Below are 144,179 nucleotides of genomic sequence, written 5' to 3' on the forward strand. Positions count from 1 at the left end.
TTTTACTGTCTTGATTGATGGATGGATTTGGAACGAAGGTTGCCGGACAGTTTTTCGCTCTTACACTCCATAAAGATTTGTTCATATTTCATAGTAATGTATTCACACTTCATAAACAGTTATTCATATTTCATAGAAAGGTATTTACACTCTAGAGAAGAATGTTTTTGGTTTAATGTTAAAGATACTCAATAAGATAAATTGTTACTTGTCATAATCCTATTCTGTTTGTTTTCGAGACTGTTTAGTCTCGAAGGGGGGAAATGTTGTGTATTGGGATTATGCCTTTGTTAAATGTTTTTAAGTGGAACTGAAAGAATGTTGATTTTAGTATGAAGAGGGAATGTTTTAGTGTAACGCCACATACAACAGACAGGAAGTGTGTTGTAGACAGGGGATTGGACAGTAGAGGGAGCCACCCACATCTTGGGGAGATTATATATACTGGGGGAAAAACGAAGGAGAGGGCAGAGCGGCCATTCTGAGGCGTCGCTCTCCGGATGTCATGACATCTGTCACTTATGCTGTAACCGTGTGATATTAATAAAAGCCTCTAAAACACGGTGCAGCCTAAGCGGACTCCTTGTTGACAGCAATAGCCACGGACAACAGACACTACAATACAAATAGTGAAATCATGTCATATTTGCACTAGATAATGCTAAAAAAGGTGGAACGTTGTTGTATCAATTCAACAAAATACACTAATTAGTTAATTTGACACAAAACAAATCAGTTGAAATCGCACTGTGGATGTGTTAGACTTTAGAACTGCATTGGGGGCATATATGCACTATACAGCCTAACCTATGGATTGTGTACCCATGAAATGGGGTATCAGCCTACTCAATGACACACATTATAGACTGTCTGGAAAGGTGATTTCCCACAGTCCTGCAATAAGAGCTAAGAGGCTAATATTTGTGTAAACTCTACACAGTTGTGTTCTGTGAGTGTCACTGAGTAAGCTGATACCCCATTTCCTGGGTGCAACATCCATAGGTCAGGCTGCGCAGTGCAACATGAAGGTCCAATACACACAATAGACTGACTTGAAAGGTGATTTACCACAGTCAAAGTCCTGCAATAAGAGCTAAAATGCTAATATTTGTGTAAACTCTACACAGATGTGTTCTGTGAGTGTCACTGAGTAGGCTGATACCCCATTTCATGGATGCAGAATCCATAGGTTAGGGCGTTATGCTGTACAGTGCATATAAATATGCCCCCAATGCAATTCTAAAGTCTAATACATCCACAATGCGAATTCAACTTATTTGTACTTTGTTTTGTCTCAAATTAACTCATTATTGTCTTTTGTTTACCATTATCTAGTCCATTCCGACCTTGTTTAGCATTATCTAGTCCAAATATGGCATCATTCCACTATTTGTATGTTTGAATCTCTTTCAACTGGGGACTTTTATTTGGAAGGCAAACCGCTATTTTCACACAGGTGATTTAACGAATTTTTTTGTGGGTGTGGGACAGACATGGGGCATTGCGCAGTCGAATGTCCCATCCCCAGTCCACATATTGTAGAATGCGTTCTTTTCCAAACCAGCCAAGCCAAAATGTGTGAAGCAGTGCATAATTAACCATATCAAGAGATTATCTGCTCTGGCGTAATTAATTATGAGGCCAGAATTTTTTGAAGAGATCACAAAAAATTTAGCTACAGTGCTTCAGCATCTTTGGTATCACAGTTTCTAAACCCATAGGCACAACCTCGCGAGACTTCCGGGAACGCTTGTAAAACAGACCAGGCTGGAGTTTGGGGTTTGAGAAGTCAATGAGGGAAGTGAAACGTCCTTAGTTGTACATTTTTTCGAAATCTAAAGGCACAACCTAGATTCGAGCTAATGTCTTAAGTAGTTGCACATGTTATTACTCCAACAACCTCGTGAAAGTGACAAACTGACACGTTTTCATTTTCGTCAAAAACAACTTTATAACGAAGGAGTACCTTTGATTTGACAGCTTTCACATGCGCAATTTGGCGCTAGACGACCGTTAGACCCGATGACGTGTTTCTACGCATGAGTTTAGCAAGCAAACGTCGCCATGACGTTGCCTACAAGTGTGAGTGGGGATTTCTATTGGATAAGCAGTTTTTTGGGGATTTATTAGGATCCCCATTAGCCGACGCCAATGGAGACAACTAGTCTTACTGGGGTCTGACATATAACGAAAAATACATTACAGACAAAATACTTTACAATTTACATACATTTAAAAACATTAACATGTAGTGTGTGTGTGCATCTATCAGTTACACAAACATGTCAGTACATATACACAACAAGTAGGTCACATAGGGGAGAGCCGTTGTGCCGTGAGGTGTTGCTTTATTAGTTTTTTGAAACCAGGTTTGCTGTTCACTTGTGCTATAGAAGATAGAAGGGAGTTCCCTGCACTCATGACTCTGTATAATACTGTATGTTTCCTTGAATTTGTTCTGGACCTGGGGACTGTGAAAAGACCCCTGGTGGCATGTCTGGTGGGGTAAGTGTGTGTGTAAGTCTAATATGCAAACAATTAGGAATTTCCAACACATTAATGTTTCTAATAAAAACAAGAAGTGACGCAGTCAGTCCTTCCTCAACCCTTAGCCAAGAGAGACTGGCATGCATAGTATTAATATTAGCCCTCTGATTACAATGAAGAGCAAGATGTGCCCTCCGTGCCAGCTGCAGCTTAACTAGATCTTTCTTTGCAGCACTTCACCATATGACTGGACAATAATCAAGATCAGATAGAACTAGAGCCTGCAGGACTTGCTTTGTGGGGTGTGGTATCAAAAAAGCAGAGCATCTCTTTATTACGGACAGACCTCTCCCCATCTTTACAACCATTGAATCTATATGTTTTGACCATGAGTTGACTGTTTACAATCTAAGGTAACACCAAGTAATTTAGTCTCCTCAACTTGTTCAACAGCCATACCATTCATTACCAGATTCAGCTGAGGTCTAGAACTTAGGGAATAATTTGTACCAAATACAATGCTCTTAGTTTTAGAGATGTTCAGGACCAGTTTATTACTGGCCACCCATTCCAAAACAGACTGCAACTCTTTCTTAAGGGTTTCAGTGACTTCATTAGCTGGGGTTGCAGATGTGTATATGGTTGAATCATCAGCATACATGGACACACATGCTTTGTTTAATGCCAGTGGCAGGTCATTGGTAAAAATAGAAAAGAGTAGAGGGCCTAAAGAGCTGCCCTGTGTTACACCCCACTTTACATGTTTGACATTAGAGAAGCTTCCATTAAAGAAAACCCTCTGAGTTCTATTAGATAGATAGCTATGAATCCACGATATGGCAGAGGTTGAAAAGCCATAACACATACGTTTTCTCAACAAATGGTCAATAATATCAAAGGCTGCACTGAAATCTAAAAGTACAGCTCCCACAATCTTCTTACTATGCATTTCTTTCAACCAATCATCAGTCATTTGTGTCAGTGGAGTATATGTTGAGTGACCTTCTCTATAAGCATGCTGAAAGTCTGTTGTTAATTTGTTAATCTCCTCATTTGTTAATCTCCCACACTATTTTCTTTCATTATTATTATTATTATTATTATTATTATTTTATTTTTTAAACATGAGTGACTAGTTACCACACCCACAAAGTCAAACATTGACTATATCGTAAAAATTAATGAAAACAAAAATAGCTTTTTGTTCTTAATTTAAGGTTAGGGTTAGGCCTAATGTTAGCAGTGTGGTTAAGGTTAGGTTTAAAATAAGATTTTAAGAAGATAAATTGTAGAAATGGGCGGGGTTTAGCCATAATTATGACGTTGGGGCTGTGGTAACTAGTGATGACACACTGATGCCGCGTTCATGTACTAGTCGGACACTCTGTATTTCCGACTTGCTAACTGGTTGTAGTTATACACGTGCCACGTTCAACGAAACACCAAGTCAGAAATGTCCGAGTTCCGACTAGCATGTGAATGAGGCATGAGCCCCCGCAAACAAACCACATCATCTGCGTCACTCTCCGCCACCCTGGCCGCCCTTGATGTCAGCCATTTTACATAGCAATCGCGACTGAATTCGTCCCAAATAGTAGCTAGCAATCAGCCCTAAATACAAATTTATATTTACAGCTAACAACCGCCTGAAGTGCAAAAATGGAAACCGAAGGCCAAGTTGACTTCAGCACAGACGAGTTTCCAGAGGGCTCCAAGATAAACGCAAGTAAAAACCAGCAGGATGACGGGTAAGCGACTAACGTAACGTTAGCTAGTTAAGTACAACAGTAGCTAACTAACTTTTAAGCGTAACTAGCTACTGTTATTTTGCCCGCTGGAGACAAGTAGTTTACGTTATTGGAGTGGTAACAAGCCAAAGTTTGCTAGCTAACTAGACCCTGTTGTGATCGTGCATGGCTAGCTAACTATCTGACATTATCTAACCAGCGCGTCGCTGTCATGTCAGGCCAAGTTGGCTGACGTTAACTGGACTAACTTAAGTTGTCACCGCGATATTTATAACTTTTGAAAAGCCTTAATTTCTATTATCATTGTCATTGGTGTAGTGTTCATGGGCTTGTTGGTTATTGCCACTTTTTTCCTCATACACTAAGTTACTGCTGGTTTAGAATCCTGACAGAAAAACCTGTCCTGAGCATACGCAGTGGCCACCGAAACTAGAATCAGAAGTGTGACGAAGTTCGATTCAGTTAGTGACTCAGCTTGATAGGGAGGTAACTTCAAGATTATTTTAGACTGAAATATCAGTGTCAGTAACAGCAAGAATGTAGTTATATGACTGTCTGATATCGACTGTATTAGTCTCCTTGATTCTCCATTCACAGCAAGATGTTCATCGGAGGGCTCAGTTGGGACACCAGCAAAACGGACCTCATGGATTACCTTTCGAAGTTTGGAGAGGTTCTAGACTGCACCATCAAAACAGACCTGATGACGGGCCGGTCCCGGGGCTTCGGCTTTGTCCTCTTCAAAGACGCAGAGAGTGTAGACAGGGTAGGCGCTAGAACAGACTGAGGACAGGGCATGATGCCTCTGCTTGTATTGTTTTCTTAATTCTGCAGATGTGAAATAACTAGATAGGTTTGAAGACATACATAGATGGCATCCACTCACTTCTCTTGAACAATCACACTCACACCCTGTTTCACTGACACTTTGTCCTGTGTGCAGGTTTTGGAGCTGAAGGAGCACAAGCTGGACGGGAAGCTGATCGACCCAAAGAGGGCCAAAGCCATGAAGGGGAAGGAGCCGCCCAAGAAGGTGTTTGTTGGAGGCCTCAGCCCAGACACCCCGGAGGAGGAGATCAGGGAATACTTTGGTGCTTTTGGAGATGTAAGTTGAAGTGAGCGAATGCTTGTACTGTCAATGTATTCATGTTTTATTTTAAGGTTTTAGATATGGTAGACCCGTGCTTTTAGGAAACTGTATGTCCACTGAGTGAATGTTGGTGCAATGGAGCTAGAGCTGATATTATTGTATGATAATCTATCCTCTTCACATGGTACAAAGACTGGGAGATTTGCCAAACGTTATGATTACTGTCTTCATAGCAGCTAACTGAGAGAGACTCTTGTGTCGTTTCCAGATTGACAGCGTCGAGCTTCCCATGGACACCAAAACCAATGAGCGACGCGGGTTCTGTTTCGTGACCTACTGTGAGGAGATCCCTGTCCAGAAGCTGTTGGAGTGCAGATACCACCAAGTTGGGGGCGGAAAGGTAGCTTGAATCCGCTTATTCACAGTGAACCCTGTTACACATCTTGCGCTGATAGGCAAAGCTATTCTTTCTATGCTATTTAACCAACTTAGTTTAGTGATTTTGAAGAATTATGTTTGCAGTCAAATAACATGCGACTGTAGGTACTTTTTCAGAAGTGTTTTGGTTCATGGTGTGTTTTCTCTGCAGTGTGAAATCAAAGTGGCCCAGCCCAAAGAAGTGTACAGACAGCAGCAACAACACAGAGGAGAGAGGGGGGGCTACGGAGGAGGCGGAGGATACAGGGGCCGGGGACGAGGAGGTATGTGCAGCTACATCTAGCCTATGGCACTGAAGAATGCACATCAGAAGAATACATTTAAAATCAGTCAACTTTATTCTTCCACAAGGGAATTTGTTGTGTGGCATTTGACACATGCAACAATGACAGTGCTGATGACAGAACAGGGCATGCATTGCAGTATATTGAAAAGAAAATGAAGACATACAAATGTCTTTGAAACTACAATACAGACTACAGTCACACTGAACCTCTCCATTGTCTCTGCAGGTCAGAGTAACTACAACGAGGGTTACAACGGCTACTACGGCCAGAACTATGGTAGCTACGGCAACGGATACAACCAAGGATACAATGGCTACACAGGCTATGACTACTCTGGCTATAACTATAATAGTTATGGTTATGGACAGGGATACGACGACTACAATGGTAAGCTACACTATTGATGCCAACTATCGAAACAAGCAGTGCCTTTCAGCCCCCAGCAACAACTCTTGTACTTATAGCTAAGACAACAGGTGGAAAAATGTCTCCCTTGTATGTACTCAATAGCTCTGGAAAAATAAAACAGATGTCTGTAATGCTGCCTGCCTTGGGTCTCTTTGCTCTGGTACATGTTTGTGAGGGGTCCTCCATATCCAGGCAGTGCACTTCGTTATGTTATAGGGAACACTTGCAACATTGATGATCATTGAGCCCATGTACAGTTCTATAAGATTACATTTGTATGGCACACACTTCTTAGAGTACTTGTAGTTAAATTCCTGGGTATATAGAGTAAAACACACAATTTTTTTATTGTCACATACACCAAATATGTGCAGTGAAATGTACAGGGTCAGCCATAGTAGTATGGTATCAACAGATTTTTTACCTTGCCTGCGCGACCTTTCGGTTACTGGCCTAATGCGCAAACCGCTATGCTACCAGCTGCCCAATCTTGACACATGATTGTGCATCTCAGTACTGATACAGTAACAAGCAAAAATAACAATTAGGTACACAAACACTGCAGACTACATCCTACTGATTATTTGTGATTTCTTGCTGCCATTTACCCTATAAAGGAAAGTGAATTTAAACTCACATGCACCTGGACTCCCATGTCAACTGAACTCAATTGATAACACCTTGATAGGATTTCCTTCTGCAACTGTTTTGTTTCTGTGAAGTTATCCTGTGACACTCAATCTTCCTGACCTCTAACCCTTGACCTTCCCATAGGCCAGCAGAGCAGCTATGGGAAGGCCTCTCGAGAGGTCACAACCCACCAGAACAACTACCAGCCTTACTGAGCTGATGTGATCCAACAAGACCTGCTTAGACTTCTGGTAAGACCACACTCCCACCGTCACCTTAGGCTTGACCTAAAAAAAACCTTAAAGATCAATAGACACTAAACAATTTCTCTAAAACCTATCAAGAGAGAAAGCAAGTGGTTACCATTACCATGCACCACCCCATTCTGACAGATACATCTAAAGAGTCATGTCTACAGATCTTTAATTGCAAAAATGCTTGTGTAGAGGTTTGCCTTTCTTACTAAGCTCTCCAGAATAAACGTAAGTGTTTTTCTGTAGATTGTCCTTTTTTCCCTTGCTTTTTAACAGGTGTTCATAAGGAAATAACATAAAGAGACTTGATAGCATTGTTAACAGGTAAAGTACTGCTAAGGGTACAGAGTAAGGACCTATCCTAAGTTTTCCTTTTCTTTTCCTAACTCTGATGTTGTACCTTGTTTGTACCTGCCAGCGGGGACTTCATTGCAGGCCGTGTGTCGCCTGACCACGACAATCTCTGGGCGTCGCACATAGCGGGCAGAGAGCACGGCATGCACAAGAAAACGCTGTCCTGCGGTATGGTCTCTTCACACTTCCTGTAACCAGCGATAAACAAAAAGAAACATAAGAAAAGGACAAATTAATCTCTTTCAGTTTTAAAAGTGTTTGCTTTAACGATTTGTCAAATTGATTTTTTACAGGATATTAATATGAAACAGTGTAAAAATGTACCTTGACTTGTATTTGTGTATTGTCTTAATTTTAGTGGTCTTGTGTTTCAGTTCTGGAGCTTCAGTGGTTTTTCTATAATGAACCCCTTTCTTAAATTCAATGCTTGCTTTTTCTTTATAGCCCTTAGAGAACTTCACTTGATAAACACACTTTTTTTTAAACTTAGGTGTTAAAGATCATATGTAAACCAGCTTTATGATGCCATAAAAAGCTGAAAACTCAAAATGTAATATTTGAGCTATTTGTGTAGCTGACTTGAAACTTCCACCAAATGTTTTACCTTATAGTTTAGATATGGTCACGTTTGGGCTTGCTCCTTAATGGTGAAATTGACCCACCAATTCATCGGAGCTGAAGCTTTTGCTGGCTGGTGAGCTGTTATAGGACAGGCTACAGAACCTTGGTGAAGCTGCGAGTTCTACATATGATCTTTAAAACGGAATGGAGAGAAACAAACGTAATAGTTTAAAGTTGACAGCACAAGCAGACGTTAAACAGTGAAACATGGACGTGCAAGGTTCACTGTGTCCTACAGAGCTCCAGAGTTGGTAACACCTACTGTGTTGTGTCCTTGTTTGCAGATGGGCTGGGCTGGCTGGAGGACTGGAGAATGACCTTGTACCGAGGTGGCAGCTTTGGGGGATGAATCCTATCCTGTCCTCAGATCAGCTCATGTTTTAAACACCAGACTCCAATTCCTGAGATGAAGCTGTCATGAAAACATGCAGCGCTTCTTGTAAATAGCGAGGTTGCCGGTTTTTGGTTCCTGTTTCCACTCTTCCCTTCATCTTGTACTCTGCTGAGGTTGTAGGTCTAGGTTTCTTTGTGATTTAATGTGTTCTTTTTACCTTGATTTAACTTGGCCTGTTTTTGTTTTAAACTTGGATTTTTCTGCAGTGTTTTGGATAAAGGTATTAAAGAGGGTACAAAACTGAGATGTGCTTGACTTTGTACTTGATATTCTGTTCTGCATTTCATAACACCAAACCATAGCTGCTGCTCTAGTCTTTAACTTGAACATTAGGCCTGTAGGTACAACTTCAGTCTAGGTGCAATAATCATTACACTTGAAATAATAATTTGATTCACACAACATTAATGTACTGAGTTTGTTTATCATGAGAATAAACCCTGCCTTATTTTTCTAGGATATCATAGTTTAGACATCAGTGTATGGAACCTGTCTAACTGAGTCAGTTGGATGACAACTCCTCTCATCCAAACCAAACTGTTATAAGACTGCAGTGCAATACGTTTCATAGCATAAATTTGTGCTATTTGATTTTCATAGAGGTCTAGAAACATTTGCTAGTCGCACCATTTTATTATTGACGCCATTTATGTTTACGTAGCTAGCTGGCTAGCAAGCTGTCAACTGCCGGTCTCTCGCAAAATATACTAGAGAACGTAGTAGTCGGTAATAGTCAGCGAAACCAGAAGGATTGGTCATCCGTGGTGCCTAATTTTTGTTTTGTGTCTGGTCTTTAGCAAGATACTAACCTGGGGAAAAATTGAACGATTTCCAATTCGAAAGCAATTCAGACCGACGAGACAGCAACACGATCGCTACCACGCAACATCGATAGCAGCTGATCAACTAGCTATTTGTGCAACACCAACAACATGTCCGAGGGCCTTGAAACCGGCGAAGATCCAACTGTGGTGAAAATGAAGGAGTACGGAGAGGTTAGCAGCGAGGAGCAGATACCGACGGCTGCAGAGGGAGATCAGGCAGGAGAATCCGAGGGCTCAAAGATTGATGGCAGCAAAAACGAAGAGGATGAGGGGTGACTGTGACCGCTAGCAAACGTTCGATAACTCATGTTCCCGATATGGCTAGTTAGCTCAGCGTTGAAGAAGGGACAAGTAGCTATTTTGTTTCATAATTTTGACATTTCCTCGCATCGTTGGGTAACTTCTATGAGGTATAACTTGTTGAATGCCAGTACCTAGCTAGCTAAATGTCTCAGAAATGAGGATGGATGGATGGTACCTTAGGGTAGATCAGGTCACTGTTGTTGTGCAACTGTTGTGGCTGTCACATCCTTCAGCTCTCAGGCGATGATGCTTGCTAGATTTAGAGTTGTGTATGTGAGACATTGATGGAGAAATGATACATCAATCACCACATAATAAACGAGAATAGAAACATTGTGTTGAAAATTCTAAATTGTTTGCATAGTCAACTTACACACAGCACTTACACAAACACTTACCCCACCAGACATGCCACCAGGGGTCTTTTCACAGTCCCCAGGTCCAGAACAAATTCAAGGAAACGTACAGTATTATACAGAGCCATGAGTGCATGGCAGCAAACCTGCTTTTAAAAAACAAATAAAGCAACACCTCATGCTCCCCCATGTGATCTACTTGTGTGTATGTACTGACATGTATGTGTAACTGATAGATATACACACACACACACACACTACAAGTTAATGTTTTTAAATGTATGTCAATTGTAAAGTATTTAGTCTGTAATGTCTTTTTCATTGTGTTGGACCCCAGTAAGACTAGCTGTCACCATTGGCGTCGGCTAATGCGGATCCTAATAAATCACATTTAAAAAATCCTTTACATCTTGTAAAAGCTGCTGTACAGCATTATCCAATGATGCTCTTGCTAATTATCATAATCATAGCTCTATTGATAACATTGACCCTAAACCAAGACTTTGGCTGTGTTCCCTCTCTAATGTAATGGCTTCAACTCCTTTCTTCCTTTCCTTCTTTCCCACTGATGGGTGAAAGGAAAGCAGATGAGAAAGGGAATTGGAACACAGACAGAATCCTTGTGTTGTGAATTGGTATGCAGAATTTAAAATGTCTGTATCTGCACTGTCTTTAAATGCAGGAAAATGTTTGTTGGTGGTCTGAGCTGGGACACAACAAAGATGGATTTGAAGGATTACTTCTCCAAGTTTGGGGAGGTGGTAGACTGCACCCTGAAACTTGACCCCACAACAGGCCGGTCCCGGGGGTTTGGCTTTGTCCTGTTTAAAGCAGCTGACAGCGTTGATAAGGTATTCCTGATAGTATATGTTGTGAATATGGCATGGCAGCAATGGGATGTGAATCTTTTCTGCCCAATCAGTTTCTTTATTATATATTTTTTCTGTGGCTTGTCTCTGATAGGTGGTCTTACAGAAGAACCACAAGCTGAATGGGAAGGTGATCGACCCTAAGAAGGCCAAGGCCATGAAGAACAAGGAGCCCATCAGGAAGGTCTTTGTGGGAGGTCTTTCTCCAGACACCCCCGAGGAGAAGATCAGAGAATACTTTGGTACCTTTGGAGAGGTAGGCTACAGTAGACTTTAATTTTACATTGTCAGATGTTCTTTAGAGGGTTTGCCGTCTGGGTGCCATTCTGAATGATTGAATCAGATCAGTCCAAAGTAATTATCTGAACGAGCTGTTTGTTTTCTCACAGCCTGTGTGTGCAAGTCGACAAAACATGAAAACCTTGTTGAATAATTGATTATTCTATTTCTGAATTCTTTCTGTGAACAGGTGGAGTCCATTGAGCTCCCCATGGAAACCAAAACCAACAAGAGACGAGGCTTCTGCTTCATCACCTTCAAAGAGGAGGAGCGAGTGAAGATGATCATGGAGAAAAAGTACCACAATATAGGATTAAGCAAGGTACATCATGGCCTCCCTTGCCAATACTTCCCACAGAATATGTTTGGTAGTTCAAAAACATTTTGCCTTTGCATTCATTATATGTTTTTCAGATTGCATTTCCTTGCCAGGACCAGTTGGTGATCTATTTCATTAGTGTCATTAATTAGAATGCACTGCAATGTTATGTCAGTCAGAGTTGCAGCTTTAAAGCATGGTTATGGCCATTCTTTGTTCCTGTCTTCAGTGTGAGATAAAGGTGGCCATGTCCAAGGAGCAGTACCAGCAGCAGCACTGGGGAGGAGGAGGCAGAGGGGGATACTCCTCCAGGCCTCGAGGCAGAGGGGGTAAGTTTGCTGGATAGAAATGGTAATTTCCTGTACCAATATTTTTCATATAGTAAGTAGTACTGTATTACGTTTGAGTAATAATATGTATGATGTTGTTAATTGTTCAATCATGTTTTTGTGGTCAATTAAATAATACCAAATGGGCAATCTGGTGTATTTTAGGACCCAATCAGAATTGTTGGAACCAGGGTTATGCCAACTACTGGAACCAAGGTTACGGAAACAACTACAGCAATAACTACGGCAATTATGGCTACAACAACCAAGGCTATGGATACTACGGTGGCTATGACAACTTTGGTTACAACAACTATTACGGTGGATATGGTGACTACAGCAGTATGTAATCTTTTTGATGAAAGCACACTTTAACGAAACAATGTACATTCACTATGGCTCTACAGTACGACCATATTACTCGCATATGCTCCTAAACATTTTGCTGTGCGACCTGGAATTTAAATTTAGGAGCACCCGTGCGCCCAGAAAAAACACACCCAGATTATAATTGTTGCAGTGAGTTGTGCCATGGAGAATACACTGAGCGCAGATTCATGACCGTCATGCTGGCACCATTACCTCAAAGAAAATGGCTTGTCACCTCAAATATTTTTCATTGTGCTCCTAAATTTCTTTGTGTGCTCCTACATTTTTCAACTTAGGTGTGCTCCTTGTAAAAATGCATGTAAATAATGTGTATATGTGTATAATTTGTTTTGTTTTGTATTCAGTTATTGTATGGCTTATATTTTTGTATTTGACTGAAATTCCTACGTGCTGTACATAAATATAAAAATAATGACATTAAAACCATTAAAACCAACAATATTGTTAAAAACGTATTGCCTTTATTGATTGTTTTCCGTTTCCTAAATTACTAAATATTCAACACAACAAATGAAATATTTAATAATAATAATAATAATATGCCATTTAGCAGACACTTTTATCCAAAGCGACGTACATGGAAAATCTTTGATTTTGAAGATGTACTACTATCTTCAAACCATCTTATCTAAGAGTTATAACTATCGTATACCAAAGTAATTGTTTTTTTTCTGTGTGTTTGTGTCTGATCAGCAGACCAGCAGGGTGGTTATGGGAAGTCCCCCAGACGAGGTGGTCACCAAAACAATTACAAGCCATATTGATGTGACAGTCGTTCCACAGACATAGACAGGTTTGTTTCTAAGTCACCCACAACAATCCTAGATAAAGTACAATGTATCTACCTCTCTGTATAATAATGATATACCTGCATAATGTTTTTCTCTTTATAGTTTTTCACAGCACCTGAAGTGCTTTACAGTAGTGGTAACATAGAGGCTACAGTCTTTGAATTATTTTAACACCCGGCCTTTTGCTGCCTCTTATAAGCTATTTTGTATGTGTAAAGTTAACGGGTAAAGTACTACAACAGTAAAATGGATACCAAGAGTTACGGATTTACAAGGAAAAAGAGAGTGAAAGCGAGAGAAAATAAGAATGTTGTCTCCTAACTCTGACATATACCTTGTTTGTACCTGCCAGCGGAGCTTCCTTGCAGGCCATGAGCTGACCTCCCCGGTACTCTCTGGCCCGCTCATTGCGGACCAGGTACGGGAGGCGTACACTCTCGAATGCTGCCATTTGGAATGGTCTTCCAACATCCTGTCTCAACATTGTGAACAAAAACTAAGTGGGACAAAATGTCCTGCTTTGTCCTCTTCTTGATTTTGATTAAAAAAAAATAATTGTAATGTAAAACTGAAATACAACTTATGTCATTTTAATGCAATTTTTTACAGGCCCTTTACTCCCCCGTCAAGTAATGGTAAAATACAACATGATACTGAGAAAATAACTATTTACTTTTCAAAGGACACAGCTTTCCCTGGACTTTCCAGTGTCTTTCAATATATTCATCATCCCTAATCATACCTCTAATTCTTGCTTTTCTTTATTTAGCTCTTGTAGCAGTAATAGCCAGTAGTTCATGAGCTAAAACCTGGTTTGGTGATCCCACTGCGTTGGAGAAGTGCGTTACTTTTGTAGTTGTTTGCTTGTGTTACTGACAGCGGTGGGAAAGCTTCTCCTTTAAACGTTGTTAATTCCTCTAACAAAATTATATTTTTAACCTTTTGAGGAAGTATCAAAGTACACTACATTACCAAAAGTATGTGGACACCTTCTCGTCGAACATCTCATTCTAAAATCATGGACATCAATATGGAGTTGGTCCCCCTTTTACTGCTATAACAGCCTCCACTCTTCTGGGAAGGCTTTCCACTAGATGTTGGAACATTGCTAACCACGATCGATAATAGACAGTACTGTGCAGCCGTCTTCATCGACCTGGCCAAGGCTTTCGACTCTGTCAACCACTGCATTCTTATTGGCAGACTAAATAGCCTTGGTTTCTCAAATGACTGCCTCGCCTGGTTCACCAACTACTTCTCAGATAGAGTTCAATGTGTCAAATCGGAGGGCCTGTTGTCTGGACCTATGGCAGTCTCTATGGGGGTGCCACAGGGTTCAATTCTTGGGCCGACTCTTTTCTCTGTGTATATCAATGATGTCGCTCTTGCTGCTGGTGATTCTCAGATCCACCTATACGCAGACGACACCATTTTGTATGCATCTGGCCCTTCATTGGACACTGTGTTAACAAACCTCCAAACGAGCTTCAATGCCATACAACACTCCTTCCGTAGCCTCCAACTGCTCTTAAACACAAGTAAAACTAAATGCATGTTCTTCAATCGAACGCTGCTGGCACCTGCCCACCCGACTAGAATCACTACTCTCGACGGGTCTGACCTAGATTATGTGGACAACTACAAATACCTAGGTGTCTGGTTAGACTGTAAACTCTCCTTCCAGACTCATATTAAGCATCTCCAATCCAAAATTAAATCCAGAATCGGCTTCCTATTTTGCAACAAAGCCTCCTTCACTCATGCTGCCAAACATGTCCTCGTAAAACTGACTATCCTACCGATCCTTGACTTCGGCGATGTCATTTACAAAATAGCCTCCAACACTCTACTCAGCAAATTGGATGTAGTCTATCACAGTGCCATCCGTTTTGTCACCAAAGCCCCATATACTACCCACCACTGTGACCTGTATGCTCTTGTTGGCTGGTCCTCACTACATATTCGTCGCCAAACCCACTGGCTCCAGGCCATCTATAAATCACTGCTAGGCAAATCCCCGCCTTATCTTAGTCATTGGTCACCATAGCAACACCCACCCGTAGTATGCGCTCCAGCAGGTATATCTCACTGGTCATCCCCAAAGCCAACACCTCCTTTGGCTGCCATTCCTTCCAGTTCTCTGCTGCCAATGACTGGAACGAACTGCAAAAATCTCTGAAGCTGGAGACTCTTAACTCCCTCACTAACTTTAAGCATCAGTTGTCAGAGCATCTTACCGATCACTGCACCTGTACACAGCCCATCTGAAATTAGCCCACCCAACTACCTCATCCCCATATTGTTATTTATTTTGCTCATTTGCACCCCAGTATCTCTATTTGCACATCATCTCTTGCACATCTATCATTCCAGTGTTAATACTAATTGTAATTATTTTGCACTATGGCCTATTTATTGCCTTACCTCCATAACTTGCTACATTTGCACACACTGTATATATATTTTCTATTTTGTGTTGTATTTTTGACTTTATGTTTTGTTTTACCCCATATGTAACTCTGTGTTGTTGTTTTTATTGCACTGCTTTGCTTTATATTGGCCAGGTCGCAGTTGTAAATGAGAACTTGTTCTTAACTGGCTTACCTGGTGAAATAAATATAAAAAATTTAACATTGCTGTGGGGACTTGCTTCCATTCAGCCACAAGACCATCAGTGAAGTCTGGCACTGATGTTGTGCAATTAGGCCTGGCTCGCAGTCGGCATTCCAATTCATCCCAAAGGTGTTCGATGGGGTTGAGGTCAGGGCTCTGTGCAGGCCAGTCAAGATCTTCCATACCGATCTCGACAAACCATTTCTGTATGGATCTCGCTTTGTGCACGGGGGCATTGTCATGGGCCTTCCCCAAACTGTTGCCACAAAGTTGGAAGCACAGAATCGTCTAGAATGTAATTGTATGTTGTAGCATTAAGATTTCCCTTCATTAGAACTAAGGGGCCTAGGTAGAACCATGAAAAACAGCCCCAGACCATTATTCCTACTACACCAAACTTTACAGTTGGCACTATGCATTCGGGCAGGTAGCGTTCTCCTGGCATCTGCCAAACCCAGATTCGTCCGTCAGTCTGCCAGATGGTGAAGCGTGATTCATCACTCCAGAGAACGCGTTTCCACTGCTCCAGATTCCAATAGCGTTCAGCTTTCCACCACTCCAGCCGACGCTTGGCATTGCGCATGGTGATCTTAGGCTTGTGTGCGCCTTCTCGGCCATGGAAACCCATTTCATGAAGCTCCTGACAAACAGTTATTGTGCTGACGTTGCTTCCAGAGGCAGTTTGGAACTCTGTAGTGAGTGTTGCAACCAAGGACAGATGATTTTTGCGCACTACGCGCTTCAGCACTCGGTGGTCCTGTTCTGTGAGCTTGTGTGGCCTACCACTTCGCGGCTGAGCCATTGTTGCTCCTAAACGTTTCCACTTCACAATAACAGCACTTACAGTTGACCGGGGCAGCTCTAGCAGGGTCGAAATTTGACAAATTGACTTGTTGGAAAGGTGGCATCCTATGACGGTACCACGTTGAAAGTCACTGAGCTCTTCAGTAAGGCCATTCTACTGCCAATGTTTGGCTATGGAGATTGCATGGTGCTCGATTTTATACACCTGTCAGCAACGGGTGTGGCTGAAATAACCGAATCCACTAATTTGAAGGGGTGTCCACATACTTTTACACATATATATATAGTATATCTCTACATTTCCTGGTAATTTGCATGTAATGTTTTTTTTTATGTGTATCTTTTTGACCAATTGAAGGCTTCACCTATTGGTTTTGAATTTGGGCTTTGACCTCTACAATGTCACACTTCAGGATTTCTAGCTTATGGACTAACTTGTTTTTTTAATTCTTAATTGTAAAAAGTATTGTTATCTATTTCATTGTGTTTTCTTAATGGACATGGTAAAGACATGGGACATTTAGTTGTAGCCCTACTAGTGTGCAGTAACCTTCATCATTAACAGTTTGACTTATTGGTATTTTTCAGGCTACGGGGCGATGGAAGATTGGAGCATTGGCAGGCGAGGTGACAGGTTTCAGTCACGAATTTCCTGTATTATGGATGGATTGAGACAGGACAGTCAGTTGATCTACGTATATTGAATTTATTTTCAGCTTTGTATTTCGTTGTTTCTTCTTGCAAAGCTTTTAAAAGTTTCCTATTCATCTTGTGTTGATTTACACTGTGTGAAACACATATACAGAATTATATTTAAGAGTTGATTAGTCACTTATGGTCAGTGATATCCCTATTATATTCTATGTTGCTTTTTGTTATGTCCTAAATGACCATTATTGTAACCCAAATTGAATTAGGATATACTTAATTGGCCCCGAGGGGGAAATTTGTCTTGGATAAATAAAATTGGTTTGGTCAGGGCCAGAAAACTAATTATTTATATTGCAGTCAAGAGTACAATGAGGCCCTTAAAGAAATCTCTATACTTTATCGTAGTTATCACAAGTAAACATTTTGTTCATATATATTTGACATGGTTATATGTATACAGGATTCTAGAATATTCAGAAATGTATCAGAAAAAAATAAAAATTTTTTATCTGGAATTGAATTTGAAATAGATTTTAATTTTTTATTAGGAAGTAGTGTGAATTGTTTGGTACATTATGCTTTTACCCTTGGACAGTGCACTCACCGGCCAGTTTATTAGGTACACCACCCGTTCATGACAATGGATACGTGGTCGTAGCTTGCTATATAAAGCAGGCAGACACTCATCGAGGCATTCGTTTACTGTTCGATTGAACGTTAGAATGGGCTAAACGAGTGACCTAAGCGACTTTGAGTGTGGTACGATCGTCGGTGCCAGGCGCGGATCCGGATTCAGTGTCTAGGGTTTACTGAGAGTGGTGCAACAAAGAAAAAACATCCAGTCAGCGGCAGTCCTGTGGGTGAAAACAGCTTGTTGATGAGAGAGGAAAAAGGAAGATGGCAAGAATCGTGCAAGCTAACAGGCTGGCCACAACAAATAATGACGCAGAACAGTGGTGTGAAGAACGTAATCTCGGAACGCAAAACTTGTCGATCCTTGTCACGGATGGGCTATTGCACCACACCGGGTTCCAGTGGGCACACAATCACCAACACTGGACAATTGAGTGGAAAAACATTGTCTGCTCCAACAATTCCTGGTTCCTGTTGTGTCATGCTGATGTCAGAGTCAGGATTTGGTGTAAGCAGCATGAGTCCATGGACCCATCCTAACTGGTGTCAATGGTACAGGCTGGTGGCGGTGGTGTACTGTTGTGAGGAATGTTTTTCTGGCACATGTTCGGTCCCTTGATACCAATTGAGCAACAAACGTTTCTGACACCTTGTAGAATCCACTTCCCAAAGAATTCAGGCTGTTCTGGAGGCAACGTGGGGTCAGACCCGGTACGAGATGGGTGTACCTAATAAACTGGTGAGTGTAACATTGCTAGTGGAGTGTAACTGTACACGGTAATGGAGTGAACTATTGTAGTGAACTATTATGGCTGCCAGAGGTGGCCACCATTAAGCACAAATATGAAAATCATCCAGTTTAAGGAATTCAATGCACCTTTATACTGTGGGATGAGGCCCCTAAACTGTAACATTAGTGGTGAGAAATGTTCTATATTATGTATTTTTTTTTATAAATGTATCTACAAACATTATGAAATGTATCTTATTAAATATCAAATGAACAGATCCATATAATCCAAAAACAATCAAACAAATTCCAGGATGCTTATTTACAGAAGTCATAATGTGAAATGTTATTTTGTCACGTTACTATACACAATCCACCTTGAATCCACCTTGGAGAAGACTCAAATTAAACCTCAGTTTCATCAAATTCCAAATATGACTTCGTAATTGTGGTTCATCCTTTTCCTCTTAGTGATAATGTAGTACTGTAGGAGTCTGTGAGATGATTTAACTGGGGATGACACCTGTAGCAAACAGGATGATGAGGATGAGGATGATCAGCACTATCACTCCAATGATGATCATCATCTTGGCGTTCTTCCACCAGTACTTCCGAGCTACCCGTGTGGATGTCCTCTGAAAGGAGTCTGCCTGGAAATGGGAGGAAATTATGGAAGGTGAAGTCGAATATAATTGTGTTTCAAGCAAGCTAAAGCAGAAACAGACAGGAAACCAAATGCAGCTTGGCTGGTTAAAGCTGTTCTCTAGACTACAGGAACCCCACTTCCTTATCACCTTGCCAGGATAAAAAATTGAAAAACACAATTGTATTTTTTTATAATACTTACGGTTGCTTGTAGGTCATGTGTCTTGTCAACCAAGTCATCTAATCTCTCTCCCCTCTCCAGCACTTTGTCAATGTTGTCTTTGAGTATAACTTTGACTTCGTTGACTTGGCCCTGCACAGAGTCCAGCTTAGAGGAGGCTGGCTGTTGAGAACTGTAGTCAGCCTACAGAAAGGAAGAGGAAGGGGAGAGAATCTTCTCTGAATAACATCAACATATTAGGTATGGCATACTGTGTATACATTCTGTCTTCAGAATAACATGACACATATCATTACGGTATGATAAAAAAAAATATGACCCATTTCACCACAGATCATCACACAGACAGGAGGGAATGGAAAACCTGTATTTGTTCACAGTGTGGAAATTTGCATCTGACTTAGCAATGATAACAGTAGCAATGTTAAGAGGACTCATCAATATCAATTAACTTAAACAAAATGTGTGAAATATAGGAGCCAATACATGATGGGGCAGAATGCAATTCCATGACATTCCAGGACATATCATATGAACATACTGTATCTGAAAGCAGGCCAAGCAAATGTTGCTTTATCGCTCAACCTCAGCCATTCCTTTATTGACACTCTCCTGACAAGAAAGTCCTCCTCACAGCTAGGTCACCGATTTGTTTAGTCCAAAAGGTTATTGCAATGTTAAGAGATCACTGGACTCAGACATTTACTTACACATGCAAGTCACATGTAAATAATTGTATTCACAGTCTGTTGTTCCTAGTCTCTAACTACTATTGCTCTGCTCCCCATAGTGCTAACATTTCAGATCATTAGTGTGACCTCAAGGCATATTACTACTTTAACTACTATTGCTCTGCTCCCCATAGTGCTAACATTTCAGATCATTAGTGTGACCTCAAGGCATATTACTGCCTCACAACCGCCACTTGACAAATGTAAAAATACTTACCATGTCAGAATAGTATTACAAAATTAATATATATCCACAACCACTTCAGAGGGTAAATATTTCACAAAGACATATTATCCAGACTGACTACAAGCTCAGTAAATAAAGTAGAGACCGGTAAAGTCTGCTTCAAGCAGCTGTAGGTTGAGACACAGGTTCCACACAGCGCCGCCCCTCCCTGTAGTTACACATTAACTACTGCTGCTGCACTGTAGCTCTACCATTGACACAGCATTAGTCACTCTTCCCTTTACATAGAACTAGGATTAGTAGAAAATACATTGCTCTTAAACCCACCCCATGAAGATCTTCATAACGTTATATATTTCTATAGCACACCCCAATATTGCATGTAGAGCAGCTCAGATAGAAACAGGAAATCTGACTGAGAGATAAAGTGATGATAAGAATTGATGTAATGTTGTTCTGATTAGGAATTCTCATTCTACTAATTCTAATTATATGTGTCTTTAGGACATACCATCAGCTGTCCAAGCACCTGATGCAGGTCAGAGCTGAATTCATATGGCTGGGCAAAGGCCGCTTTCTTTATCAGGGGGCTGTTAGCAAAGAAACTGCAGATCTGGAAGGCAATAAAAAGTGAAGTCGCTTGCTACATAAGCTAAACCTGATTTCCATGGCTGGTCATGTTGTTCAGAGCTTTCTGTTCAAAACACGAGGCTAGTACCAGGAAGAGCAGAGCATACACTTTATTTATGGAAATAAGCTCCGCTCTTGTTATTTTAAAGACACAGATTGAATCTAATTATTTTGACATGCTTAAGTGTTACTGTTTAGGTATCACAGGATTGTTTAGAATTGATTGTATAACTTAATAACTTCTGTAAAGAAGGTATACCTTGAAGAAAATAAACAATTTCACATGAAATGTTCCCCTTTCTTTGGCCATTAAACAGTACCAGTACCCCATGTCTTGTGGTGGAATCTGTCATTGTAACTCGTTATGTAAGCCAGTACAGTATAAGATTGTACATGTAAATTGACCTGGTTAAGGAATTCATGGGCCCTCCTGGACTCATAGCTGAGCTCTGTGACACAGACATAGGACATTCCATCCTCTGACAGGATGTGGTATCTGAACCTGATTGTTAAAACAAACACATTATGGCCAGCACATGGAATCACACTTGCAATTATGTAGTGTAGTAATAGTTATCTCACCCATCCAATGGTATGGTCCTTCGATACAGAGCTCCAAACGGAAAAGGTCTCAGAAAACTCAATGCTGCCTCCTACAACAATGCATCTACAGTTGTGTTAGGAATAACCCCCCCCCCCCTCCCCTCTCTCGCTCTCTTACACACACACACATACTGACACACACTGACACACACACACACACACACGCTGACACACACACTGACACACACACACTAGCCTACCTGAAACCTTCCACCTCTGAGAGCAAGATCAGCAAGGATGATGTTGCTTCTTGCTACACAGCAGTACACTATTGGCATGGTCTTTGATTGGTTACAAAAAGTCAAAAGACTAATCTGTGCTGCAGTGTTCTTCTTGTAGGTAAATCTGTCATTTGTCGAGAGGAATTATTGCTTGGTTACTCACCAATGAATTGATGAGATGATAAAGTTGATATGCTAAACTCATAATTTTGCATACGTCATATTTCACTTTGTTGCTACGGTTATCTTTGTCCATCTGATGACCCTACCTTGTAGCCTGTGTGCTTGTCACTGTTACGTTGTAACAATTTATTGAATAACATCTATAGGCCTATGTTGGATTCAAAAACCTATTTTTAAAATATAGCTAGTTTAAAACAGAAATGGTAACCTACAGTTAGCTAGCAAAATGGCTAGACCGTTCCGTTTCCAGGGGTCGTTAGAATGTCTCGAGACATTTTACTCAAGATTCGAAGACACAATCTTCATCAAGTTGATCAACAGCTGGATGCATGCACATCATATAATGGCCAGTAGTCGGGGCTATGCAGTGAACTTGAAACGGTCGCCTACTGTAGATGTTTGAATGTAATAATCATTAATCGATAGTATGTTTGGCAACTGTTTCCGTTCTAACCTCAAATTCAACTCAAGCTTTTGATTGTAGCACTTGTTTAACCGACCAACTGAAGATGAATCCCAGCGGCAATAGGTCCAGTGTGAAAACACCTCAACATTACTGAACTATTTGTGCACTATAAACTGTTATGAAGAGGGGTTTGATTATTTACATTTACATTTACATTATTATGCTGTGAGGAGAGGTCACCTCCAAGGCTGTAGTGGATCTCGTGGAGATGGTCAGGAACACCGTTAAGGAGGTACAGTTACTCACAGAGCAGATGTAGCCTCAGCCAGGGTACCAGACTGTTTATGCATTTAGCAATGGTACATACATTTACATTACATCGTTGCAAGACAACATCGGTTCACAATTTAATTTGAAAATACAGTAAATTGGTTTCTGCTGATAGCCTACATCATGAGGTGAATGCGTAAGTGAAAATGACAGTAATGTAAGGCTGCTCTGTCTTCCAGGGTTGGACAATAAGACGTGTAACGTTAACTGTTTCCTCTGAGGTTTGACTATTAAAGGAAACTGTTTCACTGTCTGTCTCTATTTGACCACTGTCTCCATATACTACATGGTTTGATTTAGAACATGGTTTGACCTATACTACATGGTTTGACCGAAAAGGCGTGTACTGTCTCTCTCCAGGGTTCGACTACAAGACGTGTAACTGTTAACTACCACATACAAGGTTTGACTATAAGACATGTAACTGTCTGCCTCTATTTGACTACTGTCTCCAACACTGACGTGTAAATGCATCCTATTATAAGGTGTGTTCTGTCTGTCTCTCCAGGGTTTGAGTATAAGATGTGTAACGTACTGTTTCTTACTATGAGACGTGCACTGTCTCCTACAGGGTAGGAGTGGGCGGTATACCAGTATGAATGTGAATACCGGTATGACGCTGTGCCATGATATGGATTTTGCCATATCGTGCATATCATGATAAATTAATGTATGAAATAAGGCGTTTTTGTTTCGTTCAAAATGTATGTCGAGTGATACAGCCTAGTGGGCTAGTTCAAATTGTTTATTTTACTAGAAACATAGCCTTTTTTAGCAAAGAAAAAACTAGAAGCATGGACGTTACACGCGATCTGCCTGCCAATCAAAGTCAACAAACAAGCATGCGCAACTGCAGAGTAAGCTAACATTTAGTGAAGTAAACTCCTTTCGTTAGCAAAGGTGTCAGAAAATGTTATTTGCTCTGATTCATGTGCAGTGTTAATGAGTCTCCAGTCATTTAGCTCACGTAGCAGACAAGACCTGCTTTATGAGGTGCTACAAACCAATTGCAGGATTAAACAGATGGGTATTCAGATAAGATTTACTTGGGTTCCAGCTCATGTCGGGGTGGAGGGGAACGAGGCAGTAGATGAACAGGCTAAACAAGCACTTAGTAGTGGGGATGTTGATGTTGAAGTTTCAATGAGCAAGGCAAAAAGACTGAAATATACAGTGATGGTGCAGAGATGGCAGGAGCAGTGTAATGGAAATAATAAGGGAAGGCATTTATTTCAAGTACAGAGGAAAGTCGGGGAGGGGAGAATGGCAGGAAGGGACAGAAGAGAGGAGGCTATTTTTACAAGATTAAGGGTGGGACACAGCCAGTTGAATAAGACATTAAACGTGATAGGAAAGCATCCATCAGGAAAGTGTGATTATTGTCAGGAAACAGAGACTGTGGAGCATGTATTGCTACAGTGTGGGCAGTATCAGAGGGAAAGAGAGAGGATGAGATTTAGTATGAGGGAGAAGGGGATACAGGAAATTAGTTTAAAGAGTATATTGAGTAGAACGTCATTAGATATAGTCTCAAATATTTTGTTATCTTTTTTAAGAGAAACGGGGTTGGCAGGTAAGATTTAGTTTATCCCTGTCGCTGGCCCACACTCCAGTACGGTAGGTGGCGGTAATGCACCATAACGTTGGATGCCAACTGCCGATAAACCCCACTGAAGAAGAAGAAGAAGAAGAATGTGTCAGAAAATCAAGCATTGAGGATGACTGAAGAGTGAGGAAAATAACGCTATTGAGGTTGATTTGCAGGACGACGAAGAATTGGTTCGAAAAAAGGGGGCATCCTCTGTCGTTTGGAACTGACAAGAAGAGCAAGAAGTGGAATGAGATAACGAGTGCAATTACGTATCACATAGCGAAAGACATGGAACTAATTCAAACTGTGGAGAAAGACGGTTTCAGAAAGTTGATTCGAACTCTAGATACAAGATCCGGAGCCGTAAATACTTCAGCAAAACATGTCTGCCAGAACTCTACACAGAATGTCGGGACAGATTTGCCAACGAAATCCGTAACGCTGCATTCTTCTCTACCACTGCCGACGTCAAGCGGGACCACAGAGCCATACATTATCCTTACGATTCATTACATTGACGACAACTGGAAGCTGCAAAGGAAATGCCTTCAGGCCTCTTATTTCCCAGGCGACCACACCGGAGAAATAATTGCAGCTGGGCTGAGGGAGGCACTTTCATCCAGGGGTTGAAAGAGTCGCGTCAAGTATGTATGACTACCGACAAAGCATTGGAGCTGAACAAATGGACAATAATAGGGTGTTTCAGACACAGGCTACACATTGCTATTGGTAAGTTTCAACGTCCAAAACACAGAAAAATAACGTCACTTAAAAACAACAACATAAAATGCAGAGTAACTATTGTATTCCTTATCTCCTCTGTTTAAAGTTAGAGCTGACTACACTGCCTGGTCCTAATACGTTAAGCCGGATATATACAGCTATGCAAATCTAGAATATCTGTAATTTGTAAATGTGTGCAATATCCAAACATTACATGGATTACATTGCTTTTATTTATAATTGATACATTAGCCAATGGTTTCAATATATTCATCTAACCTCTCTCTTTCAATAATAAATAGCCTACTCAATAAATGATCCCGTTTTCTAAAGCAACATAGCTCTCTTAATCACAACAGTTGTAAATCTATAGATGGATTTCATTTGTAATCATGTCCAGTGTCCATGCTGTAAATTGTTGTAATTACAGCAGATGCTATGTTATTTCTATTGAATAATTGTGATTCATATGTAGTTATTTTTCACCTTTTTATTTTGCAGAGAGGAGTGTCCAAAACGAACCTCGGGTTTCCCGGGCCACAGGAGTGTGCAAGAAAGTGGTCAGCACATTTTCCTATAGTTGGAAGAAGCAGAAGGCCCTGACAAGTGCACAGGATAAACTGAGCCTGCCCCTCCACAAGCACATCACGGAATCCCCAACAAGGTGGGGATCTCGACTGCAGATGATGGAAAGTCCTGGAGCAGGAAAAGACCATCACACAAGTCCTGGCAGCAGACAAAAAAACACAGCACCTTGCACCCTCCTGGGAAGACATTGAGGTCTTTGAATCTATCAAGGCAGCACTTAAGCCCCTCCAGGATTTCACAGATGCCCTGTCAGGAGAGACATATGTGAGTGTGTCCTATCTGAAGCCGTTTGTTCAACATGGAGGTTCTGAATTCAAATGAGGGCGAAGCCAAACTGACCGGAGAGATTAAGATGAGGGTCCTCAATTACCTGAATGACAAATACACCGACCCTGAAACAGATGAGCTGCTCACCATGGCTACCTTTCTGGACCCAAGGTTCAAGACCACCTACATGACCACTGAAAAGCTGGTGGAGGTGAAGGTGAGAGCTGCCTCCGAGACAGACGCCCTCCTGGTAGGGAACACAGCCGTGGGAGACTTCTCTTTTGAAGAGGACCAGAGTGAGAGAGAGGAAGATGCTGCCACTGTGCCACAATCAGCAAAGAAGTCCGAGAAGAGCCTTGGGAGCTTCTTTAAGAAAACTAGTAGTGCACCTGCCTTAAGAACCCAGAGACAGGTCATCGAGCAAGAGCTGGACAGCTACACTCTGATGATGGCAGCAGATAGTGAGGCTGATCCTTTGGAGTGGTGGCAAGTTCACGCATCCAACTTCCCACAATTGAGTTGTCTGACAAAGAAATAATTATGCATCTCTGCCACAAGTTTGCCTTCTGAGAGAGCATTTAGCAATGGGGGCAATGTGATCACATGCCACAGGGCAACTTTGAAGCCAGAAAGTGTCAATAGGCTGGTGTTCCTGGCACAGAACTTGTGAAGAGGGAGGCAGTGACTTGTTACATGCTGAACTGAGAAACATACAGACTGTCTGGTTAATGCTTGAAGTTAATTTGAAAAGGTTTACAAGTTGAATTCATAATGACCGGTGTTATGCTGTAAAAAGACTGCACTTATATTTGGCAGGAAAAAGTTTACATCCTGAGTACTAAATATTTTTTTAATTAAATGTTATTGCATATTTATTTAACTCATACCTTTATGTTTCATGTTTGCACAGGTTTACCACAGAAGTAAAACAAATACTACTACTACTTTTACAAATGTGCAATGCACCCTTTCTGTTTCTATAGGGTTAAAAACAATATTTAGTAATTTATTAACTTTGAAGGGCTCATAAAATGTTAAAACATTTTTTACAGTATATCGTGATATTATATCGTTATCGTCTGGACAGTGGAAAATATCGTGATATGAATTTTTGTTCATATCGCCCACCCCTACTACAGGGTTTGACTATAAGATGTACACTCTTAGAAAAAAGGGTTCCAGAAAAGGGTTCTACATGGAACCCAAAAAGGTTTCTCCAAAGGGTTCTCCTATGGGGACAGCCAAATAACCCTTTTAGGTTCTAGATATAACCTTTTTTTCTCCAGGGTTTGACTATAAGACGTGTAACTGGGTCATTCCACTCATTAGGTGCCTTTTGAGTAGTGTAACTTGGAGAAAAAATGTTTTTATATTCTGTCATATAGAGCACTGTTCAACTTAATAAAAAACTAGTTTTCCCCAGAGGTTAAATAAAAAAGACTATAGTGCCAAATAAAGTAACAGGGTTGACGACAAAACAGAGCCCCACCTGTTTTGAGCCCCACCTGTTTAGCTAAAAATATATATATATATTTTTCATGTTATTTGGGCATTAATACCTGTCACATTAGTTTGCAAACAATGAAAAAATAAATAATAATTGAGTTAATAAAGCCGCATACAAACATGGTCTCTTTTTTGCTCTCTTGAGTAGGGCAGCTCCAAAATACAGGTGTTTCAGCCTAGCTCAGTGCTTTCTGTGGTGGTGGGGCAGCCAGTGGAAAATATGGAGTGACGGGGTTGGCAATGTTCTCGAGTTGGACAGTAATTGGCTCAGTGTTCTGTCACTCATGGGGACACATTACGTCACTGCAAAATCTACGGGGAGAGCTCGAAAATTGAAGTCCCTTGGGTGCTGCCATAGAGTTACATTAGAAGTGCCCATCCAAGAAGGCTCAAGGTCATTCGCCACAGATCAAATTAAGTCATGTTCCGGACGACTGTGTGATCACACTCTCCGTAGCCGATGTGAGCAAGACCTTTAAACAGGTCAACATTTGCTCTGACATGCACTGTCAACTGTGGGACCTTATATAGACAGGTTAGTGCCTTTCCAAATCATGTCCAATCAATTGAATTTACCACAGGTGGAGTCCAATTAAGTTGTAGAAACATCTCAAGGATGATCAATGGAAACAGGATGCAGCTGAGCTCAATTTAGAGTCTCATAGCAAAGGGTCTGAATACTTATGTCAATAAGGTATTTCTGTTTTAAATTTTTAATACATTTGCAAACGTTTCTAAAAACCAGTTTTCGCTTTGTCATTATTGGGTATTGTGTGGATAAAAAAGAAAATCAATTTTAGAATAAGGCTGTAACGTAACAAAATGTGTAGAAGGTGAAGGGGTCTGAATACTTTCCAAATGCACAGTATGTCCCTATCCTGTGAACATTCCAACGTTTGTTTGAGGTGTCTAGGTCACATGGTCAAGGAGCTATTGAATTTTAAGTGATTTCATATAAATATATACAAAAAAAAAGTTGGAATCATTTTATTAAAAAAACACAGACTGCGCAACATAACTCTCTATGAGTTGAAATGAGGTTGCTAAGTCATGTGGTTGAAGAGCAATTGAAATTATATACTTTCAAATATTTCTATAAAATCGTGTAAGTGGTTTTTGGGAAAACCAAAGGCTGTGCAATGTGTGTCCTCCCATTTGAACAATACAAAGTTGGTTTGAGGTGCCTAGGTCATGTGATCAAGGAGCTATTGAAGTTCTAAGTCACACATTTAACTAATAAATGAAGAAAAAAATCTTCAACAAACCAAAGTCTGTGTGATGTATGCGTCAACCCTGTCAACATTGGTTTGAGGTGTCTAGGTCATATGGTCAAGGAGCTATTGAATTTTAAGTGACTTTGTATAAATATAGATACAGTGAGGGAAAAAAGTATTTGATCCCCTGCTGATTTTGTACCTTTGCCCACTGACAAAGAAATGATCAGTCTATAATTTTAATGGTAGGTTTATTTGAACAGTGAGAGACAGAATAACAACAAAAAAATATGTCAAAAATGTTATAAATTGATTTACATTTTAATGAGGGAAATAAGGATTTGACCCCCTCTCAATCAGAAAGATTCCTGGCTCCCAGGTGTCTTTTATACAGGTAACGAGCTGAGATTAGGAGCACACTCTTAAAGGGAGTGCTCCTAATCTCAGCTTGTTACCTGTATAAAAGACACCTGTTCACAGAAGCAATCAATCAATCAGATTCCAAACTCTCCACCATGGCCAAGACCAAAGAGCTCTCCAAGGATGTCAGGGACAAGATTGTAGACCTACACAAGGCTGGAATGGGCTACAAGACCATCGCCAAGCAGCTTGGTGAGAAGGTGACAACAGTTGGTGCGATTATTCGCAAATGGAAGAAACACAAAATAACTGTCAATCTCCCTCGGCCTGGGGGTCCATGCAAGATCTCACCTCGTGGAGTTGCAATGATCATGAGAACAGTGAGGAAACAGCCCAGAACTACACAGGAGGATCTTGTCAATGATCTCAAGGCAGCTGGGACCATAGTCACCAGAAAACAATTGGTAACACACTACGCCGTGAAGGACTGAAATCCTGCAGCGCCCGCAAGGTCCCCCTGCTCAAGAAAGCACATATACAGGGCCGTCTGAAGTTTGCCAATGAACATCTGAATGATTCAGAGGAGAACTGGGTGAAAGTGTTGTGGTCAGATGAGACCAAAATCGAGCTCTTTGGCATCAACTCAACTCGCCGTGTTTGGAGGAGGAGGAATGCTGCCTATGACCCCAAGAACACCATCCCCACCATCAAACATGGAGGTGGAAACATTATGCTTTGGGGGTGTTTTTCTGCTAAGGGGACAGGACAACTTCACTGTATCAAAGGGACGATGGACGTGGCCATGTACCGTCAAATCTTGGGTGAGAACCTCCTTCCCTCAGCCAGGGCATTGAAAATGGGTCGTGGATGGGTATTCCAGCATGACAATGACCCAAAACACACGGCCAAGGCAACAAAGGAGTGGCTCAAGAAGAAGTACATTAAGGTCCTGGAGTGGCCTAGCCAGTCTCCAGACCTTAATCCCATTGAAAATCTGTGGAGGGAGCTGAAGGTTCGAGTTGCCAAACGTCAGGCTCGAAACCTTAATGACTTGGAGAAGATCTGCAAAGAGGAGTGGGACAAAATCCCTCCTGAGATGTGTGCAAACCTGGTGGCCAGATACAAGAAACGTCTGACCTCTGTGATTGCCAACAAGGGTTTTGCCACCAAGTACTAAGTCATGTTTTGCAGAGGGGTCAAATACTTATTTCCCTCATTAAAATGCAAATCAATTTATAACATTTTTGACATGTGTTTTTCGGGATTGTTTTGTTGTTATTCTGTCTCTCACTGTTCAAATAAACCTACCATTACAATTATAGACTGATCATTTCTTTTTCAGTGGGCAAACGTACAAAATCAGCAGGGGATCAAATACTTTTTTCCCTCACTGTATAAAAAAAGTGCAATCATTTTATGAAAAACAAAAGGCTGTGCAACATAACTCTGCAAAAGTATTCATCCCCCTTGGCGTTTTTCCTATTTTGTTGCATTACAACCTGTAATTTAAATAGATTTTTATTTGGATTTCATGTAATGGACATACACAAAATAGTCAAAATTGGTGAAGTGGATTGAAAAAAATTACTTGTTTCAAAATATTAGAAAAAATAAATAACGGAAAAGTGGTGCGTGCATATGTATTCACCCCCTTTGCTATGAAGCCCCTAAATAAGATCTGGTGCAACCAATTACCTTCAGAAGTCACATAATTAGTTAGATTGCACACAGGTGGACTTTTAAGTGTCACATGATCTGTCACATGATCTCAGTATATATACACCTGTTCTGAAAGGCCCCAGAGTCTGCAACACCACTAAGCAAGGGGCACCGCCAAGCAAGCAGCACCATGAAGACCAAAGAGCTCTCCAAACAGGTCAGGGACAAAGTTGTAGAGAAGTACAGATCAGGGATGGGTTATAAAAACATATCAGAAACTTTGAACATCCCACGGAGCACCATTAAATCCATTATTAAAAAATGGAAAGAATATGGCACCACAACAAACCTGCCAAGAGAGGGCCGCCCACCAAAACTCACGGACCAGGCAAGGAGGGCATTAATCAGAGAGGCAACAAAGACACCAAAGATAACCCTGAAGGAGCTGCAAAATTCCACAGTGGAGATTGAAGTATCTGTCCATAGGACCACTTTAATCCGTACACTCCACAGAGCTGGGCTTTACGGAAGAGTGGCCAGAAAAAAGCCATTGCTTAAAGAAAATAATAAGCAAACACGTTTAGTGTTCGCCAAAGGGCATGTGGGAGACTCCCCAAACATATGGAAGAAGGTACTCTGGTCAGATGAGACTAAAATTTAGCTTTTTGGCCATCAAGGAAAACGCTATGTCTGGCGCAAACCCAACACCTCTCATCACCCCGAGAACACCATCCCCACAGTGAAGCATGGTGGTGGCAGCATCATGCTGTGGGGATGTTTTTCATCGGCAGGGACTGGGAAACTGGTCAGAATTGAAGGATGGCGCTAAATACAGGGAAATTCAGTTTCAGTCTTCCAGAGATTTGAGACTGGGACGGAGGTTCACCTTCCAGCAGGACAATGACCCTAAGCATACTGCTAAAGCAACACTTGAGTGGTTTAAGGGGAAACATTTAAATGTCTTGGAATGGCCTAGTCAATGCCCAGACCTCAATCCAATTGAGAATCTGTGGTATGACTTAAAGATTGCTGTACACCAGCGGAACCCATCCAACTTGAAGGAGCTGGAGCAGTTTTGCCTTGAAAAGTGGTCAAAAATCCCAGTGGCTAGATGTGCCAAGCTTATAGAGACATAAGCCAAGAAACTTGCAGCTGTAATTGCTGCAAAAGGTGGCTCTACAAAGTGAATAGTTATGCACGCTCAAGTTTTCTGTTCACACCAAAAAATATTTTGCATCTTCTAAGTGGTAGGCATGTTGTGTAAATCAAATGATACAAACCCCCCATACATCCATTTTAATTCCAGGTTGTAAGGCAACAAAATAGGAAAAATACCAAGGGGGGTGAATACTTTCGCAAGCCACTGTAAGGAACAAATGAGAGTTGAAATTAGGTTGCTAAGTCATGTGGTCATGCACTTTGTTGATGGTCCCTAAATAGTTGCATTGACGGTGTGCCAGGCTGCTTATACCGTTGCCCTGTGATTATGAAACTCGGGTCGGAATCGGGAAAATAAGTCCTGTGTAATGTTTTACACCTGCACCTTTTTTCTTTCATAGAGAGCCTAACCTGAGGTATGTAGCTCAAATCGTTTGTGAGCTATTGAAGTTTGAAGGTCCGAATGTATGTCAAATATCGAAACTCAAACCAACTTTACCAAGGTGTTCCCAGGTGGGTTTTCAGGCATAGTAACTGGAGTAACATTGCATCATCACACTCACGGCTGCCCATCACAGCTGCTCGTATGCAATGGTGAGGGTGGAGAGGACGTGATTGGAAAGAGAGGTGGGGGGCTAGAATGGATAGCTGGGCCAAAATGTATTTTTACTACTCCCAGAGTACAGGCTGCTGACTGGGAGTACAGGGACATACTAGTTTACTGTAAAGGAGACTATTGTAAAGTAACTGTAGCTTGTTAACCTAACTTTCCTCCAATGAGAATGAGAGGTGTGCGTTGACAGAACACAGTCTCCTCTGTTCCCCCCAAATCAAACAGTTGAAGTGACTCCAAGGAGGGATGCTGACATCCTTATGAGAGGGTGATGAAGTTTACCTGGTTGGCTTCCACAAACAGACAGACAGACAAACTGACAGAGAGGCAAGAAGACAGACATACAGACAGACAAGCCGACAGACAGACTCTACAGATAGACTGGCAAAAAGACAGACAAACAGGAAAGAGGATAGACAGACACTACAGGACGACAGACAGACAGGTGGAAACATCACTCTGATTAGCTCGGGGTGGGAGGTTAACTTCGAGTAAGTCACGATTTACAGTAAGACTAAACTGTAATGGGAAACATTGTTTTGTTTGGTTATTGTGCACTATGCGTTCTAGTCAGTGATGGCAGAGTGGACTGTGGTGTTGTCTGAAGGAGGGTAGTGTAGTTTGCTCTAGTCTAGTATAGTTTACTCTCTAGGGTAGTGTAGTTTTACTCTCTCCTCTTTGTTCCAAAGAAATGTAGTCAGATTTAGCATCTCCTGGCTTCCACGCATAGCCTACAAGCCACTGATGCAGACCTTTGGAACATCTACATTTAAAAAAGTCTAATAAATCCATGTAATATAGCCTACACCATCACAATAAATCCATTATTTATTTTAGACAGATCTAAAGAAACATTATATGAAGAAAACGTAGTCTATTTCAGAAGAACACAATAGGATACTCTGAGTTGTCCTTATGCATCTGGCTATGCCATATGGCTGTGGGCTACACTAGTTCATTTAGCAGACAAGACTGGCTTAGAATTCCGTGGCATTATTTTATATAATTTTATAGTATGAAGAATACAATTGAACATAGCTGAATAAAATAGGAAGGATATTTTCTCCAAATTATTTGAGGGAGTGCGCACATGCGACTATTCTGTTTTGAGCGGTTAACAAAGAAACATGTCCTCCTATATGCTTAATTTAGAGTTATTTATGTAACTTTAGTTGTGATACAAACGTTAAGCTATATGTTTTGATTATTAACACATTTTAAGGCTGCATGATGCAACTCTAATGATGATTTCAAAAAAGTTGCATGAAAGGCATGAGCTCAGCTATGTTTTTTGCGCAGGCTGTTCCAAAGAAACACTTCATCAGTCTCTCACTCACAATTTGACAAGCACTTGATAATGCCTTGATTTCCCGGCGGCATCCCCTTTTTGTGGCCGTAATGCCCCCTAAAAAAATCCATGCCTTTTGCGGCCAGTGGCCGTTGTTGTCACGTTCGTTGAGTACAGGATTGGACCAAGGTGCAGCGTGGAATGCACACATGTTTATTAACGAAGATAACACATGACAAAACAACAAAAGCAATGTAACGTGAAGCTCACAATGGCTACACACAAACAAGCCAATCAAGAGTCAAGATCCCACAACATAGGTCGACAGCTGCCTCTGATTGGGAACCACACCCGACCAACATAGATCTACAAACATAGAATATACACATAGAAATTCACACCCTGACCAAACCAACTAAAGAAAACCGGGCTCTCAAGGCCAGGGCGTGACAGTACTAACCCCCCCCCCAAAGGTGCGGCCGCACCAACCTGACTCATTAGGGGAGGGTCCGGGTGGGCATTCAGCCTCGGTGGTGGCTCCGGCTCCGGGCGTGACGTCCTCTCCCTTACTGCCTCCCCGTTGCACCCCTGGTCTGGTCTGGACCTCGGCGCGATGCTTCCCCTCTCAGTCCTCCCACGATGCACCAAGCCCTGTCTGGACCCTGGTGTGGGAGGCCCTGACCCTGGAGAGGGGCCGACGTCTGGGCCTGGACCGGCAATCCCCCCGCGATGCACCAAGTCTTGTCTGGACCCTGGTGTGGGAGGCCACGACCCAGGAGAGGGGTTGACGTCTGGTTCTGGACTGGAGCAGCTGACCGGGGATGGACTAGGCACCGGTAGAGCGGACTGCTCTGGCACTGGAGTGGAGCCGCTGACTGGAGCTGAACTGGACCCCGGTGGAGCGGACTGCTCTGTCTCTGGACTGGAGCAGCTGACCAGAGCTGAACTGGGCACCGGTGGAGCGGACTGCTCTGGCACTGGAGTGGAGCAGCTGACCGGAGCTGGACTAGGCACCGGTGGAGCGGACTGCTCTGGCACTGGAGTGGAGCAGCTGACCGGAGCTGGACTAGGCACCGGTGGAGCGGACTACTCTGGCACTGGAGTGGAGCCGCTGACTGGAGCTGAACTGGAACCCGGTGGAGCGGACTGCTCTGGCTCTGGACTGGAGCAGCTGACCAGAGCTGAACTGGGCACCGGTGGAGCGGACTACTCTGGCACTGGAGTGGAGTAGCTGACCGGGCTGGGGACACACACCACTGGTCTGGTGCGAGGAACAGGCATGGGCCGCACCGGGCTGGGAACACGCACCACTGGTTTGGTGCGGGGAGCAGGTACGGGGCGTACCGAACTGGCGACACGCACCACTGGTTTGGTGCGGGGAGCAGGTATGAGGCGTACCGAGCTGGCGACACGCACCACTGGTTTGGTGCGAGGAGCAGGTACGGGCCGTACCGAGCTGGTGACACGCACCACTGATTTGGTGTGGGGAGCAGGTACGGGGCGTACCGAGCTGGCGACACGCACCACTGGCTTGGTGCGAGGAGCAGGTACGGGCCGTACCGAGCTGGCGACACGCACCACTGGTTTGGTGTGGGGAGCAAGTACGTGGCGTACCGGTCTGTGAAGGCGCACTGGCGGCACAGTGCGTAAAGCCGGCGCATAGCCTGGTGCCTTCACGGTCACACGCTCCTCAAAGCGAGTGCGGGGAGTTGGCTCTGCTAAACCTGGCTCCGCCAGCCTCTGCTCTAAGGCCCGAGCTCTCTGCTGCTGGAGGGTTAACTCCTCTCTCAGCTCCTCCTGTTGCCTGGCCAGCTCCTCTCTACGTGCATCCACTAAAACCGGGCTCTCAAGGCCAGGGCGTGACAGTTGTGCCCTTGGGCTGAATATAATAGTTATAAATCCCTCCTCCCTGCTGCGTGCTCCGAAGCACCTCTCACTCACATGGATCTCCCACTCACTTCACGTTACGTTGTTTTGTTGTTTTGTTCGTGTGTTTATCGTTGAAATAAACATGTACGCATTTCATGCTGCGCCTTGGTCTGACCCGTCCTTCAACGAGCGTGACAGTATGCCAGTTAGGCTTTACACCCATTGTAAAGCAGAATAATGTCCTTAATTTTAAGAAGTTATTTGGCCACTTTAGTTGTGATACAAACCTTATCAAATGGGCTAGGCTACATGAGGTGTGCGACTATGATTTGAAAAAGTCGCAAAAAAAAGGAATGCGCTGTTTCTTGCCTTGCTGCACACAAGCTGGGCACCATTCACATTCACAAGTGATAGGCTAATATTGTCACCCATCAGACTATTCTTCATTTAAAATGTGTGAAAAAATTTTAATGAGACTGAAACTTTTTACATCTGGTTTCTCCGATCAAATAGCCTAACCTAAATGGCGCCTAATCAAATAAAGAATGCGTTGACATGTTAACAATCAACATAGCCTATCCTAAAAACAGGACAGGTCAAAGGAAAATGGACAATATGGAATGGACAATCAGGTAACTCACAACTGCTGTCCAGGAGTTTCATCCCATGGGCTCAATTGTCATGATCATCGGTTTCAATTTTTGACGAGCTGATCATAGCGAAAAAGAAAACATTTCTGTATTTCCCGTTGTGTAAACACATTACAAATAGGCTCAGGATAACTCCTCCTGATTAAAATTGAGTAGCTGATATTCAGAGCTTAAATAGCCAAATTGATTAGTCACAGGAATCAGGACTAATAAAGCCAATGCAATGGCCTGTTTTACAACCGGTGGGCCTACCACATGGATGGGCATTCATAAAATTCCATTGGGGGCTGACATGGTAGGCTAGACCCCAGTAAGCAGGGGCCAATGCCGTTTGGACATATTTATTTGGTGCAGGCCTTGATTTCCACTTCCACGAACGTTGGTTTTTGGTCTGGTCCGGACCAAATGTGAACCAATCATAGACGTCTATGTTTGGTTCTGATTTGGTCAGGTCTGGACCAGCCTTGATTTGGCCTAAACATAGACGTCTATAAATGATGTCTTTTCAACTTTAATTCGAAACCGAAAATTAACCTGATTTCAACGTCCGGAAAATATGTCTTTCTACCTTTCATTCAGAATTTAAATTGAACCTAACTTTAACGTCTGGAAAATAGGCTATTTTTTGGTCTCGCCTAGGGCGGCAGAACAGCCTGGACTGGCCCTGCTTCCTAGTAGGACTCTGCAATAATGAGGTGGTGTGTATGTGTGTGCGCATCCATTTAAGCGTGTTTTGGGAGTGGAGCAAGAGTCGACTCCTTCGACTCCAACCACAGGAGTCAGAGTTGACTCCAAAAAACCTGAGAAGACGTTAGCAAGCTTGCATAGCAACCGTTTTTGTTAGTATTTTGTTTTTTGTCAGGTTTTTGTCCTCAGATGGAAGGATGAAAATAGTATACATTTACTTATTAAAATAGCATGCAGTCAGAACGCATCACAGGCATTACAAGCATATGCAATTTGGGTGAAAGTGCAGTGATTGGACAGTGCCTTTACGAAAAAAAAATTCAGTTAGAGTGCAGTATAACTGCAGTATGCTGCAAATACTGCGTCCATTATACCATAGTCGACTGCAGTTACTGCACTTTTACTGCAGTTTCAAAACTGCAATCTTTTTTTGTTAGGGTGAACATTCTATGTGTTGTTCTTGACCCGTGTCACACTGGCTATTTTGACACCGTGATTCTGGAGCTCAGGAGCTGGACCAGCTAGCCCTGGGCTAAGGTTGGTGCTTGCCCACTTTAGAATGTGCAAGTGTGAATGCTCGCTTAGCCCCGGCCTAAAATGTCCTTTAGCGTGAACGTGCCTTTTGTGGTTTAGTCAAGGAACTGGTGTAGAAAAATTGACCTGAAACAGTATCTCAGCCTTCTTTTGACTACAGGGACAGGGCATTTCAGGACATAAACAGAAGTTTGACTGACCAGGTATCAAATCTATTATACTTCACCTCCTTCCTCTCTTGAACGGCCCCAACAGCTGATGGGCATCACCTCAAGGAATCCAGGTCATGTCACTAATGTGACCGACTGGTGACTGACTGGCCAGCAACTGACTAGTTTTGAACCTGGGTCATCTGTGCACCACAAGACTGTGTTAGCTCACCGAGCTAAAGCCTCTGACAATCACATGCTCTACTCCAGAGTCTATGTTCAGTAGATTCCTAACCATCCTTCGTCCTCTCTTATATGTCCTCAGTCTGTTAGCCCTCTGAGCTAAAGCCTCTGACAATCAGCTGCAGTAGTTCAGCTCTGTTCAGTAAATTCCTAACTCCCCCCTCCCCTCTCCTGCCTGTCCCCAGTCTGAAGCCTGCTCCAATGGACGGTGTGGTGAAGACCAACCCGTCTAAACGTCACCGGGACTGGCTGAACAGGGAGCTGGACTGGCTGACTGGCCTTCTGCCCTTCACCCCAGAGGTCAGGGGTCGGCTGGTAAACTGTCCGTCTGTCAGGCCCTGACATAGAGATCTCTAGTTGGGTTGGTCAGGGTGTGAAATCGAATGTATATATTTCTATGTTGGCCGGGTGTGGTTCCCAATCAGAGGCAGCTGTCGGTCGTTGTCTCTGATTGGGGATCATACTTAGGCAGCCATGTTGCCTACCTTAGGTGTGGGATCTTGTTTCTGTTTGGCTTGTTTGATGTTTAGCCTCTTGAACTTCAAGTTCTGTTGGATTTTGTTATTTTGGCGCTGTTTATTAAAATAAACAACTATGTACGCATACCACGCTGCACCTTGGTCCGATGCTTTACACAACGAGCGTGACACCGTCCTCCGGCTCAGCGTGGGATACCTCAAGGTCAAGAGCTTCTTCCATGGTGAGTGGAATACGGAGGTGCACAGACACACACACACACACACACACACAGGCACACATACACATACATATACACACACACACACACACACACACACAGAACCACACACTCACAGACCAGTCTCCCGAGTGGCGCAGTGGTCTAAGGCACTGCATCGCAGTGCTAGCTGTGCCACTAGAGATCCTGGTTCGTATCCCCGGGAGACCCATGGGGCGGCGCACAATTGGCCCAGCGTCGTCCAGGGTAGGGGAGGGAATGGCCGGCAGGGATGTAGCTCAGTTGGTAGAGCATGGCGTTTGCAACGCCAGGGTTGTGGGTTCAATTCCCACGGGGGGTATGAAAATAAATAAATAATGTATGCACTAACTGTAAGTCTCTCTGGATAAGAGTGTCTGCTAAAATGTAAAAAAATGTACCTCTAAACTCACTTTTGGAAAGTAATAAGGCTATAAACATGCTCTACATTCATTACATTAGCAGGTCATTTTTATGTCAGCCAGAAGTGTGAAGTGGAGAGTATAGATTACCATAGACAGCTAGGAATGTGTTTGTGTGTATCGCTACATTGCCACAGACAGCTGAGGGTGTCAGAAGGAATGCAGAAGAGTGTGAATAATGGATCGGTCCCCTGCTGGGAGGGACACTGGAGTAGTGCTGCAGGTGGTGGAGGCCAGGGAAACTGCAGTAGTGCAGCAGGCTGCAGGTGGTGGAGGCCAGGGAAACTGCAGTAGTCCGCAGCGGCAGAATGTAAAGCTGTGGGCTTGATCTGAAGGGTTGATACAACCCATTCTATTAGTTTTATTTCTATGATGTTGGCAGGTGGTAGAAGATTACATCAATCCTAGGAGTTGTATTTCTATGCTGTGGGATGTGGGCTGTTGGTAGGTAGTAGAGACTGGGTAACCTGAGAGAGAGACTGGAGCTGTAGCCACAGCAGGCTGGAACACTAGAACACTAGGCCTTTTCTCTCTGGCTGCTCATTGAATTACACCGGCTAAACAGCCGGTAACATATACTGAACAAAAATATAAACGCAACATGCAACAATTTCAACAGAGTTACAGTTCTTATAAGGAAATCAGTCAATTGAAGTAAATTCATTAGGCCCTAATCTATGGATTTCACATAACTCGGCAGGGGCGCAGCCATGGGTGGGCCTGGGAGGGCATAGGCCCACCCACTGGAAAGCCAGCCCCAGCCAATCAGAATGAGTTTTTTCCCACAAAAGCGATGTGTCCCATCGCAGTCCCTGACGTTCCATTTGTTCTTTTTTAATCTTCTTTTAAAAGGTAATTTTGCTGTTTGCTTGAGTAATTGTAAGGGAGTTCCATGTGTGATTATGGCTATGTATAAAACTGAGCGTTGCTGTGAATTCGTTATGGACTTGGGGACTGTGAAGAGACTCCCATGTGACATGTCTTGTGGGGTATGTATGGGGGTCTGAGCTGAATGTTATTTGATTATGCAGACAATCTGGCATTTTTGTCACAGTAATATTTCTCATAAAAACTAGAAGAGAAGCAGTTAATCTCTTGTCAACCCTCAACCAGGAAAGACTGGCATGCATGTTGTTGATGTTAGTTCTTTATGTGCAGTTAAGGGCAAGGCATGCTGCTCTGTTTTGAGCCAGCTGCAGCTTTGCTAGGTCTTTCTTTGCTGCCCTTGACCATATTACCGGACAGTAATCAAGATGGGACAAGACCAACTATTACAGTTGATTTTTGTGTAAAAAACACAGAACATCTTCTCTCTCTGTCTCTCTCTCTCTCTCTTCTCTGTGTTGTGAGTCTCTTAGGTACTGTTATCAAGCTGCTGAGCAGTGCTGTTGATGGAGCTCAGGGGGGAGGCAGGGTGAGACAGGGGGAGATATCGCGAAGGGGAGGTAGGGGGGAGGAGTCCTAGAAGCTCTGAAGCATGGTGGCACGAAATGAGGGCTCTTGACAAGAGTGTGTGTATGTGTTTTGAGTGTGTGTTTGTGTGTGTGGATGGATGGGGTGATAGTGGAACTCTAACAAACATCAACATGTCAGATCAGTCACATGGGATGATGACGCCATATTCTGTAGCGGTTGTCATAGTCCTACAGATTTCTACCTCCACTGTAGCCACAACAACACAGGCAGCTACTGTATGGAGACTTAGGCCTCTTGATACTGACATACAGCTGCCAATATGCAGCTAGTTCCCCAGTCAACTAGTCAGTCATAGAGCAGGATGTGTTGTAGAGTTTATATGTGTTCTCAGAGGGAAGAATCCTATCTGGAGATAAGTACTCTGCAACTCAAACGTTCACTCAAATCTCCCATTGACACCAATGCATGACTTGTGTGAGAACCTGTGTGAGAGAAATTCAAGTTTCCAGCCAACGGCTGTGTCCATGGACATATCTGAAATGGCACGTTATGCTCTGGCCAAAAGTAGTGCAATAGGAAATAGGGTGTCATTTTGGACAAAGACCATACTTCTTTCAGTAATCCAGAGGGGATGTAAGGTCTGTCAGGCTGATCTGGGGATCAACAGCAACATTTCCTCAAACCCTTGATATTCCCCAATCTCAGAAGGGACAGCTTTCTCCACTTAATCACCCGTTTGTTTTAACACACAGGGGACCTGAGATGTAAGACATAATCAGAAGTAAGACATGGATTCACATTATTTCAACTGCACTGTTTTATCAAGGATCTGAACACTGAAAGATAGAATGAGAGACTTCAGAGAGAGAGGGAAAAGTAGAGTGACAGAGAAAGGGAGAGGCGAGAGAGAGGGAGAAAGAGAGAGACTGAGATGGAGAGAAAAGGAGAGAGAGACAGAGCGAAAAAGTCTGAGAGGTAGCGAAAGACAGGGAAAGCGAGAGAGAGTGCACGAGAGACTGACTCTCCATCTGGAGGAGCATTAGATCAGGCCTTTGCACCATACGTCATCCCGGCTTTGATCCGTCTCCAGCCTAACATGCAAATCTCACCAGCCACGTTGCATGCGCGAGTGTTGCAAAAATAAATGTACGAGCGTGAACGAGCGTCTGCGTAGCCAAGCTCTAAAATAGAACTAGGTTCTATTTGAGATGCTTCACGCGCTGCATGTCCCCTCCTTATAGGATATTATGAAGATATACACCCACGTGGATGCTTGAAAGACAAAGGAGGAGAGATTAATTAATGATAACTAACTGAAAACTTACTAGGTTTCCATTTTTATCCGTGATTAATCGTCGGAGTAGAGAAACACAAGATTTTGTATGACTCTGTGTCAAAATTCTACAAAGAACCAGCTAAAAAGAGGACCATATGCATGTCAGGTGAAATAACAACCCAATGTTCATCTCCCAGGACAAACAGCTAGCTAGATACATGTCCATGAATGTTTCATGTGCGTTTCGACATGCACCCAAATTAATATAGTTGGTTCACAGTTGGTTTTGATATTTTAACCGGCATGTTATGATCGCGTCTGGTGTGGATGGACAAAATCAACATGCGCACATTGGCGCACGCGCCTGGCGGGTGTAGTCAGCATGTAACTCTGTGTTTACATCTGCACCTATGTAAACGCACTGTGGACATCTCCTTTACCCACACCACGTCCAGCAAGAATGTAAACACTCTACAAATGTAGCTCTGGGGGTTGAGGCAGTGTGTGTGTGTGTGTGTTTCCATTAGGAAAATGTGACACTGGACATTTGACTGGCAGCATTTTAATTTATTGGACATTTGAGAAATGTACCGGATCCATATGCATGGGTTGTGTAAACTGATTAGGGCGTCCACCCACGGTGCTCAGGATGACAGAAATCACATTTAGATTATGGTAATTCATATTAACAGAACATGCATGTCGAGAATGCAACGAGGTGCTGTCCTTCTTACCGAATTCTGATGTGCACTTTGAAGGCTTTAGAATAACTGTCCACATTTACTTTTCCCTCAGCCAACAAGATGAGTAATGAACAGCAAAATTACTAGTTTATGTCAATCTACTATCCCCAATAGTAGAAAAGTGTACCTATTCTATTGGTCAGCTTGTTGAGAAAGAAATAGCCTATTCCAAACAGACACTGGGACAGTTGTGGGATGATAGATCCCAAATTCATACAACCAGTAGGCATAGGCTACGTAAAAAAAAAAGAAGTAATAAAGCAATGAGTCTGATGCAACAGATCAGAACGTTTTTCATAAAATGTTGATTATAAGCGCAGCAATGCGCACAAGGCAGCAGGCTAAGGATGAACGTTTGTTCCATAATGCAATTAGCGGGAAAACACCGTTGTCAAAAGCGCATCGCACGAGCGAGTGACAGAAATAAAAATATTCGTAAGAAATTTAGAAAGAGGGGAGATCTAATATGCAACAACTAGCATGGGTTGCTATATGACAAGGATTGTGCATTTGGCTACTGGACAATGAAAGAAAGTTTATATATCAATTAATTGCCTCCACGGATATGGTCTGATTTTGGCTAGGCTACTTTGAAGCAAGGTAAGACATGCCTCATAATATGTAGTAAAACGTTAAGGTTTCAAACAATTAAGTATATGTTTTCAAAATTCATACTGCCTCCAGCTCATTACAAAATGGTGTGTGACGCGCTGATGAAGCCTGCCTTCTGTTGCCTATGCATTTGCTGCAGCAGCTCTCGCGCTGTCAGTCAGATTTTCTGCTCAAAGGCTCTGTATCTGTAGGTGTGTGTTAAATAAGATACATAAGAAATATTGTGTATACGCGCCAATTTAATTCCACTAAAGCATGCAAATTAACCTATAGACCGATAAGCATGACCAGTCAAATGAATTTCCATCGACTGGTATTTCCATCAATTAATTATTCTTCTCCCGGACAATTGGCTGGTGCCAGTTTTATTTATCAGCTTTCCAATTTTTGTATAGGCCAAAAGCCAGCTATTACCGGCTAAAGGAAACCCTGGTGTGTGCGCATGCAATAGTGATATCTGGGCCAGTTTATAGCTAGTCAGGTGTGATCAAAGCTATTCGTTATCAGAATGGCTCGAGGGGTACTGGAACACACACACAGTGACATACTGTTAGAATGCCTGACAGGACAAGCTATTGTCTGTCACATTTTACATTTAAGTCATTTAGCTCTTATCCAGAGCTACTTACAGTTAGTGAGTGCATACATTTTTCATACTGGCTCCCCGTGGGAATCAAACCCTCAACCCTGGCGTTGCAAGCGCCATGCTCTACCAACCGAGCTAAAGGAGGGACTAGCTAATGGGGGCGTGCTCAGTCCTCTTTTTTTTCCTGTAGTCCACAATCATCTCCTTTGTCTTGGTCACGTTGAGGGAGAGGTTGTTGTCCTGGCACCACACGGCCAGATCTCTGACCTCCTCCCTATAGGCTGTCTCATCGTTGTCGGTGATCAGGCCTACCACTGTTGTGTCGTCGGCAAACTTAATGATGGTGTTGGAGTCGTGCCTGGCCATGCAGTCATGGGTGAACAGAGAGTACAGGAGGGGACTGAGCACGCACCCCTGAGGGGCCCCCGTGTTGAGGATCAGTGTGGCAGATGTGTTGTTACCTACCCTTACCACCTGGGGGCGGCCCGTCAGGAAGTCCAGGATCCAGTTGCAGAGGGAGGTGTTTAGTCCCAGGATCCTTAGCTTAGTGATGAGCTTAGAGGGCACTATGGTGTTGAATGCTGAGCTGTAGTCAATGAATAGCATTCTCACGTAGGTGTTCCTCTTGTCCAGGTGGGAAAGGGCAGTGTGGAGTGTGTAGTATCGAGTAAATGCTGGCAATTATTGCTGATAAACAAAGGAGTCCGCTCATACTGAACCTTGATCATAAGTTTATTCATATCACAAGCTTTCAGCATAAGTTACAGGTGTCATGCCCACCCGGAGAGCGACGCCCCAGATTGCAATGGTCGCTCTAACCTGTTCTTCGTTTTTCCCCCAGTATATATAATCTCCCCAAGATGTGGGTGGCTCCCTCTACTGTCCAATCCCCTGTCTACAACACACTTCCTGTCTGTTGTATGTGGCGTTACACTAAAACATTCCCTCTTGATACTAAAATAAACGTCCTCTCCGGTTCCACTTAAAAACATTAACAACGTCATAATCTTCATATACGACATTCCCCCCTTCAAGACTAAACAGTCTCGAAAACAAACAGAATAGGATTATGACAAGTAACAATTTATCTTATTGAGTATCTTTAACATTAAACCAAAAACATTTCCCTCTGGAGTGTAAATACCTTTCTATGAAATATGAATAAATGTTTATGAAGTGTGAGAGCGAAAAACTGTCTGGCAACCTTCGTTCCAAATCCATCCATCAATCAAGACAGTAAAATTCTCTCACGGTCCCTCTGCCCCAGGCAACCACCTAGGTACTCCCGATGAATTCATAAATCCTTATCAATGCATTTGAAACTATGATGCAATTAAATACACATGTAAGCCCCTGCAAACAAAATACTATCCAAAAAATGTCCACTCTAAGGCTGGTCAACCCATCGGACCCTACCGTGGACCTCTATCCCTGCCTAGACTCCCTGTCCCTAAGCATTCACGAAATAAACAAAAACATCTAAGTTCCCCACATGTATCCAATAACATCAAATATCATTCTACAAAAATTAATACCTAAGACTATGACACAAATTATGTATTACACATGCAAATATGTCTATATTTCATTGCAGACACTGGAATGTAGTCCACTACACTTCATCTCCCCCGTAGTCTCCTCTTCCAATGCATCGTTGATGATGGAATGGGAACCTTTCCACACCTTCCTTGTTCCATCTCCTCCAGTCATTGTCCTTTCATATTGTCCCTTCATATTGTCCTTGTTTGAGTATTTCAATCTCCACATATTCCCCCAAATGCTTCTGGAAGAAAAGAAAAGACCAAACAGTATCTTTTGCAAAACAACACTTTCAAATTAAACATCAATATCAACTAAGAATGTAAAAATTATATATAAATGATGTATGAATCACATTATCCTATTCCCCCCTTTGATTCATAAAATCATACTAAAATCACACTAATATTGAATTTTTTTTGAAAAATGATAAAAAAATCAAAAAGGATATTTATCATCAATACTCCATCCAGTCCCACTTGTCCCTCTTCATCCAGATCAGGAACAGTCAACAACGGCATCTGAGTGTTGTCTCCAGGCATCACTACTCCAACCTATCTCAATATCATAGCTTTCTCAAAGGTCAGTAACAAATTACAAACATCACACACAGTGCTATCAAAACTGCCATTAAAATCTAATCCATCACTGCTCCTACTGGGCCTAACTGATCTTACAACCAAGTCTTTGCTGACCATCCAGCTCCTTCAGATCTACCAAACACATCCCTTATATTCTTCAGTGCATAGTGATACTATCTGAACTATCTGGAATCAAAGTATAGCTAATATTATCAATATGATCTGCCAAAAATGTTACACCATACCATGGAAAAAAGTCCCCCCTTCTCTTTTAGCCTTATCCTCCAATGATAGGCTTCCCAGACTATGAAATGTCGCCATGTCCCTTTCCACCCTACTTCCAAACCTAGATTCAGATTTATCTGTGTCCGGTGCTACCCCTCTTTTAATGGTAGAAACCTCATATGGAAGCTTCAACGTTGACATGTAACAACATCCTGTCCATCCATAGGGTAAGCATATATATACGCTTTATCACCACAAACCCACCAAATATCTCTAAAATTCCCAATAGTCACATTGCCAGGCAAAAGCTGATATTTCACCATCAAAGTCCTGCTCTTCTTACTAACTGGTACATAAAAAGTTACATTATATTTGTCATCTCTAACCTTATGTTCATGCTTATCCAAAGTCATCATATAATCATCACAATCTGATATTCCCATGAACATACCCTTTCCATCATATGTTTTATTAGAACAAAAACAACTTTTAGCCCTCACTACTTTCACCTCCAATGCTTCAGGGTTCGCTGTTAAGTGATTTTCCTTCCCATCTAACAAATTCCCATAGGGTAATTCATTTAACCAAGAACACTTAAACCTAGGCTTAAACAAATGTTTTGACAACGACATTATTTTATCTGTTACTGATTGTTGCTGATACAACAGCCATGACAAAGCATAAGATTGACACATACTTGATAGAGGTCGAGCGACCGTCTAAAATGTTTGGTGCTGGAATTCTCAACAGACATGGACCCTCAAGATTCCTCACTGATCTTACAGAATGAGCTAGCTGCTGGAACCAAAGATTCCTACCTGCCCATCCATCTTTAATTCTCACAACAGAAGAATCAAACCCATTTAGTTTCTCTCTTCCCTAACGAGCGGTACTGATCAGATACCTCTCCTTGTCTGTCATTAAAATCAAAGACCTCATCCTGTACCTCCATGATAGTATCCTTCACTATTTCAGATGAATCTATATTGTTCTCTACCACTATCTGCTCTCCTATTTTAACCCTATCCTTACTATCATTGACAGCACTCTCTATCCGTACCATAAACCCCTGAGTCCTTCTTGCTACCCCCTTTAATTTCAGAAAAGTTGTTGTCGGTGTCGGTGTCATACTTCCTACATTTGTTATTGCCGTCGTACCATTAATTCCTTTCAAAGTTACCATTAAAGTAGTTGATTTAGTTGATGTATTAACACCCTTAACTACTTCTAGTGGGAAAGCTACCCGATATCCTCTGTGTATTATTTACTGTTGGAGTGACTACTGTAATATACTCCTCCTGAACTCCTTCGGTGACTGTGGAAGCTTCAACAGATTTCAAGTCTTCCATTATAAGCGTCACTTTACGAATTACATAGCCTTTTAACCAATAATTCTTAACCGGAACAAATTTTAATGCTTGCACTAGATAAGTACACATATATTCTCCCTGATCTTTCTCTGTAACATTACGCAAAATAAATGAACAATCACTCATAACTTTCTTCCACTTCATATCGTTGTACAAACTATACCTCCTTTGACTAGGTGCAACAGCTTCTACTTCTGGTCCTGATAACACTACTTCTTCTCCATAATTATCTCTCCATGTGGGAGGAATGTCCCCATCCTAACCCTAATAACAGTCTTTTCCCCCCTAAAATTGGTGCTGGAGCTATTGGTTCCCTTATAATCAAATGCAATATATTTATGGCTTTAATAACTATCAATGTTGAAAGAGTTAAATTGCTTCTCACTGTTGTTTTAATATGCTGTTACTTCATCTATTTTCCCTAAGACTTTTAACTCCTTACTTGTATTTCCCTCTATCACCACTAGTGTCACTTTTTCTTAACTCTCAGTCCTACCTCTAATCCCTGACTTTCAAACTTTTGATTATAAAAAATACACCCACAATTACCTTGATCTTCCTGCTGGGAACTGTAAATATAGATACTCCATCACCCTCAATCTTCTCTTATCATTCAGCAACGCATACTTTCTCAATGCATCTGCTCCTAACAGATCTAAACTCCTACCATATCTATCTTCCCACTAAACTCTAAAATGTCCTTCACCACTGTTCTCTCTCTCTTACTACTATTTTTGAAACTTAGCTTACTGTCTTAGAGTTCCTTCAACCCTAGTTCTCCTAACTTTTTTAATCTAATCTTTTCTCCTAACCTTTAAAAACCCTTCTCCACTGATTTATTCACAAAATCCTTTACCACTAATTTTTAGAATATGTGATTGGGAAGTCCCAACCTGCTTCTGACTTCTTTACACACAGACTTGGCAAACGACTAAACATCCTTTAGCCTAGTTTGAAATCCCTTGGTGTAGGAATGTAACCAAGAATAACAGTCACCCCTTTTAACTTTATTTTTCAGACAAATTGTCTAATAGGCAGTCTAATAGATTATCATCCTTCCTATGATATTATCTTTTTAAGCAAATATGATTCCCAAACCCCTATTCTTTTAAAATCTTCTACCAGACAGCCGTTTAGTGTACATCTTATTGTACAGTTCAATTTACACCATGCATCTCTTCCCAACAATGCAATAGGTATATGTTCTAATATTAGTATGTCTATTTTAATTTCTCTTTGATTTTTATAGCAGAGCTCAATTGGTTCCTTAAGAGTAATTAGCTGTTTTACTCCCTCAAATCCTATCCCAATTAGTTAATTTTACATAGTGAGATGTTTAACCTCTTTAGGCTCAACACAGATAAAAGCTTTTCCACTATTCACCTCATTTCTCATAGTCCTTTGTTTTCACTTCAATTGTTAGATATTTTTCTTCTTCTCCCTAAATCGGTGCTATCAGCTGACACCCCCCTTCGTATCTTCTAGGCACTCTAGAATCCTTGAAGGGTTCACCTAGAGAACAGGTGATCTTCACTTGCTCCTTTATCTTCCTCAGAAATTTCCTCTGTTGTTTCCTCCTGGCTCATTGCACTCACAGGTAAAGTGACCAACCTGTCCATAATTATAACACTCTTCTGAAAGTTGCTGGAAGTGTAGCTGAAATCTTCCTCCTCCTTCTAAGCCTTCTCGTCCTCTTCCTCTCCAATTCTATGTCTGCCCAGAAACTGGCTGTGGATATGGATAACTGGTACCCCCCTTGGTGGCTGGTACAATTGCATTTGACCTTGTTCAGTTGAAGCTGTAACAGTGATTGTTGATTTGGTTCACTCTGATTCTTCATAACCAAAGCTTCTCTTCTCCACCAGTTGTATGATTGAGTTTTCTGAGAGTTTCTTGATCCTGTTCTTTCTTGTTGTTGACATATCAGGATTCTTCAACAGCTTATATTCTAAGTTCTGTCCCCGAAATATCATCTTCCATCATCTTCTTACTAGTGGCCTTTTCCCTTGGCCTCACTGTATTCTTCTCTTAGTTTCCAGACATCTCGGTTTTTCTTACTTCTGGAGTTTTGGATTCATTTTTATTGTCGTTTCTGCTTGTCCTCTATCTATTATTCGTTCATCTTCATCTCTGATGCAATAATCACCCTCATGGATGATCACTGGAAGCTGAGGATAAACATCCCTAAGCTCTACTTCCTTCTCATAAGGTGGGTGTCTTTTTGCTGAATCCGTGTGTGAGAAAGGTGTACTAACTTCTGCCATTAGTTTTTCTGTCGCCTTCTCTTCCTTTAGCCTTTTCTCTATACCTTTGTTTATCTTATCGCTGGAATCTTTTATCAGTTTTTGTTTGAGAATGAAGGGGCAACTTTTGTTTCATTTGCGGATAACCTAGCAATACTTTAGTTAAAGGATTACTATTTTGTACTATATCAACAGGTGTAATCACCTTCATAGCCTTGCTGTCCTTTCTCCCCATTGTAACAACCCTTTTATATTCCTTTATTGTGAATTATTTTATTTTAGACTATACAGCCTATGGCTTCCCCCCTTTAATTATTATTATTTTATTTTATTTTTTATTTTTTTATTTTTTATCAATCAACAAAAATATGAATATAAAAAAAATTCAATTAAAAATTATTTAAATTTTTTTAAAAATTAAAATAAAAAAATCAATTAAAAATTATGAAAAATTAAAACCAATTTTTTATTTCTATATCCTATCTTACCAATTTATCAATTAGTGGCTATCTTACCACAACCCATCAGGAAAGTAAATGCCAGTAGTCAACTTCAGACTACAATACCCATAAACCCCCTTGCTTTATAAGCACCCAATTATCTTAATTTTACAGAATAATGTCAGTACTCGATTCCCAACACCACTCCAATCAAACCCAAGTGATGCACAGAAACTCCCAAATGCAAATGTTATTCAAATGATCAGTCTGTTGCCAAGCCTCTGTGAAATTGTCATAACATCAAATATCCTGTAGGGGAAGATTTTGCAAACAGAACCAGCCTCAAAACCTTTTGACTCGATCCTCCCCTTGTCACGTGATGTCACGTCAGCACCTCTCTTTCTCCCTCTCTCTCCTCTCGTCTCGTCCTATCGTTCCTCTCATATGACAAAAGAACAGAGACACAGAAAAAGATTTTAGTAGTTAATGCAATCACTGAGTTACTTCCAGCATTCAATATTTCTTCGTTCACATTCGCTCTAAGAATCAACTCAGGAATAAATATAGATAGCTCAATAACATTTTTATTTTATTTATTTATTTAATTATTTTTATTTTATTTATTTTAATTAGTCAACATATATCTCTCTCATTTATCAATTCAATAGGTCACAAAAACAGTTTCATCTTTAACCAACAGCCAATGTAACAACTAGAAGATTCCATTCGTGTTAAAATCTCTCCTCTTTGTTCCCTCGTCTGTGTTTCTGTCTCCCCCTGCAGTGTAACAGAAGTATGACCGATTTACCCACAATCCCCCTTGTTGTAGTTTTAGTAAACAACGTGTTGTAGTTTAGTGCCGTAAAACAAACGTGTCATAATCTCGTGCCGTAAACTCCCCCGTGTCGTAACCTAGTGTAGTAAAATCAAACGTGTTGTAGTTTAGTAAAATCACACGCATGCGTGATACATTCAAAAATACTTTTTCACCGTGGAAGGGAGATTCTTAGCTCTCTCCCCAACCCAAACAGACAGTTACCAGTCCTGCTGTACCTCCGTTTTCCCCTCATAGTCAAACAACATTTAACAGCGCTCACAAATAGAACCTGAATTCCACACACACACAAACATAATTTAAGAGGCTTTATTCCATCGCAGTGGACCTCTAAGGTAACATGTTAGCATGCAGCATATTAGCATTTAGCATTAGCATTAGCCTGTATGCACCATGTAGCATAAAAACTATGTACCCGACATTGCGCCTTAAATTACCTTTCTTTGTTCCTACTAACTTTAGGCTGCCGTGAGTTCTGGATATTTTATGAGAGGTTACTCCAGACAAATGCTTCGTCAACCACCAGCTGAGATGTAACATCAATAGAATGTATATTCCAAAACCCGTGTCCCCAGAACACACCTAATCCCACCGAATGCGTTATTAGGATTTATGGCCCACCCTATGGTCGCCTCGTTTGTTCCGAGGGCTTATCAAATCCTGCAATGTCCTAACTTGTATACATATCTTGGCCCCCGATTGTTCTTGACTTCCTATTCAAGCAACACATCTCTATAGCCAATCTATAGGCTCTCCCCCCTTTTGCGCTGTTAACAGTGCAAAAATAAATTTATAATGATTAGCCAGACCCCCAGTTCTCAGCAATAACGCAACACGACCCACACATTAGTCCAACGGTACATCTTTCCAGTGCACACTCAAATAGCATCCAAACTAACAAACTTCCAAAGCTGTGAGAAAAACCTCACCCTTGTCTGGCCATGACTTCAGAACGAGTTAGCTTGGCGCTTGAATGAAACAAAGAAAAGATGCAGACCCTCCCTTTTCGTGACGCCATCTGTAGTATCGAGTAAATGCTGGCAATTATTGCTGATAAACAAAGGAGTCCGCTCATACTGAACCTTGATCATAAGTTTATTCATATCACAAGCTTTCAGCATAAGTTACAGGTGTCATGCCCACCCGGAGAGCGACGCCCCAGATTGCAATGGTCGCTCTAACCTGTTCTTCGTTTTTCCCCCAGTATATATAATCTCCCCAAGATCTTCATATACGACAAGTGCAATAGAGATTGCATCATCTGTGGATCTGTTGGAGCGGTATGCAAATTGGAGTGGGTCTAGGGTTTCTGGGATAATGCTGTTGATGTGAGCCATGACCAGCCTTTCAAAGCACTTCATGGCTACAGACGTCAGTGCTACGGGTCGGTAGTCATTTAGGCAGGTTATCTTAGAGTCCTTGGGCACGGGGACTATGGTGGTCTGCTTGAAACATGTTGGTATTACAGACTCAGTCAGGGACATGTTGAAAATGTCAGTGAAGACACTTGCCAGTTGGTCAGCACATGCTCGGAGTACACGTCCTGGTAATCCGTCTGGCCCTGCGGCCTTGTGAATGTTGACCTGCTTAAAAGTCTTACTCACATCGGCTACGGAGAGCGTGATCACATAGTCATCCGGAACAGCTGGTGCTCTCATGCATGCTTCAGTGTTGCTTGCCTTGAAGCGAGCATAGAAGTGGTTTAGCTCGTCTGGTAGGCTTGTGTCACTGGGCAGCTCGCGGCTGTGCTTCCCCTTTGTAGTCTGTAATAGTTTTCAAGCCCTGCCACATCCGACGAGCGTCAGAGCCAGTGTAGTACGATTAAATCTTAGTCCTGTATTGACTCTTTGCCTGTTTGATGGTTCGTCGGAGGTCATAGCGGGATTTCTTATAAGCGTCCGGGTTAGAGTCCCGTTCCTTGAAAGCGGCAGCTCTACCCTTTAGCTCAGTGCGGATGTTTCCTGTAATCCATGGCTTCTGGTTGGGGTATGTACGTACGGTCACTGTGGGGACGACATCATCGATGCACTTATTGATGAAGCCAGTGACTGATGTGGTGTACTCCTCAATGCTGTCTGAAGAATCCCGGAACATGTTCCAGTCTGTGCTAGCAAAACAGTCCTGTAGCTTAGCATCTGCGTCATCTGACCACTTTTTTATTAACCGAGTCACTGGTGCTTCCTGCTTTAGTTTTTGCTTATAAGCAGGAATCAGGAGGATAGAGTTATGGTCAGATTTGCCAAATGGAGGGCGAGGGAGAGCTTTGTATGCGTCTCTGTGTGTGGAGTAAAGGTGGTCTAGAGTTTTTTTTCCTCTGGTTGCACATTTAACATGCTGGTAGAAATTAGGTAGAACGGATTTAAGTTTCCCTGCATTAAAGTCCCCGGCCACTAGGAGCGCTGCATCTGGATGAGCGTTTTCCTGTTGATTAATGGCCTTGTACAACTCATTCAGTGCAATCTTAATGCCAGCATTGGTTTGTGGTGGTAAATAGACAGCTATGAAAAATATAGATGAAAACTCTCTTGGTAAATAGTGTGGTCTACAGCTTATCATAAGATACTCTACCTCAGGCGAGCAAAACCTCGAGACTTCCTTAGTATTTGATTTTGTGCACCAGCTGTTGTTTACAAATATACACAGACCGCCACCCCTTGTCTTACCGGAGTCAGCTGTTCTGTCCTGCCGATGTAGCGTGTAGCCTGCTAGCTGAATGTTATCATTGTCGTCGTTCAGCCACGACTCGGTGAAACATAAGATATTACAGTTTTTAATGTCCCGTTGGTAGGATAACCGTAATCTTAAGTCATCCAATTTATTTTCAAATGATTGAACGTTGGCTAATAGGATTGATGGAAGAGGCAGTTTACTCGCTCGCCGTCGGATCCTTACAAGGCACCCCGATCTACGTCCACGATATCTCCGTCTCTTCCTCACGCGAATGACGGGGATTTGGGCCTTGTCGGGTGTCTGTATGATATCCTTCGCGGCCGCCTCGTTGAAGAAAAAATCTTCGTCCAATACGAGGTGAGTAATCGCTGTCCTGATATCCAGAAGCTCTTTTTGGTTATAAGAGACGATGGCAGAAACATTATGTACAAAATAAATTACAAATAACGCGGAAAAACACACATAATAGTACAATTGGTTAGAGGGCTGTAAAACGGCAGCCATCTTCTCCGGCGCTGTCTTGTTTGGTTCTCATCGACGGGGCTGTAGTGGAACAGGTTGAGAGCTTCAAGTTCCTTGGTGTCCACATCACCAACAAACTATCATGGTCCAAACACACCAAGACAGTCGTGAAGAGGGCACGACAAAGCCTATTCCCCCTCAGGAGACTGAAAAGATTTGGCATGGGTCCTCAGATCCTCAAAAAATTATACAGCTGCACCATCGAGAGCATCCTGACTGGTTGCATCACCGCCTGGTATGGCAACTGCTTGGCCTCCGACCGCAAGGCACTACAGAGGGTAGTGCGTACGGCCCAGTACATCACTGGGGCAAAGCTTCCTGCCATCCAGGACCTCTATACCAGGCGGTGTCAGAGGAAGGCCTTCAAAATTCTCAAAGACTCCAGCCACCCTAGTCATAGACTGTTCTCTCTGCTACCGCACGGCAAGCGGTACCGGAGTGCCAAGTCTAGGTCCAAAAGACTTCTCAACAGCTTCTACCCCCAAGCCATAAGACTTCTGAACAGCTAATCATGGCTACCCGGACTATTTGCACTGCAAACTATTTGCACCCATCCTTTTTATGCTGCTGCTACTCTGTTAATTATTTATGCATAGTCACTTTAACTCTACCCACATGTACATATTACCTCAACTACCTCAACTAGCTGGTGCCCCCGCACATTGACTCTGCAACGGTACCCCCCTGTATATATAGCCTCCCTACTGTCACTTTATTTTACTTCTGCTCTTTTTTTCTCAACACTTTTTTTGTTGTTGTTTTATTTTTACTTTTTTTTGTTTAAAATAAATGCACTGTTGGTTAAGGGCTGTAAGTAAGCATTTCACTGTAATGTCTGCACCTGTTGTATTCGGCGCATGTGACCAATAAAATTTGATTTGATTTGACTAGTCACCTCATTTTGTTATTCTCTTACGACTGAATCCTAACCTCAGTCTCTGCAACTCAAACCTTTTTCACACAAATCTTCCATTGCATGATTTAAGTGAAAGTCTGAGTTAAAGCACATGCACAAATCTCAAGTTAAGATTCAGACCTTCACGTTGAGTGTTTGTTCCTTTTTTTTGTCATTTAGCATTTTTTGTCATTTAGCCGACGCTCTTATCCAGAGCAACTTACAGTTAGTGAGTACATACATACATTTTTTTTTTTTTTCATACTGGTCCCCCGTGGGAATTGAACCCACAACCCTGGCGTTGCAAGCGCCATGCTCTACCAACTGAGCTACATGGGACCTCTGAGTTTAAGTGCAGCTCTTGATGTTCTGTATGGTTAATGGTTGTGTAGTTTCCATGTCTTAGTCCTGTTGTCTGTCTGTCAGAGGTGCCTGAAGCCTGGCTGTCTGCTGTCTGTCTGACAGGATGATTCCCTTCAGGAAGAGGAGAACAAAGAGACTTAATGGTGAGGTGAATCCCTCTGATCCAGATTTGGTCGTGTGTGTGTGTGTGTGTGTGTGTCTGGGCCTCTTTATCGCCCCTGTGTGTGTGTGTGTTGTTCTGTAGTAATTGTCCATGAAGAGCATGTCCATGATACACTGCCAGGGTACAGTACCATCTGTCTGCGGTTGGCAGAATTCCACCTAGGGCTGGCCTAAATATAATATCTAGATTTTTTCAAATTTATGGGCGATTCACGATATATACAGTATCTCGATTTAAAAAAAAATGTTTTCTCTAAATAAGCGTTGTTGTACAATTAAAGGTCATATACACTGCATTTCAAATATTCAGCAATAATCAAATGAATTCAGGGCTTGTGAAGTTATACCTAGGCTAAATATAAGCCTTCCACAATCATAAGAGCCACTAATAATGTAATTATTTTATCAAAATAGTTTAACCTGCTTTTTTTTAGCAAAAATCACTGATCTGGCTTTCAAGTCTGTCTATGAAAATGCCCTTTTTTGTTACAAATTTAACTAGAACATGCACATTCACTAATAATGACTAACTTCTTGTAGCAGGCATTAGGCTATAGAAAATGAACACAGGTCTCATCAACAATCTCTCAAGCCCACATGCGAGTGATTAGCCAGCTAATCTTTATATTTCAAGTTTAGGCAAACTGTTGAATTGTTATGAACACACCCTTCTGTCTGTCTCCAACTGTTTGAAAAGCATGTTAGCCTGTCCACTTTGTTCAGATGTTGAAATCAAGTGGCCTACCTTATTTCTCAGAATGAGAACGAGTTGCCAATTCCTTATATAATTGTGTTTTATGCTTATTGCACATTTATAAAACACAGACAATACAGCTAGTATAACAGTCTTTGGCTAAAATGCTGCTAGCGGTATGTGGTACCCCAATGCCGCACGCGACAAACTGGGCATTCATTTTCCAGAATCAATGTTCATTGATACTCTCGTTTTACTAGTGTCTGCTCTGCGTGCAATTTGAGTAGTTGAGACATAAAAAGGGTATAACGTCTCAATGTGTTTTGGTGTCCATATGATCGATTCTGTTGTACCAAAAAAATGCAAATAGCGAGTTGAAACCGCTTATCAGAGAGGAAGATGTGATCTCTCAACTTTGTTGGCGTGAGAGGCAGGTGGAGGGGCTTGGTGTGTGTGTAAACCATAAAGGAAGAGGTGAAGCAACCTCGCTAAAATCTGTCCAAAATAAGGCCAATGCGTTTCTATGGGCTTATTTTGGACCTAAGCTTGCCTTCCCGCCTTTGAGACTCCCATTGTTAGGGCGGAGACGTGCATCTCATCATTATACACAGATCTCCGGTGTAAAGGGGAAGGTGTAAAGGGGAGGGTGCACACAGCACAGAGGAGCGAAGGAGACAAGAGCAAAAGTAAAACAGGAGAACAAGCAGACATAAACGCTCATAAAAACGAAAAATAGGCCTTTGGAATATCGCGCAAAAACAAATTCCAATTAATCAAATTAATTCGATATATCACCCTGCCCTACCTCCACCTACCAGTACCCATAGAGATCGAACTGTACTATTATCTATGGCAGTACCGACCTTTCTGAACTACTGACTTCAGATCAGCTCTCCCTATCTAGCTCAATATGTCATTTCAACAGCCTGACCCGGTCACATTTTATTTGGTAAGCTGATGGATGGGATTCACTCTCTGTTCTCTCTGTTCTCTCTGTTTTATACCGCTCATTTCAGCTCTTTAAATACTTGTTTAGGGGCAGGTTGTCTGGCCATGTGTGTGTGAGTAATGTTTTTATTTTCGGTGTGTCTGTGTGTGACGTCACCCCCTCAGCAGATGTCCCTGTGGAGAGTGTTGAGAGTTGAACAAGGCCCAGACCTTTGTTTTCACACACACAGATTTATTTGATAAAGATGGGTAACAAACAGACAGGCCTTTATGTATACCAGTGGAGGCTCCTCAGAGGAGGAAGGGGAGGACCATCCTCCTCAGTGAATTTCATAAAAATAAAAATAGTGAAACATTTTAAAAGTGACCCTTTTTAGATAAAACTATACTAAATATATTCACGTCACCAAATAATTGATTAAAACACACTGTTTTGCAATCAAAGTCTACAGTAGCCTCAACAAAACTGTAGGGTAGCACCGTCCTCCTCTGGTTCAATGACTTCAATACAAAACCTAGGAGGCTCATGGTTCTCACCCCCTTCCATAGACTTACAAAGTAATTATGACAACTTATAATATGCCATTTAGCAGACGCTTTTATCCAAAGCAACTTACAGTCATGTGTGCATACATTTTTATGTATGGGTGGTCCCAGGGATCGAACCCACTACCCTGGCGTTACAAGCACCATGCTCTACCAATTGAGCTACAGAGGACCAGAGGACATCCTCCAACCTATCAGAGCTCTTGTGGCATGAAACAACATGTTGTCCACCCAATCAAAGGATCAGAGAATCAATCTAGTAGAAAGCATAAGCTAGCTAGCACTGCAGCGCATAACATGTGGTGAGTAGTTGACTCAGAGAAAGACAATAGTTGAACATTTTTGAACAAATTAATTTCTTCAAAAATGAAGGAGAAGCAAGAGAGAGAGAGATAGCTATATTTCCTCTTTTTTTTACTTTCACAAACTTAGCTAGCAAATGCAGCTAGCTAGTTTAGCCTACTCAAACACCTGGCTCAAACAGAGTGATACTATGTTAGCTAGCGGGCTATGACTATCCAACACTGGAACTCTTCTAAGTCAAGGTAAGCTTTTGGTTTGACTAATTTATTGCCACCGGGGCCCGCCGGTGTAACTGCTTACTGATTGTACACTGTACTGCATGATTGGAGCGGGTTTACTAACGTGTTAGTTCTAGTTGCTATGTTGACTATAATGTTACTTTAGCTAATTTAGCTGTGTGTAGCGGTTAGTGGTTATGATATGGTTTGGCTTGGAAAGTTTTTTTTGCCTGTTCACAGACAGCTGATATGTTGTGCATTGAAGTCCACAAGCAATGGTCACTGTCTGTCACCTCAAATCTTTCTCTTGACCTGTGTGCACCTACGTTGTAAACTTTCATTCATAGGCTAGGTTGTAGCAACCTTATGATGGGTATAGGGAAAATTTGAGTATCATGTAGTAGCCTAAACCTATCAATGTTACATTGAACAGGGTGAATAGAATATGAATGACAGTCATCCAATATGCTGTAATAAAAAAAAGAATCGTCCTCCCTCATCTTAAACGGCACCGACTGCCATTGATGTATACTTAGTGGACTCAAGGTCTGTGCTTTAAGGCAATCCAATGTTTAGATCAGAAACATTGCAGATAGAATTATACAGTATAGAGATGATAGGATTTGTTATTTTTAGTACCATGTCTGTTCTAGATAACACATTTCTATCTAAGCTCTCTATAAACATGGCACCCTTGTGAATAAGCCCCAGGTGAGGCTATCCACATCGCCTAGCGTTGGTTACCGTGGTTACTCTCTCTCGCCATAGCAACAGGGAGCCTTAGCTTATACCTATCCAGTGAACCTTTATGGTGCAGCTGTGTGTGTTATGGCCTGGCTGTAGGGATGTAGCGAATCATCACAGGTTCAAATGTTTAAGATGAGTGCATCGTCTGTGGGACCCCAAATCGATACAAATGTAGCATGCATTGGTCAGAAAATCGATTCAAACGTAACGAATCGTCGGTTCACTGACATTATTGGCTCATATTATTTTCTTTCTACCTTCCGAAAATACGTCTCATATTTTGTGACAACTGTCCTCTTCTTCAGTGTCGAACTAAGCATGTAACTGCGTTGACAGTCATTGATCTACAAGTCATTTTGCATGCCGAACAACCCCGAGTCAAACTGCGCACTGTTGTAATTTGAACCAATGTAATTTTATAGGTTATTGTTATCAAATATGCTGTTGAAAATGTGCTATATATTCATTGGCTATGTCATAGATCATTTAAAAAGATAAATATTGATACATTACTAGCTCAAACGATTTTAATCTGGAAAATGACAAGTAAGTGATGGTGAATTTCAGATCGAAAGTGGGGGGAGAAAAAAGCATAGGCTACATTGCCCCCCCTAATCTGATATTGGGGTGGTAGATGCCCACTAGTCTCCCTTATGGCCATAGACATATACACTGAGCGTACAAAACATTTCCATGACATAGACTGACCAGGTGAATCCAGGTGAAAGCTATGATCCCTTATTGATGTCACTTGTTAAATCCACTTCAATCTGTGTAGATGAAGACTTGAGACAATTGAGACATGGATTGTGTATGTGTGCCATTCAGAGGGTGAATGGGCAAGACAAAAGATTTAAGTGCCTTTGAACGGGGTATGGTAATAGATGCCAGGTGCACCGGTTTGATTGTGTCAAGAACTGCAACGCTGCTGGGATTTTCACGCTCAATAGTTCCCCTTGTGTATCAAGAATGGTCCTCCACCCAAAGGACATCCAGCCAACTTGACACAACTGTGGGACGCATTGGAGCCAACATGGACCAGCATCCCTGTGGAACGTTTTTGATACCTTGTAGTCCCAACGAATTGATGCCCCGACGAATTCAGGCTGTTCTGAGGCAAAATGGTGTGCAACTCAATATTAGGAAGGTCTTCCTAATGTTTTGTACACTCTGTGTACATCATTTACACACACACACACATACACACAAAGAGAGAAGTCAGCTCAGACAGATCCAGCTCATGAGCTCCATCAGCAGCAGATTTTAATTTAGAATGGAAAATGAATGTGTTTATGCAACAAATGTTAGTGCATCGAATCTTATCGCATCGAACCGAATCGCATCGATTCGTTTCAAACTAAAATGTATCATTCCTGTATCGTATCGGAGCACATGTATCTACTGTAGATATGTATAAAATCGTCTTGAAAGGGAAAGATGCACATCCCTACGTGGCTGGCTAATCATGAGGCCTGTTTCCTGTGTTTGTTAACATAACCCTGGCCTACCACACCACAGTTTCCTCTGTCATTTTTGTTTATTGTTAATTTCACTTGCTTTGGCATCGTCCACATAGGTTTCCCATGCCAATAAAGCCCCTTTGAATTTAATTTAATTGTTCACTGGTGTACTCCTCTAATGGATTGGACATTGTTAAGATGAACAGTCAACTCCTGATAAGTGCAAGCTCTGTTTAAGTGTAATACAGATTTCAACTACTTCTATTTTAATAGCTCCTGATAACTACATGCTCTAGTTTAGTGCATGCTGTCTGTCACAACTGCCTCAGTTGCCAGGAGTTGACTGTACTACCTCTGTTATACCAAGTGATTAAAGTGTCTTTAATGTACTTAGCCTACCAATGTTTAGCACCAACTGGTTGCAGACAGGCACAAGCCAGTATTTAAAGTCAGGATTTTTGGTGTGTACAGTATGTGTATGCCCTTTGTGTGGTGTGAGAGAGCCTCATATAGTGTGTTTATAGAGCAGTGTGAATAGGAGGTTGACTGCCGTGTGTTTTGTATGTGTGTGTTGAGTGGGGGGCTGGTACATGGTGTATATATGTGCTGTACTACTCCCTGACTACCCTAAGGGGCCCCTCAATAACTTTTAAAAGAAAAATGAAGTGAACAAGACAGGACAGTATAGGACAGGAGGACAGGACAGTAAAGGACAGGACACACAGGACAGGAGAGTATAGGAGGACAGGATAGTATATGACAGGACAGTATAGGAGGACAGGACATTATATGACAGGATAGTATAGGAGGACAGGACAGGACAGTATATGACAGGACAGAATAGGAGAACAGGGCAGGACTGTATATGACTGTTTACAAGAACAGTAAAGAACAGTATAGTCCCCCGAGTGGCGCAGTGGTCTAAGGCACTGTATTGCAGTGCTAGCTGTGCCACTAGAGATCCTGGTTCGAATCCAGGCTCTGTCGTAGCCGGCCGTGACCGGGGGACCCATGGGGCGGCGCACAATTGGCCCAGCGTCGTCCAGGATAGGGGAGGGAATGGCCGGCAGGGATGTAGCTCAGTTGGTTGAGCATGGCTTTTGCAACGCCAGGGTTGTGGGTTCAATTCCCACGGGGGGCTAGTAACAAAAAATATATATAAAACATTTTTAAAAAAAGAATGACTCACTAACTGTAAGTCGCTCTGGATAAGAGCTAAAATGTAAAATGACAGGACAGAATAGGAGAACAGGGCAGGACAGTATATGACTGTTTACAAGAACAGTAAAGGACAAGACAGTATAGGAGGACAGAATAGGAGAACAGGGCAGGACAGTACAGGACAGTATAGGAGAACAGGACAGGACAGTGTAGGACAGGACAGTATAGGAGAACAGGAAAGGACAGTATATGACAGGACAGTATAGGAGCACAGGACAGGACAGTATTGGAGAACAGGACAGGACAGTGTAGGACAGGACAGTATAGGAGAACAGGACAGGACAGTATATGACAGGACAGTATATGACAGGACAGTATAGGAGAACAGGACAGGACAGTATAGGAGAACAGGACATGACAGTATATGACATGACAGGACAGTATAGGAGAACAGGACAGTATATGACAGGACAGTATATAAGAGAACAGTATAGGAGGACAGGACAGTGTAGGACAGGACAGTATAGGAGAACAGGACAGGACAGTATATGACAGGACAGTATAGGAGAACAGAACAGGACAGGACAGTATAGGAGAACAGGACAGGACAGTACAGGACAGGAGAGTATAGGAGGACAGGAGAGTATATGGCAGGGCAGTATATGTCAGACAGTATAGGAGAACAGGACATGACAGTATATGACAGGACAGTATAGGAGAACAGGGCAGTGTAGGAGGACAGGACACACAGGAGAGTATATGGCAGGGCAGTATAGGAGAACAGGGCAGGACAGTATAGGAGGACAGGACAGTGTAGGAGAACAGGACAGGACAGTATAGGACAGGACTGTATAGGAGAACAGGACAGGACAGTATAGGACAGGACTGTATAGGAGAACAGGACAGGACAGTATATGACAGGACAGTATAAGAGAACAGGACAGGACAGTAAAGGAGAACAGGACAGGACAGTATGTGAGAACAGGACAGGACAGTGTAGGAGGACAGGACAGTATATGACAGTATAGGAGGACAGGACAGTATATGACAGGACAGTATAGGAGAACAGGACTGGACAGTGTAGGACAGGAGGGTATAGGAGAACAGGACAGGACAGGACACTATAGGAGAACAGGACAGGACAGTGTAGGAGGACAGGACAGTATAGGAGGACAGGAGAGTATAGGAGGACAGGACAGTATATGACAGGGCAGTATAGGAGGACAGGACAGTAAAGGACAAGACAGTATAGGAGGACAGGACAGTATATGACAGGACAGTGTAGGAGAACAGGGCAGGACAGCATATGACAGGACAGTATAGGAGAACAGGACAGGACAGTATATGACAGGACAGTATAGGAGAACAGGACAGGACAGTGTAGGACAGGTGGGTATAGGACAGGACAGTATAGGAGGACAGGACAGTGTAGGAGAACAGGACAGGACAGTATAGGAGGACAGGACAGGACAGTATAGGAGAACAGGGCAGTATAGGAGAACAGGACAGGACAGTGTAGAACAGGACAGTATAGGAGAACAGGACAGGACAGTATATGACAGGACAGTATAGGAGAACAGGGTCAATTGGTTCTGGTAGCCTTCCACAAGCTTCCCACAATAAGTTGGGTGAATTTTGGCCCATTCCTCCTGACAGAGCTGGTGTAACTGAGTCAGGTTTGTAGGCTTCCTTGCTCGCACACGCTTTTTCAGTTCTGCCCACAAATCTTCTATAGGATTGAGGTCAGGGCTTAGTTATGGCCACTCCAATACCTTGACTTTGTTTTCCTTAAGCCATTTTGCCACAACTTTGGAAGTATGCATTGTCCATTTGGAAGACCCATTTGCGACCAAGCTTTAACTTCCTGACTGATGTCTTGAGATGTTGCTTAAATATATCCACATAATTTTCCTTCCTCATGATGCCATCTATTTTGTGAAGTGCACCAGTCCCTCCTGCAGCAAAGCACCCCCACAGCATGATGCTGCCACCTCGTTCTTCACGGTTGGGATGGTGTTCTTCGGCTTGCAAGCACCCCCTTTTTCCTCCAAACATAACGATGGTCATTATGGCCAAACAGTTCTATTTTTGTTTAATCAGACCAGAGGACATTTCTCCAAAAAGTACGATCTTTGTCCCCATGTGCAGTTGCAAACCGTAGTCTGGCTTTTTTATGGCGGTTTGGGAGCAGTGGCTTTTCAGGTTATGTCGATATAGGACTAGTTTTACTGTGGATATAGATATTTTTGTACCTGTTTCCTCCAGCATCTTCACAAGGTCCTTTGCTGTTGTTCTGGGATTGATTTGCACTTTTCGCACCAAAGTAAGTTAATCTCCTTCCTGAGCGTTATGACGGCTGCGTGGTCCCATGGTGTTTATACTTGCGTACTATTGTTTGTACAGATGAACGTGGTACCTTCAGGCGTTTTGAAATTGCTCCCAAGGATGAACCAGACTTGTGGAGGTCTACAATTCTTTTTCTGAGGTCTTGGCTGATTTCTTTTGATTTTCCCATGATGTCAAGCAAAGAGGCACTGAGTTTGAAGGTAGGCCTTGAAATACATCCACAGGTACACCTCCAATTGACTAAAATGATATCAATTAGCCTATCAGAAGCTTTCTAATGCCATGACATCATTTTCTGGAATTTTCCAAGCTGTTTAAAGGCACAGTCAACTTAGTGTATGTAAACTTCTGACTCACTGGAATTGGGATACAGTGAATTATATACCACACCCCCTCAGGCTTTATTGCTTAAACAATTACCTTGTATTTTCCTGTCATGGTGAATAAAAAGTTGGCTACTCAAAATGTTGTCAGATATGTTCTGGCAATTATATGAGCTGGCTAGACAAAGAAATACATTATTAATTTGATTATGCTGGTCCTAAGAAACATTATAAGACTAATACAATTTATTTTCAAAAGAATAGAATAGCATATGTTGAGTTTAATTATGTTACTGGTCGGTGCAGCCCAGGACTACACCATGCAAATTAAATCTATTTTATTAATTAAACAGACAAGAGACACACTTAGCCTACATTTCCCTACCCTGATCACAGTCAACACACATAGGACCTATATTTTATAGTAAGAATTCATATAATGGAATATAACAGAATAAAATATAAATCATATTCTTCCCACACAACTTGAGTGTCACGAGCAAGTGGAACCGCTGTCATATTACAAAAAACGTATATTTTGAAACACAGGCCATGTCCTTATTTTTGAGCCCATGTCCTCATTTGTTTTAAAATCGGACCTGGATGAACCTCTGTAGGATGATTTCAGAAATTTGCTTTCAGAAAGTTGCTTTCAGAAAGTTGGATGTGATCACACAATCGTGCGTTTTCTCTTCTTTCAAACGCCCCAACAGTTATTCTGTCTGAAGACAGATAGCCTACTAGCGATTTGTTGTTTGTTAGAAACGTATGCATATTAACCCATAATTTATTAACTAAATAAAAGGGCCTTTAAATATTTACCTGTCAAAGTAAAAAAATAAATGGCAGTGTGCATTCCCCCAGGCTAAATGCCAAACATTTCAAACAAGGCTTCAGACAGTCCTGTCTCCATCTCAGGTGTGTACTGTACACTACAGTGGCTTGCGAAAGTATTCACCCCCCTTGGCATTTTTCCTATTTTGTTGCCTTACAACCTGGAATTAAAATGGATTTTTTGGGGGGGTTGTATCATTTGATTTACACAAAATGCCTACCACTTTGAAGATGCAAAATATTTTTTTCTTGTGAAACAAACAAAAGACAGAAAAACTGAAAGCTTGAGCGTGCATAACTATTCACCCCCCAAAGTCAATACTTTGTAGAGCCACCTTTTGCAGCAATTACAGCTGCAAGTCTCTTGGGGTATGTCTCTATAAGCTTGGCACATCTAGCCACTGGGATTTTTGCCTATTCTTCAAAGCAAAACTGCTCCAGCTCCTTCAAGTTGGATGAGTTCTGCTGGTGTACAGCAATCTTTAAGTCATACCACAGATCCACAATTGGATTGAGGTCTGGGCTTTGACTAGGCCATTCCAAGACATTTAAATGTTTCCCCTTAAACCACTTGATTGTTGCTTTAGCAGTATGTCCTGCTGGAAGGTGAACCTCCGTCCCAGTCTCAAATCTCTGGAAGACTGAAACAGGTTTCTCTCAAGAATTTCCCTGTATTTAGCACCATCCATCATTTCTTCAATTCTGACCAGTTTCCCAGTCCCTGCCAATGAAAATCATCCCAACAGCATGATGCTGCCACCACCATGCTTCACTGTGGGGATGGTGTTCTCGGGGTGATGAGAGCTGTTGGGTTTGCGCCAGACATAGCGTTTTCCTTGATGGCCAAAAAGCTCAATTCTAGTCTCATCTGACCAGAGTACCTTCTTCCATATGTTTGGGGAGTCTCCCACATGCCTTTTGGCGAACACCAAACGTGTTTGCTTATTATTTTCTTTAAGCAATGGCTTTTTTCTGGCCACTCTTCCGTAAAGCCCAGCTCTGTGGAGTGTACGGCTTAAAGTGGTCCTATGGACAGATACTCCAATCTCCGCTGTGGAGCTTTGCAGCTCCTTCAGGGTTATCTTTGGTCTCTTTGTTGCCTCTCTGATTAATGCCCTCCTTGCCTGGTCTGTGAGTTTTGGTGGGCGGCCCTCTCTTGGCAGGTTTGTTGTGGTGCTATATTCTTTCAATTTTTTAGAATGGATTTAATGGTGCTCCGTGGGATGTTCAAAGTTTCTGATATTTTTTTTATAACCAAACCCTGAACTGTACTTCTCCACAACTTTGTCCCTGACCTGTTTGGAGAGCTCCTTGGTCTTCATGGTGCCGCATGATTGGTGGTGCCCCTTGCTTAGTGGTGTTGCAGACTCTGGGGCCTTTCAGAACATGTGTATATATACTGAGATCATGTGACACTTAGATTGCACACAGGTGGACTTTATTTAACTAATTATGTGACTTCAGAGGTAATTGGTTGCACCAGATCTTATTTAGGGGCTTCATAGCAAAGGGGGTGAATACATATGCACGCACCACTTTTCCATTATTTATTTTTTAGAATTTCTTTTAATAAGTAATTTTTTTTATTTCACTTCACCAATTTGGACTATTTTGTGTATGCCCATTACATGAAATCCAAATAAAAATGCATTTAAATTACAGGTTGTAATGCAACAAAATAGGAAAATCGCCAAGGGGGATGAATACTTTTGCATGGCACTGTATAAATAAATATAAGGACTAAGAACGAAGTCATGTTTGATCTCCTCTCCTGTGTTGCAGCGACCCTCCAGAAGAAGAATGAGTGGCCGGCCGCCCCCCTCAGTGGGAACGGGGGGAATGGACGGACAGCCACTTCTATAGACGGAGAGCCTCTCAGAGCGAAACCTACTGCTGCAGGTATAGCTGTGTGTGTGTGTTTTCTGTGTGTGTGTATTTCATGAATACTATGTGTGTGTTATGTGCGTGCATCCGTGTGTGTGTGTTTCTCATGTGTCCTCTCTTTCTGTGTAGGCCCTGAATGGTTTTGTCCTGGTGGTCACCACTAATGGCTCCATCTTCTACCCTCTCCAACCATCCAGGATTACCTGGGCTTCCACCAGGTACATACTGATCATTACTTATTGATTATAGAATTGTTGAATATAGGATTAGAATGACTTGGGCACTATATTTATGACTCTTGTAGCATTCTGGGTGTTAATTCTGGGCTTATTTATTGATGTATATAATGCTGTCCAGTCTGATGTGGTGCACCAGAGTGTTTACGACCTGATCCACATGAATGACAGAGCTATGTTCCGGTGTCAGCTTCACTTCGCCCTCAACCCCAACCAGAACGACTCAGAGGCCGGGCCAGACGGTGTGTACAGTAAATGGACCACAGCACTCTGAACATGCTCTGTTTCTTTTAGTGATTGGTATGTTGTTGATAGAACAGTCCATATATCTCAACATGTATCTAATGGTAATGTCATCTGTCCTCTGCAGCCATGCAATCTAGCAACAGGCCCCATAGTGAGTCAATGAGCTACCTGCCCCAGCACATCCCTCCAGAGAACAGCTCCTTCCTAGAGAGAAGCTTCTGCTGTCGCTTCCGCTGTCTACTAGACAACACCTCCGGCTTCCTGGTAGGACCACATGAAAAATAAAGATATGATAAATACATATATCAAATGTGATCCATAGGTTAACCATAATCCATAAATGACATGGACAGCACTCTCCGAAAAATACATTTGAATGATTCACTGAATGCAACATGCTCTCTCTCTCCTCTAGGCGTTGAACTTCCAGGGGCGTCTGAAGTATGTGTGTGGCCAGGGGAGGCTTGGGGATGACGGGGTCACGGCCCCCGCTGAGCTGACCCGCTTGCCATCGCTGTGCCCCTGCAGCCCCCGGCTGTCATGGAGATCAGGACCAAGACACTCATCTTCCAGACCAAACACAGACTGGACTTCGCCCCCATGGGTATAGACACCAGGTACTATAGACACCAGGTACTGGAGTAACCCCAAAATCCTGCAGTGTTAGAACCCTTACCCTAACCCTATGGGCATAGACACCAGGTACTGTACAGAAAGAAGGGGAAGCAATGTGTGTAATCCCTCATCACGTCTCACAGCATCACTGAGAACATTGTACCCTCCCTGGGACTAATATAGAGGGAACTTGAGAGGACAATGTTGGTTTCCTTCTAATAATATGTGCTCTGTCATCGGACCTTCATAAATCGACCTGTGTGTGTGTGTGTCCGTGTGTGTGTACCATGTGTCTCTTCGATCCCCTCCAGAAGTAAATTGGTGCTGGGTTACTCTGAGACAGAGTTGGTCACTTGAGGCTCAGGCTACCAGTTCATCCATGCTGCTGACATGATGTACTGCACAGACAACCACCTCAAAAGTGAGTTAGATTGTAGTTACTCATTACACACATGCACACACACACACACGCATATGAGTAAAACAATTCTGAAGCTTACATCTGGTATTTTGCAAGCCAACATTCAGTATGATGCAGTCTGACTCCTCTCTCTCTCTCTCTCCCCCTCTCTCTCTCTCTCTCTCTCTCTCCCCCCCCCTCTCTCTCTCTCCTCTGAAAAAACAGGAGAGATTGGTTTCACCATCTTCAGGCTGCTGACTAAGGCAGGTGTGTGGGTTCAGGCCAACGCCAGGGTCGTCTTCAAGGCAGGGAGACCCGACTTCATCGTCGTTCGACAGAAAGCCCTAACGTGAGCCTACTGTTGACATTTATCTTTACTCAAAATAGTTGTATCATTCCATGGTATGGTTTATATACGGTATGTTTTAGTGGCCTTTGACCTTTGTCACCCATCTACAGGAACCAGGAGGGCGAGGAGCACCTGCGTCAGAAGAGAATACAGCTTCCCTTCAACTTTGCCACTGGAGAGGCTCTGCTGTATGAGTCCTGTTCCTCTCTAGGTACTGCCATTATGCCTCCAGGACCACCCATCCCCCAAGGCCTCACTCCCCCAGGCTCCAGCCCTGAAGACAAGCCCCTAGAACCTGCCTCTCTCCTGGGGCCCCTACTCTGTCAAGACCGTTCCGTTTACACTCAGCCCCAGGACCCTAACCCTAGCCTGGACCTCCAGGACTTTTCCCCAGACTTAGACCTAGCCTTCCCCCAGGAACAGGACCCAGGCCTGGAGAGAGCCTTCCTGGACAGCCACACTCTGCTGAGTGTCCCCAGGGAACTTCAGGGGCCCCAGAGGCCCAGCAGGGGAGACCCCACAGCCCAAGCCATGATGGACTCTCTGGGGGAGATCCTGGGTGAGATGGGGGTGGGGGCTTGGAGGGGCTGAGGTTGGAGGAGACAGAGCTGAGGAAGTGGGAGAGCACCCTCTTCAGGATCAACATGGAACAGCAGGATGTGACGGGGAAGCTGGATGATATCTTAGCCAATGACGTGTTCTCATATGTGGAGGAGGCTCTGATGAGGGAGAGTGATGGTGGATGTGTGATTGGGACAGGCTCCCTGCTCACAACACTGCCAATCAGAACACACTGGGTGTGTTCCCTCACTCCCAGAGTTCCATATTGCCAGGCAACCAGGGGTTCAATGGCGGGAACGGCTCACACAGTGAGAACCAATGGCAGATGGCTGGTCCACACATGACCTCTAAACTCAACAGCTATGAAGAGCAGAGGCTGCTGGGAAATTGAGTTGTTGGTGGCATGGAGCAAGGGCTGGGCTGTAGTCCTGGGATTGTTAGAGAGACACGCAGCGCTGTAAACACAAACATACCACCCAAGGCTGCTCAGACGTTTGCAGGGCAATGGACTCAAGGAAGTGGCGGCTATCTCCATGGCAACCGAATGGTCCCACAACCATCCCATATTAACAACCAACAACAGTCCTGGATACCCTCCATCCAAAGGATTATCCATAATAACAACACCCTTCTCCCTGTCCCTCTCCCCAACTTCTACAATAATCTCCATGAGGCCTTTGACCAAACCATGCAGCCCAGCCTGGAGTTACACCACTCTGGGACTGGAGATGCAAACAGGCAGTTCTCAGGGCAGTCCTGTCCGGGTCCTTCATATCAGGACCCAAGGCAGTCTTGGCAACAGCCACGGCAAAATACACAATGGCAACCATGGCAGATACCACAGGGTTTTCCAGAAAAGCCGGTAAATGGACACCTTCACACAAGCCCCAAACACACGACACACATACAGTCCAATAACGCATCCAGAGCTCAAACACTCACTCACACGGATCTGTACAGTAGTCTTTATTCTACACAGGTGAGAGTGCTGCAATCCATCTTACTACTGTTTTAAATGTCTAACATGCGTTAACTCCTTATGAGTCCTTATGACTGTGTATAAGCTCTTATGATAACTAACTGCATGTCAATGTTTCACACATGATGAGCATCTAACTCTTCAACTCTCCTCTTAAACAGGTCTGTGTTCGTTGTGTTATTGCTGCCCCCTGTGGTTAGGTGATATACTTTTTCTCTGGAGAGCTCCACCCTCTCTCTCTTGCCACAATGATCCCATTGTCCTCTAGCTCAGTGTTTCTCAACCAGGGGTACTAGGACCCCTAGGGGTACTTGGCCTATTCACAGGGGTACTTGAGAAGACTCATGAGACCATAGGCTTACTGGTCAAATGCATATGAGGAGGTACTTCAAGGGTACTCTGGGCAGAGCAAAATGTACTTGGTGGTACAGTAACCAAAAAAGGTTGGGAACCAGTGCTCTAGCTAGCCCTCCAATATCCACAACATGTTAAACCCAGATTCTGGTGTTACATTGTTAGTGGTTAACTTGGCTGTTTGCCCTGATACAACAAGAATTTGACGAGACCATTTTATGTATTGTCACAGTGTCTTTCATTGGTGTAACATTTACTTTCTGTAGAGGCTCCATGTAAAAACAACACAAACACACAGTACACCCTCCCCACAGCAGTCAGTCCTTCTCTATGTCCTGATTCAGTGAGAAGACGCGATCTCCATCTCCAGTACACTGACCTATAATGCCCTCTGGTGGGCACGGGGTACAATCCCATTGCACTGGCTGTGCATGTAAAACTTGGAGTACCCCTCATATTTGCTACATTGGTGTTAGAAGTTGGATGGGGCTACCTTTAGACCACTGAACCATTGAAGACATAGCCGTGTGTGAGAGACTTGAGAAATGGAAGTGTGTGGGAGCATTTTCTGAAGGAAGTGGGGTAATGTTATTTCAGCAGGACATTCTCTCTGTCTGTCTGTCTGTCTGTCCTCCTCAGTAATGAAGCACTCTGTCCCCAAACAACCCAGACACAGACACACTGGGGGTCACGACCTGTAGGGTCACAGACTCAGTAAATCTTTGACCTCCAGGATGGACAGAGACCGCAGGCCACACTGTGATGGACGGCAGAGGAGATGCAGAGGACGGAGAGCGGGAGAGAAAGAGAGAGACAGAGGGGGGGTAGTCATCAAGGCAAAGGGTGGCTATTTGAAGAATCTCAAATATAACTTTTTTTTGTTTGTTTAACACTTTTTTGGTTACTACATGATTCCATATGTGTTATTTCATAGTTATGATGTCTTCACTATTATTCTACAATGTAGAAAATAGTCAAAAATTAAGAAAAACCATTGAATGAGTAGGTGTTCTAAACATTTTGGCCAGTAGTGTATGAGATGAGTAATGCAACATATGTAAACATTATTTAAAGTGACTAGACACATGAGGAAGAGAGAAGAATGACTGCCCAGTTGTCTTCCTTTCTCTCAGTGAAAAACACTTCTTTTTCTGAGTATGGTGATTATGTTTTTGCATACAACTGCCTACATTGAGCTCAAATTCATTTTTATTTGGATACTGCAGATTATGGTTTCATGTAAACTTTCTACTGTCTTTTGTTAGTCTGCATAGACTGGCACCTGTCTGTGCTGTGGCCAGCTTGTTGTTGGCAAGGCAACAGTGTAAAATGGGTGAAAGCTGAACAGGAACAGCCACCCAGGCTTTTTCTACATTTACTGCAGATGCAGCCTAGACCTCTAGGGGCAGTGTTCACCATTGTCCTGGATATTACAGTGGTCAGCAACCGTCGATCTTCAAGGCATTCCTAATCGATCCCCAAACATTTCTGTAGCAAAGCCAACGGCTTGTGTGACTTTCTGCGCAGTGGCCGGTAGGTGCACTTGATTCAGAAGCCCTGTGCACCGGATAGGCAAAGTGTTCCCATTTTGAACCTTTTCATTTGTCTGAAAAGACAAACTCCGCATATCGGCACACCGGAATATCTGTGGCTAAACCGAGTGCTCTTACGGTGCTGGCCGATCGGATAGCTCAAATCACCGTGCCTACAGCTTCCATCAAAGTTTGATACTAGCCTAGATGAGATTTCGTAACTTTTAAAAACCATGACCAAAGAGAGACTGTCAAAGATTACAGCAAATAGCTGTTGTTTTTATGAGTGAGTTCATGTTTAAGTTTTTATTCAGAACTGTCAACACTGTTTTTATTCAACACTATTACAAAATATAATACTCGCTTCTCCATACTACCATACTACCATACTACCATACTACCATACTACCATACTACCATACTACCATACTCCCATACTACCATACTACCATACTACCATACTACCATACTACCACTCGCGCTGCAGCTGCAATGGATTTGTAGCCAAGTGTATCGATAGCCCTGCGTTTTTATTATATTATTAGCAGCTGGTCTTGTCTATTTTAATATCGAGGAATATTTAACTTTCTCTGGTCATAGGAACAACATTAATTTGTGCATGAGGCAGATGCGAATGCGGTCGACTCGAGTTTCGTCATCAAGTGGAAGACGGTGTCCCCTCTCTAGTCAGTCTCACGGGAGGAAAGCAGGAGAGAGCAGGGACCGTGAGAGACGGGCCCTCTGCTGCTCTTTCCCTCCCTCCGCTGAGACTAATGCCATGCTCACAAGAACTGGGAACTCGGACATCTCCGAGTTCTGACTTCAGTGGGTTCAAGACAACTGATGACCGTTCAAAACGATTTCCCCCAGTTTTTTTCTGAGTTCCCAGTTGTCTTGACCCCACTGAAGTCGGAACTCGGAGATGTCTGAGTTCCCAGTTGTTTTGAACATGGCATTAGTCGGGCATCTTTCTAGAGCTCCGACTTTCCGACCTGAAGATCACTGACATCATAATTTTACTTTTATTTTTTTCTTCAGAGTTCCCAGTTGACTTGAAAGCACCATGCCCATCAGATGCAGGTACCATCAGTCCAGTAAAATAAAAAAGCAATTTATTTCAATTTATACTCAGCTGTGCCTCGCAAGTGCTACACCAACTGATCTGTTTTGTTATCGAAGCTCGAGTTTTGAAATATAATATGGTCTGAGAAGAACAATATTGTCAGGCCAGGCATATAGCCAATATGCTGTTTTAATGTATTAGGCCTACTTCACAAACCTCATTCCTACAGAACTGTTTTTATTAGGTTAATGTTACATTTTTAAAGTAATGTTTAAAACAAATCTGAGCGGTAGATCTCTGCTTGCTTTTTGACTGCAAAAGTGATCTTGACTCTTGAGAAAATGTTGGTGACCACTGCTGTAGTAGAATATGGGTTGCACATTTAATGTATGAAAATCAAAGCATTATCTATTGTTATGCTATGCTCAGAAATAAGATAACAGCTATGGATACAGAGATATGTATATATTTTTTATAATAGATATGAGCAGGTTTTACAGAATATGTTTTTCTGACCTGCACCCATTATAACCTGCTGGGACACTAGGGATCTGACCTCTCCTCTACCCCTACCTCTCCCTCTGTGATCTTCCTTTCCCTCTACCCCTGTGACCTCCTTCTACCTCTCCCTCCCCCTGTGACCTCCCTCTTCCTCTCCTCTCCCTATCCCCCGTGACCTCCCTCTTCCTCGCCTCTCCCTCTCCCCCTGTGACCTCCCTCTTCCTCTCCTCTCCCTCTTCCCCTGTGACCTCCTTCTACCTCTCCCTCTCCCCCTGTGACCTCCCTCTTCCTCTCCCTCTCCCCCTGTGACCTCCTACCTCTCCCTCTACCCCTGTGACCTTCCTCTCCTCTCCCTCCCCCCTGTGATCTCCCTCATCTTCCCTCTCTCCTCCGTGACCTCCCTCTTCCTCTCCTCCCCCTCTCCCCATATGACCTCCCTCTTTCTCTTCCTCTGGTGTATCTTCCCCATACTACTCCACTGTCATCACTTCAGTGTGACTACTGAGAGAATACATAATTATTCCACAGGTAAAGGCCACTGATAAAGAGAATGAACTCACCATAGAGTGACGTTTTTATAGTTTACCTCTGTAATCATCGGATCTGGGTTCAAATACATGTGTTTTTGAGGATTATTCTTTTTTAAATACTTATTTTCTGTGTATTTAAGTATTTTCAAATAATGTGGCCCAAATCAACTACTTCCATTGGAACTATTTGAAAGTATTTTTTCCAATAATTTTATAAATAGCCTACTTATTTCCAAATATAAAAAAATAAATAGCAAACAGACCTGGGTTATAATGCATGGTAGTATTTAAACATTATCTGTGTATTTGAGTATTATTGGAGGGGATTTCTCTATTTTCCAAATACATTCCAAAACTCAACTACTTGTGTTTTCAATTAAAAATATAAAAATACTTACTTCTAAATATCTTAATTCCTCTGCACCTGAAATCATGAGAATATTAGGTGAAAATGTATATAAAAGCAATAATTAGAATGTACTCATTTGTAACTATGTCTTTTAATATGTAAAAATTTTTAATCAACATTTCTGGTTTCTTATTTCTTCTTAGAAATGCCTATTGGGAGGAGGTCAGAGACCTGGCTGTGTGGTGCCAGGATAACAACCTCTCCCTCAACGTGATCAAGACAAAGGAGATGATTGTGGACTACAGGGAAAAAAAAGAGGACTGAGCACGCCCCCATTCTCATCGACAGGGCTGTAGTGGAGCTTCAAGTTCCTTGGTGTCCACATCACCAACAAACTATAATGGTCCAAACACACCAAGACAGTCGTGAAGCGGGCACGACAAAGCCTATTCCCCCTCAGAAGACTGAAAAGATTTGGCATGGGTCCTCAGATCCTCAAAAGGTTAGACAGCTGCACCATTGAGCGCATTCTGACTGGTTGCATCACCGCCTGGTATGGCAAATGCTCGGCCTCTGACCGCAAGGCACTATAGAGGGTAGTGCGTACGGCCCAGTACATCACTGGGGCCAAGCTTCCTGCCTTCCAGGACCTCTATACCAGGCGGTGTCAGAGGAAGGCCCTAAAAATTGTGAAAGACTCCAGCCACCCCAGTCATAGACTGTTCTCTCTGCTACCGCACGGCAAGCGGTACCGGAGCGCCAAGTCTAGGTCCAAAAGGCTTCTTAACAGCTTCTACCCCCAAGCCATAAGACTCCTGAACAGCTAATCATGGCTACATGCATAGTCACTTTAACTCTACCCACATATTACCTCAATTACCTCAACTAACCGGTGCCCCCGCACATTGACTCTGTACCGGTACCCCCTGTATATAGCCTCCCTACTGTTATTTTATTTTACTGCTGCTCTTTAAGCTCTATTTTTTACTTAACACTTTTTTTCTTAAAACTGCATTGTTGGTTAAGGGCTTGTAAGTAAGCATTTCACTGTAAGGTGTACACCTGTGGTATTCGGCGCATGTGGCAAATACAATTTGATTTGATTTGAGGTGAGTACACTGGGTAGTAGGGAGGTTAGTAGGGAGGTTGGTAGGGAGGTTAGTAGGGAGGTTAGTAGGGAGGTTGGTAGGGAGGTTAGTAGGGAGGTTAGTAGGGAGGTTGGTAGGGAGGTTAGTAGGGAGGTTAATAGGGAGGTTGGTAGGGAGGTTGGTAGGGAGGTTAGTAGGGAGGTTGGTAGGTAGGGAGGTTGGTTCTTTTAAAGAAAAGCAACATTTGGAACATTAATTGGGTGCTTTCATCCAAATGTTTGAAAAGCCTTTCTTTTGTTCACGGTCACAAGACGCAGAGCCTCCTAATTGTCCCTAGAATTTCTAAGCAAACAGCGGGAGGCAGGGCTTTCTCCTATAGATCTCCATTTTTATGGAACAGTCTGCCTACCCATGTGAGAGACGCAGACTCGGGTCTCAACCTTTAAGTCTTTACTGAAGACTTATCTCTTCAGTAGGTCATATGATTGAGTGTAGTCTGGCCCAGGAGTGTGAAGGTGAACGGAAAGGCTGGAGCAACGAACAGCCCTTGCTGTCTCTGCCGGGCCGGTTCCCCTCTCCACTGGGGTTCTCTGCCTCTAACCCTGTTGCAGGGGCTGAGTCACTGGCTTGCTGGTGCTCTTTCATGCCGTCCCTGGGAGGGGTGCGTCACTTGAGTGGGGTTGAGTTACTGACGTGATCTTCCTGTCTGGGTTGGCGCCCCCCTTGGTTTGTGCTGTGGTGGAGACCTCTGTGGGCTATACTCGGCCTTGTCTCAGGATTGTAAGTTGGTGGTTGGGGATATCCCTCTAGTGGTGCGGGGGCTGTGCTTTGGCGGAGTGGGTGGGGTTATATCCTTCCTGTTTGGCCCTGTCCGGGGTTTCTTCGGATGGGGCCACAGTGTCTCCGGACCGCTCCTGTCTCAGCCTCCAGTATTTATGCTGCAGTAGTTTATGTGTCGGGGGCTGGGGTTAGTTGGTTATACCTGGAGTACTTCTCCTGTCTTATCCAGTGTCCTGTGTGAATTTAAGTATGCTCTCTCTAATTCTCTCGTTCTCTCTTTCTCTCTGAGAACCTGAGCCCTAGGACCATACGTCAGGACTACCGGGCATGATGACACCTTGCTGTCCCCAGTCCGCCTGGCCTTGCTGCTATTCCAGTTTCAACTGTTCTGCCTGCGGCTACGAAACCCCTACCTGTCCCAGACCTGCTGTTTTCAACTCTTTAATGATCGGCTATGAAAAGCCAACTGAGAGACCTGAGCCCCTAGGACCATACGTCGGGACTACCGGCCGTGGTGACTCCTTGCTGTCCCCAGTCCGCCTGGCCTTGCTGCTATTCCAGTTTCAACTGTTCTGCCTGCGGTTATGGAACCCCCTACCTGTCCCAGACCTGCTGTTTTCAACTCTTAATGATCGGCTATGAAAAGCCAACTGAGATTTATTCCTGATTATTATTTGACCATGCTTGTCACTTATGAACATTTTTGAACATCTTGGCATGGTTCTGTTATAATCTCCACCCGGCACAGCCAGAAGAGGACTGGCCACCCTCATAGCCTGGTTCCTCTCTAGGTTTCTTCCTAGGCTTTCGCCTTTCTAGGGAGTTTTTCCTAGCCACCGTGCTTCTACACCTGCATTACTAGCTGTTTGGGGTTTTAGGCTGGGTTTCTGTACAGCACTTCGAGATATTAGCTGATGTAAGAAGGGCTATATAAAATAAAATTGATTGATTGATTGATTTTGTTCACTGTCTATGTCTGCCACTCAGTCCCACTTAAGAGCTGCATTTTCATTTCTCTCAGAGACATTGTCAATGAAATGATTCACCTATTTTCAATCAGCGTTTAACGGTAATTGCATTTTGATTTAGGGCAATTCATCCCCATTTAAGGTTATTTGCATTAATTTGAAATATTAATGGGTTCTTTTGGAAGAGTGGAGAGATGAGGATTTGGCCACCGAGGACCCTCTCCTCCCCCCTCTGCTCCCCTCCAGGCATATCCAGTCCCATTACCCAGGGTGCCCTGCAACAAAGGAAGGGCGTAAATTAAAAAAAGGAGTTCTCTCTGTTGGATTCTCTATTGAATATAGAAATTGAATCATAGAAAGTGAGGTAGTGATAATAGAATTGTGTTGGGCAGACACAGTAGTCTATCTGAACAGGCCTACCAACTTGGCTTCAAAATAGAGGGGGAGAGGGGATAAAGGGATGAGGGGTGTGTAGGGATGCGGATATGAGAGGGGTAAGGGGATGAGGGGGTGTCCGATAAGCATGAGAGGCGGTAATACATACGAGTGATGTGGAAAGGGTTTCAGGCCAGGCCTTTGCTCGTTGTACTCTCTGATTCAGTGCCCGCCACGGTGTGTCAGACGTCACAGAAGAGATTGTTTTGACACCCCGTTAAGAAATTCAGGAGGAGGACGGCTGGCTCATAAAATTTGCAGCCCCTGATTTAATTTATCATATTTTCATAGAGACCATAAACTCTGTCTGCCTGCCAGGCCAGAGTGGCTGACAGAGACGAGAGAGGGGGGACGGGGGAGAGGGGGAGGGGAAATTTTTCTCTGCTTCCCTCCATCCCTCACAAATCTGTTCCCTCCTCTACTTCTCAGCCCCTATGAGTCTGATTCCTCTGGAGGTTTTTTCCTTCTAGAGAGTTTTTGCTTGCCACTGTGCTGCTGCTTCTGCCACTACAATTAATGTTTTCTATCTTTCTGCCAGTTTGAACTTAAAACGCAGTGAAGTATAATTTCTGACCCTTATGTCTGCAGGACTCTCTCTCTCTCCATCCCTCCTTCTCTCCCCCCTACTCTCTGTCTCACCTCCGTCCTTACCTCTCACCCGAGAGTGCCTTTGTCTGTGAATCCTAATGGGTGCTCTCTATGTAAATAATATATTAAATAATACATTTCTAATGTCCCTCTCAGATCTGCCTCTCTCTCTCTACCCTACCATCTTATATTAGTTTGCAAGCTTCGCCTCGCCGCCTCAAACACTCTGACTTAAATATTTAACCAGCTGAGAAACTCATATCACGTCCCTTTTCTTGGGTGCAAACACCATAATTCACACTGTGAAACTTAGAGAGGAACAGGAGGAGGGGGAGGAAGGGGAGGAAATGAAATATTTAGAGATGCACAATCCTTTCAATTATGTTCCTGATGCTTTAATGAAAAAACAGAACAACAATGAAATGAGCAACAGCATTTTGAAGTAGTGTAGCTGAGGAGTTTCTAACAGCAATACAATATAACGTTGTCAATTATTCACACTACACCCGTCTTCCCCAGTCAGATGCATTATACATTTATGTTTCATTATATTCTGGGAATTTAAATACAGTCTTTTTGCATGTCATTTGTTTTCCCCTTAGCCTTGCAATTAAAGAGTTCCAAAAAGTGATATAGTATTGTGCGGATCAGTTATTGGCCGTTTTGGAGCAGTGCCCAGTGCAAGAGGAGTTTTCACACGCACGCACACACGCACACACACACACACACACACACACACACACACACACACACACACACACACACACACACACACACACACACACACACACACACACACACACACACACACACACACACACACACACACACACACACACCAAGCCTCCAGTTACTGTACCCTGGCTGGCTCTTGGGGGGTGAAACAGTGAGCCAGGTCTTTGTAGCTCCCCCTCACAAGTGCACATCATCTGCTTCCCAATAGATTGGTTCCCATCAATGTTTAACAGACACTTAAAATATGTTTCCTTACTCATCTGTAATTTAAGCAGCTTTCTGAAGCGCTGTACCCTGTCCCTGTATCAGCCACCAACACGATCACTTTTTGTTGCTGCCTTTCATCGTGCTCTATCATTTAGTGAGAGAACAAATAGAGAGCCCTCGCTCTCTTCTTCTCTTTCTCTCTCTTCTTCTGTTCTTCTTGTTTTCTTTTATATCTGGCTCCTTGGGTCTGTCGGTGTAACCAACACAAGGGCTCAGTTTCACCATGGTAAATCCACCACATGAGATGGATCTCTCTCTCTCTCTCTCTCTCTCTCTCTCTCTCTCTCTCTCTCTCTCTCTCTCTCTCTCTCTCTCTCTCTCTCTCTCTCTCTCTCTCTCTCTCTCTCTCTCTCTCTCTCTCTCTCTCTCTCTCTCTCTCTCTTCTCTCTCTCTCTCTCTCTCTCTCTCTCTCTCTCTCTCTCTCTCTCTCTCTCTCTCTCTCTCTCTCTCTCTCTCTCTCTCTCTCTCTCTCTCTCTCTCTCTCTCTCTCTCTCTCTCTCTCCTCCCCCTCTGGTGTCCAGTTGTCCCCCCTGCTGATGTTGTATGGACAGTGTGTGTCAGTGAATTGTTTGTTTTGGTGTGTGTCCATGGTGGGACTGGTTTGCCACCAACCTGTTATCAATCTAAAGATGAGGCCAGCAGGCAGGCCAGGTCACCATAGCAACCAACTCCTCTATCACTTATCACAGAGGAAAGTGGGAAGAGAGAGAAAGAAGAGAGATAGCATAAGCTAGAGACAGGAGAGAAATTACCGAAGTTAAGAGAGAGAAAGACAGGGGAGAGAATGTGTAGGCATGTCTGAGTAGGCATAGCTGCATGTGTTCATATTGTGGGTGCTGTCTATGTTTCTGTCTGTGGGAGTGCAGGGGGTAAGGGGCAGGGGTAGGGGGTAGAGGGGGAGTCAGAGGCAGGGAGGGGTGAAGAGTTGGAAGGAAGAGGGGCTAGAGAAAATATGTTTAAAACATTAACTGCATGCAGAATTGATGATGACGCGTGGCTGGTGTGACAATGGATGGCTTATGAGGCCATAATAGGTCCAAACACACGCACGCGCACACACACACACACAGACACACGCACACACACACTAGGCCTGGGGCCTTGCTCTTGGGCCCCTTTGCTGGAATGGACAGATCTTCCCTCTGATTTATGGAAATGCAGATGGGGCTTTTATTATGCCCCAACCCCTCCCTTCACACACACACACACACACACACACACACACACATGCACGAACGCACACACGCAATCACACACACCTCGATGCAATGGCAGATCTGTAGTGAGGAGAGAGAAGGACAAAGGAGGGTCAAATACTGTATAAAATGTGTCGACTCTGCAGGGGAAATGGTAATTAAATTATGAAACGTGTGTGTGTGTGTGTGTGTGTGGGTGTCGAGGCCTATTGCGGAGAAACAAAGAGAGTGTGAATGCCTCAGTCTTGACAGACACATGCTGGAATTGTATAATGAGGCATTAGTAACATACACATCATGCAGACAATGATAACAAAGGGATTCCTACTTAATTGAATGAATAAACATTACATTACATCACAAACATTATGATGGACTTGACAATGTTAGTTTTTACAATGGTCGTTAATACGGTAATGCAATGGTAATAGTAAGTGAGTGTGATTGTGTGTGTGTGTGTGTTCGTGGGGGGAAGGACTGTTGCAACACCCTCTCAGCACACTGAGATGAAGACCATCAGTATCATGCTGGGTCCACATACAGCACCATGTGGAACCTTGTGTGTGTGTGTGTGTGTGTGTGTGTGTGTGTGTGTGTGTGTGTGTGTGTGTGTGTGTGTGTGTGTGCAATGAGTAAGTGTGTTTTTATGCATTGCTGGCTGCACTGCATATTTTGGCACAAATCTCAAAATGCAAATGTATGAACGCATCCAACAAGACCAGAGTGGAAAATGAAATGAAAGATTCTGCCAAGTGAGCTCCTTGACGCAGATAAGAGAGGTGTGTGCGTGTGTTTGTGTGTGAGGTGTGAGAATTATGAAATGTGTTCAGTATGAATATATTTACATATTATGGTAAATCCTCAAGGTAGGAAAACGAATTCACCTCAGAATTCACAGTGAAACAGCTCATATCTGAACTGAAGTAAAACCTCTTTGCCAAGAAGACCCCCTCCCCTCTGTTTGTAAGTACAGGATGCTCTTTCATGAAAAAGTGTTTTCACAACACTCAAACACCAATTTAGATTGAGGAACGTTTTGGATGTTTCGTAGTACTTCATAACACATTTTGGCGGTGTCAGAGGTGGAACAGCGTTAGAGCTGTTAAATCCACAAGCGACTCCTTGCGTTAACTTATCGCGGACACTGCCATTGGATGCAACGAAACCCTCAGACTCTACTCCGACAAAACCCATGCAGCGTTACAAGTTCAAACAATGCGTGATGTGCTCAATTAGACTGATATAGGCTATAAATCCCACCATCCAAATTAACATGAAAACATGCATTAGCCTACACTTTCTAACGCAGTTTTGAACTTCTGACACGGTAGGGATACTAAGGAATGGAGTGGTTTGTGACACACAAGAGCAGCCGCTCACAGATATGTCAGTTTATACCGCATTTACACCTACAACACGCCAAAACATCTACTATGCAGATGTCTGCCAACGCGGATCAAAGCTCGATCTGAATGAATCGAGGCCTAACATTGGGCTTACATTCAAACCCCCTCCAAACACCAGATCTCAGCTTAGGCGCACAACTTTTCATGGTTTCATTAGGCAATGGTGGTGTTTTGACTCTCTATTTTACCAGTGCAGGATGGGGAAAGATAGAGGGAGGAGGAAAGAGAAAAATATGGAGGGAGAGAGAGGAGGAGAGCATGATAGAAGCATCCTGAGAGATTCACATCATGTTCAGTAATCGAGGAAAAGAGAGGAGGGGGAGAAGAGTAGAGCGTATGCTTGAATGGATTCTTTCTCTCAACTCGGCTGAATGGTCCCTGCTTCGGAGCCGCAAACGCAAACACACACACTCACACACAGCCCACTGTTCCCGTGGCGACCACGCTGTCAGCCTCTAAACACTCTTCGCTCCCTACTTTTCTGTTCCTCCTTCTCTTCCTCCCTCCATAGCACTGGCCTGTCTTTTTTCTTCTACTAATCTCTCTCTTACTGAACTTCTTCTCCCGCCCTCCCTTCTTTCCATCTTTATTTCTTTTTCCATCTCTTTTCCTCTCCTTCCCTCTCCTCTCCAGGGAGTGTTCTATCCCCCTGTCCTCAGCACCCTTCCTTGCCTCCATCCTTCTATCTCTTTAACTCTCTCCTATCCCCCTCTCTCCCGCCCTCTACTGCTCCTCTGCTTCCCCTCCCTCCCTCCCTCTCTCTCTCCCTTCTTTCTTGAGAGTAGTGTTTAGTGATTAATGTGAGTTTTAATTGTCGTGCTCACTTTTATGCTCATTAGAGTGTATTATGCAGCAGTTAGGGTATTAAAGTTCAGCCTGAGATTTCATGCATACTGATGAGGATGCAAATGAGCCCGGCATGAAAGGAAGGATCTCTGGATGTGTGTGTGTGTGTGTGTGTGCGTGCATGTGTGTGTGTGTGTGTGTGTGTGTGATCCCCTGGAGCCAGCAGCAGTGTTGTCCAATATTTCCCCCAGTAGCCGTCTTAGCCGCTGCGTAAGAGAGGTCTGGCTATAGAAATCATGTAACAGTTTTTTTCAATCGCTTTGGTGCAATTTTCATAAGTACTGTGTGTGGTACATTTTCACAACTCTTAGTACAAAACTCAAATCCGATCATCAAAAAGGCAGTTGTTGCAAAACACTTAGCTAATTTTCAATTGACTAAGTACAACACACAAAATCATAGTCACTTTTTAATCTAGAAATACATATTTTACATTGCAATACATATTCATATAAAGTAATTGCCTTTCACAATGCAATGCTCACATTACTTTTGATATGATTTGTTAAAAATACATTTTACTATTACTTAATCTGACTGCTCTTAATTGATCATCGCTAAACCATTTGGTAAACCTATAGATTTTAATCTGGTTTGTCTAATACAGATTTTGAGAACTTCATAATGAAAATGTATGTATGTAAAATAGAAAGCATGATATATACTGTAATGTACTATTAGGATGATGACTATTATGACTTTACTTTACAGTAAATGTAAAACAAATCTGGTATTGACAAGATCAGAGATGTACTGTATGTAACAAATACATCCCCTAAACAGTAAACATGTATCCAAAATGAAGTTGCTGGGATGCGGTTCACACTACATTACAAAAATTGCATTGGCCAATACAATACTGTAATACCGTAATATATGCCATTTATGTAACAGACACTTTTTATCCAAAGTGACAACAGTGAGTCCACACATTTTCGTTTGTGACCCCTATGGGAATCGAACCCAAAACTCTGGCTTTGCTACTGCAAATACGAACTGAGTCACGTTCAGGACCACTACAATACATAAGTACAATACAGTAAAATACAATACACAATGATTACAATACAGGTGGAAGATTTATGATTGTCATCCCCATGAGCATACCACTCTCCTCCAGGCCATGGATGAGGCATGCAATGACATGAATCCAGACCTACTGTATGTCAGGCTTGGATTCGCCATGCACAAAGGTTTTTCCCCAGGTGTGTGAACGATAAGGACATTTACTGTGATGTTGATGAGAACCTATGGCCAAATGCTCAAGACAGGCAAACTAGTGCCTGCTAAACTTTGTTTCTTTAATTTATTTAATTTGTTTCATTTGATTACAGTACACCTATGTTGTAATTATATCTGAACAATACATATATTTTTTGCATCAATGATTGTGAAAGAGGTCTTCAATTATCAAACCATTGATCACAATGGCATAGAAATTATGGACATTTGATGTTCAGTCAATTTTAATGGGTAGGTCAAGTGTATTGCCTAATGTCAAAACAGTATAATGTACTGTAATTTACAGTACTGTAGCATATTACATTCAAAGGGCAATTTTCAATCATCGAGCGCTTGGGACTATAAGGTTCTGTCTGCAAAAAGATGATTCTGAAATAATTGGCTTTAAAGTTCCGAACCCTTATTGATTTGAATGGTGTCAGCAATTTTTGATCTTGCATTCTTTTGAACTTAACAACATGAATTTGGATAATTTTGAGTACTATATATGTAGAGAACATTGAACAGAACAGGGCTATGGGGGCGGCAGGTAGCTTAGTGGTTAAGAGCGTTGTGCCAGTAACCGAAAGGTCGCTGGTTCTAATCCCCGAGCCAACTAGGTGAAAAATCTGTCGATGTGCCCTTGAGCAAGGCACTTAACCCTAATTGCTCATGTAAGTCGCTCTGGATAAGAGCGTCTGCTAAATGACTAAAATGTAAATGTCAATAACTCAATTTTGACAAAAATGCTGATAGAACCTTATAGTCCAAAACTCTCTACATGTGTCTTGCATTTTTTGCTATTGGGTTAACTGGTTGTTAAAATAACTCAATTGAAAATATATTATTATGTTGTGTTTTGGTGATTAAATCAATGATCTCATGATATTTCACTGTAAACTTATAGTTTTTATCAATGGTTGTATGGTGAAAGATGTTTTCAAACTAAATAAATGCACAATAAAACGCTATGAATATGAGACTTGCTCCCTTTACAAGTGTTTGGAGTTTTATACTAAGAGTTTTAAAAATTCCCCACATACAGTGGCCTACGAAAGTATTCACCCCCCTTGGAATTTTTCCTATTTTGTTGCCTTACAACCTGGAATTCAAATTGATTTTTGGGGGGTTTGTATCATTTGATTTACACAACATGCCTACCACTTTGAAAATGCAAAATATTTTTTATTGTGAAACAAACAAGAAATAAGACAAAAAAACAGAAAACTATGTAGTCAATACTTTGTAGAGACACCTTTTGCAGCAATTACAGCTGCAAGTCTTTTGGGGTATGTCTCTATAAGCTTGGCACATCTAGCCACTGGGATTTTTGCCCATTCTTCTAGGCAAAACTGCTCCAGCTCCTTCAAGTTGGATGGGTTCCGCTGGTGTACAGCAATCACAGATACCACAGATTCTCAATTGGATTGAGGTCTGGGCTTTGACTAGGCCATTCCAAGACATTTAAATGTTTCTCCTTAAACCACTCAAGTGTTGCTTTAGCAGTATGCTTAGGGTCATTGTCCTGCTAGAAGGTGAACCTCCGTCCCAGTCTCAAATCTCTGGAAGACTAAAACAGGTTTCCCTCAAGAATTTCCCTGTATTTAGCGCCATCCATCATTCCTTCAATTCTGAGCAGTTTCCCAGTCCCTGCCGATGAAAAACATCCCCACAGCATGATGGTGTTCTCGGGGTGATGAGAGGTGTTGGGTTTGCGCCAGACTTAGCGTTTTCCTTGATGGCCAAAAAGTACCTTCTTCCATATGTTTGGGGAGTCTCCCACATGCCTTTTGGCGAACACCAAACGTGTTTGCTTATTTTTTTCTTTAAGGAATGCCTTTTTGTTCTGGCCACTCTTCCGTAAAGCCCAGCTCTGTGGAGTGTACGGCTTAAAGTGGTCCTATGGACAGATACTCCAATCTCCGCTGTGGAGCTTTGCAGCTCCTTCAGGGTTATCTTTGGTCTCTTTGTTGCCTCTCTGATTAATGCCCTCCTTGCCTGGTCTGTGAGTTTTGGTGGGCGGCCCTCTCTTGGCAGGTTTGTTGTGGTGCCATATTCTTTCAATGTTTTAATAATGGATTTAATGGTGCTCCGTGGGATGTTCAAAGTTTCTGATATTTTTTTTTATAACCAAACCCTGATCTGTACTTCTCCACAACTTTGTCCCTAACCTGTTTGGAGAGCTCCTTGGACTTCATGGTGCCGCTTGCTTGGTGGTGCCCCTTGCTTAGTGGTGTTGCAGACTCTGGGGCCTTTCAGAACAGGTGTATTTATACTGAGATCTTGTGACAGATCATGTGACACTTAGATTGCACACAGGTGGACTTTATTTAACTAATTATGTGACTTCTGAAGGTCATTAGTTGCACCAGATCTTATTTAGGGGCTTCATAGCAAAAGGGGTGAATACATATGCACGCACCACTTTTCCGTTATTTAATGTATATAGTTTTTTGAAACAAGTTATTTTTTTTATTTCACTTCACCAATTTTGACTATTTTGTGTATGTCCATTACATGACATCCAAATAAAAATCAATTTAGATTACAGGTTGTAATGCAACAAAATAGGAAAAACGCCAAGGGGGATGAATACTTTTGCAAGGCACTGTACTTGAGAGAATAGCACCAAAGTGATTGAAAGAAACCTGTTATGTAGCTTTGAGAGGATCCTTTATGACTGAATAAGCTTAAAATACTGATATGCTCTTTGGAAAATACTGTATGTCCTTATTCAATAAGGGGCAACAGTGTCGGGTAGGAATAGGAATCTACCTACAATGAAGTCAGTCAAGATGGCGTAGCAGTGTGGTCGTGAATTGTGTTGTGTCCTCGTGTAAATAGCCTGTTTTTTTTGTTTTTTGTCTTTTTTTCGTATATATTTCTCTATCTCACTTCCCATCCTTTACCCAAATATACTTTCCTGCAACCTGCCTCACCCAATGTGGAACGGAATTGTATTATTTCTTTATTTTTATCAAGAACCTACGGCTGAAACTAGCCAGCTAACTATCTACTTTCTATTAGCCACAGTTAGCGGTCTTCACCACTGTCCGTGGCCTGCACTACCTACCAGCCAGCTCTAGCCTGGACAATTATCGGCCTGCACAGCATGCTATCGACACAGAGCATATCGGATTTTCTGCCGGAATCACTGACTCACTGGACCTTAACACCGGATCATCGCAACTAGCTAGCTGCAACCGAATGGCTCTTGTTGGCTAATTCACCACTGTCCCGATGCACCAGTTAGCCTTGAGCTAGCCTCGAGCCAGGCCCATCTCCCGGCTATCTACCTCTCTGTCAACCGGACGGGACCTTCTAGTGTCGACACGGAGCCCCGCCGATCCATCACGACTGGTCTGCCGACGTAATCGTCTGATGTGGTTTCAACAGGCTTCCCGTTGCGACGACCACGAAGATCCATCTGCTAGCCCCGGCCCGCTAGCACGCGCAATAAACAGCTGTACCTCCTGCTCGCCTGTGCTGTAGCAGCCTACAAACTGCTCCCGGACTTAGCTATTTCTGTTCACTGGACCTTATGATCACTCAGCTACACAGCTGATGCCTGCTGGACTGTCCCTTTACACGGTACCCTATCCTGTTTATCTGTTTAGCCTCAGCCCAAACTTTCGTCGCCTTTACCAGTTGTTGTCTTAGCCCTCTCGAATAACACCTGTGATTGCGTTATGCCTCTCTCCCATGTCAATATGCCTAGCATATTGCTGTTTGGGCTAGTTCTTATTGTACTATTTCACTGTAGAACCTCCGTCCCGCTCAACCAGCCTCGGAGAGCTCCTTTGTCCCACCCCCATACACGCGGAGACCGGCTCAATCGGTACCTCCAGTGATGCTACCTCTTTCATCGTTACCCAATGCTTAGGTGTACCTCCACTGTACTCATATCCTTCCATATCCTTGTCTGTAAATAATGCCCTGAATCTATTCTACAACGCCCGGAAATCTGCCCCTTTTATTCTCTGTACCCAACGCACTAGAAGACCAGTTCTTAAAGCCTTTAGCCATATCCTTATTATATTCCTCCTCTGTTCCTCTGGTGATGTAGAGGTTAACCCAGGCCCTGTCGCCCCCAGTATCACTCCTACTCCCCAGGCACTACCATTTGTTTACTTCTGTAACCGTAAAAGCCTTGGATTCTTGCATGTCAACATCAGAAGCCACCTCCCCAAGTTTGAGTTATTCACTGCGTTAGCACACTCTGCCAACCCTGATGTTCTAGCAGTGTCTGAATCCTGGCTTAAGAAGGCCACCAAAAATTCAGAAATGTCCCTCCCAAATTACAACATTTTCCGTCTAGATAGAACTGCCAAAGGAGGGGGAGTTGCAATCTACTGTAGAAATAGCCTGCAGAGCTCTATCATACTATCCAGATCTGTGCCCAAACAGTTTGAGCTTCTACTTCTAAAAATCCACCTTTCCAGAAATAAGTCTCTCACTGTTGCCGCTTGCTACAGACCCTCCTCAGCCCCCAGCTGTGCCCTGGACACCATATGTGAATTGCTCCCCCCCCCCATGTTTCCTCTGAGTTCGTCCTACAATCTAAACTAGATGCCCTCAATCTCACACAAATTATCAAGGAACCTACCAGGTACAACCCTAAATCCGTAAACATGGGCACCCTCATAGATATCATCCTGACTAATTTACCCTCTAAATACACCTCTGCTGTCTTCAACCAGGATCTCAGCGATCATTGCCTCATTGCCTGCGTCCGTAATGGGTCCGCGGTCAAACGACCACCCCTCATCACTGTCAAACGCTCCCTAAAACACTTCAGCGAGCAGGCCTTTCTAATTGACCTGGCCCGGGTATCCTGGATGGATATTGACCTCATTCCATCAGTAGAGGATGCCTGGATGTTTTTCAAAAGTGCTTTCCTCTCCATCTTAAATAAGCATGCCCATTCAAAAAATTCAGAACTAAGAACAGATATAGCCCCTGGTTCACCCCAGACTTGACTGCCCTTGACCAGCACAAAAACATACTGTGGCGTACTGCATTAGCATCGAACAGCCCCCACGATATGCAACTTTTCAGGGAAGTCAGGAACTAATATACACAATCAGTTAGGAAAGCAAAGGCTAGCTTTTTCAAACAGAAATTTGCATCCTGTAGCACTAACTCCAAAAGGTTTTGGGACACTGTAAAGTCCATGGAGAATAAGAGCACATCCTCCCAGCTACCCACTGCACTGAGGCTAGGAAACACTGTCACCACCGATAAATCTACGATAATCGAGAATTTCAAGAAGCATTTTGCTACGGCTGGCCATGCTTTCCACCTGGCTACCCCTACCCCGGCCACCAGCTCTGCACCCTCCGCTGCAACTTGCCCATGCCCCCTCCCGCTTCTCCTTCACCCAAATTCAGATAGCTGATGTCCTGAAAGAGCTGCAAAATCTGGACCCCTACAAATCAGCTGGGCTAGACAATCTGGACCCCTTCTTTCTAAAATTAGCTGCCGAAATTGTCGCAACCCCTATTACTAGCCTGTTCAACCTCTCTTTCATATCGTCTGAGATCCCCAGAGATTGGAAAGCTGCCGCGGTCATCTCCTCTTCAAAGGGGGTTCAGTGTCAAATCGGAGGGCCTGTTGTCTGGACTTCTGGCAGTCTCTATGGGGGTGCCACAGGGTTCAATTCTCGGGCCGACTCTATTCTCTGTGTATATCAATGATGTCGCTCTTGCTGCTGGTGACGCTCGGACAACACCATTTTGCATACATCTGGCCCTTCAATGGACACTGTGTTAACAAACCTCCAAACGAGCTTCAATGCCATACAACACTCCAACTGCTCTTAAATGCTAGTAAAACTAAATGCATGCTCTTCAATCGAACGCTGCTTGCACCCGCCCGCCCGACTAGAATCACTACTCTCGGCGGATCTGACTTAGAATATGTGGACAACTACAAATACCTAGGTGTCTGGTTAGACCGTAAACTCTCCTTCCAGACTCACATTAAGCATCTCCAATCCAAAGTTAAATCTAGAATCAGCTTCTTATTTTGCAACAAAGCCTCCTTCACTCATGCTGCCAAACATGCCCTTGTAAAACTGACTATCCTACCGATCCTTGACTTCGGTGATGTCATTTACAAAATAGCTTCCAACACTCTACTCAGCAAATTGGATGTAGTCTATCACAGTGCCATCCGTTTTGTCACCAAAGCCCCATATACTACCCACCATTGTGACCTGTACGCTCTCGTTGGCTGGCCCTCACTACATATTCGTCGCCAAACCCACTGGCTCCAGGTCATCTATAGATCTCTTCTAGGCAAATCCCCGCCTTATCTTAGCTCATTGGTCACCATAGCAACACCCACCCGTAGTATGCGTTCCAGCAGGTATATCTCACTGGTCATCCCCAAAGCCAACACCTCCTTTGGCCGCCATTCCTTCCAGTTCTCTGCTGCAAATGACTGGAACGAACTGCAAAAATCTCTGAAGCTGGAGACACTTATCTCCCTCACTAACTTTAAGCATCAGTTGTCAGAGCAGCTTACCGATCACTGCACCTGTACACAGCCCATCTGTAATTAGCCCACCCAACTACCTCATCCCCATATTGTTATTTACATTATTATTTATTTTGTTCATTTGCACCCCAGTATCTCTATTTGCACATCATCTTCTGCACATCTATCACTCCAGTGTTAATACTAAATTGTAATTATTTTGCACTATGGCCTATTTATTGCCTTACCCCCATAACTTACTACATTTGCACACACTGTATATAGATTTTCTATTGTGTTATTGACTGTACGTTTTGTTTATTCCATATGTAACTCTGTGTTTGTTGTTTTTATCGCACTGCTTTGCTTTATCTTGGCCAGGTCGCAGTTGTAAATGAGAACTTGTTCTCAACTGGCTTACCTGGTTAAATAAAGGTGAAATAAAATAAATAAAAAAGTCATAGACTAGAACTTGTATATATTTCGATTTTATGCAGTATTTCCAGATTCATGTCAGCCATGTTCTCATTGAAAGTGAGATTCTTGGAGAGAGAAAGAGAGGACAGGGCATGGTTTATTCAATGGGATTTCAGCCTGATGAAAAGATACAGGGTGGAAAAAATATGATAAGGACGACATTACCATAATTAGTTATTAAAATTTAAATTGAGACTGTACAATGACATGAAAATACCTAATCATATTTAAAACATGAACGGCTGTATTTCTGAGAAAACATGTGCGCTATATGTGTATGTGTGCATTTATGATCAGGCGTATGTGTGTGTGTTTGCATGTGCCTGCGCGCACGTGCATTTATCTGTGTGTGTGTATCAGTGAATATTTCTCCCAAGCCCCCCGCTGCTCCTCCCATGCTGAGAGAATAGGCTCAGTCATCCCAGAGCTTGCCTGGCTGTGTCTGCCTGTCACTGCAGGGTGAGATGAGACAATGGGAAAATATTCAGACACCAGGCTCATATCACTCACCCAGCGTGGAGAAACTACTGTGTGCAAGCATTGGCAGACGGTAATGTAACTGTAAATGGATGTTAAGATATATGAGAGGAAAGTCATTAGATGTAACATAAGGATTTTTAAGGGTTTTATTGTAGCCGATGGTAGACGTATAAGAAAAAACTAAGCTGATAAGAGAAGAAACATACAAAGGTATACCAGATGTTTACCAACACCAACACAGCACAAGGCTAGCTCTGTGGACATTGATGATGATAATAACTACTGCATAAGCATCACTATGCACCATTTTGTGCCAGGTATATTAAATTATTTGAAGTAAGTACCAGCAGAGCTGAAATAAGACAGTAAAGTCAAAACAGAGAATCAAAATGGCCGATGACACAGAAAAGCCAGAGTAGGGACGGTAAACAAACATGGTCTAGTTAATGGCTGCCTGTCTCACAATGAAGAAATCAAACACACTAAACTGATCAGAGGCATAGCTGCGGGAAGTAGGGGTGCTGAGGGTGCTGCAGCATCCCTTAAAAATAAAATTTTTAAAAATACTTTTTTTTTTTAAAGTAGTGTACTGGGCCTAGTATTAGCGCAATCTATCCAGAGAAACTTACAGTAGGGAGTGTATACATTTTCATACTGGTCTCCCGTGGGAATCGAACCCACAACCCTAGCATTGCAAGCGCCATGCTCTACCAACTGAGCCACATCATCACATCACATCATCACAAACATCATTCAGTTGCAATTAGTTACATCGTTTTTTTTGCCTGCCATACAGACGTCTATATCGAGGCAACTCAAGTTACAAATACTGGTAAACACTCAAATACATTTAGTTTACATCTTTTCACATAAGTAGTGCACTGGGCCATTACTAGTCATGTATCAGCAGATCAATATAGACGTCTTCAGCGTGGGCAATGTATATATATATTATTATTTTTTTTTTTTCAGCACCGCCACCCCCAAACTACTTCCCACGGCTATGATCAGAGGTATGCCAACACATCAGTGGCCAGCTCAGAGGATGTTGCCAGCTGCGTCATTTAAATGCTTTCAGGACTTGTCAGATCAGATGGGTTTGTTTTGGCTGGAACTACTCGGATCCTTTGATCAATTATCCTGATTAGGGCAGCAGTAACCCATATGGTGGTGTTTATGAGGCCGAGTTGGACCCAAGCACACACATACTTTTTTAAATATCCAAAACCACACAAACATGCACGCACACACACACTATCCCCTTTTTAAAAATGTTTTTGCTGTATGGCTTTCACTTGGCTGACCCGTGTCACCAACACGCAAACAATTCAATACAACACAACTTTATTTCTCCCCTGAGGACAAAACAGAAGGACACTTCTGGGTTACCCTGGCTTTCTCCACACTCTATTGAGCCGTGAATCACACTGGGAGATGCCTTGGCATTTCTGCAGGTTAACCATGAGAAATGACCTCTTTTGCACCGTCGATTCCTGCCTGCCTTCAGGGGAGTAGAGGCAGGACAGGGCTGTCCGTTAAGGCCCAGTGACAGCAGCTGGGCTGGGGGACTTGGTCTGTCTTGTTCCTGTGTAATTACTAATCTCAATAAAGGGAGAAATGGTGACATGGGGATCTGTCCTTGTGTAACAATGCTGTGGATTGGATAATACTTTTAAAATAACAACAATTTTGAAAATAAACCATAGAGAATAAAATAAGATCCAAGATAGAGGGAGAAAAAGCTGAATTCTCCTGTCCTGATATGCACATTGGTCAATATACATTGTGAAACATACTGTAAATAACCTATAGATAGCGTAAATAAACCTGAAAAATAGACCTGTCTGAATCTGATGCACCGAATGACATTGCATTGATTGTCCAAAGATTACAACACTCCCTATTTCAGTTGCAATTAGTTACATCACATTTTCTAATCAATTAAGCCTGGCTCCTGGCTGCAGGGTTTTACTGAAGACCACTGAGACTCCCACACCAGATTAGATTAACCCCGCTCTGCATCTCTCTCTCTCTCTCTCTACCTTTCCCTCTTTTCATGACTCTTTCTTTCTCTCTCTACCTTTCCATCTTTTCACGTGTCCCCTGTAGCTCAGTTGGTAGAGCATGGCGCTTGCAACGCCAGGGTTGTGGGTTCGTTTCCCAGTATGAAAATGTATGCACTCACTAACTGTAAGTCGCTCTGGATAAGAGCGTCTGCTAAAATGTAAAAATGTCATGCCCTTCTCTCTCTCTCTGCACACACTCATTCTCTATTTTTCCTTTCCCTCTCTCCCCCTCTTCACCTTTCCCTTTTCTTCATTTCCATACACTGATAACAGGCCAAAATATTTACTTTACAGGGTAATTACATAGGTGTATCCACTAATACTTTTGCTGGTATAAATCTAGTCAAGGGCCAAGTTCCAGTCTTTTCCCCCAGAAACATGTTTTATGGTTAAAGGAGGAGAGAAACCCCATCAGCTGTGCCATGATCCAAATATGGGACCGCACTCTGCAGACTCAAACTACACAGCTTTTATTTCCCAACTAGGAACGTCCCCTTCCAGCCTTCAGGCCTGCACCCAACATTCCTTTGGAACTGTAGTCTACGTCACAGAGGGCGTTTCTGTGTTCCAGTACGACCGCCCCTCTCCACGAGGCCTACAGAGACGCCCGCCCCCTCTCCACGAGGCCTGGCCAACTGACAGTTACAATCACCGCCTTCACCCAACGGATTCACCCGCTTTAAACATCCCTTCACCCCCGTTTGTCGTGTTTTGCGGCCACGAATGCCTTCTCAGTCCGTCAATCACGAGGGAAATATCCATGGACCACAACCAATTTCACTACACCGCATGTAAATCCTGAAAGAAAAAACAACGTTTTCCCTGCTCCTCTCAGCTCCTCCTGTTCGAACCGTTGGCCTCACAAAGGATTTGCCGACGTTCGGGAATTCCGCATTTCATTCCTTTTTTTAGAACAGGATAGGCCCACCCCTTTCTTCATTTGTCAACACAAAGGAGATTTGACAACACTGTTAAAGGACCGCCCACCATGCCCAAATAAGGTCAATTTGCCCATACACGGCAAACAATCGATTCGAGTGTAACCTTTTCCCTTCCTTATCCCGTTTATATGGTAGGTTCACTTCCGCCGTTGATGTTAAAGCAGTGCTATCATGGCGGAGCGCGTTCAGCAGCCCCCAGCCAAACGGCTCTGCTGTAGACCGGGTTATAATACTAATTGTAGACAGGGACAACGGTCCGGGGGTACGTTATGTGGCGGTTCGGGTACGGCCCAAGGTGGGTCGAGCAAAACCCAGAATCCGGAGTCTCTGTTGGACATCTCTGCCCGGAAAGTGGCCGAGAAGTGGCCGTTTCAACGGGTAGAGGAGCGATTTGAACGGATCCCGGAGCCTGTACAGAGACGGATCGTTTACTGGTCGTTCCCGAGGAGTGAACGAGAGATCTGCATGTATTCTTCGTTCAATACAGGGGGAGAGGAGAGTGGAACTAGCGGGGAAAATAGTGATGAGACGCGGCTGCCTTTCAGACGAGGTATCGCTCTATTGGAGAGCGGCTGTGTGGACAACGTATTGCAAGTCGGTGAGTGTGAAAAATAACGTTATTTTATTTATTGACTTTTCATGGCCAACAACCAGCGTTTGAAAAATATTTTTTAAAAGCACCAAGAAATGAAAAAGGAAGTGTGTTGAATTAGGTTTGAACAAAGGTTTGAATGAGGCGACAAAGGGGGCTTTTAAATCGCCGAGACGTTGGCGAAATGTGTGTTGGCAAGGCTAATTTTTTACTAAAACCAAAATGTATTTCTCTAACAATAGAAATAGCTATTATTAGCCTATACACAGTTGTCTATGTTCTATGCCGATACATTTAGCCTAAATGTCTAAGTAGCATAATAAATGTTTGCTTATGCATGATGGGATTTTTTTGTTGTTGCTTTGGTGAAAGATAACCATTACGGAAGTACACGGTGGGATTTAATAAATGTGCCCATATACTTGGCTCGCATTCGAACATTTGGTTCATAAATGCATTTAGCCAGCCTCAAATAGTCTTTATATACTTTGAACTGAAAAAGGCGATGCTTTTCTGGGCAGTGAATGTGTCGAGAAGAGGTTCAGGGCTGAGCCTTGTCGACTGTGTTTATTTTCCGAAGTGAAAGGCATGGGGGAGGTTTTCTGGCTCAGCCAGCTAGAACACAGAGCTCTCAGCAGAATTGACAGTTCTTTCTACATATATGCCAACCTATTTCATAACAATACATATGTTTAGTAAAACAATAACACAGCAGTCTGTCGTGCATTCAAAGCATTTTCTATTTGAGTAGATGAGAAATAGCAGTATTTCATGTTTTCGGAACACAGCTTTTACTGAGTGTCGTATTTACCCAGTGCGCATATCAAACAGCCGTGAAGCATTCCGAATGAAAGCCTTGGTACTTCGTTCCCATTTTCATGTTCATTTGTGTCTTTTCAGGTTTCTGGCACCCTCCAAAGGGAAGGCAAACAACAAAAGCGCCTTTTAATTTATTTTCACTGCTTGTTAAAAAGAAGAGATTTGGGAAAGGGGTGGGAGGAATGACGATTTAAAGCCACAGAGACTATTTTTAAATGGACCTTGATATGCACCAATTTGCAGCTAATTGGGTCAAGTGTGCTTCTTTCCCAGTTCTTTTACAAAATGTTCTGACGCCAGGAAATTACTGGCACACGTAATTGTAATAATCACCAGCAGGCCCTACCAAAACGTAGCCTATATACTCAAATGAACGCATGGCCATGTATTTAACCCCCTGCTGGACAGTGAGCTTCCTGCGGGGCTCTCTCTGTATTCCAACTCAAATGCTACCTTAGTTAGTTCATTAGGGCCCTCTGTCCCCGCCCAGGGAAAGCGTTCAGCGTTCTGATCCCATTACTCTGCGTGGTTAATCTGAATTGTAATGCAATCTGCAAACGTAATTTTCTGCATGGCCATCCATCCCTCCCTGTCCCCTCCTCCTCCCTCTGAACGTGTCGCAGTGACTTGGCTGGGCTTTGTGCCCTAGCTACAGTGCCAACAGGGCGCCAGGCTGCTGACTATATAAAACATTATACTATAGGCCCAGGCAGGCCTGTGTCTTTGTCTGGTATATAGGCAAAGCACAGCTACAGTATATCCTCTGGTCTCTCTACTCATATTGGGGAAGAAAGAGTAGGACATATATACAATAGAATGCAGTATATCATTTTTTTCATCCAAAACCACGTTAAGGAATATGATTTTGCCTGTCAATAATGTAATAATAATATGGTTGTTAAGCAGGCAGTTAACCTACACATATACTGTGTGTGTGTGTGTGCGTGTGTGTGAGCATGCACAAGATAGCACAGTGCTCAATCTGCATGCTAGCAATGGAGAATGACAGCAAAAATTGAGCCAAGAAGTGATAAATAAAAGATGCAATCTTCCCACACGGGCTGCAGCTAGGGAAGGAGAGAAGAAAAGACCGGGTCGCTGTGATCAGACCTGGGGGAGAAGATCAGTTACAGATCTATTTGGCACACATCCATATGTACAGTATAGTATACAGTAAACATCCTCTACACAGGAACCACACACACAGGTTAACTGCCTGCTTAACAACCATATTATTATTATTATTACATTATTGAAAGGCTAAATCATATTCCTTAACGTGGTTTTGGATGAAAAAATGACATACTGCATTCTATTGTATATATGTCTCTGCTAAACACCCTGACAGTCACTGGTAGTATGGTTCATCCCAAGGCCATAGGAGAGGCTCTACCTATCTAGCCTGCTCAGGTCCTGCTGATTGGAAAGCTGCTTATCTGATAGCCAACCTATAGTAAACATGTCATGGACATGATTGCCTAGACACACACACACACCACACACAACAGGATATGGCTGCCCAGCGCTTCTCTCTCTGAGATCTATCACTGCTGTTAGTAGTCTCTAAACACTGACACACGTTGCAGTGTGTGCCTGTGTGAATAAATACACGTGTGTGTGTGTGTGTTCACTATGCAAGCACGTGCAGGCCAGCCAGAGGCATTTTCCAAATAGGCATGTAAAATACAGTACAGTGATAAGACAGATCTAGAATAGAAAAGGAAAGTGGACAGAAAAGAAAGAGAACTATTAGCCTATTTATAACCAATGTCTTTATACAGGCCTACAAGGTTAGTATTATGGATTATCTTGTCATCCTCCAATAACTGGTTATAAATGTTATAAACGTGTAATACACCAATGTCTTTCTATTCACAAATACATTATTAAACATGATTAATGTCTGGTGTATGTAATTTATCATACATTTATAACCTAATTATTAGATGATAATATTAATTATCCCCTTTATAAATACATTATCCTGGCCTCCTCTATCAGCGTATGTCTCGTCAACATTGATCCAGCTTGTAAAGCAGCTCTTAAGCCCCTCCCACAACACCCCACAGGGTCAAGTTAAACCCCTCCCCCTCTCATTTACCTTGATTACCCCGTCTCTCTCACACTCTCTGTCTGTTTCCATCTGTTCTAGGAGGCCAGAGTTAGTCAACACTGATCCTTATTGATGGGAAATATGGCCCATAGCCCCTCCCCCACTCCTTACTCATCTACTGCTGAGTCAGAACATTGGGGGATTTGAGTGAGATGTTATGGTGTGTGTTTGGGGGTTGGGAGAGATGCTGTCATCTTCTGGTTATGATTATCAAATTATAGAGAGGTTTTATAGAGAGGTTTTACTCTCTACTTAGTGAAGTCGGTGTGAATTTGTGTTGACAGATTTTAGGCTTGTGGGAAGTGTCTGTACATGTGTCTCGCTCTTAGTTCTTCATTGACCAGTATCTACAGTGTTGATGGGACAGTTTGGACATTTAACATAACATTACAGATGAATATGTTGCTATGATAAAGATACAAGCATTACATGATGACATGCGTGGACAACGTTGCCTCTGACGATATGACACTGGGCCAGAAAGAAGAACGTTGTGGTTGCAACTTCATCCAGAAATGATTGGCATTAAGACTGTCTGCCATAAGATATGCGAGGGATGTAGACCCAGCCTATCATCAGACAGGAAGCTGGGCCTGTTTTTTTTGTTTGTGTAAACCCCAGCAGCATTTACACTTTGCTCCGTCAGTGGGCTGAGCTCATTATAACCATGCAGGCCCTACGCACCGCTAGCCATGCATGGCAGCATAGCACACTGCCATTTTAAGCCCAGATATGCCAGAATCGACATATCAGGGCCAAGGTCTACAGGCTTGAACCTAACCGCCTGGCTGTTTCTCTGTCCTCTGAAGTGACTTCATGTCTGTCTCCCCTCCTTCTTCTGTACTGATCTGAGAGAGATGAGCAGGGGAAAGGCATGATGGGCCGCCGCCGTGCTGCTTTTACCTGTCAACTCTTTTCAGATCAGTACAGTTGGAGAGGGCGCAAAGTGTGTGTGTGTGAGATTAGTGAGTCAGCTGTGCCACTCCTACTGTCCCTCCCTGCTTCACCAAGCTAAGAATAGTGTGTTTGGCGACTCATAATAAAACCACTCTGTCTTGTGTGTTTCTGTTAGATACTTTATTTAGAGCTTCTATTCTGTACATCTCACTTATTCAGGCCTGCAGCTATTTACAGCTATTTCTGTTCTGTTCACCCCAGGCTAACTTCATAAGAACATCACTGAGATTACTGAGGTTATCATCACTCATTCAATATTATATTACGACACTTCACTGTGATGGAGACGTGGCTTCATTCAAAAGGAGTGTATGTGTGTGTGCCGTCTCTACCCTGACTCTACACTGACTAACCCAGTGTGTTACCCCTCCAGCAGGCCCTGGATAGGCATGCATGGACATTTCTGACATTTCGTACACAGAAGTGCAGAATTTAATACTTGGCACTTAAATCTGGCATGGCCCTGTTGCTGTAGAGGCTCTAGGGGCACTGGGCTGAGGGGAGGGGAGGCAAGGTAGGGTATGAAGGGTATACTTAGGGGTAACTCCGTATCAAAGCCGCAGCTGTTATAGCTGGTAGTCCTCTGACGTTTCATAGACATGGGAAAGAGGAAGGCACACTGGTGCGGCTATAGCTAGACCTAGTCTTCCTCAGTCTTCCTCCTCATCCTGACATTTGAGGCTTCAGTGCATCCTGTTGGTCAGTGGTTAGAGCTGGGGGCTAAGGGTTGTGGTCTGGTCCTGGCGTGGGGATGGCAGAGTGTCACCACACAGTGAAATCGCACCCCGCGTCTTCAGATCACAGACTCTCACACAGGGCATTGATGTCCCCCCGCATACGACTAGCTAAAACCAGAATACAGCGCGGTACACTCATACTCATTTAGACTGGAGCTCCTACAGTTAGTTTCCTTATTTTCTCCTGAAAGGACATCTGACAACTACTTCTGGACCTAGGACTTGTAGCCTGCCCTAAAGGATCCCTTTTTGGAATGTGTGGTGATCTGATTTATGCACAGATCAGCCTTTATCCCATGCATTTATTTAGAATGGCATTTAGCTACTGGCACACAGAACCCTATGTTCATTGTAGTGTGCCAGAAGGCCAATGTTTTGTTCAAGACAAGGATAGTACTAAAGGAAGACCAGGACGGCAGAACAGGCTTGATATGATCTCCAGCTACCAGGCCAGTGTTCAGAGTAATAATGTTATAGTAGTAGAACAATGACACATTGTGTAATAATGACACATTCATAACCTCCATTGTATCTCAGTCTGACCAGTGTTGACCTTTCCCTTCCTATCACTATGGCTGCTCCTGTTCACTCATTAGCAGCTAAGTACCTCAGTTAGAGATCTGCATGCACACACTCTGACCCCCAACCCAAGTGCTCTGAAGTGTCGCATGGCAAAGTTTCATATGGAATCTATATAACACACACCTGTACATATGGCAGAGTTCTATACAGCCTGTTATGGCCTACACAGCAGACAATGTTTTATGGGGAGATGTACAGTGTGAGTGGGGGAGGCTGGCTAAGCTTTTGTAGTGTGTGTCTGATTGTTATGTGAGAGATGTGGCCCAGCCTGTTGGCGAATTCCACTGTGGTAGAGTAGGAGTTTGATTATGAAATGATTGTGTTGAACACACAATAGAATGCACTGAATAGAATGTACATAACATCATCTAGACTAGAGAATAGTGTACATAGTAGAATGTAGATAGGATAATGCAGATAGACTAGACAGGCTTGTTTACTGAAGCTATTGTTTGGATACAGTATGTTTCAGAAGACCAGAATGGTAGTAGTGATATACACACATTTCCCCTCTCTCTCACACACACATACACACACACTCTCACACACATACACACAAACACTCTCTCACACACATACACTCACACACATACACATACACACACACACTCTCTCTCACACACACACACTCTCTCTCTCTCACACACACACACACCTACAATCACACACTGCAGTGCACATGAACCCCGAGGCCCTACCAGATACAGTATATGCACCGATTTAATGCTGGCTATCTCATCTATAATTATCTGCCCGATCAATGTTCTGGAGCGCATCCCTTGAACACTGACACACACACACAATCACACACACACACACACACACATACAGTGAGAACAAATGGAGACTCTATGTTTCTGCCTTACATGATCAATTTGTATTGAAGCTGCAGTAGGACTAGGCAGTGAACCGAGGCAGAACTGCACCACACAGAAAGGGCATCACTCACATTATAGCAGAAAAGTATAGATCTGGACAACATACATACAGTTGAAGTCGGAAGTTTACATACACTTAGGTTGGAGTCATTAAAACTTGTTTTTCAACCACTCCACAAATGTCTTGTTAACAAACTATAGTTTTGGCAAGTCGGTTAGGACATCTACTTTGTGCATGACACAAGTAATTTTTCCAACAATTGTTTACAGACATATTATTTCACTTATAATTCACTGTATCACAATTCCAGTGGGTCAGAAGAGTACATACACTAAGTTGACTGTGCCTTTAAACAGCTTGGAAAATTCCAGAAAATGATGTCATGGCTTTAGAAGCTTCTGATAGGCTAATTGACATCATTTGAGTCAATTGGAGGTGTACCTGTGGATGTATTTCAAGGCCTACCTTCAAACTCTGTTTGCTTGACATCATAGGAAAATCAAAAGAAATCAGCCAAGACCTCATAAAATCAATCCCAGAACAACAGCAAAGGACCTTGTGAAGATGCTGGAGGAAACAGGTACAAAAGTATCTATATCCACAGTAAAACTAGTCCTATATCGACATAACCTGAAAGGCTGCTCAGCAAGGAAGAAGCCACTGCTCCAAAACCGCCATAAAAAAGCCAGACTACGGTTTGCAACTGCACATGGGGACAAATATCGTACTTTTTGGAGAAATGTCCTCTGGTCTGATGAAACAGAAATAGAACTGTTTGGCCATAATGACCATTGTTATGTTTGGAGGAAAAAGGGGGAGCTTGCAAGCCGAAGAACACCATCCCAACCGTGAAGCACGGGGTGGCAGCATCATGCTGTGGGGGTGCTTTGCTGCAGGAGGGACTGGTGCACTTCACAAAATAGATGGCATCAAAATTATGTGGATATATTGAAGCAACATCTCAAGACATCAGTCAGGAAGTTAAAGCTTGGTCGCAAATGGTCTTCCAAATGGACAATGACCCCAAGCATACTTCCAAAGTTGTGGCAAAATGGCTTAAGGACAACAAGGTCAAGGTATTGGAGTAGCCATCACAAAGCTCTGACCTCAATCTTATAGAAAATGTGTGGGCAGAACTGAAAAGTGTGTGCGAGCAAGGAGGCCTACAAACCTGACTCAGTTACACCAGCCCTGTCAGGAGGAATGGGCCAAAATTCACCCAACTTATTGTGGAAAGCTTGTGGAAGGCTACCCGAAACGTTTGACCAAAATTAAACAATTTAAAGGCAATGCTACCAAATACTAATTGAGTGTATGTAAACTTCTGACCCACTGGGAATGTGATGAAAGAAATAAAAGCTTAAATAAATCATTCTCTCTACAATTATTCTGACATTTCACATTCTTAAAATAAAGTGGTGATCCTAACTGACCTAAAACAGGGATTTTTTTACTAGGATTAAATGTCAGGAATTGTGAAAAACTGAGTTTAAATGTATTTGGCTAAGGTCTATGTAAACTTCAGACTTCAACTGTACGTCCTTAGTGGAGAATGTAAGCACGTAGCCCTCGTTTTCTTCAGGGGGTCTCCTCGGCAGCTCAGTCGTTTTGCTCGAAGCGTGAGAAAAAGGTGTTTAGCTTGTTCGGTAGGGCGGCGTTGGTGTCCGGCGTGACTGGCTTTCTTTTTGTAATTTGTGAAAGATACCGTCGGTATCACGTCACCGAATGAATTTTTTTTTATGAATCCGGTTACTGGGTCGGTGTATTCATTGATGTTATCCCCAGAGGCGACCTGGAACATTCTAGCCCACGTGATCAAAACAGTCTTGAAGCATGGATTCTAATTGGTTAGACCAGCGTTGTACAGACCTGACCACCGGAACTTCCCTCTTGAGTCTTTTTTGTTTGTAGCCGGGGAGGAGCAAAATGGAGTCATGGTCAGATTTGCTGAAAGGAGGACGGGAGATGGCCTTATACCCATGTTGAAAAGGCGTGTAGCAGTTGTACGGCATAGAATCTCCAAGAGTTGGACAGTCAATGTATTGATAGTAATTCTGCAGCACGGTTCTCAAATTACTTTTTTAAAAGTCCCCTGCGACAGTTTGTTCAGGGTCCAATGAAGATCTTGGAGCGGCTTGGAGCGGGATGTACACAGCCATGGCGATAATCCCTGAGAACTCTCTCGGAAGGCATGATGACCAAGTATTCCAAGTCGGGAGAGCAGAAGCTTGCAAGTTCATGTACGTTTCCACCATAAAGCAGAGCCCTCCACCTTTATTCTGGCCAGAGAGAGCCCTCTTCCTATCAGCTCAATGAACTGTAAAACCCGCTGGTTGTATGTCATCCGTTTGGATGTCGGAGGAAAGCCACGTTTCAGAAAAACTGAGTATGTTGCAGATTTGTATGTCCCTCTGGAAGTTCGTCAAGTTTATTCAATAATGATTGAACATTGGCGAGTAGTATGCTCGGTAATGGAGGACGGGTCGCCCGGTGTTTCACTAAGAGCCCCCCACGTCTGCGTCTTCGTTTCCTACTCTCCGGTAGGACCACCAGGCAACCCTGCGCCTCACCAAAGAAGCTAGACTATTGTTCTGCCATCTCTGGGAATTCGGGAAGGTCGGGTAGACGGTAGTACCCAGCGATTCATATTCCAATAGTTCTACCTGGGTGTATGAAGTAATGCACGAAACAAACTGAGTAAAAAAATGTAGATAAACACTAGAAAAAACACCAGAAAAAGTAGAAACCTGCAATGTTTTGTAGGAGCTCGAGGTGAGGCGCCATCTTATATTGTTGAATAGAGGTAGAGGTGAAATGTTTCCTCTGGTATTGTGTCCCGTGTGTAAATCCTGTCTAGTTTTCCTGTTGTTTCGTTCTGAGTTTTGGAGTTCTGCCTAGGTATTTTCCATCTCAGTGTCAGACTCTGCATGGAATGTGGCTGAAATTCCCAAACAACACAATTTACCCCTGGGTCCTGGATTCAGGAGGAAAAGTACAGATGAGAGCGAAAGCAAACACACGCACGCACACACACACACACACACACATACATACACACACTGTCTAATGGTAGGTGAATGTTTGTCTCTGCAGTCAGCAGGTGTGTGTGTGTGTGTGTGTTTTAGCTGTGTGTGTGTGTGTAGTAGTGGATTTTCCCTTTTGTTAGGCTAATATTTGATTTATCTCATAGACCTGAAGGTTTGTTTTCCTCTCTCTATCCATCCCTCTATGCCTCTCATCCTGATCTGTATTCCTCCACCATATCTCTGTCCATCATTAACCTTTATCAGAGGGGAGAGGGGGAGTGATAGGAGGGGAAGATGGGAGAGGGGAAAGCAGATGTACCCCAGTCTGGACTTTATCTCTCTCTTCTTATCAGCTGTATAGACCCCGTCTATTACCCCATTATTACACACACACACACACACACACACACACACACACACACACACACACACACGGGTGCTGCTACTGACAACTAGTAAACACACTGTCACCCAGTGGCCTCCCTTAAAGGGGATGTGTGTCTGTAGAGGATTATTTGTTCCCACAGAGCGCTGAGCAAGTCGAAGCCTGCCGCTCCCAAAGCATCATGGGAATACTGGGCCCCATGGAATGGTCTCCAAAGAACAACAAACGCAACATCCAACCAACTCTGGGACTATGGAACTAGTACCCCGAGCTGAGCCACCAACTACCTGCCTGCCTACAACATTCCAAACACACCATGCATGACACTATTCTAGAACAGGTGTTCCCAAACTTTTTCACTCGGGGTCCCCCCTTCCAGCATTGGGTAACATACCGCACCCCACATCTATTTTTATGGGTACAAGCACTGTTCATGACACAAACTGTTCACACCCCTCTTGTTGGTAGAGAGCATTTAGCAGGTTTAAAGCTTATTTCCTGCAATTCTACACATTTTGTCATGGGGTGCAAAGAAAACTTTGCAGTTTTAAAGCAAATTGTCTTGCAATTCTATACATTTTTCCACGTCTAATGTGTATTCATGTGATATTTGAGTGACTAAAAAATTACAACAATATCTATGGGCTAAAAAACATAAATAAAATAAAAACATTAGCTGACATGAGCTAGTTGATCTGGACATTTCTGACAAGTTATAAATTGCTCTCTAAGGTATGCAATGACTAACATGACAAGAGGAACTGATGACGCATTATCCAATTTCGAAATTGCATCTTGAGCATTCTACTATCACAACTTTCAAAATTGAGCTCAGGTGCATCCTGTTTCCATTGATCATCCTTGAGATGTTTCTACAACTTGATTGTAGTCCACCTGTGGTAAATTCAATTGATTGGACATGATTTGGAAAGGCACACACCTGTCTATATAAGGTCCCACAGTTGACAGTGCATGTCAGAGCAGAAACCAAGCCATGAGGTCGAAGGAATTGTCCGTAGAGCTCCGAGACAGGATTGTGTCGAGACACAGATCTTGGGAAGGGTACCAAAAAATGTCTGCAGAATTGAAGGTCCCCAAGAACACAGTGGCCTCCATCATTCTTAAATGGAAGAAGTTTGGAACCACCAAGACTCTTCCTAGAGCTGGCCGCCTGGCCAAACTGAGCAATCGGGGAAGAAGGGCCTTGGTCAGGGAGGTGACCAAGAAAACGATGGTCACTCTGACAGCTCTCCAGAGTTCCTCTGTGGAGATGGGAGAACCTTCCAGAAGGACAACCATCTCTGCAGCACTCCACCAATCAGGCCTTTTATGGTAGAGTGGCCAGACAGAAGCCACTCCTCAGTAAAAGGCACATGACAACCCGCTTGGAGTTTGCCAAAAGGCACCTAAAGACTCCCAGACCATGAGAAACAAGATTCTCTGGTCTGACGAAACCAAGATTGAACTATTTGGCCTGAATGCCAAGCGTCACGTCTGGAAGAAACCTCGCACCATCCCAACAGTGAAGCATGGTGATTGCAGCATCATGCTGTGGGGATGTTTTTCAGCGGCAGGAACTGGGAGACTAGTCAGGATCAAGGGAAAGATGAACGGAGCAAAGTACAGAGAGCTCCATGATGAAAACCTGCTCCAGAGCGCTCAGGACCTCAGACTGGGGCGACGGTTCACCTTCCAACAGGACTATGACCCTAAGCACACAGCCAAGACTCTGTAGCTCAACTGGTAGAGCACGGCGCTTGTAACGCCAAGGTAGTGGGTTCGATCCCCGGGACCACCCATACACAAAAATGTATGCACACATGACTGTAAGTCGCTTTGGATAAAAGCGTCTGCTAAATGGCATATTATTATTATTATTATTACAATGCAGGAGTGGCTTTGGGACAAGTCTCAATGTCTTTGTGGGGCCCAGCCAGAGCCCGGACTTGAACCCGATTGAACATCTCTGGAGAGACCTGAAAATAGCTGTGCAGCGACGCTCCCCATCCAACCTGACAGAGTTTGAGAGGATCTGCAGAGAAGAATGGGAGAAACTCCCCAAATACAGGTGTGCCAAGCTTGTAGCGTCATACCCAAGAAGACTCGAGGCTGTAATTGCTGCCAAAGGTGCTTCAACAAAGTACTGAGTAAAGGTTCTGAATACTTATGTAAATGTGATAAAAACCTGTTTTTGCTTTGTCATTCTGGGGTATTGTGTGTAGATTGAGGGGGAAAAACAATTTAATTCATTTTAGAATAAGTAACGTAACAAAATGTGGCAAAATTCAAGGGGTCTGATTACTTTCCGAATGCACTGTATACAGATGAGAGCTTCTACGAGCAATGCTTACCTTTTAATGAGATGTGCCGCATGCACACTCTCTCTCTCTTTCTCTCTGAGTGTTAATCAGAAGGTGCTTATGAGCAATACTTACCTGTTAATGGGAACTTAGCAGAGTGATCCATCACAGGTCTGTTAATGCTGCTGCTCTTCCTAATGAAGACTGATGGCCTTATCACTACTACAGAGAGGGAGGAGAGAGAGGGGTGTGTATTGAGGAGTGAGCGGAATGAATAAATACCACCCTCAAACAACTACTCCCTCTTTCCATCCCCCTCTCCTCTCACCTCTATTCACCCAACACATATTTTAGAATGTCGGCCTGGGTTTTCCATCTCCCCTTTTCTCACATCCCTAGCTCTCCTCTCTCGGAATAGAAACAGTGTTGGCATGTTTAGGTGCCAGAGCTCTACCTCACTGTGTCCCCTCCCTGTATGATTGTGTGTGTGTGTGTGTGTGTGTGGGACACTGGTTGTGCGTCACACATGTCAGGGTATCAGCCGTGTAACCGGTGTGTTTAGCCAGCATCCTGGGGAAGGGACGGGGGATGGCCAGAGAGGATGGTAGGTACTAGGTAGGTGCCTAGGGTGATACCCTGTGTTTGGACCAGGCTTTGACTGTGGCATTGGCTGTGTATGACTCCGTCTGTTCCTGTCTTTATTTATAGAACTGTTCTACTGAGCCTGTGGAGAGACCTGATGGCTGGCTTTACCTAGTCAAACACACAAGTGTGTGTGCGCTCACTGACCTCCTGAACCACCAGTTAACTATTATCAGTCATATCCTGCTTCCTGCTTTAACGCATCACTTCCTTCTGGGACCCCTCTCTGGATTGGGTTACATTCCCTCTCTCTCTCTCTCTCTCTCTCTCTCTCTCTCTCTCTCTCTCTCTCTCTCTCTCTCTCTCTCTCTCTCTCTCTCTCTCTCTCTCTCTCTCTCTCTCTCTCTCTCTCTCTCTCTCTCTCTCTCTCTCTCTCTCTCTCTCTCTCTCTCTCTCTCTCTCTCTTTCTTGGTGTCTGACTAATGACGGACAAATTAGAGATTAGGGGCGTGCACACACTCACCCTTAGCATGAATGCATACGGTCATCTGAATGCATGAATCAAAGAACCAGACCAGCCTGAAGCGAAACTGAGTAAAGCAGAAGGGAGAGGAAGTGCTGAGCTGGTGATATGGCTTAGGGGTTAGTACAATTGAGAAACCATGTGACCCACTTCCTATTGTGACAGATTGTACCCCTCCCACCTGTGTATTTGTGGGGGTGGGCTGGGTATGATGATGGTTTAGGAAAATATTATCTTTGGGTGTGTTATTGAACGTTGTGATGTCACACACACACACAGTTGAACCGGTTATTCTTAGTCATACTCAAAAGCCATAGTGTTTCCACGCCTGCTTTCTGTTGTTCCATTATAAAGGCATCTGACTGACTGGTAGTTATTCTTCCACTGAACACTACTGTATAAACTGTCTCAGTTATCACTAACGACTACACACACACCAACGCTCGCACTGTTACAACATACACACACATGGCAGACAGAATATCTCAGTCACAGAATGACAAGACAAAGACAGAGGAAGTGTTAGGTGGTTATCACGTGTAGCTTCTCACCTTTCTCTGTTTTCTCTCTGTCATATACCGTAAGGTCTTGGCCTTCCCTTGTGTGTGTTTGCATTAGATAAACAAAAGCTGATATGCTTGTGGGTAGGGGTTTGTCATTGCCATAAAAATAAGTTGCTCATTCATTTCCTGCTTGTTGAGACATGAAACGGGTTGGGGGTTTCTGCTACAGCAGGACACCACCAGTAAGTACCAGGATGTTGGTGTAATGTTAGACAAATAGGAGGAAGAGGCTTGTAACAACAGTAAATGTAATAACACCGGTAAATGTAATAACTTTTCTATTTTAAATTTTTTTTATCTAATAAACCCGCTTAATGTAATAACTTGCCGGTAAACGCAATAAAATGTTGAATGGTAATCATAATAACTTTTTCTGACCAAATGTAATAAGTTAATACATTAACCGGTGGTTATTACATTAACCGGTGAGTAACAACTTTTTTATGAATAATGTATTAACTTCAACCAATCATGTAATAACATACTCAAATCTATGTTTTTATGCACATACCATCCACCACCCACTGCCAATTACAACATAACCAAACTCATGCATATCTGTTACAGGAGGGGGTCGCAGTTCCGGAGCGACCCACTAGGTGTCATCCTCCGACAACCTTAGGCACCTCCTCACTCACAGTCGGGACTAATCATCATCATATTGGTGTCACCTGTGTCTATCTGTTCACCTGTGTATTTATGCCCTCACTTCCCTGTGTTCCCTTGCTCAGTTTTCTCTGCTAGTTTCTCTATGTCCAGCAGTACTACTCAGTGTCTGATCGGAGACCTATGTACAGGTACTTGAGAAGTGTTTTCCCTGTTTCGTTATTTGTTTCAGTCTTAGGTAGTATTTCGTATTTTGGCTGTCAGACGGTTTTTGGAGACTTATTTGCTCCGCCTTTCTTTTATCGTGATAAGTCCGTTCTTTTATATTTTGGCTTCGGGACCACCAGTAAAGATCCTTGTTTCACCATCTCTGCCTACTGCCTACTGTATATTGTGCACCGCACCTGGGTCATACCTCACCCCAACCCTTACAGAAAACTGAGCCAATATGGAGCCAGTGGAGGCAGCACAGTATCGGAGCACATTGGCAACACAGGGAGCTATGCTGAACCAACACGACCGCAGCCTGCAGCAGACCACCGAGAATCTTCACCAGCTGACGATCACCATGCAGAGCCGGGTGGACACCCAACCAGCCCCGGCAGCCGGCGGAGCGGAAGCCGCGGCAGCTGCGTCTTCAGTCTCACCTGCGACATCGCGGGAACCCCGACGGACGTCCAGAGGGTATGACGGACGTCCAGAGGGTTGCAGGGAATTCCTCACCCAGTGTTCCCTGGTATTCAGCCTACAACCCTCCTCCTTCCCGACGGAGCAGGGCCGGGTGGCCTACATCATTACTCTGTTGACGGGTCTGGCCCTTTCCTGGGCTACCGCAGAGTGGGAGAGCCAAACTCTGGCGTGCTCCGACTCCTACCAATTCAACCGGGAGCTACGCAAGGTGTTTGACACCTCTCAGGTGGTGTCAGGGCACGAGGCTGGGAGGCGGCTCACGGCCTGTCGGCAGGGTGACCGTTCGGTGGTGGACTACTCCGTGGAGTTCCGGACCCGGGCTCGAAAGGCAGGATGGGAGGAGGCCGCCCTGGTCATCCTTTATGCCCAAGGGCTATCGGAGGGGATGACGGATGAAATCTCCTTCAGGGAGCTGCCTGAGAGACTGGACGGCCTCGTCGAACTCTCGGTGCGGGTAGACAATCGGTGTCGTGAGAGGGCACATGAGAGAGGGTTGACGTAAGGCACACCTCCGCGTCCCCCTATCAACCTGGAGGCTTTCTGCCGATTCAGGGAGGAGACGCCTCAGGAGAAGGCTATGCAGCTGGGGGCGGCGCGCTTTTCCAGGATGGAGAGGCAGAGGCGTCTGCGCCAGGACGTTGCCTGTACTGCGGCCAGGCAGGTCACCACTGCGACTCATGCCCGGAGAAGCCGGGAAACGGGAGGGCCCGCTAGTATTTGGAGGGGTGCTAGCGAGCCCGAACCGAAACCCCGACATCCAGAGACTACCAGACTTCTCTCCCCGTCAGGGTTCAGTGGGCCCTTGCTGCGCGTCGGGAGCATGCACTGGTGGATTCTGGGGCCGCGGGAAACCTGATGGTTGCGGGGCTGGCCCAAGGGTGGAGCGTTCCGCTACTCTCCCTCGCCGAGCCGGTTCCGATCATGGGCCTGGACGGCCGGCCGTTGGGGTTGGGCCTGTTCCGGTCTCCACCGACCACTCATTAGCCCAAACCACTGTCCCAGACCACCTACCAGTCCTCACCTCTTCCCCAGGTCCCGCACTCCGAACTGCCTACCGCTCTAGCGGCGGTTGCCACCGGGAGGACAGCAGCTACAGACTCCGTCACCGGCCCAGACCTGGCAGGCGTTCCCCGGGAGTATTGGGATCTGGAGGAGGTATTTAATAAGATGTGTGCCAAGGGCCTACCTCCTCACAGGCCTTATGACTGCACTATCTATCTCCTGCTGGGCGCCATGCCCACACGAGGGCGATTGTTTTCCTTGTCCCAGCCGGAGACGCTGGCCATGAGGGAGTATATCGACAAGGCACTCGTCGAGGGTCACATCTGTCAGTGGAGAGTCTGGAGTCAGCCCTCCAGCCCAACATTCCACGTCAGTACGCAGATTTCTCCGATATCTTCTCTTCATCAAAGGCTACATGTCTCCCTCCTCACAGGCCCTGGGACTGCACCATTGACCTGCTGGAGGGACAACACCCCCCGAAGAGTCGCATTTACCCCCTTTCCATGGCGGAGACTGAGGCCATGGAGAAGTATGTGGTGGAGACACTGAAACAGGGGTTCATCAGACGCTCTACCTCTCCTGCCTCCGCCAGCTTCTTCTTTGTGGCCAAAAAAGACAGAGGACTGAGACCATGCATTGACTACAGGGGGCTGAACGCAGTCACCACCAAGTACCGGTACCTTCTCCCTCTGGTTCCGTCGGCCATCGAGCAGCTGCGAGGGGCCCGGTACTTTACCAAGTTGGACCTGAGGAGTGCCTACAACCTGATCCAAATCCGGGAAGGAGATGAGTGGAAGACACCATTCAGCACTACCTCAGGCCACTATGAATACTGCGTCATGTCCTACGGCCTCGCCAATGCACCTTCTGTGTTCCAGTCCTTCGTCTACCTCACCCGCGGGCTTCTACTTCGTGGGGGAAAAGGACGGTGGGCAGCGGCCATGCATTGATTACCGGGCGCTCAACGACATCACGGTTAAGAACCGCTACCCACTCCGCCTGATGATGACGGCATTCGAGTCGTTGCAGGGAGCCCGGGTCTTCACCAAGCTGGACTTACGTAATGCCTACAACCTGATGAGGATTCGGGAGGGGGACGAGTGGAAGACGGCTTTTAACACACCCAGTGGGCATTACGAGTTCCAAGTCATGCCGTTGGGTCATGTTCGGCATGTCCACCAACGCCTTCTCCGTCACCAGCTCTACGTCAAGGTGGAGAAGTGTGTGTTCCACACAGAGACAGTCTCCTTCCTGGGGTTCATCGTCACCCAGGGGGACCTATGGATGGACCCAGCCAATGTCAGCGCAGTACTGGATTGGCCCCAGCCTTCATCCCTCAAGCAACTACAACGTTTTTTAGGGTTTGCTTATTTTAGTTGATTTATTCGCAATTTTAGATCCCAAGCCGCTCCCCTGACAGCCCTCACCCAGACGACCGTACGCTCCTTTGCCTGGACCCCGAAGCGGGGAACGCATTTGATGCGCTTAAGTGGCACTTTACATCGGCCCCGGTTCTCGGGCATCCTGATCCGTCCCTGCCGTTCATTGTGGAGGTGGATGCTTCAGACATTGCGGTGGGAGCAATCCTGTCCCAGCAGTTCCTCACGGACGGTAAGACTCACCCCTGCTCGTTTTTCTCCAGTTGGCTGTCCCCGGCGGCGCGGATTTCGACGTGGGGAATTGTGAGCTGCTAGTGGTCAAGCTCGCCCTGGGGGAGTGGAGGCATTGGCTAGACGGGGCCGCCCATCCATTGGTCGTATAGACTGACCACAACAACTTAGCCTACATTCAGGGGGTCAAGAGGCTCAACTCGCACCAGGCCAGGTGGGCGTTGTTCTTCACCAGGTTCCGGTTCACCATCTCATACCGTCCGGGATCGAAGAACACCAAGCCTGACGCACTCTCCCGGCAGTTTGACCCCGTGGACCTGGTGGAGAGGGACGACCCCATTGTCCCCAACGCCCTGATTGCTGCCCCAGTTTCGTGGAGAATTGATAGCCTGGTCAGAGCAGCGCTACGGCGGGAGCCCGACCTGGGCAGCGGTCCATCGGGGAGGATGTACGTACCATGGGCGCACGCGTCCGACCTCACCATCCATCCGGGGGGTGCCAGGATGTTGGAGTTCCTGCGTAGGAGGTTCTGGTGGCCATCTGCTGAGGGGGATACGCGTGCCTTCGTGGCTGCTTGCCCAGTGTGCGCGCACACGAAGAGCTCACGTCAGCCCGCGGCAGGGCTGCTCCGACCCCTGCCTATCCCCAAGCGCCCCTGGTCCCACATCTCGCTGGATTTAATTTCCACACTACCCCCACTCTGATGGATACACAGTCCTCGTGGTCGTTGTGGATCGGTTCTCGAAGGCTGCCTACTTCATTCCCCTTCCCAAACTCCCGTCGGCCTGGGAGACGGCTAAGTTGGTGCTGCAGCATGTTTTCCGGGTCCATGGCCTTCCCCAAGATGTGGTGTCGGATCGGGGCCCTCAGTTCGCCTCCAGGTTCTGGAAGGCGTTCGCCACCTGCCTCGGCACCTCCATCAGCTTGTCTTCTGGCTTCCATCCCCAGTCAAACGGCAGACGGAGCGCGTCAACCAGGATCTGGAGGGGGTGCTGAGGTGCTACGCCTCCAGCAACCCAGCTACATGGAGTCAGCGACTGGCGTGGGCGGAGTACGCCCACAACACCCTTCTTTGCTTGTCCACTGGCCTGTCCCCCTTCCAGTGCCAATACTGGTACCAACCCCCCTTATTCCCCGAGCAAGAGGAGGAGGCATCGTTTCCCGTCGGTCCAGGCCCACATCAGTCATTGTCGCCACACCTGGAGGCAGTTACGGGCGGCGCTTAAGCGGGCCTCGGTCAAATCTCAACATCAGGCCAACCGCAGGCGTCGCCCGGCCCCGGTCTTTTGCTCGTGACAGAGGGTGTGGCTCTCCACGTGGAGTCCAGGAAGCTGTCCCCCCGGGCCATTCAGAGTGGTCCGGCGAGTTAACCCAGTGGCCTACCGCCTGCAACTTCCCCCCACCATGAGGGTGCATCCCACATTCCATGTGTCCCTCCTCAAGCCCGTTGCCACCTGTCCCCTGGCTCCCCCTCCGCGTCCTGTTCCCCCGCTGCGCCTCGTCGGAGGGCAGCCGGCTTTTACTGAGGACCGGATCCTGGACTGCCGGCGGGTGGGGAGGGGTCTCCAATTTCTGGTGGACTGGGAGGGTTATGGGCCGGAGGAGCAGTCCTGGGTGTCCAGGTGAACGGCTGGGGACGTTCGCCGGGGGTGCACTGTTACAGGAGGGGGTCGCAGTTCAGGAGCGACCCACTAGGTGTCATCCTCCGACAACCTTAGGCACCTCCTCACTCACAGTCGGGACTAATCATCATCATATTGGTGTCACCTGTGTCTATCTGTTCACCTGTGTATTTATGCCCTCACTTCCCTGTGTTCCCTTGCTCAGTTTTCTCTGCTAGTTTCTCTATGTCCAGCAGTACTACTCAGTGTCTAATCGGAGACCTATGTACAGGTACTTGAGAAGTGTTCTCCCTGTTTCATTATTTGTTTCAGTCTTAGGTAGTATTTCGTATTTTGGCTGTCAGCCGGTTTTTGGAGACTTATTTGCTCCGCCTTTCTTTTATCGTGATAAGTCCGTTATATTTTGTATTTTGGCTTCGGGAACATCAGTAAATATCCTTGTTTCACCATATCTGCCTACTGTATATCCTGCACCGCACCTGGGTCACACCTCACCCCAACCCTTACACACATCATACAGAAATACTCATATAGACACTCACAAGCACACATTGAAATGTACACACATGCACAGTCATATACAGTATCTCACAAAAGTGAGTACACCCCTCACATCTTTGTAAATATTTGAGTATATCTTTTCATGTGACAACACTGAAGAAATGACACTTTGCTACAATGTAAAGTAGTGAGTGTACAGCTTGTATAACAGTGTAAATTTGCTGTCCCCTCAAAATAACACAACACACAGCCATTAATGTCTAAACCGCTGGCAACAAAAGTGAGTACACCCCTAAGTGAAAATGTCCAAATTGGGCCCAAAGTGTCAATATTTTGTGTGGCCACCATCATTTTCCAGCACTGCCTTAACCCTCTTGGGCATGGAGTTCACCAGAGCTTCACAGGTTGCCACTGGAGTCCTCTTCCACTCCTCCATGATGACATCACGGAGCTGGTGGATGTTAGAGACCTTGCACTCCTCCACCTTCCGTTTGAGGATGCCCCACAGATGCTCAATAGGGTTTAGGTCTGGAGACATGCTTGGCCAGTCCATCACCTTTATCCTCAGCTTCTTTAGCAAGGCAGTGGTAGTCTTGGAGGTGTGTTTGGGGTCGTTATCATGTTGGAATACTGCCCTGCGGCCCAGTCTCCGAAGGGAGGGGATCATGCTTTGCTTCAGTATGTCACAGTACATGTTGGCATTCATGGTTCCCTCAATGAACTGTAGCTCCCCAGTGCTGGCAGCACTCATGCAGCCCCAGACCATGACACTCCCACCACCATGCTTGACTGTAGGCAAGACACACTTGTCTTTGTACTCCTCACCTGGTTGCCGCCACACACGCTTGATACCATCCGAACCAAATTAGTTTATCTTGGTCTCATCATACCACAGGACATGGTTCCAGTAATCCATGTCCTTAGTCTGCTTGACTTCAGCAAACTGTTTGCGGGCTTTCTTGTGCATCATCTTTAAAAGAGGCTTCCTTCTGGGACGACAGCCATGCAGACCAATTTGATGCAGTGTGCGGCGTATGGTCTGAGCACTGACAGGCTGACCCCCCCACCCCTTCAACCTCTGCAGCAATGCTGGCAGCACTCATACGTCTATTTCCCAAAGACAACCTCTGGATATGACACTGAGCACGTGCACTCAACTTCTTTGGTCGACCATGGCGAGGCCTGTTTTGAGTGGAACCTGTCCTGTTAAACCGCTGTATGGTCTTGGCCACTGTGCTGCAGCTCAGTTTCAGGGTCTTGGCAATCTACTTATAGCCCAGGCCATCTTTATGTACATTTTACATTTTAGTCATTTAGCAGACGCTCTTATCCAGAGCAACTTACAGTTAGTGAGTGCATACATTATTATTTTTAATTTTTTCATACTGGCCCCCCATGGGAATCGAACCCACAACCCTGGCGTTGCAAACGCCATGCTCTACCAACTGAGCTACATCCCTGCCGGCCATTCCCTCCCCTACCCTGGACGACGCTGGGCCAATTGTGCGCCGCCCTATGGGTCTCACGGTCACGGCCGGCTACGACAGAGCAACAATTATTTTTTTCAGATCCTCAGAGAGTTCTTTGCCATGAGGTGCCATGTTGAACTTCCAGTGACCAGTATGAGGGAGTGTGAGAGCGATGACACCAAATTTAACACACCTGCTCCCCATTCACACCTGAGACCTTGTAACACTAACGAGTCACATGACACCGAGGAGGGAAAATGGCTAATTGGGCCCAATTTGGACATTTTCACTTAGGGTGTACTCACTTTTGTTGCCAGCGGTTTAGACATTAATAGCTGTGTGTTGAGTTATTTTGAGTGGACAGCAAATTTACACTGTTATACAAGCTGTACACTCTCTACTTTACATTGTAGCAAAGTGTCATTTCTTCAGTGTTGTCACATGAAAAGATATACTCAAATATTTACAAAAATGTGAGGGGTGTACTCACTTTTGCGAGATACTGTGTGAGCGTATATATATATATACACACACACACACACAACAATTTACTTTATTATTATTAATCAAGCTTATTATGTTTCTGGTGATTATTACATTATCAGGTCAGTAGCAACTTCTTTTATGAAGAACATAATGGGCTAACTTCAACCGATCATGTAATAACCAAAATCTCTGTACTATTGTATTATTTCCCTTATTTTGATGGACATGGAATAGTCCCAAAAGTGCAAAAACCATCAATCTGGCACTCCAGGCAGGCTAAAGCAAACGCTTAACTAGACACAACATCCAGGTGACCAAGAACGTCTTAAAAATGTCCTCGGGATGTCCCCAGGACCAACTGTGAACTAGAGAACCTCCAGGGGACCATGACACAACGTCCTGGCGACTTTAGGCAACCATTTCATGACGTCCCGGGGACGTCCTAACTACTCATTATTGTTTGCAGGGAACTATTGCAGATTACATGTTTAATACTAGGGCATACAGATTCCTTCAAGTATTTTTTTTGTGTGCGTGCGGGTGTGTGTGACTGCATGTGTGTGCATTTCAATGTGTGCTTGTGATTGTCTATATTCTGTATGATGTGCATGAGTTTGTTTGGGTTGTAATTGCTGGTGGGTGGTATGTGCATCAAATTGAACAAAGTCATACGTCAAAAAATGAGATTTTGGTATGTTATTACATGATTGGTTGAAGTTATTACATTATTCATGAAAAAAGTTGTTACTCACCAGTTAATGTAATAACCACTGGTTAATGTAATAACTTGTTACATTCAGCAAAAAAAGGTATTACGTTTACCGTTCAACATTTTATTACATTTACTGGCAAGTTATTACATTTACCGGGTTTATTACATTTACTGTTGTTACAATGCTAGACCCTAACACTGAAGGAAGCATGTGTAAGCTTGCATGGTAGCAGTAATTGACGGGGGAAGGGAAATGACGTGACACCGGTGCTCTGTGTCAACTGACTGGTGGGATTGTGGTATCGTGGAAAGAGGCCACAGGTGCTACCCTCATCACACACACAGACCAACACATGCACACACACACCCCTCCACTGGGATGGATTCTCCATTATCTGTTTATGAGCACCTGTTGAAGTTGAAAGGTTAAAGTTAATGTGGACGACCCCCCCAAATGCGGTGCTGCAGCAGATGTGTGTGTGTGTGTTTGGGCAGGTGGTGTGGGGAGTGTGTGTGTGTGTGTTTGGGCAGGTGGTGTGTGGGGTGTGTGTGGGGGTGTGTGTGTGTGTGTGTGTGTGTGTGTGTGTATTCCTCTCTTTTATAAAATTTAGGACAGAACCAGAGGTTATGGACAGTAACATATGCACACTCAAACACACATTGACCCCTCTCTGCAGTTGGCCAATATTACAGCTGACCAAACTTGGCTCACTGGAAGGCTGCTCTTCTGTGCTCTGAGAGGCTGTGGGAGCTGCGTCATGTCCCAGAGTTCAACACTGGAGTGGTTTAGCAAACACATCTCTGTAATAGAGCCCAGAGCCTTTTCCCATCTCTCTCTTTCTCTTTAACACTCTCAATTCAATGCAAAGGGCTTTATTGGCATGGGAACATATGTTTACATTGTCAAAGCAAGTGAAATAGATAATAAACTAAAGTGAAATAAACAATTGAAAATGAACAGTAAACATTACACTCACATACGTTTCAAAGGAATAGAGACATTTCAAATGTCATATTATGGATATGTATAGTGTTGTAACGATGTGCCAATAGTCTCTCTTCCCCCTCTCTCTCGCTCTCTATCCTCTCTCTCTCTCTCTACCCCCTCTCTCTCTCTCTCTCTTCCCTCTCTCTACCCTCTCTCTCTCCCTACCCTCTCTCGCTCTCTCTGCCCTCTCTCTCCCTACCCTCTCTCGCTCTACCCTCTCTCTCTCCTTACCCTCTCTCTCTCTCTCTCTCTGCCCTCTCTCTCTACCCTCTCACTCTCCCTACCCTCTCTCTCTCTGCCCTCTCTCTCTGTACCCTCTCTCTCTCTCTCTCTCTCTCTCGCTCTTGCTCTTTTTATTTCTGTACTCTCATGCTCTCTCTTTCTGTCACACCTTCATGTAATTAATTCAGATTCCGGAATATAATCTTTCCTTGTTGAGTAAATGTTTCCCAGCCTCATTTGAAACTTCTTGGCTGCGTAGTTACTGTTTGGTCACTCTGTGGTGCCATTCATCTGTTAATGTGTCAAAACGCTTTAGCTAGTTTAGATTCTTTAACATGCTCCCTCTGCACAACACCAGAAAGGATCTATTGTCTGGATTTGTTTTAGGCGAGTAGTGGGAATGAGACATTTGGGTAAGAGAAGCATTTGTGCTTCCTGCACAGTGTGTGTGTGTGTGTGTGTGTGTGTGTGTGTTGCCTTGCCTGTTGATGGTCCTCGAAGGCTAAACAAATTACTTGGACAGCGTAGGTCAGGGAATGGAGGCGGTACTGAAATAAAAAGAGAAGGAAAAATGAATGGCGGCCATTTTTGGTTCTCATCCTCCACCTGATCCACTGACAGTATTTTTTTTTAGCAGTTCTTTGTTTCCAGGAATTTGACTGGTAATCAGTGCAGTCCGTGTGTATATGTGTGACAGATCTGATTTACACGTTGATGTGCTGTTCTTAGTTGAGGGAGCGTGTTAGTTAGCTGAAGCCCTCCTTCATCAACTCTTCATCTCTCCCTCCTTCCCCTCTCTGTTATTTTCTGTCTTGTTTTCCTTGATTTCCTTTTCCTCTCTTGCTCTCTGTCCTGTCTGCTTTCTGTCCCGCTAGCAGTCTATTGAGATGCAGTCTTGAGTGTCTGTTTTCCTCAGCTCTTTAGGACCATTGTCCTTGTCTAGTGAAACTTGGAGAGAGAAGTGCACTCACTGTTTGTTAACGTGTGTGTGTGTGTGTGTCAGGGTTGGGCAACAGTCCGAGTGGGATATGGGAAGCACTGTTTAAGTGAGCTGTGTGTGTGTGCGCCTTCATCAAAGTGTGTGTGTACCTGTGTGTGTGTGAGAGAGACCTGGCAGGGTTCGCTAGAGCCCCAATGGCCTCTCTCAATTAGACACAAAATGTCACCCGAGGTCCCTTTTGTGGCCAGTGAAATGGACGCCATAAAAACACAGCTACAATTGTGTCCATTCTGAGCTGCCAGACTCTTTACACCTCCTCCACTGTTGTTGAGGACCTTCCTCTCTCTCTTTCTCTCCTTTTTCCAAGGTATCTCTCTCCTTTTCTGAGGTAGTTTTAAACCAGTGCTGTGTGGGTTTGAGTCTAGCTTGTTGAATAGGGCGTCTCTCCTCCTTTTTCCTGAGGTTGTTTTCAGATGTCTATCTCCCCTCTTCCTGGTTGTTTTCAGATAGAGCTGCAGGATTTCTGTCTGGTTGGTGCAAAGAATGTATCTTCTTCTCTGAGGTCTATCAAACAGTGAGGTTTCAGACTAGTCTGCTCCTGACTAGCAGTGTGAAGGAAAACATATGGTTCAAGAGAAAATGCTTGTTAGAGTGGTTGAATATGACTTGTAGTCAGTTAACTCATTATTTCATGCACCTTGGTTTGACTGCACCACACGTAGCGACTGCAGAAGTGCTGTCAAAGATGACTTTCTGTTAATTGGTGTGTGTGTTGATTGGTTGGTACAGTGAGGAGCACTAGGAGACGTCTTCAGAGGGACACAGATTGGCCTACTTTACTCAAATCCTTATTGACCCAATTTGGAGCTTGGCGGAGCATCCCCCACCTCCAAACACACACATGCCTCCCCCTACACACTGTTTCCCGCTAGTGCACTCCCACACACACCCTCCACACACCTCTCAATGTTTCTGTCTACAGAGCATGCTCTATTCCTATTGGCTGTGTGGCAGAGGTAAGGAATGGAAGGGCAGCTAGCCATTGTCTAATAAATACACAGTTAAAGGCGGGTCTTTGTTACAATGCTGTGAGAACCAGAATGACACTAGCCAGCCGCCTCTAGCCAGCCGTCTCGACGGGCAACCAACTGGACATCCTCTGGCATGACATGGTCCTTACAGACCGCCCCATAGGGTGCCACTGCTTTCTCACAGGCCATGGGGTGACCCTTATTATGCCAGAATAAAAGCCCTTCTCAGTTTTCCATTTACTGGAGCTATAGTTAACCATCCGTTGACTCCATTGTATGTGGAGTTATAATGTTGATGATTCCTCAAACATAATTAAATGATTCAGATATAACATAGTAAACTGAACAAAAATCTAAACGCAACATGTAAAGAGTTGGTCCCATGTTTCATGAGCTGAAATAAAAGATACCAGAAATGTTCCATATGCACAAAAAGCTTATTTCTCTCAAATGTTGTGCCCAAATTTGTTTACATCCCTGTTAGTGAGCATTTCTCCTTTGCCAAGATAATCCATCCACCTGACAGGTGTGGCATATCAAGAAGCTGATTAAAGGGCATGATCATTACACAGGTGCACCATGTGCTGGGGACAATAAAAGGCCACTCTAAAATGTGCAGTTTTGTCACACAACACAATTGTCACGCCCTGGCTCTGGGACTCTGTTATGTTGAGCCAGGGTGTGTAGTTTCTATGTGTTTGTGTTCTAGGTTCTTTATCTAGCTCATGTGTTTCTGTGTTGGCCGGGGTGGTTCTCAATCAGAGGCAACGAGTGTCAGCTGTTGCTTGTTGTCTCTGATTGGGAACCATACTTAGGCAACCTGTTTTCCACAGTGTTTTGTGGGATCTTGTTCCGTGTTGGTTTTGTGTTGTAAACCAAGGACTTCACGTATCGTTTTGTTGTTTTGTTCGTGTGGGTGAATATAAATAAAAGTATGTTCGCATATCACGCTGCGCCTTGGTCCACTGTGTTAGACGATCGTGACAACAATGCTTCAGATGTCTCAAGTTTTGAGGGAGCGTGCAATTGGCATGCTGACTGCAGGAATGTCCGCCAGATAATTAAATGTTAATTTCTCTACCATAAGCCGCCTCCAACATCGTTTTAGACGTCCAACCGGCCTCACCGCAGACCATGTGTATGGCATCGTGTGGGCGAGCGGTTTGCTGATGTCAAAGTTATGAACAGAGTGCCCCATGGTGGCGGCGGGGTTATGGTATGGGCAGGCATAAGCTACGGACAACGAACACAATTGCATTTTATCGATGGCAATTTGAATGCACAGAGATACCGTGGCGAGATCCTGAGGCCCATTGTGGTGCCATTCAGCCGCCGCCATTACCTCATGTTTCAGCATGATAATGTATAATGCACAGTCCCATTTTGTAAGGATCTGTACACAATTCCCATGGCCTGCATACTCACCAGACATGTTTGGGATGCTCTGGATCAACGTTTATTTTTATTTTATTTTACCTTTATATAACTAGGCAAGTCAGTTAAGAACAAATTCTTATTTACAATGACGGCCTACACCGGACGACGCTGGGCCAATTGTGCGCCGCCCTATGGGACTCCCAATCACGGCCGGTTGTGATACAGCCTGGAATCGAACCAGGGGGTCTGTAGTGATGCCTCAAGCACTGAGATGCAGTGCCACTCAGGACAGCGTGTTCAGTTTTCCGCCAATATCCAGCAACTGAAGAGGAGTGGAACAACTTTCCACAGGCCACAATCAACAGCCTGATCAACTCTATACAAAGGAGACGTCACACCAGATACTGACTAGTTTTCCTATCCACGGCCCTACCTTTAAAAAAAATAAAAATTGTGACCAACAGATGCATATCTGTATTCCCAGTCATGTGAAATCCATAGATTAGGGCCTTATTTATTTATTTAAATTGACTGATGTCCTTATATGATCTAACTGTAACTCAGTAAAATCTTTGAAATTGTTGCATATTGCGTTTATATTTTTGTATATTTAACATGGACCACTTTGGAAACAAGCGTTTTAATTAATACTTTCCTCTGGGTCCACATTGTACATTTTGTTGTATATGTCTGTTACCCAAAATAAATTCAATAAAAAATTCAAGGGTTAAGTCTAGTTGCTGTGGTAGGCAGTTAAGGTTTAATGCAGCGCTAGATAGTATGTGTGTATACTCTGTAGTGGTAGTTGAGGGTTAAATCTGGTTGCTGTGCAGTGCTAGGCAGTATTATGGTCTGTAGTGGTAGTTAAGGGTTAAGTCTGGTTTCCATGGTAGGTAGTTAAGGGTTAAGTCTGGTTGGCAATATTATGCAAGCTGCAGAGCAGAGAGAGAGGAAGAGTGGAAGTGCATTACAGAATGCTGAGCTCAGGGCTCTGGCACACCGCCAAGCCTCTCCACACACACACACACACACACACACACACTCAGCTGAGGGCTTTCCAAGCTTCCCACCAGCCCAGCGGTCTCCTACCCGGTTTAGGAATTCTCTCTGCCTCTCCCTCCCTCCCTGTTTTTCTCTCCTTCTCCCTCCTACCTCTCCCTCCCTATGTCTTTGCCTTCCTCTCCCTCTTCTCTCTCTGATGTCAGTAGTTCAGCTGTGGGCCATGCATGACTCGGGTTGGGCCATACAGACTGCTCTTTCTGTGTGTGTGTGTGTGTGTGTGTGTGTGTGTGTGTGTGCAAACTGTTACATTGTGGAGCAACTGCCAACTGGGGATGTACAGTATGCGCATGTGTGCGAGTGTGGGTGTGTGTTACACAAACTGATGTGATGTGTGTGTGTGTGTGAGAGAGTGCGGATGTGTGTCAGTGTGTGAAACGTGATCCCTTGTGTTGTTGTGTCAGCTGACTGCTAGGCAGGAAATGGAGGAGTAAAAGAAGGCGGGTTCTCTTTCGCTCTAAACCTCTCTCTGGCTGCATTTCAAACTAAAGTAGACAGCCCTCGGCCCTAAACCCTCAGCCCTTGAATGACGTTTTACATCGTCACTTCGTCACATCTGAGTGTACCTTAAATGTCCCTTGCCCAAGCCAGGGAGTGATGATCGGAGAGGCAACGTCCTTGGTGGAAATCTTGAAGTTGAACTTAAAAACAACCAACCTAAAGCTATTAATGTACCTTGCAAGCTAACGTAGCTAGCTAGCACTCCTGTCAGGTAGCTAGCTAGCTACAGTTACCCATAGCTGGCTAGCTAGTTTTATAGTTTGGTAATTTATTCCAATACATTTCAGAATTCCCAAAAAATATGTTTATTTTATTTCATTTTTATTTCACCTTTATTGTACCAGGTAAGCCAGCTGAGAACAAGTTCTCATTTACAACTGCGACCTGGCCAAGATAAAGCAAAACAGTGCGATTAAAAACAACAACAACACAGAGTTACATATATGGGATAAACAAAACGTACAGTCAAAAACACAATAGAAAATCTATATACAGTGTGTGCAAATGTAGTAAGTTATGGAGGTAGGGCAATAAATAGGCCATAGTGCAAAATAATTTAGTATTAACACTGGAGTGATAGATGTGCAGAAGATGATGTGCAAATAGAGATACTGGGGTGCAAATGAGCAAAATAAATAACAATATGGGGATGAGGTAGTTGGGTGGGCTAATTACAGATGGGCTGTGTACAGGTGCAGTGATCAGTAAGCTTCTCTGACAACTGATGCTTAAAGTTAGTGAGGGAGATAAGTCTCCAGCTTCAGAGATTTTTGCAGTTCGTTCCAGTTATTGGCAGCAGAGAACTGGAAGGAATGGCGGCCAAAGGAGGTGTTGGCTTTGGGGATGACCAGTGAGATATACCTGCTGGAGTGCATACTACGGGTGGGTGTTGCTATGGTGACCAATGAGCTAAGATAAGGCGGGGAATTGCCTAGCAGTGATTTATAGATAACCTGGAGCCAGTGGGTTTGGCGACGAATATGTAGTGAGGGCCAGCCAACGAGAGCGTACAGGTCACAATGGTGGGTAGTATATGGGGCTTTGGTGACAAAATGTATGGCACTGTGATAGACTACATCCAATTTGCTGAGTAGAGCGTTGGAGGCTATTTTGTAAATGACATTGCCGAAGTCAAGGATCGGTAGGATAGTCAGTTTTACAAGGGCATGTTTGGCAGCATGAGTGAAGGAGGCTTTGTTGCGAAATAGGAAGCCGATTCTAGATTTAACTTTGGATTGGAGATGCTTAATGTGAGTCTGGAAGGAGAGTTTACGGTCTAACCAGACACCTAGGTATTTGTAGTTGTCCACATATTCTAAGTCAGACCCGCCGAGAGTAGTGATTCTAGTCGGGCGGGTGGGTGCAAGCAGCGTTCGATTGAAGAGCATGCATTTAGTTTTACTAGCGTTTAAGAGCAGTTGGAGGCTACGGAAGGAGTGTTGTATGGCATTGAAGCTCGTTTGGAGGTTTGTTAACACAGTGTCCAATGAAGGGCCAGATGTATACAAAATGGTGTCGTCTGCGTAGAGGTGGATCTGAGAGTCACCAGCAGCAAGAGCGACATCATTGATATACACAGAGAATAGAGTCGGCCCGAGAATTGAACCCTGTGGCACCCCCATAGAGACTGCCAGAGGTCCAGACAACAGGCCCTCCGATTTGACACATTGAACTCTATCTGAGAAGTAGTTGGTGAACCAGGTGAGGCAGTCATTTGAGAAACCAAGGCTATTTAGTCTGCCAATAAGAATGCGGTGGTTGACAGAGTCGAAAGCCTTGGCCAGGTCGATGAAGACGGCTGCACAGTACTGTCTTTTATCAATCTCGGTTATAATATCGTTTAGTACCTTGAGCGTGGCTGAGGTGCACCCATGACCAGCTCGGAAACCAGATTGCATAGCGGAGAAGGTACTGTGGGATTCGAAATGGTCGGTGATCTGTTTGTTAACTTGGCTTTCAAATACTTTCGAAAGGCAGGGCAGGATGGATATAGGTCTGTAACAGTTTGGATCTATAGTGTCACCCCCTTTGAAGAGGGGGATGACCGCGGCAGCTTTCCAATCTCTGGGGATCTCAGACGATACGAAAGAGAGGTTGAACAAGCTAGTAATAGGGGTTGCGACAATTTCGGCGGCTAATTTTAGAAAGAAAGGGTCCAGATTGTCTAGCCCAGCTGATTTGTAGGGGTCCAGATTTTGCAGCTCTTTCAGAACATCAGCTGTCTGAATTTGGGGAAGGAGAAGTGGGGGGTGCATGGGCAAGTTGCAGCAGAGGGTGCAGAGCTGGTGGCCGGGGTAGGGGTAGCCAAGTGGAAAGCATGGCCAGCCGTAGCAAAATGCTTGTTGAAATTCTCGATTATCGTAGATTTATCGGTGGTGACTGTGTTTCCTAGCCTCAGTGCAGTGGGCAGCTGGGAGGAGGTGCTTTTATTCTCCATGGACTTTACAGTGTCCCAAAACTTTTTGGAGTTAGTGCTACAGGATGCAAATTTCTGTTTGAAAAAGCTAGCCTTTGCTTTCCTAACTGATTGTGTATATTGGTTCCTGACTTCCCTGAAAAGTTGCATATCGCGGGGGCTGTTCAATACTAATGCAGTACGCCACAGGTTGTTTTTGTGCTGGTCAAGGGTAGTCAAGTCTGGGGTGAACCAGGGGCTAGATCTGTTCTTAGTTCTGATTTTTTGAATGGGGCATACTTACTTAAGATGGAGATGAAAGCACTTTTGAAGAACAACCAGGCAACCTCTACTGACGGAATGAGGTCAATATCCATCCAGGATACCCGGGCCAGGTCAATTAGAAAGGCCTGCTCGCTAAAGTGTTTTAGGGAGCGTTTGACAGTGATGAGGGGTGGTCGTTTGACCGCGGACCCATTACGGACGCAGGCAATGAGGCAGTGATCGCTGAGATCCTGGTTGAAGACAGCGGAGGTGTATTAGGGGGTAAATTAGTCAGGATGATATCTATGAGGGTGCTCATTTATATGGATTTAGGGTTGTACCTGGTAGGTTCCTTGATAATTTGTGTGAGATTGAGGGCATCTAGTTTAGATTGTAGGACGGCCGGGGTGTTAAGCATATCCCAGTTTAGGTCACCAAGCAGTACGAACTCTGAGGATAGATGGGGGGCAATCAATTCACATATGGTGTCCAGGGCACAGCTGGGGGCTGAGGGGGGTCTGTAGCAAACGGCAACAGTGAGAGACTTATTTCTGGAAAGGTAGATTTTTAGAAGTAGAAGCTCAAACTGTTTGGGCACAGACCTGGATAGTATGATAGAGGTCTGCAGGCTATCTCTACAGTAGATTGCAACTCCGCCCCCTTTGGGACGGAAAATGTTGTAGTTGGGGATGGAAATTTCTGAATTCTTGTGGCCTTCCTAAGCCAGGATTCGGACACTGTGAGAACATCAGGGTTGGCTGAGTGTGCTAACGCAGTGAATAACTGCCTCTACATCACCAGAGGAACAGAGGAGGAATAGAATAAGGATACGGCTAAAGGCTTTTTTATTTTCTTTATTTTTGTCATTTAGCAGACGTTCTTATCCAGAGCGACTTACAGGAGCAATTAGGGTTTAGTGCCTTGCTCAAGGGCACATCGACAGATTTTTCACCTAGTCGGCTCGGGGATTAGAACCAGCATTCGTTTACTGGCACAACGCTCTTAACCACTAAGCTACCTGCCGAAGAACTGGTCTTCTAGTGCGTTGGGTACAGAGAATTAAAGGGGCAGATTTCCGGGCATTGTAGAATAGATTCAGGGCATTATGTACAGACAAGGATATGAGTACAGTGGAGGTAAACCTAAGCGTAGGGTAACGATGAAAGAGATAGCATCACTGGAGGCACCGATTATGAAGCTAGCTACGTTTTATAGGCTCCTCACTACGAAACTAAGCCAATTTGCCAACGCTAAATTTCAATTTCATCTATATATATGTTTTAGCAAGCTAGTGTCATAATGTTGTCTGACATGCGGAAAATGTAGTCGTGTTGATTAAATGTGACACTTTGCGGCCACCGTAGTTTGACATGTGACCACAGTTTGCATTGAATTGTGGGTCATATCAACCCCATAAGTGATCAAAGTTCTTCACTCGCTCCCTCGAGCTAAATCGAGGGTCGAGGGGACAAAGTTTATGAATTGGACCTCCACTTAAGATGGCAATCAAACTGCATCCGGTTTTTGACAAGGTTTCCCCCAAGGAAAAGTGGCTAGTGCGAGGGCTGAGGGGGTAAAAATAACATGTTTGGACTGCATCCGCTGTCTCTCTTTGCTCACTGCTCTCTCTCGCTCTCTTTGTCACTCTCACATGATTTGCTACCTCTCTCTTGCTCTCTCTCTCTGCTTTTCTCTCTCTCTCTCTCTCTCTCTCTCTCTCTCTCTCCCCCTCTCTCTCTCTCTCTCTCCCGTCTTCTGTTAGTCAGGTCTTCCAGTTGGTCAGTGTGAATTTCCTGCATTCTGATTGAGCAAAAGCCTGTTGAGAGAACCGAAACCTGTACGTGTGTTCTTTTTTCCTGTGTGTGTATTTTCATTGCACGCACATGTGTGTGCTGTCTCCCAGACCTCCCTTGTGACAGTTACTGAATTCTTGTAAAATCTCACTCACTCAATCTATCTCAGACCATTAGGCCTATTTGTTTCCCTTGGGCTGTAGTTGAAGTATCTGGCTAACCATATTAACATTTCTCCAGACTCAAGTGCCCTGCTTAAGCACTGATTTAGGATCAGCTTAGCCAGATCAAGGCCTAACCTGAACCCTTAAGAGATTTAGGGCAAAGCTGACCTTAGATCCACGCTGTAGGACCATCTGAGGCTTTTCACACGAAGCTGTGGACGGTCGGTCGTATAGAGATACCATTTCGGCAATATGAGACTCATCAAGGGTTCTCTGTAGAGAGCCATGAAAGTAGCAATGTGATACGGTAGCACTATAGACTGTTGAAATATCATATGTGGCCAGGGGAGCCCCACTACACAGAAGAACATGAGATAGACCCTCTAGTACTGGGAAGCAGACCCTCTCTCCTCCTAGTGTACAGTATGTGTTTGTACTTTGAGAAAGCCCAAAATAAAACGAAGGACTTAATTTGGTGTTCTCCTTTCTCTTCTTCACCTCAGGGAATAATGGCACTGGAAGGAGTTTTACGGGCTCCTGACCAATTGTGCTATTTTGTGTGTTTTTTTGGCGCTGATCTTAACCTTTTTTGTACATAATGTTTCCGCCATAATTTCCTATGACCGAAAAGAGCTTCTGGACATCAGAACAGCGATCACTAACCTCGATTTGGATGAAGATTTCTACTTCAATGAGTCAGAGGCGAATTACATACTGCTCATCCCGGACCAGGCCCGAATTCCCAACACTCAAAGGAGGAATAGGTGCCGTTATAGAGGCCGGCGAGCGGGATACCTGACGAGACTACATAAACCGCCTCTACCCTCTGTTCTATTGGCGAACATGCAATCACTGGAGAATAAACTGGACGAGCTCCGTTCGAGGCTATCGTATCAACTTGATCTGAAGAACCATAATATCCTATGTTTCTCAGAGTCGTGGCTGAACAAGGACAAATCGAGCAGTTTTTTTCTATACATCAGCAGGACAGAATGGCAGAGTTGGGCAAACTCGGGGGATGGTGTGTGTCTCTCATTGTTTACAACAGCTGGTGTGCGATCTCTAATATTAAGGAGGTATCGAGGTTCTGCTCACCTGAGTTAGAATACCGCATGATAAGCTGTAGACCACCCAGAGTGCCACCCACGGCTGCGTGGCCGCGCATGACTCCAACACCATCATTAAGTTTGCTGATGTCACAGCGCTGGTAGGCCTGATCGTGGACTGCAGAAAACGGAGGGCCGAGCACGCCCCCATGCACATCGACGGGGCTGTAGTGGAGTGGGTGGCAAGCGGTACCGGAGCGCCAAGTCTGGGACCAAAAAGCTCCTGAACAGCTTCTACCCCCAAGCCATAAGACTGCTGAACAGTTAATCATTGATCCCCTTTTTATTTGCACTGACTCTCATGCACCAACTCTATGCACACTCACTGGACTCTACCCACACACTCACATACTGCACTGACACTCCAACACACACACACACACACACTACATACGCTCACACACACAATTTTGTATTCTGCATTGTTGGGAAAGGGCTCGTAAGTAAGCATTTCACGGTAAGGTCTACACCTGTTGTATTCGGGTCATGAGACAGATACAATTTTATTTGAAACCTGAACACAGTGGCGGGAACACATGGATTGGTAGAATATATGGATTGGTTGTTTTACTGTTGGGTCATGGTGTGTGGGTGTGTGAGAGTGAGAGAGATGTGACGTAGTATGCAATTTCCGGGGACCACTTTTGGCTCGTGAGTGCTACTTTCAGAACTACTGGCTAAAAGGTATACAAAAGTACCAGAGAATCTCTTTAAATCCTCTCTATATATGGCTATCTAGAGCCTATTGGTCTCCTGTCCTCTCTACATTTTACATTTGTCATTTAGTAGACGCTCTTATCCAGAGCGACTTACAGTTAGTGCATTCATCTTAAGATAGCTAGGTGGGACAACCACATCACATTCATAGTAAGTAAATTTTTCCTCAATAAAGTAGCTATCAGCATAGAGCTAGTAAGGGGAGGGGGGAGTCAAGTGCGAGTGTTAGCATGGCTGTCTAGAGCAGGGATTGGCAACTGTTGGTCCGCGGACCAGTTTTTTGGGGGAGGGGGGACTCAATCAGGGTCTTAACTTACTGTTGAGAGTTAGAATAATAGAATACACAAGGTGCAAGTTCGAAATTTGGTTGTGCATCAGCAGTCACTTAATTAGCCTATGTCAGCAAAAACATAATCGATTGGTAAGTTAGTCTAGCGGCCAGCTATCTAAACTTGTAGTAAGCATGGTTGAATTACCGACGGGTGGGGCCCATTTGATCATCAGTTATCATATTAAAAACTGCAAACATTTGCCTCCACCCTATGGCAGAATGTGTAGAATTACAGGAAATTAACTTTAAAACGTATTTTTGTGTCACAATTGGGGCCGCTAAAATGTTTTGCTCGCTGCTGCAACACAGGGAGCATATTGACTGGCTGCATCACCTCTTGGACTCTACCCACACATACTACACTGACACTTTCACACGTCACATACGCTGCTGCTACTCTGTTTATTAGCTATCCTGATTGCCTAGTCACTGTAAAACTCCTAATGAGGGGGGGGGTATGGATGTGGGCACGCAGACCCACGAGCCACTGCGGCCCCTCATGATGCGTTCCGTTTTTTTGTGGCCCCCACCCACATCAAAGATGTCCATCGCTGGTCTAGAGCCTATTGGTCTCCTGTTCACTCTAGCATGGCCATTTTAGATCCAATTTGTCTTCTGTCCTCTCTAGAGTTAACTGGTCTGAACCCAGGCCAACCAGACATGATTTATGGTGGCCATTTTGAGGGCCTCTCAGTGATGTCCGTATCTCATAAGTCCTGGCTGTCAGTGTGGTTTTCAGAGGCCTGCTGCGTTATCAGCAGGAAAAGACTTCCTCCCTGACATTTTTCTTCATTTTCCATATGTGTGTGCATTGTGCAGCGTTGAATGGGTGTAGGTGTATATGTGGTGGTGATGGTGTGTGTTTGTGAGGAGGTATAGTGGCATAGGTAAGCATTGGGATGTGTTGTGGAAAGGAAATGAGAATGTTTAACTCTTTCATCTCGCTGGCTCTCTCCTGCCTGACTGAAGATGATCAAATCAAATTTTATTGGTCACATACATATATTTAGCAGATGTTATTGCGAGTGTAGCGAAATGCTTGTGTGTAGCGAAATGGTTGTATGTGGTGTGTGTGTGTGTGTGGGCCCTAAAGGGGTGTGTGTGTGTGTGTGTGTGACCAGTGAGTGACCTCTCAGCCAGAGAATGCCATGTTTCATGTTTTTAGAAAATAGAAGACTGGTGCTATCTAGTGGAGAATAGGAAGTGTGTGTGTGTGTGCAGGGCTGTGTGGGGGCCGTGTGTGTGTGTGAAGGCTGAGCTCTATTGCATTAGGAGATCGACACACTAGAGATCAGCAGTTTGACCTTTTCCCCAGAGAGAGAAAGGAGAGACATCTTCAGGGACTGCTCTTTCTCTTCCTCCCCCTCTTGCTGTTATAGTCTGACTAGTAGCTAGCTGGTACATTTACATTTACATTTACGTCATTTAGCAGACGCTCTTATCCAGAGCGACTTACAAATAGGTGCATTCACCTTATAGCCAGTGGGATCACCACTTTACAATGTTTTTTTTGTTTTTTTGGGTTGGGGTTTGGGTTGGGGTAAGGGGGGGTAGAAGGATTACTTTATCCTATCCTAGGTATTCCTTAAAGAGGTGGGGTTTCAAATGTCTCCGGAAGGTGGTGAGTGACTCCGCTGTCCTGGCGTTGTGAGGGAGCTTGTTCCACCATTGGGGTGCCAGAGCAGCGAACAGTTTTGACTGGGCTGAGCGGGAACTATGCTTCCGCAGAGGTAGGGGAGCCAGCAGGCCAGAGGTGGATGAACGCAATGTCCTCGTTTGGGTGTAGGGACTGATCAGAGCCTGAAGGTACGGAGGTGCCGTTCCCCTCACAGCTCCGTAGGCAAGCACCATGGTATTGTAGCAGATGCGAGCAGTTACATATCGGGATACAGTTACATATCGGGATGTTATTTTTGATGATTTTTTAAATGTAATTTCGCAATATCATTTTTGCACTAGTTGGCTGTACCTGCACCAAAACTCCAGTGTTTTTCCATCATAGCTAACTCCATCTTTTAAAATATTTGTTTTCAGCACTTTTATTTCCATGATGACTGATCAAAACATAGAATCGCAATACATATTCATAGATTGCATGTTTCGTCACAATATTGCTTTGGACTGATGCCCAACTGAGAATTCTACTCAATGCGTCGTCAATGAGCGCATCAGTGGCTTGGAAATGCAATGCCATTCAAAAACAGGCAAATAATTAGAAGGAAAACCTTTTGTCATCAGATTGACTTTAGATGCAGTATGACCAAAGATTTGTATAACTAAGATAGACCACAGCCTGTCGTTTCAATTGGAACAAGTTAGTCAGTGGGCAGAGCTAAGCACGAGCTAACGAGATCCTATTGGTGCGTTCTAGCATACATTTTCATATTTCCGTTAGGGAACGCCTACTCTGTGAAGTGCGCGTGTGCAATGACTCAATTCGCCTTTGCACTCCTTCTAAACAACACAAGTTTTTACAACTTTGACAAAGGGTAAAGTCTACAAACCTTTGTCTACTCTGTTCTAAACAGATTTTATTTTTGGAAACAGAAAACGGTATTTAGATCAAATGTTTCATTATTGAGAAATTTGCAGAATGTCGGCCAAAATCCATCTCGTTCCATCTTCTCCCACTGCCGGCCACTGGGCTTTCTCTCACTACCATATTTGGTAGTGTGGAAACGTCAAGCGGATGCTTCACATTTATACGTCCAGTGAAATATCTGTCTCATTGTTCTATCTGTGGTATAACATTAGCTAGTTAGCTAAGATTGAGGGGAGGACACAGAATTTTAGCTAGCTAAAGTTAGCATTGCTAGCTAATGACAACATTGCCATCTGTCTAAAATAAATTAGCCATGATAATTCTGGCAAAGTTGTTTCCTACTAAACATTTGACTGCTTTAGCAATGTCATCGTATTTCCAGGCACTATAGTGTCATTTAGACTAAACAGTCGTTAGCCTTCATCAATAATGACTGGGCTTATCACGACTTTAGGGCACCACTATTGCGTCGCCGGTAGAGCGCAGCTTGGAGAACATTCATAACAATGGCATGACGCGACTGAGTGACGGAGGTGCAACCTATAAATAGAAACGTGAGAATCTCAATACATATCGTATCTGCATCTAAGTATTGTGATAATATAGTATCGTGAGGTCCCTGGCAATTCCCAGCCCTAGTAATCAGTAGTTGTTACTTCTAAACAAAATACATTTTTAGGTGGATTCTTGATGTTTGGTTTACTGTTTGAACAGTCACTGAGATTATATTTGGTTATCAATGCAAAATAGGCTACTTGGATGAATAGCCTATATAGCCTATCGGTCAGATCAAGGAACCAAGCGACAACACTGCCCCCACAGCTGCAGAAGGAATGATACCTCGTGTCTCAATTTCCAGGTAGTAAAAAAGTATTGAATTCTGGAGCATATTACAAGGAGCCGCCCCTTTTGTGATGAAAAACGACATTGCAACACTCCGAATCTTGCGTCTGCGAAGAGCTTGAGTAAGCAATAGGCTAGTGAGCCACACACTAACAGAGATGTTATGACAAGAACATTAATGCCATTGTGCTGTTCAAATATTTAGAACGTGAGTTTCTGTCAAGTACTTTTGTGTAAAAGTATTAGGCTACGTGAATACAATTTGATTCATTGAGTACTTGATTGATTGTCTAATGGTTTGTCTTTTTTCTCCTCGCAGGGTTCCACCTCAGCGGAACGGTAACAGAACCGGCCACAGCGTCGGAACCCGAGCTTGTCTGCAGTGTCAGCGTCAGCTTCGACCGCTGCAAGATCACCGCGGTAACGTGCGGCTGCGGCAACAAGGACATCTTCTACTGTGCCCATGTTGTAGCGCTGGCCTTGTACCGTGTACGGAAGCCCGAGCAGGTCAAACTACACCTGCCCATCTCAGAGACGCTGTTCCAGATGAATAGAGACCAGCTGCAGAAGTTTGTCCAGTACCTGATAACAGTACACCACACGGAGGTGCTGCCCACTGCTCAGAAACTAGCTGATGAGATTCTGTCTACCAACTCTGAGATCAACCAGGTCCACGGTGAGTGGGGTGGGTGATGTGTAGAAGAGAGAAATGTGTGATGAAGAAAAAGTGTGTTTGTGAGTGTGTGTGCCAGGAAATTATTTCCCCCTGTCTGGCTCCAGTAAAGCAGAACACTGGAGAGGGAAACACTTTGATCAAGCCACGTCCATATGAGCGCTCAACAGTAATGTAGGACGTGGGGAAGTGTGTGTGTGATGATACTTTAGACCCACTTTACTTAAGCCGGTATCATTTTGTTCATCTTGTTCAGTTTTTGTTTGAGACATAGAGCCCAGTGCTTTCACTGAATGATTTTCCATTTCTCAACCTAAATGATGAGCACTGTGTGTGTGTCTCAACTAACCTGTGTGTGTGTGTGTGTGTGTGTGTGTGTGTAGGAGCCCCGGACCCCACGGCAGGGGCCAGTGTAGATGATGAGAACTGCTGGCACCTGGATGAGGAGCAGGTCCAGGAGCAGGTGAAACTCTTCCTCTCTCAGGGAGGATACCATGGCTCTGGGAAACAACTCAACCTTCTCTTCAGCAAGGTAACACACACGCACACCAGGATTGGGGTGAATTCGAATTGAAGTCAGTCAATTCAGGAAGTAAAGTAAACTGACATTCCAATTCAGTAATTGAAAAAATGGATTTTTTCCAATGACTTCTCAATAAATGGAAAATTATGTATTTCAAAATGTGTTCCATTTTTAAAATGTGTATTATTCAAATCACTTCCTGAATTGACTGCCTTCAATTTGAATTGACCCCAGCCCTGACACTCACGTACACACACACACACACACACACACACACACACATACACCTTTGATGACCTCTCTCTCCCCCTCCCTCCCTCCCCCTCTCTCTTTCTCCTCTAGGTGAGAGAGATGTTGAAGATGCGTGACTCCAACGGTGCCAGGATGTTAACGCTGATCACAGAACAGTTTATGGGCGACCCTCGCCTGGCACTGTGGAGACAACAGGGAACCACCATGACTGACAAATACAGACAGCTGTGGGATGAGCTAGGTAAGAGACAACACACACAAAGTCACACAAACGTGAGCACGAGGACAGACGTCACTTGGATGGACTAGCCGTTCAAGAGAGAGTGAACATGCACACATATAATGGTCACACAAGTGTTGTTGTGAGCACATGATGACTGTTTGATTTGTGTGTTGGTCAGCTGTGTTAAACCTGTATCTCCCTATACTTTCTGATATGACGGCTGCTTGTATGCTGGTGTGTGTGTCAGGAGTGTATTGCCAGTCTGTTATGTTTTGGGCATTATCTGTAGGGTGTGAGCTGGGTGTTTTGTGAAATATATGCTTTTTACAGCCTAAAATGGATTCGGAGATTGTGAGCTGGGTATTTTCTCTCTCTCTCTCAGAACAGATGAGATGTGGGCTGAAGGCTCAGAGTAGGCCCATCAAAGGAAATTAAGGGTGATGGGGTGAAATGTGAGGGAGTGTGTGTGTGTCAGGAGCTAAATATTGATGAGCCCAATATTGTTTTAATGAATGTGTGTGTTTGATCCTTTGTAGTCTGAGACACTGGTTCTCATCTGGCTTAGGTTGGAGAGGAGAGGGAGAAATATAGGCCAAGCTTTCTCACTGCTGACGCGCGTGTGTGTGTGCGTGTGTAAGCTCACAGGGCCCTACACACACACACTCACTCCATCATCTGCTCACTTGCACATAATATGCACTTACAGTGCAGTCGGAAGGTATTCAGACCCCTTTACTTTTTCCACATTTTGTTACGTTACAGCCTTATTCTGAAATGGATTAAATAGTTTTTTCCCCACATCAATCTACACGCAATACCCCATAATGACAAAGCAAAAACAGGTTTTTAGAACTTTTTGCAAATTTATTAAAACTCAAAAATACATTTGCATAAGTATTCAGACCCTTTACTCAGTACTTTGTTGAAGCACCTTTGGCAGCGATTACAGCCTCAAGTCTTATTCGATATGACGCTACAAGCTTGGCACATGTGTATTTGGTGAGTTTCTCCCATTCTTCTCTGCAGATCCTCTCAAGCTCTGTCAGGTTGGATGGGGAGCGTTGCTGCACATCCTCTCTCCAGAGATGTTCAATCGGGTTCAAGCCCGGGCTCTGGATGGGCCACTCAAGGACATTTAGAGACTTGTCCCTAAGACAACCTGCGTTGTCTTGGCTGTGTGCTTAGGGTTGTTGTCCTGTTGGAAGGTGAACCTTTGCCCCAATCTGAGGTCCTGAGCGCTCTGGAACAGGTTTTTTATTGAACCTTTATTTAACCAGGTAAGCCAGTTGAGAACAAGTTCTCATTTACAACTGCGACCTGGCCAAGATAAAGCAAAGCAGTGCGATAAAAACAACAACACAGAGTTACATATGGGGTAAACAAAACAGAAAGTCAAAAATACAACAGAAAATATATATACAGTGTGTGCGAATGTAGTAAGTTATGGAGGTAAGGCAATAAATAGGCCATAGTGCAAAATAGTTACAATTTTGTATTAACACTGGAATGATAGATGTGCAAAAGAGGATGTGCAAATAGAGATACTGGGGTGCAAATTAGCAAAATAAATAACAATATGGGGATGAGGTAGTTGGGTGGGCTAATTTCAGATGGGCTGTGTACAGGTGCAGTGATCGGTAAGCTGCTCTGACAACTAATGCTTAAAGTTAGTGAGGGAGATAAGAGTCTCCAGATTCAGAGATTTTTGCAGTTCGAACCAGTCATTGGCAGCAGAGAACTGGAAGGAATGGCGGCCAAAGGAGGTGATGGCTTTGGGGATGACCAGTGAGATATACCTGCTGGAGCGCAGACTACGGGTGGGTGTTGCTATGGTGACCAGTGAGCTAAGATAAGACGGGGATTTGCCTAGCAGTGATTTATAGATGACCTGGAGCCAGTGGGTTTGGCGACGAATATGTAGTGAGGGCCAGCCAACAAGAGCGTACAGGTCACAATGGTGGGTAGTATATGGGGCTTTGGTGGCAAAACGGATGGCACTGTGATAGAGTACATCCAATTTGCTGAGTAGAGCGTTGGAGGCTATTTTGTAAATGACATCGCCAAAGTCAAAGATCGGTAGGATAGTCAGTTTTACGAGGGCATGTTTGGCAGCATGAGTGAAGGAGGCTTTGTTGCGAAATAGGAAGCCGATTCTAGATCTAACTTTTGATTGGAGATGCTTAATGTGAGTCTGGAAGGAGAGTTTACAGTCTAACCAGACACCTAGGTATATTCTAAGTCAGACCTGCCGAGAGTAGTGATTCTAGTCGGGCGGGCGGGTGCAAGCAGCGTTCGATTGAAGAGCATGCATTTAGTTTTACTAGTGTTTAAGAGCAGTTGGAGGCTACGGAAGGAGTGTTGTATGGCGTTGAAGCTCGTTTGGAGGTTTGTTAACACAGTGTCCAATGAAGGGCCAGATGTATACAAAATGGTGTCGTCTACGTAGAGGTGGATCCGAGCGTCACCAGCAGCAAGAGCGACATCATTGATATACACAGAGAATAGAGTCAGCCCGAGAATTGAACCCTGTGGCACCCCCATAGAGACTGCCAGAGGTCCAGACAACAGGCCCTCCGATTTGACACATTGAACTCTATCTGAGAAGTAGTTGGTGAACCAGGCGAGGCAGTCATTTGAGAAACCAAGGCTATTTAGTCTGCCAATAAGAATGCGGTGGTTGACAGAGTCGAAAGCCTTGGCCAGGTCGATGAAGACGGCTGCGCAGTACTGTCTTTTATCGATCGCGGTTATAATATCGTTTAGGACCTTGAGCGTGGCTGAGGTGCACCCATGACCAGCTCGGAAACCGGATTGCATAGCGGAGAAGGTACGGTGGAATTCGAAATGGTCGGTGATCTGTTTGTTAACTTGGCTTTCAAATACTTTCGAAAGGCAGGGCAGGATGGATATATGTCTGTAACAGTTTGGATCTAGAGTGTCACCCCCTTTTGAAGAGGGGGATAACCGCGGCAGCTTTCCAATCTCTGGGGATCTCAGATGTTACGAAAAAGGTTTTCATCAAGGATCTCTCTGTACTTTGCTCCGTTCATCTTTCCCTCGATCCTGACTAGTCTCCCAGTCCCTGCAGCTGAAAAACATCCCCATAGCATGATGCTGCCACCACCATGCTTCACTGAAGGTTTCCTTCAGACGTGACGCTTGGCATTCAGGCCAAAGAGTTCAATCTTGGTTTCATCAGACCAGAGAATCTTGTTTCTTATGGTCTGATAGTCCTTTAGGTGCCATTTGGCAAACTCCCAAGCGGGCTGTTATGTGTCTTTTACTGAGGAGTGTCACTATACCATAATGTTCTGATTGGTGGAGTACTGCAGAGATGGTTGTCCTTCTGGAAAATTCTCTCATCTCCACAGAGGATCTCTGGAGCTCTGTCAGAGTGACCATCGGGTTCTTGGTCACCTCCCTGACCAAGGCCCTTTTCCCCTGCTCAGTTTGGTCGGGCGGCCAGCTCTAGGAAGAGTCTTGGTGGTTCCACACTTCTTCCATTTAAGAATGATGGAGGCCACTGTGTTCTTTGGGACATTCAATGCTGCAGAAATGTTTTGGTACCCTTCCCCAGAGCTGTGCCTCGACACAGTCCTGTCTCGGAGCTCTACGGACAATTCCTTCGACCTCATGGCTTGGTTTTTGCTCTGACATGCACTGTCAACTGTGGGACCTTATATAGACAGGTGTGTGCCTTTCCAAATCATGTCCAATCAATTGAATTTACCACAGGTGGACTCCAATCAAGTTGTAGAAACATCTCAAGGATGATCAATGGAAACAGGATGCACCTGAGTAAAATTTCGAGTCTCATAGCTAAGGGTCTGAATATTTATGTAAATAAGGTATTTCTGTTTTTAACGTTTTATACATTTCAAAAATGTCATAATGGGGTATTGTGTGTAGATTGATGAGGGAACATTTTTAATTTAATCCATTTTAGAATAAGGCTGTAACGTAACAAAATGTGGAAAAGGTCAAGGGGTCTGAATACTTTCCGAATGCACTGTACATTTATACTGACACTACACACCCGCACACCCACTCACATACAAGCTGTTGCTACTCTGTTTATCTTATATCCTGATGCCTAGTCTCCTTACCCCTATACATATCTACCTCCATCACTCCAGTATCCCTGGACATTGTAAATATGGTATTGGAACTGACCCTGTATATAGTATGCTTACTTACTTACTTATTGTGTTTTTCATATTTCTTCTCATTTCTCGTCTGTTTTTTCTAGTATTACGTTGTTATTGATTATTGCATTGTTGGGTTTTGAGTTTGCAGACATTAAAACTTAACTTAGCCAGCTAGGAAATGGATACCACTGCTGGTTGTTTATTTGTGTTGAATGTGTTTGTTCTGTATTCCCTCTCTCCTTTCCTCCTTTCCTCTGCTTATCTTTATCCTGTCATAATTAACCACCGCTGTGTGTGTGTGTGTGTGTGTGTGCTGGTGTGACTGTGAACACTGAACAGTACACTGTCCATATTCAGGATAAGCAGGAAAGCGAAACGGCAGCTTTAGGGATTATTCCATGTTATTGTGTAATTGGGGGAGACTCTAGACCCTAGCCTAGTAACCACATCCCATAGAACTTAACTCTAGCCTAGCAACAACATCCAATAGTAACCTACCCTAGCAACAAAATCCCATAACCACAACCCTGTTGTCATGGTAGTTGATTGTTGGAACTATATTATATATCCCTCCATTCTCTTTGTCTGTTTTGGTGGTTGTTTCTCTCTCTTTCTGTTTTAAGGGAAGTTCATCTCTTATTTCTGTATTATTTGAATGCATTTTCATGTTTTGAATGTTTTAGACATTTCCCCTGCTTGCTGGATGCACATCTTCCCTTTGTCTTCTCTCCTTTCTATAATCTCCCCTCCTTGTCGTTTTCTCTTATTTATTAATTATTTCTTTTAATTTTCTTTACTCCCTCCTTTCTCTTCCTAGCTCATCCTGTCTGTTGCTCCCTTCTCCTCTCCCTTACCTCTCTTCTCTCGTCCCTCTGTTGTCCTTGAGGCCGTCCAAACAAAGACAGAGGATAAAGCGACTCCTATCCCCTCCCCCATCCTCCTTCCCTCCTCCCCATCTCATCCCCCTCTCCTCCTCCTCCTGTTCTCTCGCTTCACCTCTCTCTGCCTCCTCCTGTCTCATTCTGTAATCTGTCCCCCTTTTCTTTTCCTTGTTCATTTTCCATCATTTTTCTCTCTTTACCCCTGTTTTTCGCTGCATATTTCCTTTTAATGCCTTCCATCCCCCACTCTCCATCTCTCTCTCCTTCCCTCACTCCCTTCATCCATACCCCATCTCTCTTTCAGCTCAGGCTTCAGGTAATCACAGTGTGTCACTAGAGTATCTGCGTGAGTGTGTGTGCGGCAGGCATGTGTTTATTGAATAGATAACCGTCACAGAGACTGTTGATGCTTCGGAACCTTTTAACTGCATCTATTTTTCCTTTTCTACAGAATCAAATTATGTGATTAAAGGATGAATAACAATAACAGAAACATCCTGTGTGTGTGTGTGTGTGTGTGTGTGTGTGTGTGTAGGTGCCCTGTGGATGTGTATTGTGCTCAACCCCCACTGTAAGTCGGAGCAGAAGTGTGTGTGGCTGAGACAGCTGAGACGGTGGAACAGTGTCGACGTGTGTCCCTGGGAGGATGGAAACCACGGCAACGAACTGCCCAATCTCACACACGCACTGCCGCACGGCAACCCAGGTGAGAAAACACAAAGACACACACACAGCTGACCAACACAGTGCCTCAGGGCGCCCACGCCAAACCAAGTTTGAGCGAGAAAAGCCACTTTTAATCAACGATTTCTCTATTTTCTCTATTTTCTCTCTGTCGATCTCTCTTTTTCTGTTCCTCGATCTTTCTACATGCCTCTCTTTTAATCAACTTTCTCCCTCTCCATGTCTCTGCCCTGCGAGCTGTTCTTATTAGTTTCTGTCTGACTGATGGAATAAGCTCAATAACCCAGGCGGGATCCTCCAGCTATGGCTGCCCTCTGCTCCCCCTGTCCGTGCCTGAGCTAAATTAGAGAAAATACCTTTAAAAAAGTATATCAGGCCTCTGAATAGGAACAGTGCTGTGAATTAGCATTTCATCCAGGTAGCTTTAGGTGGCCGATCAACAAAATGTTTTCTGCTGAAAATTGTCCTCTTCTTTCTCTCCTTTGTTTTTGTTTTTCATCCTTTTCTTTCCACCCTCACCACCTCCCCTCCGTAATCCCTCTTTCTCCCTCTCTCCCAGACTCGTCGTCTCGTCCTCACAGGACAGTGTTTACGAGGGCCATCGAGGCCTGTGACCTGCACTGGCAGGACACACACCTGCAGCGCATCATCACACATGACCTCTACACACACACACACACACACTGTCACCACGACAACCATGGCAGTGCAGGGGCACTGTTCGACGCCCGTGGCTGGCCCCTTTGGCACGGTGAGTGTGTGTGTTTGTGTTGGCAATGACGAATACAAAGGAGGGATAGATTTTTAAGACACGTTTTTAGAATAAATTAATATTTAGTTGAAGTAGCGTTGGAAGTAACAGCCTCCCACCCCCCTTCCCTCTTGCAGAGCACGTCCCTACAGCGTGTGCGAGGGTGGATGCGCTGCGGTCACATGGTTATCCCAGGGAAGCCTTACTATTGGCCATCGCTATCGTCAACACTCTCATACGGCAGCAACAGAAACATCTTGAGCTCTTCCGCAGCCACAAAAAAGGTCAGTTAGGAACAAATTCTATGTCTTAACTGTGTGTAAATGCGGAGTAATAACAGTGTGCGGTCTGTGTCCTCTCCAGAGCTGCTCCATAAAGGCATGACATCTGTCACCAACATGGAGGGCTGGGTGGGACACCCCCTGGACCCTATAGGCACTCTGTTCAGCACCCTACTGGACACGGGTCGGGGAGACGAGGAGGGGCGCAACGCCTTTCTAGACTTCTCAGGTATATGCACGCACACTCACCCTCTCTCTCTCTCTCTCTCGCTCTCTCTCTCGCTCTCCCTTTTCTGCATATTTAATGCATTTCAATGGATCGTTTTTTTCTGCTCATCTTTTATTCATGAGCTGTGATTGGAGGATGGCTGAGGAACAATTAGTGATGTCATCAGTGATGATTGGGTGTGATTGGTTCTGTCAGATGGATACTAACATTCCATGGCCTTGGAAACTGCTCGTCTAGACCAGACAGACTGTGTGTGTGTGTGTGGCAGTGTTAATCCTCCTGGGGTCTTGTCTGTGGGCCCATAGAGACATCATTAAACTGTTAGAATACATGATTACCTCTCCCTAGAGAACACACAGAGAGACAGTAGAGAGACAACATGCTAATAGATCAATACATACATCAATAAAGAAAATAGCACATCCATACATTGATTGTGAAGCCCTAACATACACTACATGACCTAAAGTATGTGGACACCTGCTCGTCGAACATCTCATTCCAAAATCATGGGCATTAATATGGAGTTGGTCCCCCCTTTGCTGCTACAACAGCCTCCACTCTTCTGGGAAGGCTTTCCACTAGATGTTGGAACATTGCTGCGGGGACTTGCTTCCATTCAGCCACAAGAGCATTAGTGAGGTCGGGCACTGATGTTGGGCGATTAGGCCTGGCTCGCAGTCGGCGCTCCAATGAATCCCTAAGGTGTTCAATGGGGTTGAGGTCAGGGCTCTGTGCAGGCCAGTCAAGTTCTTCCACACCGATCTCGACAATCCATTTCTGTATGGACCTCGCTTTGTGCACAGGGGCATTGTCATGCTGAAACAGGAAAGGGCCTTCCCCAAACTGTTGCCACAAAGTTGGAAGCACAGAATCGTCTAGAATGTCATTGTATGCTGTAGCGTTAAGATTTCCCTTCACTGGAACTAAGGGGCCTAACCGAACCATGAAAAACAGCCCCAGACCATTATTCCTCCTCCACCAAACTTTACAGTTGGCACTATGCATTTGGGCAGGTAGAGTTCTCCTGGCATCCGCCAAACCCAGATTAGTCCGTCGGACTGCCAGATGGTGAAGCGTGATTCATCATTCCAGAGAACGCGTTTCCACTGCTCCAGAGTCCAATTGCGGCGAGCTTTACACCACTCCAGCCGATGCTTGGCATTGCACATAGTGATCTTAGGCTTGGAAAACCATTTCATGAAGCTCCCGACGTACAGTTCTTGTGCTGACGTTTCCAGAGGCAGTTTGGAAACTCGGTAGTGAGTGTTGCAACCGAGGACAGATGATTTTTACGCACTACGCGCTTCAGCACTCGATGGTCCCGTTCTGTGAGCTTGTGTGGCCTACCACTTCGCGGCTGAGCCGTTGTTGCTCCTAGACGTTTCCACTTCACAATAACAGCACTTACAGTTGACTGGGGAAGCTCTAGCAGGGCAGACACTTTACGAACTGACATGTTGGAAAGGTGGCATCCTATGACGGTGCCACATTGAAGGTCACTGAGCTCTTCAGTAAGGCCATTCTACTGCCAATGTTTGTCTATGGAGATTGCATGGCGGTGTGCTCGATTTAATACAGCATGGGTATGGCTGAAATAAGCAAATCCACTAATTTGAAGGGATGTCCACATACTTTTGTATATATAGTCTATTTTGAAGGCCTTGGTTGAAATAGCAGTAATTTTGGTCCAGACTGTTTGAGTCAGGTGGGTTAGTGCTGGGGTGGAACTAACGCCTGGACACCCAGTAGCTCTGCATGACCGAATTGAATGTTGTAGTTTCCTGGGGCAGCACAGAGCTATTGTCATGATAATGGAGGTTGAGTGACTTTATTGGTTCTGATACAGAATGTTCCACAGCCTTGCTGTTTCACTCTCTATTAGATTTGGTGACAACATTTCAAAGACATGCTGTTTT

At 44.1% G+C, this 144,179-nt stretch overlaps 4 protein-coding genes and 1 pseudogene across 8 annotated transcripts in view; 4 read left to right on the forward strand and 1 right to left on the reverse strand.

Annotated features, from left to right (window-relative positions):
- Positions 1-3,981: 3,981 nt before the first annotated feature.
- Positions 3,982-8,955, forward strand: LOC121582778 (heterogeneous nuclear ribonucleoprotein D-like). Of its 2 annotated transcripts, XR_006003402.2 has the most exons (9): positions 3,982-4,235; positions 4,833-5,001; positions 5,179-5,340; positions 5,594-5,725; positions 5,915-6,026; positions 6,276-6,437; positions 7,233-7,339; positions 7,761-7,864; positions 8,602-8,955. XR_006003402.2 is itself a non-coding variant. In XM_041898877.2 (8 exons), the coding sequence occupies exons 1-7, from the start codon at positions 4,147-4,149 to the stop codon at positions 7,301-7,303; spliced, it is 897 nt and encodes a 298-aa protein (XP_041754811.1). In that variant the 5' UTR covers positions 3,983-4,146; the 3' UTR covers positions 7,304-7,339; positions 8,602-8,955. The 2 variants fall into 2 exon arrangements, 1 of the variants encoding a protein (XP_041754811.1); XM_041898877.2 differs by lacking the exon at positions 7,761-7,864 and having other exon boundaries at positions 3,983-4,235.
- Positions 8,956-9,520: 565 nt separating this feature from the next.
- Positions 9,521-17,969, forward strand: LOC121582777 (heterogeneous nuclear ribonucleoprotein D0). 2 transcript variants are annotated; one of them, XM_041898874.2, is made up of 8 exons: positions 9,521-9,807; positions 10,877-11,045; positions 11,158-11,319; positions 11,533-11,664; positions 11,891-11,990; positions 12,156-12,332; positions 13,074-13,173; positions 17,177-17,969. In XM_041898874.2, the coding sequence occupies exons 1-7, from the start codon at positions 9,644-9,646 to the stop codon at positions 13,142-13,144; spliced, it is 975 nt and encodes a 324-aa protein (XP_041754808.1). In that variant the 5' UTR covers positions 9,521-9,643; the 3' UTR covers positions 13,145-13,173; positions 17,177-17,969. The 2 variants fall into 2 exon arrangements, with proteins under 2 accessions (XP_041754808.1, XP_041754809.1); XM_041898875.2 differs by having other exon boundaries at positions 9,717-9,945.
- A 141-nt stretch (positions 17,970-18,110) lies between these two features.
- On the reverse strand, positions 18,111-22,224 carry LOC121582775 (vesicle-associated membrane protein 8). 3 transcript variants are annotated; one of them, XM_041898871.1, is made up of 7 exons: positions 22,070-22,224; positions 21,780-21,924; positions 21,559-21,629; positions 21,382-21,478; positions 20,858-20,959; positions 19,450-19,611; positions 18,111-19,252 (listed from the first exon to the last, which is right to left on the reverse strand). In XM_041898871.1, the coding sequence occupies exons 2-7, from the start codon at positions 21,855-21,857 to the stop codon at positions 19,109-19,111; spliced, it is 654 nt and encodes a 217-aa protein (XP_041754805.1). In that variant the 5' UTR covers positions 21,858-21,924; positions 22,070-22,224; the 3' UTR covers positions 18,111-19,108. The 3 variants fall into 3 exon arrangements, with proteins under 3 accessions (XP_041754805.1, XP_041754806.1, XP_041754807.1); XM_041898872.1 differs by lacking the exon at positions 22,070-22,224 and having other exon boundaries at positions 21,780-22,045; XM_041898873.1 differs by lacking the exons at positions 20,858-20,959; positions 21,382-21,478; positions 21,559-21,629; positions 21,780-21,924; positions 22,070-22,224 and adding an exon at positions 20,377-20,519.
- A 15,227-nt stretch (positions 22,225-37,451) lies between these two features.
- LOC121583545 lies at positions 37,452-69,648 on the forward strand (annotated as a pseudogene).
- Positions 69,649-93,829: 24,181 nt separating this feature from the next.
- LOC121582774 (zinc finger SWIM domain-containing protein 6-like) overlaps positions 93,830-144,179 on the forward strand; it is a 53,949-nt gene continuing 3,599 nt past the window's right edge. Inside the window, exons 1-8 of the mRNA XM_045225063.1 lie at positions 93,830-95,184; positions 133,935-134,291; positions 134,672-134,820; positions 135,154-135,304; positions 140,851-141,021; positions 141,559-141,750; positions 141,888-142,034; positions 142,114-142,260. Coding sequence (XP_045080998.1) covers positions 94,758-95,184; positions 133,935-134,291; positions 134,672-134,820; positions 135,154-135,304; positions 140,851-141,021; positions 141,559-141,750; positions 141,888-142,034; positions 142,114-142,260 — 1,741 coding nt within the window. The 5' untranslated portion in view covers positions 93,830-94,757. The remainder of the gene's footprint in view (positions 95,185-133,934; positions 134,292-134,671; positions 134,821-135,153; positions 135,305-140,850; positions 141,022-141,558; positions 141,751-141,887; positions 142,035-142,113; positions 142,261-144,179) is intronic.

Source organism: Coregonus clupeaformis, chromosome 15, assembly GCF_020615455.1.
Source record: "Coregonus clupeaformis isolate EN_2021a chromosome 15, ASM2061545v1, whole genome shotgun sequence".
Lineage (NCBI taxonomy): Eukaryota > Metazoa > Chordata > Actinopteri > Salmoniformes > Salmonidae > Coregonus > Coregonus clupeaformis.

Coding starts and splice junctions, on each gene's coding strand:
- LOC121582777 (XM_041898874.2), top strand. CDS start 9,644: ATGTCCGAGGGCCTTGAAACCGGCGAAGATCCAACTGTGGTGAAAATG. Junction 9,808..10,876: donor AAAAACGAAGAGGATGAGGG/GTGACTGTGACC, acceptor CTTTAAATGCAG/GAAAATGTTTGTTGGTGGTC. Junction 11,046..11,157: donor CAGCTGACAGCGTTGATAAG/GTATTCCTGATA, acceptor TGTCTCTGATAG/GTGGTCTTACAGAAGAACCA.
- LOC121582775 (XM_041898871.1), bottom strand. CDS start 21,857: ATGCCAATAGTGTACTGCTGTGTAGCAAGAAGCAACATCATCCTTGCT. Junction 21,479..21,558: donor AGGACCATACCATTGGATGG/GTGAGATAACTA, acceptor TTTAACAATCAG/GTTCAGATACCACATCCTGT. Junction 19,612..20,857: donor AGGTGCTTGGACAGCTGATG/GTATGTCCTAAA, acceptor TCCTTTCTGTAG/GCTGACTACAGTTCTCAACA.
- LOC121582778 (XM_041898877.2), top strand. CDS start 4,147: ATGGAAACCGAAGGCCAAGTTGACTTCAGCACAGACGAGTTTCCAGAG. Junction 5,002..5,178: donor ACGCAGAGAGTGTAGACAGG/GTAGGCGCTAGA, acceptor TCCTGTGTGCAG/GTTTTGGAGCTGAAGGAGCA. Junction 5,726..5,914: donor ACCAAGTTGGGGGCGGAAAG/GTAGCTTGAATC, acceptor TTTTCTCTGCAG/TGTGAAATCAAAGTGGCCCA.